We start from the raw sequence: 124684 nt of genomic DNA, 5'->3' as shown, positions 1-124684 counted from the left end.
GTGACTCAGTTGCCCAACGGTAGCCAATGTTGTGTTTTAGGTCCCAGGCTGCAGTGCAGCTTCAATCATATTGACCATATTGTTGTGTAGGTTGAAACCCTTTCACACTGACTCAGGCAGCCACCGAGTCTCACCTCTGTTTGAAGAGGTTGAATGCTGGAAGAGAAGAAGCGCTGTGGCCAGCTCTTCAGCTCCTCACATGGCCGAAGCACAGCAACAGGAAGTCTCACACACATTCCTGCTTTTACTGTCGACAGTCGTTCAACTTGGATGCAGAAAGCCAAGAGGTTGAAAACACCAGCAGAAAAGGATGTTCTGGCTGTGTTGTGACGGGGATAACGACTAAGTGATAAAACAAGGCCACAATGTAAACGTTGCTCACACAGTCTGCCCCCAGAGGACGCCAGAGGACGCCTCTCTAGTCTCCCAGTGCTCACAGGGAATCTCCGGCTTCTTGCCCTCTTCAAGCAGAACCAAAAACCTACCTCTGAGGAGATCACCATGATCGCTGACCAGCTCAACATGGAGAAGGAGGTGATTCGGGTCTGGTTCTGCAACCGGCGCCAGAAAGAGAAGAGGATCAACCCCCCGAGCAGCGGCAACTCTGGAGTCGGCAGCACGTCCATCAAAACCATCTTCACCCCCAGCAGCCCCCTGGTGAGGCCTCTGCCTCGTAACGCCGCCGTAGTGAGACGGTGTGTGAACGGTGGCTCATCCAGTGTCTTCCTGTGGCGAGCAGGTGGCCAGCACGGCGAGCCTGGTGAGCAGCCCCACCATCACCACGCCCACCACTCTGACTGTAAACCCAGTGATGCCTCTCACCAGCACCAGCGTCTCCACCTTGTCCTTCTCAGGTGGGTACCGCTGACCTTTCACCTCCCAATCCCATCAACCGTCACTTATTTCCTTTCCCTTCTCGCCCCAGGCCCAACGGTTGGAGCTACAAACACTGCATCCGTCATCTCCACTGCACCCATGGTGACCACGACCACCAGCGCCCTGTCGCTAAGCCCCTCCCCCACCGCCGTTCAGTCCTCCAGCACAGACAGCAAGGCCGGCACTCCGGCCCAGGCGCTGGTCACACAGGTCCCCACGTCAATAGCGACCACTCTGGGGACGGGGCAGGTGATGGTGGCGGCTCCAGGTTTCTCCGCCGCCCACATACCCACCAGCGCCAGCTTCGCCGCCATGGCCGCCGCCGCCGCCGGCCTCAACCCGGGGCTGATGGCGTCCTCTCAGTTCACTCCGGGGTCAGTATGTGGCACGTTCAAACAAGGCCTGTCATTGTTGTTCCTGCAGAGCTCAGCCAATGATGTGTGTGTGTGTGTGTGTGTGTGTGTGTGTGTGTGGGTGTGTGTGTGCAGGGGCGCCCTGTTCAGTCTGACGCCCGGCGGCCTGAGCGGCGCTCTGAGTCCGGCTCTCATGAGCAACAGCACCCTGGCCACCATTCAAGGTGGGAAGTGATGCGCTGCACACGCTGCGACTCTGATTAGGTTGGGGGTTTACAAAACAGCAAATGAATAGACGACAACTTACTGCTTTTTTGTAATTATTATTGTCTGACGTCTAACTTCCAAAAATCCACTAAATTGATATTTTCTTGGTTCTTTTATGTAAAATCTCTTGATATTAGATCAATTTCTGTGGCTGACCATGATCTTTGATTGATTTTATACATAACTACCCAAAAAGTGGTGTCCTCAATGAGTTTATATGATTTAGAAATAATGAATGTGCTTAGAAGCAAATGTATTTTTCTTTCAGTTTCAGTCAGACACTCAAACTCCCTGAAAACATCCTGAAACACAGAGCAACTGGCATAATTACCACCAATTCTGTGTTTCTGTGCTATTAATGTGAACATTTTCAAAAGGGATGTCATCAGATCCTTCAAATATGAGTTGAAATATTGATGGTGGAAACAGTCCAGTGGAACTGAAATATGATGTAATCATGGTCCAGAATAATAGTTACTTGGTATTTACTTATTGAGCCAAACCATAATAATGACGAGGTTTCAAGCACGGCAGCACATTTATTGACTTGTTTTTCATTGGAACTTTAGTCCTTGATGAAAGTGTAACAGATAAACAGTTATAATATTTAATTTTAATTAAAGAAATCCCCTTCACACAGTGTCCTTAACTGGAAGCTCTGATATGAACCAAGTACTGCGATCCAACAGCAAACCAATTAGTGAATAACCCAGTACAACAGCCAAATAAAGTGCGGGGAACAAATGAAAATTAATTGCACGGTAAACAAGATAATCCACCGTTGGTTTAATTCGAAAGCAAACAATTGAAAGCAGTTTAATAATAAGTTAGTGAGTGGTGCTGGCATGTGGGAGCGGGGAGACGGAGAGCTTCGTCCTGCAATACCAGCATTTAAAAAGAGAAAACCATGATCTCCAAATACCCACCGACGGCAAACGTCCACATTTCAATCAATCAATCAATCACACTTTATTTCTATAGCCCTTTACAATAACCCAGTGGTACTCGACGTGCTTTACAACAAAGCTATACAAACAATACATTAAGAAATGAATCCCAGAATAACAAGTCAAACCCAGCCTGACTGGCTGCAGGTTGGTGAAGCTCCAGAGACTCATAGAAACGGAGCATACAGGATAAACACACTGCGTTAAAAGCCAAACTAAAAAAATGGGTTTTCAGCTTGGATTTGAAAATGCCGAGATCACATTTGCTAAAGACTTTAATTCAAGTAGAAATCTTGTCTTGACCATGAAACCAAAAGCTGACGACAAACAGGCACAACGGAGAAAAGCTGCCTGAAGTCTTAGTTGAGTTCCAACACGATGACTCAGTTTAATGCAGAGACAAAGACACGTTCCCGACACTCATCGGATTAAAGTTCACTTGATTTGTACTAAATGTCCAGGATAAGGAAGTTTACCAGTTGCGCCGTGTCGCCCCTCAGCTCTGGCGTCCAGCGGCACCATCCCCATCACGGCGCTGGACGGCAGCAACCTGCTGTTCGCCAACGCCTCGGCCGGCAACACGCCCAACCTGGTGACCACGCCGCTCTTCCTCAACCCCCAGAACCTGTCGCTGCTCACCAGCAACCCCGTCAGCCTGGTGTCGGCGGGCGGCGGCGGGCTGCAGGTCACCGCCGACGCCCACCACCAGGTCACCACGGCCGCCGTGCCGGTGCAAGCCACCACCATCACCACTGCCTCCAAGGCCCAGTGAACACGCCCCTTTGAAGGCAGCACCCCTTGTGATGTCACGTGGGGACGCCCCTCTTCTCTCCATTGTATCTACCATTATTTAATCCTTTTGCTGCCACCAAAAAGAAAACGGCCTTAAACAAGGTTGTGTTTGACTTTTCAGTTTTCTTTTTTTTTTTTTTTTATGATTCTTGGATGTTTTTTGTTTGAGTTTTTTTTCTTCTTGCATCCAGTAGCCAGACGACACTGTTGTTGTCGGCCTGCCGCTCGTCATGAACCTTGACGTGTCCAGGAGGAAGAATCCTCGGCGGTTCACATTTTGTACATAGAATCCTCCTGTTTCCAGGTCAGAACTTTCTCTGAAGTACTTCTAACCAAAAACGAAAAAGACTCTTTTACTGCTCAAACGTTACTGATTTACTACTAATTTCATGATCGTCGTCGTCACTAATGGGGTTTTAATGGGTCACCCTATCTCATGATCTCTTTTGGATTCTTTAGACAGGCCTTGACGTAAATCATATCAAAGTTCTATTGTTTCTTTATCTTTACCGTCTCTATTTTTTTGGAAGTTTTCAGAACTTTGTAAGTCTAATATTAAGTTAATGTTTTCACTATCACTTTTTAATCGTGGTTACAAGGCTTTAAAAACCAGTAATAAGTGGCCGATATAAAGGTTATCATTGCTTTAAGGGTCGGAGGGACGTGTGGCGTCGCTCCGGGCCTCTTGTGGAAACACTGACTTACCGTCTGTAGGTGTGGCTGCCACACCGACAGGAGGAACGTTGAGAGCTGCGCCTGACGGAGGCCGACCGGGTTTGCTGGCGATCCGTTGGGGAAACGCCAGGCAGAGTTGACGTTTGGCGTGTGCCTGATGCAGATGTTGAGGCTCTGCCGGCGGCCCGTTGAGGCGTGGGGTCGTCGCACTCGACTACTTCGGCCGGGTGGGTTGTTGTATCGTGGGTTTCTTTTTGTTTTGTTTGTTTGTTTTCTTTTATAATGGTAGTACCGTCGTATCTACTTGTGCACAGTATCTGTACCAAAAAACTGGATTGATGAGCTGCAGTCTGCCTGTCCTGGGGAGGAAACTGTCTTCTACTTTGTCTGCAGTCACTCGACTGGCTTACGTACTTTAAGATATACCAAAAATATTTGTTCAAATAATTGCTGTGTAGTCGGTGTAGCTTAGTCTAGTCGATATATTTATGAGTACAGAATCTCTTCATTGTCAACAGAATATAGAAATGCAATATTTTGATGATCATTTTCCAAAGATGACATTTGTTTCCCTTTTAATTTGACCACGCGTCTCCTTCAATTTTTAATTGGCAGCACAAAGACCAAAAAGACTGAGTGACAGTTTGGTGGGTTGGGATTTAGTTTTTCTCTTCTCTTTTCTTTGTGACTGTCAGTCAAACCTGCAGGGCCTCGCCCTCCAAACCTGCAGGGCCTCGCCCTCCAAACCTGCAGGGCCTCGCCCTCCATGCTTGGTTAGATTGCGCCGGAGCCATTTGATGGCAGCGTGTTCCTTCCTGACGTCTTTCCTCCAATGAAAAGTCTTGGGTGTTTTGGTTTGGTGGTAATATTCCAATATTCAGCCATAACACAACAGCTTGAACCAAAGTGGGTTTTCCTCAGTAGTTTGCTGTGCCCCCCCCCCCCCCCCATCCTCCTGGTGCTGCTGGGTCATGCCTGGTTCGTTCTCCAGCGTGGGACTCCGTACCGACTCCATACGCCACGCGTACCAAGCATCAGGGTTGTAGTGTTTCCTCATGTCACAAGATTAGCAGTTTATTTCCTTCGTCTCTGAACTGACGCCTGGTTTCAGTCTAATCTGCTTTGAAGCCCCCGAGGGGAAGGGCTCCGCGTGGCCGTACCGTAACGCCGTACCGTACCGCCGCGTGGCTGGACAGAGCACTGCGTGGCCAAACCGCCGCGTGGACGGAGCATCGCGTGGCCGAACCGCCGCGTGGCCGGCCGTACCGCCGTATGGACGTACCGTACCGTGCCGTGCCGTGCCGTACCGCGGCGTGGCTCCAGCCAGGCTTTGGCCCAGAAGCTTTAAGGACCTGCTGCTGAGGCGCCTCCTCGTCTGGCTCTACGCCGCAGGAGTCAGGGTCTGGAGGTCGTCTGGTGACGAGCATCACTTCCTGTCAGTGACCATCAGTCTGCAGGAGAACACACACACACACACACACACACACACACACACACACACACACACACACACACACACACCCGTCCTGCTTTCTAAAGAATGACCACATTGACCATGGCGGGGAACTTGATGGTTAACATTTCTTTGCGTTGACTGAATATACCTCAGCAGGACTCCAGACGCAGGTTCACCTTCCAGCTTTCAGCGTATAGCACATGGTAGAATGTTTACGTTGTGCTGGTCCAGCGTACATAGGAAGCTTCGTTTAAAGAACCGACTACTGCTACTTTTCTAGTACTACTATTTATGGGGGTGTTTCCAGGTTTATATATTATTTTGAGATCCTTCTTGCCAAAGTCGAAGCCTTTCTCTTTGCAGCTTGGCGGCCGGTGTTTCCCCCGTTTTGGAGGCCCCGGGGGGCCCCGGGGGGCCCCGAGGGCTGTTTCCTCCTTGCTTTAGGAGTTTCGCTGGCAACATGAGCCGGCTGCCGTCGGCACCATAGGATGTTACTGAAATATTTATCTAAGGAAAGAATTAGACAAACTGATCTTTTTTCTTAATTCTATACATATAAATATATATATTAACACTTGTAAGATATTCATATTTTATATTTGAACCCATATGTTATCAAGACTGAATGTAGTGTTTATCTTGCTTATTCAAAGGAAAACAAATCCCCCCAAATATTTTTTTTTTATATATTTCTTTTCTGTGTGAATTAGCTTGTTTTTTTTTAAACTGTCGAGACAAAAAAACCAAAACCTATGAGGAGCTGCAGCATGGGGGCGGAGCTGAAGCATGGGGGGGCGGAGCCTGCCGCTCGCTCAGACACGCCCTGATGAAGCGTCGGCTCTTACATCTTTGCGCTTGTTTTGACCTCCGGCGGGTTGGTTTGGTGTCTTTTAACAATCATTTGACTTCTTTTACTTTATGCCTTTTAATTGTTTTGTATAGTGAGAGAGGGCGACATCACTGGCTTTCTTAGATTAACATTATCATTTATGCCTTATTGTTATGTAGAAGACATGAGCATTGTAGCATTGGGTGTGTGTGTGTGTGTGTGTGTGTGTGTGTGTGTGTGTGTGTGTGTGTGTGTGTGTGTGTGTGTGTGTGTGTGTGTGTGTGTGTGTGTGTGTGTGTGCATTGTTGTCACTGAAACTACACCGTGTACTCGGGGCATTGGGACGATTATGTTGCTGCCTCTGCTGTCTGGGGGGGTTTACCTGTGTTGTCTGGGGGGGGGGGGGGGCGTTACCTGTGTTGAAAAGCTTTACTAATAATTCCAGCAGGTGGGCGTGCGAGTGTGTGCAGAGAGAGAGAGTAGGGAGGGCAATCTACAAACCATGATGGTGAGTTTCCATCTTCCAGAGTGTTGGTAGGGTGTTGGTAGGGTGTTGGTAGGGTCTTGGTAGGGTCTTGGTAGGGTCTTGGTAGGGTGTTGGTAGGGTGTGGAGCTTCACATCCAGGCTGTAAGCGGCCCGGCCCAGACGAGGTCCACCACCTCCTGGTCCTCTTGTTCTGAGGAACTCACTTCTTGGCACTGACTCAGCTGATGAGGCTTCAGTTGTTTTCTTTTCTTTTGTGGGAATAAACAACAAGTTGTGGTTGAAGCATGCGTCGAGGGTTGACGTGTCGACCCACACCGGTTTGTTCATGGCGTCAGCAGGAGCTGTTGTATACCTCATTTAACTCAACACTGAGTGAAACCTGCTTTAATCTACGAAAGAAATAAGTCAAATGTAAAAAAAAAAAAACTCAAACCACAAAAAAACTACAGTTGTCTGGAGAAGCCTGCTCATACCTGTACTTGGTGAAGCTGCCACCAGGGGGAGACAGAACTGTGTTTCTCCATCAAACACTGACGTCCTCCTCCGAGACGCCATTGCCTTTCATTTAATTTATTTCCCCTCGTATGCTTGAGGTTGTTTTGTTTTGTTTTATTTGACAATCCTGTTTTTATTTATGTTTTGTTCTTGTGAAGTTGGACGGACCAGGTCCAGGTATGTGAGCTGCGGCGGCGCCAACGCTAACCAAAGACTTTCTAACTTGATTGTATCTGAGCGCCGCCCGTCGCCGCCCCCCCCCCCCCCCCCCCCGGCTGCTCGCCCCTCAGCCCCCGGGTCCCCGGCCTCCAGGTCCCGGGCCCCCGGGCCCCCGGGCCCCCGGCCACCACGTCTTGGGTTATTTGGGTTTTGTTTTTGCATGTGAATGTGCATCTGGTTTCAGTGCCTGTGGGCGGGAACTGGAGGGGGGGAGGGGGGGGGGGGGGGGGCGAGTGAGCAGGCTTCTCCGACAGACGCCAAGCGATGTGGTAGCTAGGTGATGTTTGTTAATACACACTGAGGGTCCATCCTGTGCACTGTACCTGCTCAGGACTCTATGTTTTGTATGTCTGGAGCGCTGTTGCTAGGATGTCTACCCCCCCCCCCCCCCCCCTCCTCTACCACCCCCCCCCCCCCCCCCCCCCTCTACCCCCTCTCTCATCTCCACACTGTAGTCCCAGGATCTGCTCACCCTGCAGGTGCAAGAAAAGAAAAGAAGAAAAAAACTTCACTGCTGTCTCCCCTCCTCCTCCTCTTCCTCCTCCTCCTCTTTCTCCTCCTCCTCTTTCTCCTCCTCCTCTTTCTCCTCCTCCTCCTCTTTCTCCTCCTCCTCTCTTTCTCCTCTTCCTCTTCTTCCTCCTCCTCCTCCTCCTCTTTCTCCTCCTCCTCTTCCTCTTCCTCTTTCTCCTCCTTCTCCTCTTCCTCCTCCTCTTTCTCCTGCTCCTGCTCCTCCTCCTCCTCTTCACCACAGACTCTCGACCCGCTGTGACACTATGCATCACGGCCTGGACCTCTGGCCGAATGGCTTCAGTGACACTTTGTTCAGCTTTACTCGGAGTGAGGCCTCCGGTCTCTGGCCTCCAGTCTCAGGCCTCCAGCCTCAGGCCTCCAGCCTCGGGCCTCCAGCCTCAGCAGCGCTTATCCCAAAGCAAAAATCCAAATATTTAACTTTTGACAAATGCAGATACCAAAGATATCTCTCTGTCCTGTCTCTGTTGTCTGTCCCTCCTCTGTCCTGCAGCATGTGTGTGAAGAGACAAACCCAGCACTGGCTGTAGTCCTAGCCTCAGTAATTCCAAAGCTTAGATGTATATTTTGGTATATCTGAGAAATACTTACGTGGAAAGCGTCTGATTCTCGTTTGTTTGTTGTAACCTCTACTTTTGCTTTCTTTTCTTTTTTTTCTGTCAGCATGGAACTAATTGCAGAACTGTCTTACTCTTGGTAGGTTAAAGAAATAGTATTTTTGTATGTTTTTGGGTGTGTCGTGTGTGTGATTATCAGTTCACTGCCCAAGTGACCACGTCTTTCAACTCCAGAGGAAAAGACAAAAAAAGCAACCATGAGAAAATGCCAACCATGTACATATGATGTGTCTCCAGATAAGCATTCTTTAAACATTTCACGTTGGAAGCTGGCTACAGGAATGTGTCCCCGCTTCCTTCTTACTCTGCAGTCTAGAGACCATTCAGTTGCTCCAGGACTCGAATGTAAAGAGTTTTGGTTTCTGTTGTGGAGAAGAACCGCCAGGTTCTGATCCGACGACGGGAAAACGAGAAAAAGAAAGGAAAAAAACAAAAAACGCAAAAAAGGTTTAAAAAAAACAAACGAGGCCTCCGGTCGTGGCGGCGTAGAACTGAAAGATTGTGTAGGAGTTTTAAGTATGTGAATCAGGATACATAGTAGATTTTAATGCATTTGTCTGCTGTATTTTTTGTTTTTGTTTTTATACACATATAAAGATAATCTTTTACTGTAAATGTACAGTTCTCTTTTGTTGTAAACACCATTAAACCATTTTCCAAGTGTTTTTGACAGGTGCCTGGTCTTTTATTGTGAAGTTTTAACACGTTCAGGACAGACGACGATGAAATACACTAAACACCACCAGAAGGAATGTGACCTTTTTGGTAATAATGAGGAAAAATGATCCAGTGGACGTCTGAGTGATGAACCAAACCTCGTGAGCAATGATTCATTAAAACGACAGTTGAAATTACAGCGATCACACTTAAGTTTGCGCTTCAATCGGCTTGTTTTGTTGTTTTTTTAAACAATTCCATGGTTGATTTACTTCCATGTTTAGTTTCGTTCTGCTGCTCGACTTCTCCAGTCGGTCTGAGGGAAACGCAGCCCGGGTTCATGATGCTGCCTCCTCCCTGCTTCTTCACCAGGCTTTCACTTGGGATTTGCCCTTTTTTACGCTTGTGGAACTGATCTTTGCTTTCTCAGTGTTGAAATGCTGCCTGGCGGCTTTAACCAGAGGACTTCCTGTCTGACGCCGTCCACCAGCAGAGGTGAGAAAGTCAAAGTTAAATGGTAATAAACAATGCAAATGAAGTCCTATATTCAAGAGAGAACTGAAATAGAATTTAGTTTGTTCAAACTTGTGCCATAGAAGTATCTTGGGGCTTCTTTCAGAGATAATTAATACCAATGTTTTCTGTCCATTGTAGGTTATAATAGTAAGCTGTTGCTCAAAGACATTCATGAAAATGGAAGAAAAAAAAGTAAAGCATCAAAAACAACATTGCCTGTTTTGCATGACCAACAATATAACAGAATATTTCAGTTGCAGTCTCACAAAGCTGCATCCAAACAGAGTTTACTGAATGTTTTCTGAATAAACGGCTTTAAGCAGGAGTTTCACAGTAAAACTTGAGAAAATGTCAAACTTATTTCACACGTCGTCGTCGTCTCACATGAAAACCACTTCCTTGTACCGCCTCACCTGGAAGTGGTTCAGTGTTTGTTTTCTCTCTGATCTGATCTGAGATCAGCTGCTGGACTGAAGAGGTGAAGGGAGACGCGTTTCCTGTTCCTTCACGCCGTCACAGTGGCGCTGCAGTGGAGGTCCGAGGGGTGGCGGCGTCCTGCTGTGGAGGTCTGAGGCGTGGCGGCGTGGCGGCGTCCTGCTGTGGCGGCGGGAGGAAACACAGTTGACGCTCTGCATCGCTTACTTCTACATTGAAACTGAGCTGAACTCAAATATGTTTTAACGTAAATACACTCGCGTTCCTTTGTGAACTCTGAAGTCAGAAATACAGTAGCTTGTAAGAGTCTTCATGGCCCTTGAACTTTTCCACGTTTTGTCACATGACATGCCACAAACAAATATATTTTATTGGAATTTTATGTGAAAGACCAACACAAAGTGTCACACAATTGTGAAGTACAAAGAAAATTATACATGATTTTAAATTGTTTTCACAAATAAAACACTGAAAAGTGCAGCGTGCAAAAGTATTCAGCTCCTTTTCTCTGAGTTCAACCAACCAACGACCTCCAGAAGTTGCCTGACGACTGCTGAATGATTGAATGTTGACCTGATGACTAAATAGAGTCCACCTGTGTGGAATGTAACCTCAGTACCAATCCAGCTGTTCTGTAACGGTCAGAGGTTTGTTAAGAGAATATTGGGGAGCAAACAGGAACATGAAGTCCAAGGAGCCAGACAGGTCAGAGATAAAGTAGTGGAGACGTTTAAAGCAGGTTAGGCTATAAAAAGATGTCCCAAGCTTTGAACATCTCACGGAGCACTGTTCAATCCATTATCTGGAAATGGAAAGAGTATGGCACAACTGTAAACCTACCAAGACTAAAGTTCCAGGCCGAACAAGGAGATGCAGCCAAGAGGCCCATGGTGACTCTGGACCAACTGCAGACATCCACAGCTCAGGAATCTGTCCACAGGACAACTATTGGGCTGCACTCCACACATCTGGCCTTGATGGAAGAGTGGCAAGAAGAAAGCCATTGTTCAAAGAAACCATAAGAAGTCCTGTTTGCAGTTTGTCACAAACCATGTGGGGACACAGCAAACATGTGGGAGAAGGTGCTCTGGTCACATGAGATCAAAATGTGTGGAGGAAACCGAACACTGCACATGACCCTGAACACACCGTCCCCACTGTCCAACATGGTGGTGGAACCAACATGCTCTGGGTGCTGCTCTTCAGCAGGACCACCAAACTAAACATAAAGACTTGAGACTGGAGGGTCACCTTCCAGCAGGACCACCAAACTAAACATAAAGACTTGAGACTGGAGGTTCACCTTCCAGCAGGACCACCATCCTAAACATAAAGACTTGAGACTGGAGGGTCACCTTCCAGCAGGACCACCATCCTAAACATAAAGACTTGAGACTGGAGGGTCACCTTCCAGCAGGACCACCATCCTAAACATAAAGACTTGAGACTGGAGGTTCACCTTCCAGCAGGACCACCATCCTAAACATAAAGACTTGAGACTGGAGGGTCACCTTCCAGCAGGACCACCAAACTAAACATAAAGACTTGAGACTGGAGGTTCACCTTCCAGCAGGACCACCATCCTAAACATAAAGACTTGAGACTGGAGGTTCACCTTCCAGCAGGACCACCAAACTAAACATAAAGACTTGAGACTGGAGGTTCACCTTCCAGCAGGACCACCAAACTAAACATAAAGACTTGAGACTGGAGGGTCACCTTCCAGCAGGACCACCAAACTAAACATAAAGACTTGAGACTGGAGTTTCACCTTCCAGCAGGACCACCAAACTAAACATAAAGACTTGAGACTGGAGAGTCACCTTCCAGCAGGACCACCAAACTAAACATAAAGACTTGAGACTGGAGGGTCACCTTCCAGCAGGACCACCATCCTAAACATAAAGACTTGAGACTGGAGGTTCACCTTCCAGCAGGACCACCATCCTAAACATAAAGACTTGAGACTGGAGGTTCACCTTCCAGCAGGACCACCATCCTAAACATAAAGACTTGAGACTGGAGGTTCACCTTCCAGCAGGACCACCAAACTAAACATAAAGACTTGAGACTGGAGGTTCACCTTCCAGCAGGACCACCATCCTAAACATAAAGACTTGAGACTCGAGGTTCACCTTCCAGCAGGACCACCATCCTAAACATAAAGACTTGAGACTGGAGGGTCACCTTCCAGCAGGACCACCAAACTAAACATAAAGACTTGAGACTGGAGGTTCACCTTCCAGCAGGACCACCAAACTAAACATAAAGACTTGAGACTGGAGTTTCACCTTCCAGCAGGACCACCAAACTAAACATAAAGACTTGAGACTGGAGAGTCACCTTCCAGCAGGACCACCAAACTAAACATAAAGACTTGAGACTGGAGGGTCACCTTCCAGCAGGACCACCATCCTAAACATAAAGACTTGAGACTGGAGGTTCACCTTCCAGCAGGACCACCATCCTAAACATAAAGACTTGAGACTGGAGGTTCACCTTCCAGCAGGACCACCATCCTAAACATAAAGACTTGAGACTGGAGGTTCACCTTCCAGCAGGACCACCAAACTAAACATAAAGACTTGAGACTGGAGGTTCACCTTCCAGCAGGACCACCATCCTAAACATAAAGACTTGAGACTCGAGGTTCACCTTCCAGCAGGACCACCATCCTAAACATAAAGACTTGAGACTGGAGGGTCACCTTCCAGCAGGACCACCAAACTAAACATAAAGACTTGAGACTGGAGGTTCACCTTCCAGCAGGACCACCATCCTAAACATAAAGACTTGAGACTGGAGGTTCACCTTCCAGCAGGACCACCAAACTAAACATAAAGACTTGAGACTGGAGGTTCACCTTCCAGCAGGACCACCAAACTAAACATAAAGACTTGAGACTGGAGGGTCACCTTCCAGCAGGACCACCAAACTAAACATAAAGACTTGAGACTGGAGTTTCACCTTCCAGCAGGACCACCAAACTAAACATAAAGACTTGAGACTGGAGAGTCACCTTCCAGCAGGACCACCAAACTAAACATAAAGACTTGAGACTGGAGGGTCACCTTCCAGCAGGACCACCATCCTAAACATAAAGACTTGAGACTGGAGGTTCACCTTCCAGCAGGACCACCATCCTAAACATAAAGACTTGAGACTGGAGGTTCACCTTCCAGCAGGACCACCATCCTAAACATAAAGACTTGAGACTGGAGGTTCACCTTCCAGCAGGACCACCATCCTAAACATAAAGACTTGAGACTGGAGGTTCACCTTCCAGCAGGACCACCAAACTAAACATAAAGACTTGAGACTGGAGGTTCACCTTCCAGCAGGACCACCAAACTAAACATAAAGACTTGAGACTGGAGGGTCACCTTCCAGCAGGACCACCAAACCTAACATAAAGACTTGAGACTGGAGTTTCACCTTCCAGCAGGACCACCAAACTAAACATAAAGACTTGAGACTGGAGGGTCACCTTCCAGCAGGACCACCATCCTAAACATAAAGACTTGAGACTGGAGGTTCACCTTCCAGCAGGACCACCATCCTAAACATAAAGACTTGAGACTGGAGGTTCACCTTCCAGCAGGACCACCAAACTAAACATAAAGACTTGAGACTGGAGGTTCACCTTCCAGCAGGACCACCAAACTAAACATAAAGACTTGAGACTGGAGGTTCACCTTCCAGCAGGACCACCAAACTAAACATAAAGACTTGAGACTGGGGGGTCACCTTCCAGCAGGACCACCAAACTAAACATAAAGACTTGAGACTGGGGGGTCACCTTCCAGCAGGACCACCATCCTAAACATAAAGACTTGAGACTGGAGGGTCACCTTCCAGCAGGACCACCATCCTAAACATAAAGACTTGAGACTGGAGGGTCACCTTCCAGCAGGACCACCATCCTAAACATAAAGACTTGAGACTGGAGGGTCACCTTCCAGCAGGAAACCAAACTAAACATAAAGACTTGAGACTGGAGGGTCACCTTCCAGCAGGACCACCATCCTAAACATAAAGACTTGAGACTGGAGGGTCACCTTCCAGCAGGACCACCAAACTAAACATAAAGACTTGAGACTGGAGGGTCACCTTCCAGCAGGACCACCATTCTAAACATAAAGACTTGAGACTGGAGGGTCACCTTCCAGCAGGACCACCATCCTAAAAATAAAGACTTGAGACTGGAGGGTCACCTTCCAGCAGGACCACCATCCTAAACATAAAGACTTGAGACTGGAGTTTCACCTTCCAGCAGGACCACCATCCTAAACATAAAGACTTGAGACTGGAGGTTCACCTTCCAGCAGGACCACCATCCTAAACATAAAGACTTGAGACTGGAGGGTCACCTTCCAGCAGGACCACCATCCTAAACATAAAGACTTGAGACTGGAGGGTCACCTTCCAGCAGGACACCAAACTAAACATAAAGACTTGAGACTGGAGGTTCACCTTCCAGCAGGACCACCATCCTAAACATAAAGACTTGAGACTGGAGGGTCACCTTCAGGCAGGACCACCATCCTGAACATAAAGACTTGAGACTGGAGGGTCACCTTCCAGCAGGAAACCAAACTAAACATAAAGACTTGAGACTGGAGGGTCACCTTCCAGCAGGACCACCATCCTAAACATAAAGACTTGAGACTGGAGGTTCACCTTCCAGCCGGACCACCAAACTAAACATAAAGACTTGAGACTGGAGGTTCACCTTCCAGCAGGACCACCAAACTAAACATAAAGACTTGAGACTGGAGGTTCACCTTCCAGCAGGACCACCAAACTAAACATAAAGACTTGAGACTGGGGGGTCACCTTCCAGCAGGACCACCATCCTAAACATAAAGACTTGAGACTGGAGGGTCACCTTCCAGCAGGACCACCATCCTAAACATAAAGACTTGAGACTGGAGGGTCACCTTCCAGCAGGACCACCATCCTAAACATAAAGACTTGAGACTGGAGGGTCACCTTCCAGCAGGAAACCAAACTAAACATAAAGACTTGAGACTGGAGGGTCACCTTCCAGCAGGACCACCATCCTAAACATAAAGACTTGAGACTGGAGGGTCACCTTCCAGCAGGACCACCAAACTAAACATAAAGACTTGAGACTGGAGGTTCACCTTCCAGCAGGACCACCATTCTAAACATAAAGACTTGAGACTGGAGGGTCACCTTCCAGCAGGACCACCATCCTAAAAATAAAGACTTGAGACTGGAGGGTCACCTTCCAGCAGGACCACCATCCTAAACATAAAGACTTGAGACTGGAGTTTCACCTTCCAGCAGGACCACCATCCTAAACATAAAGACTTGAGACTGGAGGTTCACCTTCCAGCAGGACCACCATCCTAAACATAAAGACTTGAGACTGGAGGGTCACCTTCCAGCAGGACCACCATCCTAAACATAAAGACTTGAGACTGGAGGGTCACCTTCCAGCAGGACACCAAACTAAACATAAAGACTTGAGACTGGAGGTTCACCTTCCAGCAGGACCACCATCCTAAACATAAAGACTTGAGACTGGAGGGTCACCTTCCAGCAGGACCACCAAACTAAACATAAAGACTTGAGACTGGAGGTTCACCTTCCAGCAGGACCACCAAACTAAACATAAAGACTTGAGACTGGAGGTTCACCTTCCAGCAGGACCACCAAACTAAACATAAAGACTTGAGACTGGGGGGTCACCTTCCAGCAGGACCACCATCCTAAACATAAAGACTTGAGACTGGAGGGTCACCTTCCAGCAGGACCACCATCCTAAACATAAAGACTTGAGACTGGAGGGTCACCTTCCAGCAGGACCACCATCCTAAACATAAAGACTTGAGACTGGAGGGTCACCTTCCAGCAGGAAACCAAACTAAACATAAAGACTTGAGACTGGAGGGTCACCTTCCAGCAGGACCACCATCCTAAACATAAAGACTTGAGACTGGAGGGTCACCTTCCAGCAGGACCACCAAACTAAACATAAAGACTTGAGACTGGAGGGTCACCTTCCAGCAGGACCACCATTCTAAACATAAAGACTTGAGACTGGAGGGTCACCTTCCAGCAGGACCACCATCCTAAAAATAAAGACTTGAGACTGGAGGGTCACCTTCCAGCAGGACCACCATCCTAAACATAAAGACTTGAGACTGGAGTTTCACCTTCCAGCAGGACCACCATCCTAAACATAAAGACTTGAGACTGGAGGTTCACCTTCCAGCAGGACCACCATCCTAAACATAAAGACTTGAGACTGGAGGGTCACCTTCCAGCAGGACCACCATCCTAAACATAAAGACTTGAGACTGGAGGGTCACCTTCCAGCAGGACACCAAACTAAACATAAAGACTTGAGACTGGAGGTTCACCTTCCAGCAGGACCACCATCCTAAACATAAAGACTTGAGACTGGAGGGTCACCTTCCAGCAGGACCACCATCCTAAACATAAAGACTTGAGACTGGAGGGTCACCTTCAGGCAGGACCACCATCCTGAACATAAAGACTTGAGACTGGAGGGTCGCCTTCAGGCAGGACCACCATCCTGAACATAAAGACTTGAGACTGGAGGGTCACCTTCCAGCAGGAAACCAAACTAAACATAAAGACTTGAGACTGGAGGGTCACCTTCCAGCAGGACCACCATCCTAAACATAAAGACTTGAGACTGGAGGTTCACCTTCCAGCAGGACCACCAAACTAAACATAAAGACTTGAGACTGGAGGTTCACCTTCCAGCAGGACCACCAAACTAAACATAAAGACTTGAGACTGGAGGTTCACCTTCCAGCAGGACCACCAAACTAAACATAAAGACTTGAGACTGGGGGGTCACCTTCCAGCAGGACCACCATCCTAAACATAAAGACTTGAGACTGGAGGGTCACCTTCCAGCAGGACCACCATCCTAAACATAAAGACTTGAGACTGGAGGGTCACCTTCCAGCAGGACCACCATCCTAAACATAAAGACTTGAGACTGGAGGGTCACCTTCCAGCAGGAAACCAAACTAAACATAAAGACTTGAGACTGGAGGTTCACCTTCCAGCCGGACCACCAAACTAAACATAAAGACTTGAGACTGGAGGTTCACCTTCCAGCAGGACCACCAAACTAAACATAAAGACTTGAGACTGGAGGTTCACCTTCCAGCAGGACCACCAAACTAAACATAAAGACTTGAGACTGGGGGGTCACCTTCCAGCAGGACCACCATCCTAAACATAAAGACTTGAGACTGGAGGGTCACCTTCCAGCAGGACCACCATCCTAAACATAAAGACTTGAGACTGGAGGGTCACCTTCCAGCAGGACCACCATCCTAAACATAAAGACTTGAGACTGGAGGGTCACCTTCCAGCAGGAAACCAAACTAAACATAAAGACTTGAGACTGGAGGGTCACCTTCCAGCAGGACCACCATCCTAAACATAAAGACTTGAGACTGGAGGGTCACCTTCCAGCAGGACCACCAAACTAAACATAAAGACTTGAGACTGGAGGTTCACCTTCCAGCAGGACCACCATTCTAAACATAAAGACTTGAGACTGGAGGGTCACCTTCCAGCAGGACCACCATCCTAAAAATAAAGACTTGAGACTGGAGGGTCACCTTCCAGCAGGACCACCATCCTAAACATAAAGACTTGAGACTGGAGTTTCACCTTCCAGCAGGACCACCATCCTAAACATAAAGACTTGAGACTGGAGGTTCACCTTCCAGCAGGACCACCATCCTAAACATAAAGACTTGAGACTGGAGGGTCACCTTCCAGCAGGACCACCATCCTAAACATAAAGACTTGAGACTGGAGGGTCACCTTCCAGCAGGACACCAAACTAAACATAAAGACTTGAGACTGGAGGTTCACCTTCCAGCAGGACCACCATCCTAAACATAAAGACTTGAGACTGGAGGGTCACCTTCCAGCAGGACCACCAAACTAAACATAAAGACTTGAGACTGGAGGTTCACCTTCCAGCAGGACCACCAAACTAAACATAAAGACTTGAGACTGGAGGTTCACCTTCCAGCAGGACCACCAAACTAAACATAAAGACTTGAGACTGGGGGGTCACCTTCCAGCAGGACCACCATCCTAAACATAAAGACTTGAGACTGGAGGGTCACCTTCCAGCAGGACCACCATCCTAAACATAAAGACTTGAGACTGGAGGGTCACCTTCCAGCAGGACCACCATCCTAAACATAAAGACTTGAGACTGGAGGGTCACCTTCCAGCAGGAAACCAAACTAAACATAAAGACTTGAGACTGGAGGGTCACCTTCCAGCAGGACCACCATCCTAAACATAAAGACTTGAGACTGGAGGGTCACCTTCCAGCAGGACCACCAAACTAAACATAAAGACTTGAGACTGGAGGGTCACCTTCCAGCAGGACCACCATTCTAAACATAAAGACTTGAGACTGGAGGGTCACCTTCCAGCAGGACCACCATCCTAAAAATAAAGACTTGAGACTGGAGGGTCACCTTCCAGCAGGACCACCATCCTAAACATAAAGACTTGAGACTGGAGTTTCACCTTCCAGCAGGACCACCATCCTAAACATAAAGACTTGAGACTGGAGGTTCACCTTCCAGCAGGACCACCATCCTAAACATAAAGACTTGAGACTGGAGGGTCACCTTCCAGCAGGACCACCATCCTAAACATAAAGACTTGAGACTGGAGGGTCACCTTCCAGCAGGACACCAAACTAAACATAAAGACTTGAGACTGGAGGTTCACCTTCCAGCAGGACCACCATCCTAAACATAAAGACTTGAGACTGGAGGGTCACCTTCCAGCAGGACCACCATCCTAAACATAAAGACTTGAGACTGGAGGGTCACCTTCAGGCAGGACCACCATCCTGAACATAAAGACTTGAGACTGGAGGGTCGCCTTCAGGCAGGACCACCATCCTGAACATAAAGACTTGAGACTGGAGGGTCACCTTCCAGCAGGAAACCAAACTAAACATAAAGACTTGAGACTGGAGGGTCACCTTCCAGCAGGACCACCATCCTAAACATAAAGACTTGAGACTGGAGGTTCACCTTCCAGCAGGACCACCAAACTAAACATAAAGACTTGAGACTGGAGGTTCACCTTCCAGCAGGACCACCAAACTAAACATAAAGACTTGAGACTGGAGGTTCACCTTCCAGCAGGACCACCAAACTAAACATAAAGACTTGAGACTGGGGGGTCACCTTCCAGCAGGACCACCATCCTAAACATAAAGACTTGAGACTGGAGGGTCACCTTCCAGCAGGACCACCATCCTAAACATAAAGACTTGAGACTGGAGGGTCACCTTCCAGCAGGACCACCATCCTAAACATAAAGACTTGAGACTGGAGGGTCACCTTCCAGCAGGAAACCAAACTAAACATAAAGACTTGAGACTGGAGGGTCACCTTCCAGCAGGACCACCATCCTAAACATAAAGACTTGAGACTGGAGGGTCACCTTCCAGCAGGACCACCAAACTAAACATAAAGACTTGAGACTGGAGGGTCACCTTCCAGCAGGACCACCATTCTAAACATAAAGACTTGAGACTGGAGGGTCACCTTCCAGCAGGACCACCATCCTAAAAATAAAGACTTGAGACTGGAGGGTCACCTTCCAGCAGGACCACCATCCTAAACATAAAGACTTGAGACTGGAGTTTCACCTTCCAGCAGGACCACCATCCTAAACATAAAGATTTGAGACTGGAGGTTCACCTTCCAGCAGGACCACCATCCTAAACATAAAGACTTGAGACTGGAGGGTCACCTTCCAGCAGGACCACCATCCTAAACATAAAGACTTGAGACTGGAGGGTCACCTTCCAGCAGGACACCAAACTAAACATAAAGACTTGAGACTGGAGGTTCACCTTCCAGCAGGACCACCATCCTAAACATAAAGACTTGAGACTGGAGGGTCACCTTCCAGCAGGACCACCATCCTAAACATAAAGACTTGAGACTGGAGGGTCACCTTCAGGCAGGACCACCATCCTGAACATAAAGACTTGAGACTGGAGGGTCGCCTTCAGGCAGGACCACCATCCTGAACATAAAGACTTGAGACTGGAGGGTCACCTTCCAGCAGGAAACCAAACTAAACATAAAGACTTGAGACTGGAGGGTCACCTTCCAGCAGGACCACCATCCTAAAAATAAAGACTTGAGACTGGAGGGTCACCTTCCAGCAGGACCACCATCCAAAACATAAAGACTTGAGACTGGAGGGTCACCTTCCAGCAGGACCACCATCCTAAACATAAAGACTTGAGACTGGAGGGTCACCTTCCAGCAGAACCACCATCCTAAACATAAAGACTTGAGACTTGAGGGTCACCTTCCAGCAGAACCACCATCCTAAACATAAAGACTTGAGACTGGAGGGTCACCTTCCAGCAGGACCACCATCCTAAACATAAAGACTTGAGACTGGAGGGTCACCTTCCAGCAGGACCACCATCCTAAACATAAAGACTTGAGACTGGAGGGTCACCTTCCAGCAGGACCACCATCATAAACATAAAGACTTGAGACTGGAGGGTCACCTTCCAGCAGGACCACCATCCTAAACATAAAGACTTGAGACTGGAGGGTCACCTTCCAGCAGGACCACCATCCTAAACATAAAGACTTGAGACTGGAGGGTCACCTTCCAGCAGGACCACCATCCTAAACATAAAGACTTGAGACTGGAGGGTCACCTTCCAGCAGGACCACCATCCTAAACATAAAGACTTGAGACTGGAGGGTCACCTTCCAGCAGGACCACCATCCTAAACATAAAGACTTGAGACTGGAGGGTCACCTTCCAGCAGGACCACCATCATAAACATAAAGACTTGAGACTGGAGGGTCACCTTCCAGCAGGACCACCATCCTAAACATAAAGACTTGAGACTGGAGGGTCACCTTCCAGCAGGACCACCATCCTAAACATAAAGACTTGAGACTGGAGGGTCACCTTCCAGCAGGAAACCAAACTAAACATAAAGACTTGAGACTGGAGGGTCACCTTCCAGCAGGACCACCATCCTAAACATAAAGACTTGAGACTGGAGGGTCACCTTCCAGCAGGACCACCATCCTAAACATAAAGACTTGAGACTGGAGGTTCACCTTCCAGCAGGACCACCATCCTAAACATAAAGACTTGAGACTGGAGGGTCACCTTCCAGCAGGACCACCATCCTAAACATAAAGACTTGAGACTGGAGTTTCACCCTCCAGCAGGACCACCATCCTAAACATAAAGACTTGAGACTGGAGGTTCACCTTCCAGCAGGACCACCATCCTAAACATAAAGACTTGAGACTGGAGAGTCACCTTCCAGCAGGACCACCAAAATAAACATAAAGACTTGAGACTGGAGGTTCACCTTCCAGCAGGACCACCATCCTAAACATAAAGACTTGAGACTGGAGGGTCACCTTCCAGCAGGACCACCATCCTAAACATAAAGACTTGAGACTGGAGTTTCACCCTCCAGCAGGACCACCATCCTAAACATAAAGACTTGAGACTGGAGGTTCACCTTCCAGCAGGACCACCATCCTAAACATAAAGACTTGAGACTGGAGAGTCACCTTCCAGCAGGACCACCAAAATAAACATAAAGACTTGAGACTGGAGGTTCACCTTCCAGCAGGACCACCAAACTAAACATAAAGACTTGAGACTGTAGGTTCACCTTCCAGCAGGACCACCAAACTAAACATAAAGACTTGAGACTGGAGGGTCACCTTCCAGCAGGACCACCATCCTAAACATAAAGACTTGAGACTGGAGGGTCACCTTCCAGCAGGACCACCATCATAAACATAAAGACTTGAGACTGGAGGGTCACCTTCCAGCAGGACCACCATCCTAAACATAAAGACTTGAGACTGGAGGTTCACCTTCCAGCAGGACCACCATCCTAAACATAAAGACTTGAGACTGGAGGGTCACCTTCCAGCAGGACCACCATCCTAAACATAAAGACTTGAGACTGGAGGGTCACCTTCCAGCAGGACCACCATCCTAAACATAAAGACTTGAGACTGGAGGGTCACCTTCCAGCAGGACCACCAAACTAAACATAAAGACTTGAGGCTGGAGGGTCACCTTCCAGCAGGACCACCAAACTAAACATAAAGACTTGAGACTGGAGTTTCACCTTCCAGCAGGACCACCAAACTAAACATAAAGACTTGAGACTGGAGGTTCACCTTCCAGCAGGACCACCAACTAAACATAAAGACTTGAGACTGGAGGTTCACCTTCCAGCAGGACCACCATCCTAAACATAAAGACTTGAGACTGGAGGGTCACCTTCCAGCAGGACCACCATCCTAAACATAAAGACTTGAGACTGGAGTTTCACCCTCCAGCAGGACCACCATCCTAAACATAAAGACTTGAGACTGGAGGTTCACCTTCCAGCAGGACCACCATCCTAAACATAAAGACTTGAGACTGGAGAGTCACCTTCCAGCAGGACCACCAAAATAAACATAAAGACTTGAGACTGGAGGTTCACCTTCCAGCAGGACCACCAAACTAAACATAAAGACTTGAGACTGGAGGTTCACCTTCCAGCAGGACCACCAACTAAACATAAAGACTTGAGACTGGAGGTTCACCTTCCAGCAGGACCACCATCCTAAACATAAAGACTTGAGACTGGAGGGTCACCTTCCAGCAGGACCACCATCCTAAACATAAAGACTTGAGACTGGAGTTTCACCCTCCAGCAGGACCACCATCCTAAACATAAAGACTTGAGACTGGAGGTTCACCTTCCAGCAGGACCACCATCCTAAACATAAAGACTTGAGACTGGAGAGTCACCTTCCAGCAGGACCACCAAAATAAACATAAAGACTTGAGACTGGAGGTTCACCTTCCAGCAGGACCACCAAACTAAACATAAAGACTTGAGACTGGAGGTTCACCTTCCAGCAGGACCACCAAACTAAACATAAAGACTTGAGACTGGAGGGTCACCTTCCAGCAGGACCACCATCCTAAACATAAAGACTTGAGACTGGAGGGTCACCTTCCAGCAGGACCACCATCCTAAACATAAAGACTTGAGACTGGAGGGTCACCTTCCAGCAGGACCACCATCCTAAACATAAAGACTTGAGACTGGAGAGTCACCTTCCAGCAGGACCACCAAAATAAACATAAAGACTTGAGACTGGAGGTTCACCTTCCAGCAGGACCACCAAACTAAACATAAAGACTTGAGACTGGAGGTTCACCTTCCAGCAGGACCACCAAACTAAACATAAAGACTTGAGACTGGAGGGTCACCTTCCAGCAGGACCACCATCCTAAACATAAAGACTTGAGACTGGAGGGTCACCTTCCAGCAGGACCACCATCCTAAACATAAAGACTTGAGACTGGAGGGTCACCTTCCAGCAGGACCACCATCCTAAACATAAAGACTTGAGACTGGAGGGTCACCTTCCAGCAGGACCACCATCATAAACATAAAGACTTGAGACTGGAGGTTCACCTTCCAGCAGGACCACCATCCTAAACATAAAGACTTGAGACTGGAGGGTCACCTTCCAGCAGGACAACCATCCTAAACATAAAGACTTGAGACTGGAGGGTCACCTTCCAGCAGGACCACCATCCTAAACATAAAGACTTGAGACTGGAGGGTCACCTTCCAGCAGGACAACCATCCTAAACATAACACCAGGGCTACAATGGAATGGTTTAAAACAAAACATATTCATGTGTTAGAACGTCCCAGTCAAAGTCCAGACCTAAATCCATCCAGAATCTGTGTCCAGATGTGAAAACCGCCGTTCACAAACTTTCTCCATCTAGTTTGACTGAGTTTGAGCTGTTTTGAAAGAAGAAAGGGCAGAAATCTCAGTGTCCAGATGTGCAGAGCAGGTACATCTGGTCACCCCAAAAGACTTCAGCTGGAATTGCAGCAGAAGGTTCCACAAAGTTTTGACTCAGGAGGATGAATACTTTTGCACTTTTCAGTGTTTTATTTGTGAAAAACAGTTAAAGTCATGTATCATTTTCTTTGCACTTCACAATTGTGTGGCACTTTGTGTTGGTCTTTCACATAAAATTCCAATAAAATATATGAATGTTTGTGGCGTGTCATGTGACAAAATGTGGAAAAGGTCAAGGGGTATGAAGACTTTTACAAGCCACTGTATCGTGATTATTCTCATAATTGTGATTTTGGTGCTTCTTCACAATCTGGGTTCTGCGACTCTTCAAGACGTCGTTTGAACGTGACGACTCTCAAAACGTCTCCAGAGTTTTAAAATATTTTCTGTTGGAGGAAGAATCATCCTTGATTTCATTTCCATGTTGGCGTCTAGAAATGTGGCGCCGGCGCTCAACAACAAGGATTCTTCAGAATCTCTACGTCCTGTTTGCATGAGCAGGTTGTGTTTGCAGGCTGGGACAGAACTCCCATCATGCACTGCAACAGCCTCAAGAGCTTCCATCAGATGGTCATGAAAGGCTTTTATTTTGAAAGAGTTCCAGTGTTGAAGACTGGGTCATTTGTAAAAAGCTGCTGGGATTTAAAAAGAACAAATAAGGTTTTAATGTGAACTGTGAACAAAACCACTTCTGTTCTGTCGCTCAGCAGAACTTCTCACCTCAGGCTTCTTCTTCCTCGCCGCTTTCTTCTGTTTAACATACAAAAGGAAAGTTGATGAGAACCTTGCAGACGAAGTGGAACCCTTGAGCCCCACAGCCTACCTTCCTCCTGGGGGCCTCCAGGACCTGGTAGGGGTCCCAGGCTTTGGGTCGCTCCAGTTCCTGGAGACCAAAACAAAACAGGAAGTAGAAACGTGGCGGAAGAATTCTGAAACATGGAGACGAGTTTTACCTGATAGGTGTCATCTTCCTCCTGAGAGGAGGAGGAGGAGAGAGGGTTAATTTGATGGAGGGAGGAGGAGAGGAGGAGGAGGAGAGAGGGTTAATATGATGGAGGGAGGAGGAGAGGAGGAGGAGGAGTAGGAAGAGGAGGAGGAAGAGGAGGAGAGAGGAGGAGGAAGAGGAGGAGGAAGAAGAGGAAGAGGAGGAGGAGAGGAGGAGGAGGAGGAAGAGGAGGAGGAAGAGGAGGAGGAGGAGGAGGAAGAGGAGGAGGAGGAGGAGGAGGAAGAGGAGACTTACTGACTGAGTCCCGGGGAGGTTGAGATACTGAAGGGAAAAGAAAGAAAAGAAAAGTCGTCACTTTTAAAAACCCTCTCGTCCTCATCTAGACCAGTGATTCCCAACCGGGGGTACGCGGACCCCTAGGGGTACGCGAGGGTATTGCAGGGGGTACGCAGAAAGATTATAAATTAGCCTACAGTATCCACACACAAAAAAAAAAAAATTATACTATATTATATTGTATTATATCATGAATTTTAGTAAGGCCATACGTTTATTTTCCATGAGTAGCAGTTCGTCCACAGTGATTGTAACACTACAATGCACATAATATGAAAAGACTATAAAGTGGCGCGCTTTAAAAAAAAAAAAAAAAAAAAAAGGTTCACGTTCTTGCTGCGGGCGCGCACGATTCGCGAAGCTAGCTAGCTCTAGCTGCATGCCGACTGTAAACATGGATGCATGGCTAGGCAGGAGTAAACGTCCAGCTACCGCTACTGCTACCGTCGCCTCGGACGCAGGCACAGGGGAGCCCAGTGAAAAAAGGAATTATGAAAGACTTATGAAAGACAAGCAAGCGCAAGTGTCTCATTAAAAGGTATGTTTTTACACTCACAATAATTGTTTTATTTAAATGAGCAGTTGGATAGATAGAAAGACAAAGGGTTAAATATAAGTACACATTAAGGCGAATAATCACACACGAGAGAGGGGGTACTTTTCACATGGAAACCAGCTCAAGGGGTACACTGGTCAAAAAAGGTTGGGAACCACTGATCTAGACCATGTCCTCTAGTCCTCATCTAGACCATGTCCTCTCGTCCTCATCTAGACCATGTCCTCTAGTCCTCATCTAGACCATGTCCTCTCGTCCTCATCTAGACCATGTCCTCTAGTCCTCATCTAGACCATGTCCTCTAGTCCTCATCATGTTTTTATATTTGACCCTGTCAGTTCAAAATGTCCTCTAGAAATAAAAACAAAGGTCAAATGTGTCTAAAACAGTTAAAACAAGTTCATCAACTCATGGTCTGAACTGTTTGAGTCGGAATCTGAAGTGACTCCAGTCCAGTTACTCTCAGGAAAAGTATTTCAGCTTGAGGATATTTGACAGAATGAAGAGTAATTCTAGTCATTAAACCATAAAGTGTTGAAGAAAAGAGAATAAAGTCACTGACCTTCTCTCTGAAGAAGAAAACGGTGAAGACGACACAGTAGACCAGGAGGAAGACGTCCAGGAAGTAACAGACCACTGTGTGGCTGAAGACGCTGTCTGGACCAGAGACCATGAAGTTACTCTACTGTGTCTGTACCTTCACTGTGTCTGTACCTCTACTGTGTCTGTACCTCTACTGTGTCTGTACCTTCACTGTGTCTGGACCTCTACTGTGTCTGTACCTCTACTGTGTCTGGACCTCTACTGTGTCTGTACCTTCACTGTGTCTGTACCTCTACTGTGTCTGTACCTCTACTGTGTCTGTACCTTCACTGTGTCTGTACCTCTACTGTGTCTGTACTTTCACTGTGTCTGTACCTTTACTGTGTCTGTACCTCTACTGTGTCTGTACCTTCACTGTGTCTGTACCTTTACTGTGCCTGTACCTCTACTGTGTCTGTACCTCTACTGTGTCTGTACCTTCACTGTGTCTGTACCTTCATTGTGTCTGTACCTCTACTGTGTGTCTGTACCTCTACTGTGTGTCTGTACCTCTACTGTGTCTGTACCTTCACTGTCTCTTTACCTTCACTGTGTCTGTACCTTCACTGTGTCTGTACCTTTACTGTGTCTGTACCTTCATTGTGTCTGTACCTCTACTGTGTGTCTGTACTTTCACTGTGTCTGTACCTCCACTGTGTCTGTAGCTTCCCTGTGTCTGTACCTTTACTGTGTCTGTACCTTCATTGTGTCTGTACCTCTACTTTGTGTCTATACCTTCACTGTGTCTGTACCTCCACTGTGTCTTTACCTCTACTGTGTGTCTGTACCTTCACTGTGTCTGTACCTCTACTGTGTGTCTGTACCTCCACTGTGTCTGTACCTTCACTGTATCTGTACCTCCACTGTGTCTGTACTTTCACTGTGTCTGTACCTTCACTGTGTCTGTACCTTCAATGTGTGTACCTCTACTGTGTCTGTCCCTTCACTGTGTCTGTACCTTCACTGTGTCTGTACCTCTACTGTGTCTGTACCTTCACTGTGTCTGTACCTTCCCTGTGTCTGTACCTCTACTGTGTCTGTATCTGTACCTTCACTGTGTCTGTACCTCTACTGTGTCTGTACCTTCACTGTATCTGTACCTCTACTGTGTCTGTACTTTCACTGTGTCTGTACCTTCACTGTGTCTGTACCTTCACTGTGTGTACCTCCACTGTGTCTGTACCTTCACTTTATCTGTACCTCTACTGTATCTGTACCTTCACTGTGTCTGTACCTCTACTGTGTCTGTACCTTCACTGTATCTGTACCTCTACTGTGTCTGTACTTTCACTGTGTCTGTACCTTCACTGTGTCTGTACCTCTACTGTGTCTGTACCTCTACTGTGTCTGTACCTTCACTGTGTCTGTACCGCTACTGTGTCTGTACCTTCACTGTGTCTGTACCTCTACTGTGTCTGTACCTTCACTGTGTCTGTACCTCTACTGTGTCTGTGCCTTCACTGTGTCTGTACCTTCACTGTATCTGTACCTCTACTGTGTCTGTACCTCTACTGTGCCTGTACCTCTACTGTGTCTGTACTTTCACTGTGTCTGTACCTTCCCTGTGTCTGTACTTTCACTGTGTCTGAACCTCTACTGTGTCTGTACTTTCACTGTGTCTGTACCTTCACTGTATCTGTACCTCTACTGTGTCTGTACTTTCACTGTGTCTGTACCTCTACTGTGTCTGTACTTTCACTGTGTCTGTACCTTCACTGTGTCTGTACCTCTACTGTTTCTGTACCTTCACTGTGTCTGTACCTCTACTGTGTCTGTACTTTCACTGTGTCTGTACCTTCACTGTGTCTGTACCTTCCCTGTGTCTGTACTTTCACTGTGTCTGTACCTCTACTGTGCCTGTACCTCTACTGTGTCTGTACTTACACTGTGTCTGTACTTTCACTGTGTCTGTACCTTCACTGTGTCTGTACCTTCACTGTCTGATCCTCCCAGTCACATTTTGTTTTTCCTGTTTTTGAACAACAATGTTTCGATTTTCTGTTTATTTTGCAGCAGAAAGTTTCATTAAAGTTATTTGTTGACGTTTCACTTGTTTAGTAGAAACAATAAAGTCCTCAGGTCACCATGATGGTGTCTCAGGCCTCTGGGGGTGCAGGTGGACACCAGGTGGACTTTAGGTGGACTTTAGGTGGACAACAGATGGACAACAGGTGGACACAAGGTGGACAACAGATGGACTTTAGGTGGACAACAGATGGACTGAAGGTGGACAACAGATGGACATAAGGTGGACAACAGGTGGACTTTAGGTGGACAACAGGTGGACACAAGGTGGACAACAGGTGGACAGCAGGTGGACAACAGGTGGACTTCATGTGGACAGCAGGTGGACAACAGGTGGACAGTAGGTGGACTGCAGGTGGACTGCAAGTGGACTTTAGGTGGACAGAAGGTGGACAGCAGGTGGACTTTAGGTGGACAACAGGTGGACACAAGGTGGACTGCAGGTGGACTTTAGGTGGACAGCAGGTGGACTTTTGTCAGTGGACACCAGGTGGACACCAGGTGGACAGTAGGTGGACTGCATGTGGACAGCAGGTGGACAACAGGTGGACAGTAGGTGGACTGCAAGTGGACTTTAGGTTGACACAAGGTGGACAGTAGGTGGACTTTAGGTGGACACCAGGTGGACTTTAGGTGGACAGCAGGTGGACAGTAGGTGGACAATAGGTGGACACCAGGTGGACTGCAGGTGGACAGCAGGTGGACAGTAGGTGGACTGCAGGTGGACAGCAGGTGGACTTTTGTCAGTGGACACCAGGTGGACACCAGGTGGACAGCAGGTGGACAGTAGGTGGACTGCAGGTGGACACTAGGTGGACACCAGGTGGACAGTAGGTGGACACCAGGTGGACTTTAGGTGGACAGCAGGTGGACACCAGGTGGACAGCAGGTGGACTGCAGGTGGACAGCAGATGTCCTCTGAGATGAAATGTGTTTGTGTCCTGCTGTCGAGGCTAGAGACGCACCATGGACTATCCACAGGGGACGTGTTTGTGTGTCAGAGTTAGGTGGCGAGGTGGACAGTGTGGTGGAGGACGAGGTCGGGGACAGGGTGGACAGTGTGGTGGAGGACGAGGTCGGGGACAGGGTGGACAGTGTGGTGGAGGACGAGGTCGGGGACAGGAAGGTCGGGGACAGGAAGGTCGGGGACAGGAAGCTCGTCTTCTCCTCTTCAGCCTGACGACTCATTTTTCTCTGACTGTGGTTGGAACAGAAACTGTCACACTTCCTGTGTGTGTGTGTGTGTGTGTGTGTGTGTGTGTGTGTGTGTGTGTGTGTGTGTGTGTGTGTGTGTCTGTGTGTGGGTGTGTGTGTGTGTGTGTTTTAATTTAAAGTGCTTTTAGTTTAAACTGCTTCTAGTTTAAACTGTTTTAAATTAAAGTGCTTTCAGTTTAAAGTGCTTTCAGTTTAAACTGCTTCTAGTTTAAACTGCTTTAAGTTTAAACGGCTTCTAGTTAGAACTGCTTCCAGTTTTAACTGCTTTTAGTTTAAACTGCTTTTAGTTTAAACTGCTTCCAGTTTAAACTGCTTTTAATTTAAACTGCTTCTAGTTCAAACTGCTTTTAGTTTAAACTGCGTCTAGTTTAAACTGCTTCTAGTTTAAACTGCTTTTAGTTTGAACTCCTCATTTAAACTGCTTCTAGTTTAAACTGCTTTTAGTTTAAACTGCGTCTAGTTTAAACTGCTTCTAGTTTAAACTGTTTTAATTTAAAGTGCGTTTAGTTTAAACTGCTTCCAGTTCGAACTGCTTCCAGTTTTAACTGCTTCCAATTTTAACTTCTTTTAGTTTAAACTGCTTCTAGTTCAAACTGCTTTTAGTTCAAACTGCTTTTAGTTTAAACTGCTTTTATTTTAAACTGCTTGTAGTTTAAACTGTTTCTAGTTTTAACTGCTTTTAATTTAAACTGCTTCGAGTTTAAACTGCTTCAAGTTTAAACTGCTTTTAGTTTAAACTGCTTCGAGTTTAAACTGCTTTTAGTTTAAACTGCTTCTAGTTTAAACTGCTTTGAGTTTAAACTGCTTTTAGTTTAAAGAGCTTTTAGTTTAAACTGCTTTTTTTAAAAACTGCTTCTAGTTTAAACTGCTTTTAGTTTGAACTACTTTAAGTTTAAACTGCTTCTAGTTCGAACCGCTTCCAGTTTGAACTGCTTTTAGTTTAAACTGATTCTAGTTTAAATGCTTTCAGTTTAAACTGCTTTTAGTTTTAAGTACTTCTAGTTTAAACTGCTTTTAGTTTAAACTGCTTTTAGTTTTAAGTACTTCTAGTTTAAACTGCTTCCAGTTCAAACTGCTTCTAGTTTAAACTGCTTCTAGTTTAAACTGCTTTTAGTTTAAACTGCTTTTAGTTTAAACTGCTTTAAGTTTAAACTGCTTTTAATTTTAAGTACTTCTAGTTTAAACTGCTTTTAGTTTAAACTGCTTTTAGTTTTAAGTACTTCTAGTTTAAACTGCTTTCAGTTTAAACTGCTTTTAGATTAAACTGCTTCCAGTTTAAACTGCTTCTAGTTTAAACTGCTTTTAGTTTTAACTCCTTCTCATTTAAACTGCTTCTAGTTTAAACTGTTTTAATTTAAAGTGCTTTTAGTTTAAACTGCTTTTAGTTTAAACTGCTTTTAGTTTAAATTGCTTCTAGTTCGAACTGCTTCCAGTTTTAACTGCTTTTAGTTTAAACTGCTTTTAGTTTAAAGAGCTTTTAGTTTAAACTGCTTTTTATTTAAACTGCTTCTAGTTCAAACTGCTTTTAGTTCAAACTGCTTTTAGTTTAAATTGCTTCTAGTTTAAACTGCTTTTAGTTTAAACTGCTTCTAGTTTAAACTGCTTTAAGTTTAAACTGCTTCTAGTTCGAACCGCTTCCAGTTTTAACTGCTTCAAGTTTTAACTGCTTTTAGTTTAAAGAGCTTTTAGTTTAAACTGCTTTTAGTTTAAAGAGCTTTTAGTTTAAACTGCTATTTTTAAAAACTGCTTCTAGTTTAAACTTTTTTTTTTAAACTGCTTCTAGTTTAAACTGCTTTTAGTTTAAACTGCTTCTAGTTTAAACAACTTTTAATTTAAACTGATTCTAGCTTAAACTGCTTTTATTTTAAACTGCTTCTAGTTTAAACAACTTTTAATTTAAACTGATTCTAGTTTAAACTGCTTTTATTTTAAACTGCTTCTAGTTTAAATTGCTTTTAGTTTAAACTGCTTCTAGTTAAACAACTTTTAATTTAAACTGCTTTTAGTTTAAACTGCTTTTAATTTAAACTGCTTCTAGTTTAAACTGCTTTTAGTTTAAACTGCTTCTAGTTTAAACTGCCTTTAATTTAAACTGCTTCTAGTTTAAACTACTTTTAATTTTAACTACTTTTAGTTTAAACTGCTTTTAGTTTAAATGCTTTCAGTTTAAACTGCTTTGAATTTAAAGGGCTTCTGGTTAAAACTGCTTCTAGTTTAAACTGCTTTTAATTTAAACTGCTTCTAGTTTAAACTGCTTTTAGTTTAAACTGCTTCTAGTTAAACAACTTTTAATTTAAACTGCTTCTAGTTTAAACTGCTTTTAATTTAAACTGCTTCTAGTTTAAACTGCTTTTAGTTTAAACTGCTTCTAGTTTAAACTGCTTTTAATTTAAACTGCTTCTAGTTTAAACTACTTTTAATTTTAACTACTTTTAGTTTAAACTGCTTTTAGTTTAAATGCTTTCAGTTTAAACTGCTTTGAATTTAAAGGGCTTCTGGTTAAAACTGCTTCTAGTTTAAACTGCTTTTAATTTAAAGGGCTTCTAGTTTAAACTGCTTCTGGTTTAAACTGCTTTTAATTTAAACTGCTTCTAGTTTAAACTGCTTTTAATTTAAACTGCTTCCAGTTTAAACTACTTTTAATTTAAACTGCTTCTAGTTTAAACTACTTTTAATTTAAACTGCTTCTAGTTTAAACTACTTTTAATATAAAGTGCTTCTAGTTTAAACTACTTTTAATTTAAACTGCTTCTAGTTTAAACTACTTTTAATTTAAACTGCTTCTATTTTAAACTACTTTTAATTTAAACTACTTTTAATTTAAACTACTTTTAATTTAAACTGCTTTTAGTTTAAACTGCTTCTAGTTTAAACTGCTTTTAGTTTAAACTGCTTTAAGTTTAGACTGCTTTTAGTTTTAAGTACTTCTAGTTTAAACTGCTTTTAGTTTAAACTGCTTCTAGTTTAAACTGCTTTTAGTTTAAACTGCTTTAATTTAAACTGCTTCTAGTTGAAACTGCTTCTAGTTTAAACTGATTTTAATTTAAACTACTTTTAATTTAAACTGCTTTTAGTTTAAATTGCTTCTAGTTTAAACTGCTTCTAGTTTAAACTGATTTTAATCTAAACTGCTTTTAGTTTAAATGCTTTCAGTTTAAACTGCTTCTAGTTTAAACTGCTTTTATTTTAAATGCTTTCAGTTTAAACTGCTTTTTATTTAAAGGGATTCTAGTTTAAACTGCTTCTAGTTTGAAGTGTTTTTAGTTTAAACTGCTTCTGGTTTAAACTGCTTTTGGTTTAAACTGCTTCTAGTTTGAAATGCTTTTAGTTTAAAATGTTTTAGTTTAAACTGCTTTCAGTTTTTACTTCTTCTCGTTTAAACTGCATTCAGTTTAAAGTGCTTTTAATTTAAAGTACATTTAGTTTAAACTGCTTCTCGTTTAAACTACTTTTAATTTAAACTGCTTTTAATTTAAACTACTTTTAGTTTAAAATGCTTCTAGTTTAAACTACTTTAATTTTAACTCCTCGTTTAACCTGCTTTCAGTTTAAACTGCTTTTAGTTTAAACTGCTTCTAGTTTAAACTAATTTTAATTTTAACTGCTTCTAGTTTAAACTGCTTCTAGTTTAAACTAAAGTTTAAGTGCTTTTTGCAAACACCTCCATTTGGCCGGCCAAACAACAACAACGTGTCGTCATGACTGAAGAAAAATGAACCACCTGCTTCATTTTCTGCTTCATTTTCAGTCACAGCAGCTCAAATCCAAAAAAAACATTCTTACATAAAATTTGCATTTAACATGAAATAAAAGCCAATGTAGAATTGCATCTTGACAATGTGGCTGAATTCCTGTATCAGGTTTTATAATGTTGGGTTATCAACTAAAACACAAAATAATAAATCGATTTAAATGATCTTTCATTAAAACTCTCTACTGACCAGTCAGATCTGCTTGTCAAGTCGAGTTTGTTTAAAACAAAGTAAAGTGTGAGGATCCACACCTCCTCCAGCCCCGGATCCTCCTCACTGACTCTCCTGCAGGTAATGACCTCATGATTGCTCCTCCTCTTCAGCCTGCAGTGAGGAGGTCCGGTCCAGAAGACTGTCTCTGTTCAGAGTCTCCTGCTTCCTGAATGAACTCCCAGCGTCCTCCACCTCCCCTCCTCCTCCCTGCAGCACTTCCTGCTGCGCTCCTCGTGGGCTTCACGGCTCCTCACTCCGTGCCTCCTCAGTGCACCTCCTCCTGGTGAGGCGCTCCTCCTCCAGGTGCAGCGCACCTCCTCCAGATGCAGCATGCCTCCTCCGGGTGCAGCCCACCTCCTCCAGGTGCAGTGCTCCTCCCCCAGGTGCAGTGCTCCTCCCCCAGGTGCAGCCCACCTCCTCCAGGTGCAGTGCTCCTCCCCCAGGTGCAGTGCTCCTCCTCCAGATGCAGCACACTTCCTCCAGGAGCAGTGCTCCTCCTCCAGGTGCAGCGCTCCTCCCTGCTGCAGTCTCCTCCCTGGGCACTCTTCCTCCCAGAGTCTCCGTTCCATCGTCTCTCAGTCTTGCAATATCAATAAACTATTGCTAATTGCACCTGCTCTGCCTCCTGCTCTGCTTCTGGGTTTCAGAACTTTACGTTCCGACCACCGATCCTTCCCCGCTGGACTCTTTTCCTCCCAGCCGGCTCCAAGGTCCTCGACTTTCCCGCCGGGCCCAGGAGCTTCCGACGAGTCAGCCGATGAGCCGATGCACCTGGGGCGGACCCGTCTGGACTCCCAAGAACGACGCCGGCGCCTCCAGAACCAGCTGTGTCTCTACTGCGGTGAAGCCGGACATCTTCAGGACTCCTGCCCAAGTCTACCCATGAGGTGCGGCTCGTCAGTGACCAGGAAGCCTCCGGTGAGCCATATCTCCTCTATCCCGAGTTCCGCTGCCTGGATGAAGGTGCCCGCCAGCCTCCACTGGGGTCAACACTCTGAGACCCTCCTGCGCTGGTGGACTCAGGGGCCGACGACAATTTCATGGACGCTGGGTTGGCGGCCCAGCTCGGCCTGCTGCTGGAGCTCCTGCCTTCTCCTCAAAGTGTCAACACCCTGGATGGTCGGCTGATTTCCTGGGTTGCCCACCGAACAACGGCTCTCACCCTGGTCATCTCTGGGAACCACAGAGAGACTCTCCAGCTGCTGGGGATCCCTTCTCCAGTCACGCCCCTTGTCGTCGGTTACAATTGGCTGCACCAGCACAACCCACATCTCAACTGGAGGAGCTCCTCGGTCATCGGGTGGAGCCTCCAGTGTCACTCCCAGTGCCTTCGGTCCGCCGAGTCCATCTTCGTTTCCCGTTCCCCGGCTCCTCCTGATCTGGCTGCGGTTCCTTCGGAGTATCATGAGCTGGCGCCAGTCTTCAGCAAGGACTCTCCCTCCTCACCGGCCCTATGACTTCTCCATTGAACTGCTTCCTGGGGCTCCGCTGCCGGCATCACGTCTCTACAACATCTCGCGTCCTGAGAAGGAGGCGATGGACACGTACACCCAGGAGCCACTAGCTGCTGGCCTCATTCGCCCCTCGTCATCTCCAGTGGCAGCAGGATTTTTCCTTGTTAAAAAGAAAGACGCCACTTTCCGTCCCTGCATCGACTACAAGGCCTTGATCACCATCACTGTGAAGAACAGGTCACCTCTTCCCCTCATCGATCCTTCGAACCCCTCTGTGAGGCCCGGGTGTTTACCAAGCTGGAATACATACCATCTGGTCCGGATCAGGAAAGGAGATGAATGGAAGATGACGTTTAACACCCTGCTGGGACACTTCGAGTGCCGGGTGATGCCGTTTGGACTCACTAATGCACCGGCGGTGTTCCAGACCTTCATGAATGATGTCCTCCGGCACATGTTGAACAAGTTGGTTTTCGTATACCTGGAGAACCGGCTGCATGTCAAGCCAGAGAAATGTGAGTTCCACGCCGCCTCCGTGCAGTACCTTGGCTTCGTCATTGCCCAGGGGCAACTCCAACTGGACCCGGCCAAGGTTCAAGCCGACGCGGAATGGCCCGTCCCCACGACCCAGAGGGAGCTGTTGAGATTCCTGGGGTTTGCCAACTTTTGTTGTGTCGCCAAGCGTCGGTTCATCAGGAACTACAGTAGGGTAGCCTGTCCCCTAACCCAACTGACCCCCACCACGGTTCTGTTCCGGTGGTCCGAGGAAGCAGCTGCAGCATTCGCCCGGCTGAAGACCCTCTTCACCAGCGTCCCTGTCCAACTACATCCCAACCCATTGTGGTGGAAGTGGACGCCTCCGACACCGGGGTTGGACGAAAGAACCTGGAGTACCTTCGCTCTTCCCGTCAGGCGCGCTGGTCCCTCTTCCTGAGTAGGTTCAACTACAATCTGTCCTTCCGACCCGGAACATCAAACCCGACGCCCCGTCTCGGATCCACTCCTCCCTTTCCTCCTCCGAGTTACCGGACCTCGTCATCCTGCATCCTGGGTGCCGCCCACTGGGATATCGAAGCGACCGTCTGGGAGGCTCGGGGTGCAGATCCAGATCCAGGCACCGGTCCCCCGGACCGCATCTACATTCCGGCCTCCCAGGTTCTCCAGTAGGGGCACAACTCCAAACTTACCTGCCGTCCGCCCCCTCTCCTTCCTGCAGCCATGTTTCTGGTGTCTCGCTGCAGCTTGTTCCATCTGTGCCCGCAGTAAGACCCCATCAACCTCCATGGGGTCTCCTGTGACCGCTGCTGAATCCCAGCCGGCCCTGGTCCCACATCGCTGTGGACTTCGTCACCGGGCTCACCAGCATCCTGACCATAGTGGACCGTGGTTCTCATTCAGGTAGTTCTTTTTATTCTTCTCAACTAATGGTTCAACTCATTCTTTATAACTTAAATTGTATTCTTGAATACAAATTGTTTTCTATATTTGGTTCTATGTTTGACTGTTTTGTTGGAAAAACGTGTGACAATATGAAAGACATTTCTGGATTTCATTGATTGAGAAATCAGATCATTAAACATTCCTGCCATTCAGAGCAACACTGATAGAAACTCTGCTTGTCACCAGGGACGTTCTGCTCGCAGACCTTCATCCAACAAATATTCTCTTCTTCACTTTCCACTGTCGGTAGAACGTCTGCGGGGAAACGACTGACTAATTTATGCTTTATTTTCCGTCACTTTGAAAGTGACTGAGACGCAACGACGCACACTGGAGACCTGGAAAGTGTTTTTTGATGAGTAGAAACAGAACATACATCCACTCCCTCTGTGGCTGTGAGAGGAGCTGCCATCAAATGCACTGATTGTCAAACTGGAGGAGAAACATGAATATTTTATATTCTACACCACAACTCAGCGAGCTTTAAGACGAGATCAGGAGGCGACTGGTTGCATCAGATTATCATTTGTTTTGGGGTCATCAAGGAACAGCGCCTCTGCATCTCTGTTTCCTGTTTCCTGCAACTGCTTTTAGTGTCGCCAACGGAAAGAAATAAAAAACAACCAAAAAACACTGTTGTGTTTAAGTTTAATCTCCTTTCTGCTCCTTTAGATCCATTCTCTAAATGGTGAAACACTGGTGAAAACCATCTTTTCTAAATCAATTCTGCTTTTAGAATCCGCAAGTAGAATTTTTAATTTTATTTTTATTTTTTTTAATGAAATGTTTATTTTAGACTTGAATGGTAAAATAGTCCCACTGCTCTTGAGTAGAAATACTTATGATGGATCAGGATTTCTACTTTAGAGTTTATTAGCTTATTCCAACATCATCCAGGTCATTTGAGTCTTTTCTCTCATTTAACTATTTCAGGATTATAAAACAAGTTTGTTGAGTCTCTTACCTGAAGAAGAAACAGCTGCTGGGAGTAGAGAGAGAACCAACACACCTGTCCTCAGTGAGTCCATGGTTCTCCTCTGCTCTCTTCTTCTCCTCTCCTCTCCTCCTCTTCTCTCCTCTCCTCTCAGAAGCAACAGACTCCCTCTCACCTCCTCCGGCTCTCAGTCTGTTTGCTTCAGGCTGATCAAAGGAAGTGGCTGAACGCAGAACCTGCCAGTAGACTGACTCTGACTCTGACTCTGACTCTGACACTGACTCTGACACTGACTCTGACACTGATTCTGACTCTGACACTGAGTCTGACACTGATTCTGACACTGACTCTGATTCTGACACTGACTCTGACACTGATTCTGACACTGACTCTGATTCTGACACTGACTCTGACACTGATTCTGACACTGACTCTGATTCTGACACTGACTCTGACACTGACTCTGACACTGACTCGGACTCTGACTCTGACACTGATTCTGACACTGACTCTGACTCTGACAGTGGCAGTGACTCTGAGGCGTGTCGACTTCAAACGGTGGTACAACCCGCCGGCGCCTCCTCTCTCTCACACTGCCTCTGATTCGCTCGCCTCAACAACAACAACAACAACAAAAAAACAACCCACTTCAACTGACACTGAGGCTTCATCTACTGTTATATATTCTATTGTCTGTCTGTACAACAGGACAGGAACAAACCTCATCAAGGACGAACAAATGTGTCTTTTCATCTCTGTGAGAATCAGAACTCAACTGTTTTTATCATATGAAGTAGAAAAGATCAACATTCTCTTATGTTCTGTGTCCAAATATTTAATTGTTAAATAATTTTCATACAGAAATGTGGAGGATATTTAAACACTAACATTCCACATGTGATATTCAACACGCCTGTGTTGTCTTCAACACATGGAAAACAGTTTTATTACTCTTCTGATTTTGCTGTGACTGCAGCCATGGCAACCGTAAAAGGAAGGCTAACACTGCCTTGTGTTATTTATTATAGTTATAGTTTTTGTTCATGTGTGCTTGTTGCTCTGTATCTTAGCTGTTCCTCTCCTGTTTTATCAGTATGACTACACACACTCTATTATTTCACTTCTTCTATTTCTGAAGGGTGTAAAGCACTTTGTGATCTTCATGTGTGAAAGTTGCTCTGTAAATACATTTTACTCCCTTACACCGATGCAGACTGGTATACTGGGATACTGGGAGCGATGCAGACTGGTATACTGGTATACTGGGTGAGATACAGACTGGTATACTGGGAGAGATGCAGACTGGTATACTGGTATACTGGTATACTGAGTGAGATACAGACTGGTATACTGGGAGCGATACAGGCTGGTATACTGGGAGAGATGCAGACTGGTATACTGGGAGAGATGCAGACTGGTATATTGGGTGAGATACAGACTGGTATACTGGTATACTGGGTGAGATACAGACTGGTATACTGGGAGCGATGCAGACTGGTATACTGGGTGAGATACAGACTGGTATACTGGGAGAGATGCAGACTGGTATACTGGTATACTGGGTGAGATACAGACTGGTGTACTGGGAGCGATGCAGACTGGTATACTGGGAGCGATACAGGCTGGTATACTGGGAGCGATACAGGCTGGTATACTGGGAGAGATGCAGACTGGTATACTGGGAGAGATGCAGACTGGTATACTGGTATACTGAGTGAGATACAGACTGGTGTACTGGGAGCGATGCAGACTGGTATACTGGGAGCGATACAGGCTGGTGTACTGGGAGAGATGCAGACTGGTATACTGGGAGAGATGCAGACTGGTATACTGGGAGAGATGCAGACTGGTATACTGGGAGAGATTCAGACTGGTATACTGGTATACTGGGAGAGATGCAGACTGGTATACTGGGAGAGATGCAGACTGGTATACTGGGTGAGATACAGACTGGTATACTGGTATACTGGTATACTGGGTGAGATACAGACTGGTATACTGGGAGCGATGCAGACTGGTATACTGGGTGAGATACAGACTGGTATACTGGTATCCTGGGTGAGATACAGACTGGTGTACTGGGAGCGATGCAGACTGGTATACTGGGAGCGATACAGGCTGGTGTACTGGGAGAGATGCAGACTGGTATACTGGTATACTGAGTGAGATACAGACTGGTGTACTGGGAGCGATACAGACTGGTATACTGGGAGCGATGCAAACTGGTATACTGGGAGAGATACAGACTGGTATACTGGGTGAGATACAGACTGGTATACTTGGAGCGATACAGACGGGTATACTGGGAGCGATGCAGACTGGTATACTGGGTGAGATACAGACTGGTATACTGGGAGAGATGCAGACTGGTATACTGGGTGAGATACAGACTGGTATACTGGGAGCGATACAGACGGGTATACTGGGAGCGATGCAGACTGGTATACTGGGTGAGATACAGACTGGTATACTGGGAGAGATGCAGACTGGTATACTGGGAGAGATGCAGACTGGTATACTGGTATACTGGGTGAGATACAGACTGGTGTACTGGGAGCGATGCAGACTGGTATACTGGGTGAGATACAGACTGGTGTACTGGGAGCGATGCAGACTGGTGTACTGGGAGCGATGCAGACTGGTATACTGGGAGCGATACAGACTGGTATACTGGTATACTGGGAGAGATGCAGACTGGTATACTGGGAGAGAGACGGTGAGAAGATCTCCAGTTTGAGTCCACATTGGACTTTACATTAGATTAGATTCTCTGCAACTGTGTGCAATATAAGTCCAATTGGTTTGTCGTCAACAGGAAGAGTTTCATGGAACAACTTGGCAGATTTGACCGAGCGTTAGGAGACATGAGCTTGTGTTCTGGATGTTCGCAGGTCTGAATCCCCGACAAGTTGCCAGTGCGGGTCTCTGAGCAAGGCTTTAGTCTTAATAACTCCCAAGGCTCCAGCTCTCTTAGCTTGACTCTTCACATGTGTACTTATGTTAAATGAATGAGTTGAGTGCAGATAAATAAACCCCTGAGGAGATCAGTGAAATATGATTTCCTTCAGATTTTGTAATAAACATTCATTTATCACTTACAACTGCTCACAGCTATAACGTTTTGTTCTTTCTTCATTGATGCTGAATGTTATGCAATTACTTGTTTTGCTAGATTCAACTGAAGAAATGTTATATCTCGTACTGAAACTATTACAATTTCAGATTTACTACTGCACAAAGTAGATGTTTCAATTAAGGCTCATTGTATTTCTTTATCACTCAGGTTATATACAATACATAAATAAAATCCTCATTTGTGGAGATAACATTTAAAGGTCTGAAAACTGCATTGGTGATGTATATTTGAACATGTATAGACAATAGACGGCGTTAGCAATGAGGCACACTTAGAGGATGTTGGTCAACAGAGTCTGTTGACACACAGCAGACAAATCAACAGCAGATGTCAACTTCATGTTTAAAAGGTCAACAGATGCTTCACCGCTGGAGTGTTTGTGTAAAGGAAGGCGTTACAAATGCAAACCCTTCGCGTGGTTTCACTGAATGGCGTCTGTCTCCGGTTGCACAATCGCACTGACGTATGGCGCTGGAAGCGCTCGTCGAGTCGGCAGGAAGATAAGAGGCCGGCTTCAGGTGCACAGACACTTTATTTTCCACCTCTGTGCAAATAGCTGAGGGACTTGTGACTGCAGCTTCACCTCAGGAGGCTTTCTGATGGCAAAAGAGTTCATCTAACCAAAGCAGAGAGCCGTGGAGCGATGGGCACAAGGTGGGCTTTGTATTGTGTCTCATAGGAAAAAATTGTATTTGCTTTTTTAAGTAATGAACGAGTAAAACCTTAGTTGAGTACCTCCCCCTCAGTGCCTCCATGTGCTGCACTGCACCGGTCCATCAGGTGAGAAGACAACAAGAAGTCAAACACACAGTTCAGCAGAGTGAAAACTATTACACACACTCATAATCAGGCTTCCCAGCAACTGAGAACGGTGGTTTGCGCTCTGACAGGTCAGGGGTTCAAATACCGGCCGGGGCTTTCTGTGTGGAGTTTGCTTGATCTCTGGTTTCCTCTTCAGCGGGAAAGAATAAAACAACTGCCAGGGTAGTGATAAACCATGTTTAGTATTACTGATAGTTAGAAATAAATAAATACAATTGATAGATAATATATATAAATTGAAATTGAAACTGAGTTGGAACTGCACTACTCAGTGTCACCAGCAGATGGCACTGTGGCTTTTGTTATATGACTGTGATTTAGTCAGGAGACCAAAGAAGAAAATAAATGTTTGTCCTTCATGATACATGGTGCTCCCAAGTCCAGTATATTGCACAGATAATAAACACAGTTGATAGATAATATAAACAAATAAATACATAATCAACCCCTTGAACTGCTACCTTATCGTGGTGGAGGAGTTTGAGTACCCGAATGATCCTAGGAGCTCTGTTGTCGGGGGGCTTTATGCCCCCAGTAGGGTCTCCTAAGGTAAACAGGTCCGAGGTGACGAGTCAGACTAAAAGCAGTTCAACACACCTCATGGACAAACGCTGAAAGAGAGGAGAGACATCGCCCGGTGAAGTGGAGCCAGGCCCTCACCCTGGAGCCTGGCCCCACCCTGGAGCCTGGCTCCACCCTGGAGCCAGGCCCCACCCCGGGGCCTGGCCTCACCCTGGAGCCAGGCCCCCACCCTGGAGCCAGGCCTGGGGTTGGGGCTTGTTTACGAGCGCCTGGTGGCCAGACTCTTGCCCGCAGGACCCGACCGGACTCAACCCGAAGGGATGACGCAGGCCCCTCCTCCTCATCCTCCTGTGGGCCCACCACCGACAGAGGCTTCCGTAGGGGTCGGGTGCAGTGTGGACTGGGTGGCAGTCGACGGCAGGGGCCTCGACGACCCGATCCCTGGACACACAATCTGGTTTTTGGAACATGGAATGTGACCTCGCTGGGGGGGAAGGAGCCCGAGCTTGTGAGGGAGGCTGAGAGATACCGTCTAGATATAGTCGGGCTCACCTCCACTCACAGCTTGGACTCTGGAACCCAGCTCCTCCACAGGGGCTGGATACTCCACTTCTCTGGAGTTGCCCGCGGTGTAAGGCGGCGGGCTGGAGTGGGCTTGCTTATTGCCCCGCAGCTCAGCCGCCATGTGTTGGAGTTCACCTGGTGAACGAGAGGGTTGTGTCCCTACGTCTTCGAGTAGGGGACAGGTCTCTGACTGTTGTCTCGGCCTATGCACCGAACAGCAGTTCAGAGTACCCAACCTTCTTGGAGTCCCTGGGAGGGGTGCTGGATAGTGCCCCAACTGGGGACTCCATTGTTCTCCTGGGGGACTTCAACGCCCACGTGGGCAGTGACAGCGAGACCTGGAAGGGGGTGATTGGGAGGAACGGCCTCCCAGATCTGAACCGGAGCGGTGTTCTGTTATTGGACTTCTGTGCCAGTCACAGTTTGTCCATAACGAACACCATGTTGGAGCACAGGGGGTCCATAAGTGGACCATAAGCGTAAGACCTGATCCAGCCTTACGCCCCAGCCAGGGCTCTGAGGTCTGTGGATCAAAACCTCTTGATGGTTCCGCGCACTCTGTTCAAGATCAGAGGAGACAGGTCCTTCCAGGCTGTTGCTCCTAAACTTTGGAACGATCTCCCACTCTCTCTGCGTTCTCTGGAGTCTGTTGATTCCTTTAAGGGTCAACTAAAGACCTATTTATTTCTTCGGGCTTTCGCTTAGTCCTTTTAGGGATGTTATGTATATCAATGTGTTGTCTTGGCCTTTTAAATCTGTATTTGCATTTTATTCCTGTTTTATTTTATCTTTTATTTTTTACTAAAAATGTAAAGCGCTTTGTGACCTCGGTCTGAGAAAGGCGCTCTATAAATAAAGTTTTACTTACTTACTTTACTTAAGTGCATGTGGCACCAGGACACCCCAGGCCGGAGGTCAATGATAGACTTTGTGGTCGTGTCATCTGATCTCCGGCCGCGTGTCTTGGACACTCGGGTAAAGAGAGGGGCAGAGCTGTCAACTGATCACCTTTCCTTTCCTTTGCTTCTTGAGAATTCAGACAGTCGTTATCCTGGCCGCTACACAAAAAACTTCCGGGGTGAAGGAAAAGTCGATAGCACATTTCCGACGTACCCCAAGTCTTCAGTCCTCCTCCTCTTCAGCTCCACTTTTTTTTCCACACGCCTCCGTCAGTGTAGTCAGAAAACTTTGGAGGCTCACGGCGCGGTGGCGTCGGCCTGAACAGGTCTGTGTGGAGCGGCGTGGCGGCGTGGCGGCTGAAATGACGTAATTGGGCTGCATGAAACAGCCTTTACACTACTTTTTGTCATTTTTTGTTTTTCAATCAATGAATCAATCAATGAAAGCCTTTATTTGTCCCCGAGGGTGGAATTAAAATGTTGCATAGAGCAGCCAGTGCAAATAAATACTTATAGATAAATAGTGCAACAACAGACTAAAATTACATCGCCGGGTAAATAAATACCAGCAATAGTAAAAATCAGATACTAAAATCAGGAGTAAGATATAAATACAACAAAGACTATAGGCCAAAGGTTAAAACGTGTATAAACATGTTGTGGGAGGCCAGGCAGTGACCCTTTGTCACTTTTTGGTGAAGGTGGGAGATGTTGTTGGCAGCTGCTGAAAGCAACTAAAAAAGCACCTTGTAATCTAACTTAGTTACTTTTAAAAACAGCAAATCAGTAAAGTAACTCAGTAACTTTTAATTGAGTAACTCGTAATCAGTAATCAGATTACTTTTTCAAGGCAACTGTGGCAACACTGCTTATTTAAGATGCAGGTGCTCTCTGCAAACCTATTGAATAATCCATTTTTTAAATAAATTAATGACCTTCAATAAACGCGTATCTCTGTCCTAAGAAGCTCTTGGTCTTCATGAGAACTTCAGGGAGAAACTTCCGCTGGTTCTTGGTGACAACGTGTAGTTTAAACACCGTCCTTCACTCCAACAGTAGGAATCCTCATATAGTCTCCATGAATCCTCCTCAGACCAGCTCCAGGGACTCAGGGGTCTTTCACCCGTGGTCTCTGCTGTCCACAGTCTCTGGAACTGGACACTTGGAGAAACGCATCGCACAGCTGCACAGAGACGTGTCCATTGCGGAGAGGGAGGACGACGGGAGCAGTACGTGGGCTCAGCCTGGACGTGGTGGAGAACCAGACGGTGGAGATCCGGCTGCTGGTGGACAAATGGTTGAGGGACACCAGCGTCTCCCCGCGGACGCCACCCAGCAGGCAGAAAGCTCTGCAGGCCACAAACACTCTGACGCCGACATTTTGGGGTCCACAAATGTCTTGGTCTCCCGTTGTTAACGTTGATCAGACTGAATCAAACGTTCCACTTCAGCTGACACACCTCTGACTGGAGATGGAGGACATGGAGACGTTGGACACCAGGGAAGTGGTGAAGGTACGGCTGGCCAACCAGCTGCTGAAGATGGACCAGGATGTCTCAGAGCCTGAATGCCACCGCGCCCCTCCACCCACCAGCTAATAGCAAAATATCAGTCTCGTTAGGAAAGGGTCTATTTAAGTTAGTTAATATTTCTGTGTAAAAAAACCCAATCTTAAATCAAAGGCAGGGTGTGAGAGCCGAATACAGACTGCTACAAACCAGCGAATGTCAACAATAAATATACAACACCAGGAATCGTACTATGTACTGTGTGATAAGTGTGTGATAAGTGTGTGATAAGTGTGTATGGATGTGTGGTCTCTGTTTGCCCGGAAACAGACTGGATCCTGTCCAACATGAACCCGACACTCACACGTCGTTGGCTGGGATCCATTGAGAGATGATAGAAGGAGGGAAGGTTGCACAGGAAGAATCTGCAAACTGTTCAGAGAAAGATGTGAATCAAACACTTGAAGTGATCTAGGATCAGTCTCCTCCTGAGAAAGCAGTTTAACAAGAGCACTGAAGGCTCCACAACGCTGCATCAGGCTGTAGCGCCTCAAACAACCTTTGATTTTGCATTAAAACCACCAGAAGTGGCTCAAATCACTTTTTTTGTAATCTTTCATGAGAGCCAAAGAAGCTGTGTGCACCACGTGACCTTCTGGGTGTTTCCTGACAGAGCGCGTCACATGACTGTGACGTCAGAGCTAGCAGTGGTTAAGGCGGAGCGCAGCTCACCTCCAGCTAACAAGTTTAGACTCGTTAGTAAACCTCACCGCGGGGCTTGTTGTCGACGTTAACGCGGCGCCACACACGAAAAGAGTGTTTCTTACCTCCTGCCTGCTGCCCGGCGGCTTTAGCGGCGCCTCGTTAGCTCAAGCTCTGCTAGCTCTGCTAGCTCTGCTAACGAGCGTGTCGCCGCGGTGTTTGCTGAGATTCGTCCCAGAAAACAACAACAACAAGGAAACGGGACACAAACATGGCTCAGGTCGCCTCTGCCCGGCCGTGGAGCCTGGGAGCGGCGTTACCGCTCATTCTAGGTGAGTGTTTGTCTGGTTTATCTTGTACTAAGGTGCCATGAAGACATGATAAACAAAAGGTCGCAGACATGTATCAAGCAACCGACGTCACTGCAGACCTGCGTCTGTAACAGCAGGTGTTTTTACTGAAGTGGAAGAAACATTTAAACCCATGAAGAAATGTACATGAGCCATTAAACTTCCAACCTGAACGTGTGTGTGTGTGTGTGTGTGTGTGTGTGTGTGTGTGTGTGTGTGTGTGTGTGTGTGTGTGTGTGTGTGTGTGTGTGTGTGTGTGTGTGTGTGTGTGAGACACACACCATTCCTCCATCAAACCAAGGGTTTGTTTTTGTTCATTTTATGGCAGCAACACATGTCAGATGATGGTATTTGGAAAAGTGAGCGGGTCTAATAGAAGTAAAAGTCAATCCACTGTATCATGACTGTATGAAATGAGCAAAGGTTAGCAGAAGTTAACTGCTCTGCTTAAAACTAATTCTAAAGGTGTCATCATGGTTGAGTATGACCGTATGAAGCAGAGGCTCCACCTTGACTCTCCTCCACAGTTGGACTTTTCTTCAAGGTCAGACTAAATATTTTGAGATCCTTCACCTTCAGTCTGTAATGCTGTCAAACATTCTGATAGAACAATAATCCTGGAACGCAGCTCGCTCCTGTTGCCATCATCAGTTTCAAAATGAACATATTTTAGATTAAATCGTGAAAGTCTAACAGTCAACGTCCCTCTGACGTATCTTAAGTTGGATGTTTGCATGAGTGTAGGATTGTGTGTTTTCGGTCTGTGATAAGCTGTGCAGGCTCTACTTTGCTTTTTGTCCATGTCAGCTGGGATTAACCCCTGCAACCCTGGAAGAAGTGTGTTGACCTCTCCTCCCAACACGTTTGGGAAAGCTTTATGCTTGTTGTCCCATCCATCGGCTGGTGATCAGTTATGCAGTTTAACTCAGTTGTGAAGCCCCTGATGGGTGAAGGTTAACTGGACTGGAACCCCGGTTTGACATGAGGCGTGAGGTGACGCTCCACCACTTCAATAGCTTCATACTCTACGTACTCTGCAATATGAAATCACTCGTTACTTTGAAAACATGGGTCCAGTAATTCGCTTGGCAGGCAATGTCCCTGGTTCCTCCATGTCCTGGCTGGACCTGGACTCTGTCCTCTCAGTGTTCCTGAAGTCCTGCTGTCCTGCAGACTGAAGTAGTTTTCACAATCTCAAAGGTTCATGACCATCAGGGCCTGGGAAACACAAGGCTCTGCCCACAAGCTCACCTTCCGCCTCCCAACACTCCTGAGGAAGGTCCTACTGAGCCTCCACCTGCACGTCACTGCTTTTGATGACGTCATGCTTAGTTTTTATGATGACGTCATGTTTAGTTTTTCTCGTGTGCACCGTCACTGTTTATGATGACGTCATGTTTAGTTTTTATGATACGTCATGTTTAGTTTTTCTCATGTGCACCGTCACTGTTTATGATGACGTCATGTTTAGTTTTTCTCATGTGCACCGTCACTGTTTATGATGACGTCATGTTTAGTTTTTATGATGACGTCATGTTTAGTTTTTCTCATGTGCACCGTCACTGTTTATGATGACGTCATGTTTAGTTTTTATGATACGTCATGTTTAGTTTTTCTCATGTGCACCGTCACTGTTTATGATGACGTCATGTTTAGTTTTTATGATGCGTCATGTTTAGTTTTTCTCATGTGCACCGTCACGCCACACACTTCTGTATCGGGGCACATCAAGCACATGGTCTGTTTGACCAGGAAGTGAATGTTTTGCAGCTGCTGCTCTCCACCAGGGCTTTGCGGCCGTGGCTCCGCCCACTGTGGCTCCTCCCACGCCGGCCCCGCCCACGCCGGCCCCGCCCAGAGGCCCCGGCAGACCAGAGCGGGGCCAGTACCAGGTGCTGGGCAGCAACGGCACGGTGTGTCTGCTGGCCTCCATGGGCCTCCAGCTCAACATCTCCTCCCAGGACCAGGTGGGTGGAGTCCAGGCTGCTGCAGAAGCTCAGGCCTTCAGGGGTTAAAGTGTCTCCTCTGCAGGCCTTCAGGGGTTAAAGTGTCTCCTCTGCAGGCCTTCAGGGGTTAAAGTGTCTCCTCTGCAGGCCTTCGGGGGTTAAATTGTCTCCTCTGCAGGCCTTCGGGGGTTAAAGTGTCTCCTCTGCAGGCCTTCAGGGGTTAAAGTGTCTCCTCTGCAGGCCTTCAGGGGTTAAAGTGTCTCCTCTGCAGGCCTTCGGGGGTTAAAGTGTCTCCTCTGCAGGCCTTCAGGGGTTAAAGTGTCTCCTCTGCAGGTGGTGCAGGACGTCCTCAACATCAAGCCCAACCTCACCAAAGCCTCGGGGTCATGTGACCTGGACCGCGCCGTCCTGCAGCTCATCTCAGACGCTGACAGGACCTCCCTGTCCCTGGTCTTCATCCTGGTGAGTGGCTGCTGCACCGTCACTCCTCCTCCGTCACTCCTCCTCCATCTCTCCACCTCCATCACGCCATCCCTCCATCACTCAGTCCCTCCGTCTCTCCACCTCCATCACTCCGTCACTCCTCCTCCGTCTCTCCACCTCTCCACCTCCATCACTCCGTCTCTCCACCTCTGTCTCTCCACCTCTGTCTCTCCACCTCCATCACTCCGTCCCTCCACCTCCATCTCTCCACCTCCATCACTCCGTCTCGCCACCTCCGTCCTCATCACTCCTCTGTCCTCCATCACTCCGTCCCTCCACCTCCATCTCTCCACCTCCATCTCTCCACCTCCATCACTCCGTCTCGCCTCCTCCGTCCTCCATCACTCCGTCCCTCCACCTCCGTCTCGCCACCTCCGTCCTCCATCACTCCGTCTCGCCACCTCCATCACTCCGTCTCGCCACCTCTGTCCTCCATCACTCCTCTGTCCTCCATCACTCCGTCCCTCCACCTCAATCTCTCCACCTCCATCACTCCGTCTCGCCACCTCTGTCCTCCATCACTCCGTCCCTCCATCTCTCCACCTCCATCACTCCGTCTCGCCACCTCGTCCTCCATCACTCCTCTGTCCTCCATCACTCCACCTCCGTCCTCCATCACTCCTCCGTCCTCCATCACTCCTCCGTCCTCCATCACTCCTCTGTCCTCCATCACTCCACCTCCGTCCTCGTCACTCCACCTCCGTCCTCCGTCCCTCCACCTCCGTCTCCACCTTCCTCCTCCGTCTCGCCACCTCCGTCTCTCCACCTTCCTCCTCCGTCTCTCCACCTTCCCTGGTGGGAGGTTTTATTTGCTGGTGCTTCACGTGCCGGCCACCAGAGGGCGACTGCAGCCTGAAGTGAGCCTGGTGTTGATCTGGAGTGACTCTGGTTTGGTCTCCAGAACACCACGTCCAGGAAGTTCCACCTGGGCGAGGCGTCTGTGACGGCGGCGCTGCCAGACGTGAAAGGTGAGGAGACAAAGTCGTCCCGCAGTGTCACACAGTGTCTGTGTCCCCCCCCCCCCCCCCCCCCCCCGATTGAAACAACCGCAGACGACGAAGTGGTACAGAGGTTTTACTTTCTTTACTTGATTAGGAGTCCAAATACTACAGAGAAAAATCAAAGTGCAGATTCAGCTTTTCTTCTTGTCAGACAGTGTCTCTGCTGGTTGTTTTGATTCAGACTAGAACTATAGTAGGAATGCATCTACATTGAATACCATGATTATAGATCTGTTTGTCACTGTGGAGTTTTTAATAGGAGGAGGAGCTTCAAACTATTCCAGAACGTAGTTAGAAATCAAACGATGCCATGAGCACAATTTAAAATCTTTTAAGTGTCATGTCAAACAAAGTCAAACAATTTTAAGCCACAAATACATAATTAGTCATTCTTTCCGAGCTGTTTTGGACGACTCTTTACAAAGTTGTCTTCAAATGCAGATTGTCTTTCATTGAAAAGACCGAAGGTTCAGGTCCAGTGTGAGGACGAGGCCTGGTGCTGGTTCTGATCCTGCAGCGTCATGTCTGACGTAGCAGCTCTGGAGCTCCTCCTCCTCTCCTCCTGGTTCTCCTTTGATCAAGAGGACCGCTCTTTGATGTTGTAGTTGAGCGTAATCACTTCACTTGGTTCCAGCTTTTGATCCCGGCTGCTTCCAGGTAACGCCGCGTGTCGCAGACCGCAAAGCATGATGGGATTGATCTACTGAAATTAATCAGGTTCCATATAAACTGGCACAATAGCCTTTAATTTTTTAATTCATGTAAACGACCCTCTCTGGTCCTTTAATCGAAACTGGTTGACAACAAGTGAGCGCCTAAATGCAGCTGATGTTGTGGAGATTTAAAAAGTCACAAATCAGCTCGAAAGTAGAGTTTTGTGCGCAAAAAAACCCAACTCAGAAAAGGTAAAGTACAGATATGTGAAGTCTAAAGCTTTTCATTTTGCACATCTCACTTTCTTACTAATATTTTTGCACCGCTCTGTTTTATTTTATTTTATTAAATTTTTTGTGTGTATACTTACTTATTTATGCATGTCGGCTCCGGGGTAGACGCAAAATAAGAATTTCATTCACTGAAGCCTGCTTTTACTGGCAGTATGACAATAAAACACCTTGAACCTAAAGTAATTGTAGTGTCTGAATTCCTAGTAGTTGTGAAGTTCCACACGTTCCAACGTTCCCCACTGAGGGTTCCTGCCATGTTTCATGAACGGTCCCTGGTTGTGGTCTCGTCCCGCAGAGCCCTTCTGGGCCCAGAACCTCAGTCTGGACTACCTGCGGGGACACCTGGGCTTCTCCTACCTGTGCCGGCAGGAACAGAGTTTGATGGTGGCGTCCAATTTGTCCATCAACGTCTTCCAGGTGCAGGTCCAGCCCTTCGGCGTGGTGGGAGATCAGTTTGGAGCAGGTAAAGTCCTCCAGCGGCGTCACAACCCGTCTCAACGCCTCTGGCCCCTGACCTCTGTCCCCTATCCCCTGGCCTCTGTCCCCTGACCTCTGCCCCCTATCCTCTGTCCCCGGACCTCTGACCCCTATCCCCAGTCCCCTGACCTGTGTCCCCTGCCCTCTGGCCCCTATCCGCTGACCTCTGTCCCCTATCCCCTGCCCTCTGTCCTCTGTCCCCTGCCCTCTGGCCCCTATCCGCTGACCTCTGTCCCCTATCCCCTGCCCTCTGTCCTCTGTCCCCTGCCCTCTGGCCCCTATCCGCTGACCTCTGTCCCCTATCCCTTAACCTCTGTCCCCTGCCCTCTGGCCCCTATCCCCTATCCGCTGACCTCTGTCCCCTGTCCCCCCCCAGCCGAGGAGTGTCAGCTGGACCAGGACGACATGCTGGTCCCCATCATCGTGGGAGGGGCCCTGGCCGGCCTCGTCCTCGTCGTCCTCCTGGCGTACCTCATCGGCAGGAGGAGGAGCCACGCCGGCTACCAGACCATCTGAGCCCCCTGGAGGCCGGGCCACGCCATCACACCCTCCGTACTAACCCTGTGTGTGTGTGTGTGTGTGTGTGTGTGTGTGTGTGTGTGTGTGTGTGTGTGTGTGTGTGTGTGTGTGTGTGTGTGTGTGTGTGTGTGTGTGTCACACGTTGCTTTCTACTATTTATGATTTGTGAGGGATTTGAACTTGTTGCTGTTGAAGCTTTTCTTCTGGTGGTTTCTCTCAAAGGTTCATTGCTACAAAGGGAATTTCTCTGCCAGTTTCTGCACATAAACCAACTTACAGTGGACACATTTCTCTTTCTGTGTGTGTGTGTGTGCGTGTGTGGACTTTAAGGAGCATTCTGAAGAAAATGTTCAGTTTTGCAGGAGATAAAAGGTCAATCGGTTTCTTTAGGGAACTTTTGAGAAAATGGTGAGTCTGATTTTCCATCTTCTCTGTTTTATCTTGGGAATTGGAGAGAATAAGTTTGTTACTGGACTCCAAGAACATGAGATGCAGTGTCAAAGATTTGTGTGGAACAACCACCAGTTAACTTTGTCTTAATAACACTTTAACCAGTTCCTCACTGGTCGTCACCTCCAGTCAGTAGTAACCAGTTGTGGTCAGTAGAGCATTAAGGGGTACCGTGGACTCTTTGAGCCTCACGTCACTGTGTTTGACTGAAGGAGGGATTTAGTTCCAATTGATGAATGGGGTGAAACTTTAAAGCATTAAAGGTACGATGGTGGTTCAATAATCTTCATCTTTTCATGTAACTGCACAACAACCAAGTGAAGTTTGCACCGTGGGCTGGAGGCAGCAGCTCTGACTGGCCACCAGGGGGCGTCGTGTGTCAGTGGGAAAAAAAGTTGAAGTGTTGAGACAAGGTGCTGTGTACTGATGATGATGATGATGATGATGATGTAAAAAAGGCCAGAATGCAGTTGGTCAGTGTTGAGTGCCTTCCGGCGTCACGTCAGGATTCCAGTGAAGTCTGGTCACGACCGTCTGTGTGTTGTTTGTTTTCTCCCTCATCGTACCGACAGTGATTTACTACAATGTTTGAACGGTTTGTTTGTTTTTTGTAACAAAGGTCAATAAAAGGGAAAGAACAACTCTGGGACTCGTCTGTTTGGCCGTCGTCCCAGCACTCAACCACTTCCTGGTTCGTTTTATTGGCCTCAAGCGAAAAGGTTCATTATTGAACTTGGTGAAATCCAAACCTGGAGCGACGCTCACAGGTTCATGTTTTACAATAATTAAGTTCCTGTCGTGACGGATTCTAACTCTGAAAGTACCGACACGTTATTGTGCAAAACAACATTCAACCATGTCGCGCCGCATTTTGTCATAATGGTGTAACAAGTACTATTTTCAACTCTATGTAATGACGCGGCATTTTATAATAATCTGCAATTTGCAATAAAATGTTGCCACATTTTGTAATAACGCGTTGCATAATACAGCGGTCATTACAAAATGTGGGTGTTCCACTTTCTTTTTTGAGGAAATGTAATCATTTGGTGCATTGTGTACTACATTCTGCCTTTTATCTGTAGACGTGGTTCTACGTTTAATAATGACGACTTGCCTTTCTGTGGCTCATGTCCTGAAGAGCTGAATGTAACAAGTACATTTCTCCATTGTGAGATCAATAAAGGCTGATCTCATCTCATCTCATCTCATGTCCTGCCAACACGGCAATGCTACAATGTAGGGATTGAATTAAAATATTAAAATCACCTGCCGTTCTGACTGGTGATTTTTAAAGCTACAGGCCAACCAGTATTTCCAGCAGCAGGTGAAACCAGATTGTACCACTGAGTGCATTTAATCATTTAACCTGCATGTTGTAATAACTGTTTCAATATGTAGTTATTACAAAATGTGGCAAACTTTTTAGAAAATGCATTCAAGAATAGTTTTACAAAATGCAGCCGAATATTATAAAATTGGGTGTTACTGCATAATAAGTTGAACATTTTTCCATTTTGCACCATTATTACATAATGTGGCTCTACAACCTTGTTCACAGCAGACAAATTGCAATAAAATAAGTATAAGAGATCAAACCACCTCAGGTTGAAGACACCAGTTCTGGTTTACAAGGGTATTTATAAAATCAGCCAATCGTGAAACGGTGAAAGCTAAAGATCAACCTTGAAGTGACGGAGGCCAACAGGAGCCGTCGTGTTGCTCCGTCACAAAGCCAGTCGCTTCATTCCCACATCCTGCAAGAGACTTCAAACATGAAGGTTGTATTTCTAGCAGCAGAGTTGGAGGAGGAAAGTCCACATGTGGTTCTTCTGTCCCTGATGTGAAGCTTCAGGACCGTCCCGATTCCTCCAGGACCTTCAGGACCGTCCCGATTCCTCCAGGAGCTTCAGGACCGCACCGATTCCTCCAGGAGCTTCAGGACCGTCCCGATTCCTCCAGGACCGTCCCGATTCCTCCAGGACCATCCCGATTCCTCCAGGAGCTTCAGGACCGTCCCGATTCCTCCAGGAGCTTCAGGACCGTCCCGATTCCTCCAGGAGCTTCAGGACCGTACCGATTCCTCCAGGAGCTTCAGGACCGTCCCGATTCCTCCAGGAGCTTCAAGACCGTCCCGATTCCTCCAGGACGGTCCCGATTCCTCCAGGAGCTTCAGGACCGTCCCGATTCCTCCGGGAGCTTCAGGACGGTCCCGATTCCTCCAGGACGGTCCCGATTCCTCCAGGAGCTTCAGGACCGTCCCGATTCCTCCAGGAGCTTCAGGACGGTCCCGATTCCTCCAGGACCGTCCCGATTCCTCCAGGAGCTTCAGGACGGTCCCGATTCCTCCAGGACCATCCCGATTCCTCCAGGAGCTTCAGGACCGTCCCGATTCCTCCAGGAGCTTCAAGACCGTCCCGATTCCTCCAGGACGGTCCCGATTCCTCCGGGAGCTTCAGGACGGTCCCGATTCCTCCGGGAGCTTCAGGACCGTCCCGATTCCTCCGGGAGCTTCAGGACCGTCCCGATTCCTCCGGGAGCTTCAGGACCGTCCCGATTCCTCCAGGACCGTCCCGATTCCTCCAGGAGCTTCAGAACCGTCCCGATTCCTCCAGGACCATCCCGATTCCTCCAGGAGCTTCAGGACCTTCCCGATTCCTCCAGGAGCTTCAGGACCGTCCCGATTCCTCCAGGAGCTTCAGGACCGTCCCGATTCCTCCAGGAGCTTCAGGACCGTCCCGATTCCTCCAGGAGCTTCAAGACCGTCCCGATTCCTCCAGGACGGTCCAGATTCCTCCGGGAGCTTCAGGACGGTCCCGATTCCTCCGGGAGCTTCAGGACCGTCCCGATTCCTCCGGGAGCTTCAGGACCGTCCCGATTCCTCCGGGAGCTTCAGGACCGTCCCGATTCCTCCAGGACCGTCCCGATTCCTCCAGGAGCTTCAGAACCGTCCCGATTCCTCCAGGACCATCCCGATTCCTCCAGGAGCATCAGGACCGTCCCGATTCCTCCAGGAGCTTCAGGACCGTCCCGATTCCTCCAGGAGCTGCCGTCTGCACTTCTCCCTCAGTCTGCCGATCGTCGTCATTGACAGGCTGCCAGGTTCCGTGAAGATCTTCTGGGATTGAAAGACAAACATGTTAAAGAGGTTTACTCTCCTCGCCCTGGTTGGTCAGGTTTACTCTCCTCGCCCTGGTTGGTCAGGTTTCTTCTCCTCGCCCTGGTTGGTCAGGTTTCTTGTCCTCGCCCTGGTTGGTCAGGTTTCTTCTCCTCGCCCTGGTTGGTTAGGTTTCTTCTCCTCGCCCTGGTTGGTCAGGTTTCTTCTCCTCGCCCTGGTTGGTCAGGTTTCTTGTCCTCGCCCTGGTTGGTCAGGTTTATTCTAGTCGCCCTGGTTGGTCAGGTTTACTCTTCTCGCCCTGGTTGGTCAGGTTTCTTGTCCTCGCCCTGGTTGGTCAGGTATACTCTCCTCGCCCTAGTTGGTCAGGTTTACTCTCCTCACCCTGGTTGGTCAGGTTTACTCTCCTCGCCCTGGTTGATCAGGTTTCTTCTCCTCGCCCTGGTTGGTCAGGTTTACTCTCCTCGCCCTGGTTGGTCAGGTTTACTCTCCTCGCCCTGGTTGGTCAGGTTTACTCTCCTCCTCGCCCTGGTTGGTCAGGTTTCTTCTCCTCGCCCTGGTTGGTCAGGTTTCTTCTCCTCGCCCTGGTTGGTCAGGTTTACTCTCCTCGCCCTGGTTGGTCAGGTTTCTTCTCCTCGCCCTGGTCGGTCAGGTTTACTCTCCTCGCCCTGGTTGGTCAGGTTTACTCTCCTCGCCCTGGTCGGTCAGGTTTCTTGTCCTCGCCCTGGTTGGTCAGGTTTCTTCTCCTCGTCCTGGTTGGTCAGGTTTCTTCTCCTCGCCCTGGTTGGTCAGGTTTCTTCTCCTCGCCCTGGTTGGTCAGGTTTACTCTCCTCGCCCTGGTTGGTCAGGTTTCTTCTCCTCGCCCTGGTTGGTCAGGTTTACTCTCCTCGCCCTGGTCGGTCAGGTTTACTCTCCTCGCCCTGGTCGGTCAGGTTTCTTCTCCTCGCCCTGGTTGGTCAGGTTTACTCTCCTCGCCCTGGTCGGTCAGGTTTCTTGTCCTCGCCCTGGTTGGTCAGGTTTACTCTCCTCGCCCTGGTTGGTCAGGTTTCTTGTCCTCGCCCTGGTTGGTCAGGTTTCTTGTCCTCGCCCTGGTTGGTCAGGTTTCTTCTCCTCGCCCTGGTTGGTCAGGTTTCTTCTCCTCGCCCTGGTCGGTCAGGTTTCTTCTCCTCGCCCTGGTCGGTCAGGTTTCTTGTCCTCGCCCTGGTCGGTCAGGTTTCTTGTCCTCGCCCTGGTCGGTCAGGTTTCTTGTCCTCGCCCTGGTCGGTCAGGTTTCTTGTCCTCGCCCTGGTCGGTCAGGTTTCTTGTCCTCGCCCTGGTTGGTCAGGTTTACTCTCCTCGCCCTGGTTGGTCAGGTTTCTTGTCCTCGCCCTGGTTGATCAGGTTTATTCTAGTCGCCCTGGTCGGTCAGGTTTCTTCTCCTCGCCCTGGTTGGTCAGGTTTACTCTCCTCGCCCTGGTCGGTCAGGTTTCTTGTCCTCGCCCTGGTTGGTCAGGTTTACTCTCCTCGCCCTGGTCGGTCAGGTTTCTTGTCCTCGCCCTGGTTGGTCAGGTTTACTCTCCTCGCCCTGGTTGGTCAGGTTTCTTCTCCTCGCCCTGGTTGGTCAGGTTTCTTCTCCTCGCCCTGGTCGGTCAGGTTTCTTGTCCTCGCCCTGGTCGGTCAGGTTTCTTGTCCTCGCCCTGGTCGGTCAGGTTTCTTCTCCTCGCCCTGGTCGGTCAGGTTTCTTGTCCTCGCCCTGGTCGGTCAGGTTTCTTCTCCTCGCCCTGGTCGGTCAGGTTTCTTCTCCTCGCCCTGGTCGGTCAGGTTTACTCTCCTCGCCCTGGTTGGTCAGGTTTAGTCTCCTCGCCCTGGTCGGTCAGGTTTCTTGTCCTCGCCCTGGTTGGTCAGGTTTACTCTCCTCGCCCTGGTCGGTCAGGTTTCTTGTCCTCGCCCTGGTTGGTCAGGTTTCTTGTCCTCGCCCTGGTCGGTCAGGTTTCTTGTCCTCGCCCTGGTCGGTCAGGTTTCTTGTCCTCGCCCTGGTCGGTCAGGTTTCTTGTCCTCGCCCTGGTTGGTCAGGTTTACTCTCCTCGCCCTGGTTGGTCAGATTTCTTGTCCTCGCCCTGGTCGGTCAGGTTTCTTGTCCTCGCCCTGGTTGGTCAGGTTTATCCTGGTTGACGCCCCTCTGGTCTGACCTGCATGAAGGAGTGTACGTCCAGGGTGAATCCTCCACAGGTGATCTGCTTGAAGACCTGGCAGACCTCAGGAAGCGACCGCGCCCTGAGGATCTCCGCCTGGTGGTGGGCGACCAGGGTCAGGGCGACTCTGAAGAGCACCTTGGATCCCTCGTAGAACAGACAGTCCCAGACCCGCAGCACCGTCTGCCGGACCAGAGAAAACAGTGACCAACCCGAGCTTTACTCTGAAGGGCTTCCTGTCCGGCCCGTCCTCACCTCTATCGGCAGCACGTCGATGTAGAGGCAGATGAACCAGCGGGACGCCACCAAGGTCCACATGCCGGGGTACTGGGCCATGAGCTGGCCCACTGCCGGGGCCTTGACCTTCACCAGCTCTCCAAGGACGTCCTGGTCCGTCTTCAGGCCCACCATGGCTGGAGAGTAGTAATCTACAACAATAATGGCATCCACCAAAATAAGAGAGGCCTGCAGAATTCGGTTCTCGCGGCTCAAACCTGGACAACACAGTTGTACACATTCTGGAAAATCCCACTAATGTGCATTTTCATGCAGATGAAAAACACCTTTTTATTTTGGCAGCGCTTTTAGAAGGATGGTTATTTATCCTCCATTTCTCTCAATTGACTTCCTGCCTTGAACTGCCGTCTCGTGAAACTCATTTAAACTATACAATTTTAGACTTTGGGAGACTTTCCTGCTTTTATTGGACTTTCCTTTGTTACGGTATATATTTTTGTGTTCTATTACTTCAACATGTTTTTTTCACAGGAGATTTGAACCCTGTTAGTTTTAGTTTCAGTCCTCCACCTCAACCTGCAGCAAGTCCTGTCAGGTTGTAGATTAACTTTCTACCTGCTGCCTCCACCGTGGGAAGAAAAGCCCAGCGCAGGTCTAATAGAGAAATAATGTGCAGGGTTCACAGCTCAGTCGTCCTCCACCTTCCAGCCTTGGAGGACATGCAAACGTCACAGGTTGTCATTTCCCTACATTCAAATGAGGACTTTTATATTCTTCTGTGGTCTGCCATGTCCTCCTTCTTTTAAAGGGTTTCTTCCTTCATTACTGCAGCCACTGGTAAAGAAACTGGAAAGAAACTAAATGTTGCTCATGTAGAAGCAGTGGAGTTGTTTGCGACAGAGAAAAATCACAAAGTGGCACAACTGACGACTTTTAAATGATATGAAGAAAGTACCGGGGAGTATTCTGCCCAGCAGGGCGTCCAGAAGCCAAAACGACTTCTCCTCATCTTTAGTGATGATGATGAGGTATCCTGCAATGAAGTTCATGCCCTGGAAAACATGGAATATCCTGGATCGTCACATGTCAAAACTCCTAATAGCATTTCGACAGTAGCAACACATTTCACAGGTGGAATGATCAACACTGACCTGAATGATTGTCTGAAGGGAACAAACATCAAACCTCCATTTTTAATAAACACAGCGTTTGCAAACAACGGTGGATATTGTTCATAAAGTTAGAATGCAACATGTGGGAAGATCCTGAGCGTGTATTTGAAAGTATAAACATGTAGCCAGTCTGGATTTGTATGTAAATCGACATTACGTGAGAAAGGAATCGACTCTTTCATCGACCGCAGCTTTTCCTGTTTGTGTTTGTCACCTGGCAGTAGCCCACTGCGGGGTTATGGTGGCCGTAGGCCAGCAGCACGTTGTACAGCGCCCTCTGCAGGCTGGGCTCAGCGCTGCGCCGGAACAGGATGTTGTCAGGAAACGTCCGATGCATATCTGACCAGACCAGACTGTTAGCAGCACAACATGGCTGGAGGAGGGGGGGGGGGGGGGGGGTGGAGGGGGAGGTAGAGGTAGAGGAGGAGGTGGAGGTGGAGGTGGAGGTGGAGGTAGAGGAGGAGGTGGAGGTGGAGGGGGGTGAAGGTAGAGGGGGGTGGAGGTAGAGGTAGAGGAGGAGGTGGAGGAAGAGGTGGAGGGGGGTGGAGGAGGAGGTGGAGGGGGAGGTGGAGGTGGAGGAGGAGGTGGAGGGGGAGGTAGAGGAGGAGGGGGAAGTGGAGGTGGAGGGGGGTGGAGGTGGTGGAGGTAGAGGAAGAGGAGGAGGTGGAGGTGGAGGGGGGTGGAGGAGGAGGTGGAGGGGGAGGTGGAGGTGGAGGAGGAGGTGGAGGGGGAGGTAGAGGAGGAGGTGGAGGAGGAGGTGGAGGGGGGGGAGGTGGAGGTAGAGGTAGAGGGGGGTGGAGGTGGAGGTGGAGGAAGAGGTGGAGGTGGAGGAGGAGGTTGTGGAGGTGGAGGTAGAGGTAGAGGGGGGTGGAGGTGGAGGTGGAGGAGGAGGAGGAGGAGGAGGTAGAGGCAGAGGTGTAGCGCTCCAGTAGGAGGCGTTCGGTTGCACCTGTATGTATGGTTTCCTGCAGCTTGGCGTCATGCTGCACGGACAGCAGGGTCTGGTAGTAACCTGGTTTCCCCTCCAGATGTTCCTGTGCTCCGCTGGCTGCCAGCCAGATGTGGGCCCGGTGCTCGTTCGGCACGCCTTTCCGGACGTATCTCTTCACTTGGAGGACAGACGGAGTCACATGGGGGGCTTTTCCACCACCAAGAACCAGGTGCAGGTTCAGATCCAGGGCCGGGTTTAGCACCAGTTCCATGTGTTCCCACCGCCAAAGCCCATCAGGGTGTCAAACCCAGATCCTGGAGGGCTGCAGCCCTGCATGTTTTCCACGCCTCCCTGCTTCCACAAAGCTGGTGGCAGTGAGTGGCTGGTCGTCTGGGTCTGTGCTCAACGAGGTGAGGAACCAGCAGGACATTCAGGTGTGTTGAAGCAGGGAGACGTGGAAAACATGCAGGGCTGCGACCCTCCAGGGCCTCAGTTTGACAGTCCTGGTCTAAATCGCCGTTGGGCCCGAGCGGTACCTGACTCATCATCAGCTGGGGGCGGAGTTATCGCCATCGACGAGGCGGAAGAGACACTGTACATTTTGAAATGTACCTCGAACATCGCCAAAGCAAGACGGACGTGAAAAAACAACAATGGAGCAACAAGAAGACATGTTTCCTCGTTCTTTGGTTCAGACGAGACGAGACGGAGCGAACCGGAGCGACCCGGCCGGACGAGATGGAGCGAACCGGCCGGACGAGACGGAGCGACCCGGCCGGACGGGACGGAGCGAACCGGCCGGACGAGACGGAGCGACCCGGCCAGACGGGACGGAGCGACCTGGAGCGACCAGGCCAGACGAGACGGAGCGACCCAGCCAGACGGGACGGAGCGACCCGGCCAGACGGGACGGAGCGACCCGGCCGGACGGGACGGAGCAACCTGGAGCGACCAGGCCAGACGAGACGGAGCGACCCGGCCAGACGGGACGGAGCGAACCGGAGCGACCCGGCCGGACGAGACGGAGCGAACCGGCCGGACGAGACGGAGCAACCTGGAGCGACCAGGCCAGACGAGACGGAGCAAACCGGCCGGACGGGACGGAGCGACCCAGCCAGACGGGACGGAGCGACCCGGCCAGACGGGACGGAGCGAACCGGAGCGACCGGCCGGACGAGACGGAGCGAACCGGCCGGACGAGACGGAGCGAACCGGAGCGACCAGGCCAGACGAGACGGAGCGAACCGGCCAGACGGGACGGAGCGACCCGGCCAGACAGGACGGAGTGAACCGGAGCGACCCGGCCAGACGAGACGGAGCGACCCGGCCAGACGGGACGGAGCGAACCGGAGCGACCCGGCCGGACGAGACGGAGCGAACCGGAGCGACCAGGCCAGACGAGACGGAGCGAACCGGCCAGACGGGACGGAGCGACCCGGCCAGACAGGACGGAGTGAACCGGAGCGACCCGGCCAGACGAGACGGAGCGACCCGGCCAGACGAGACGGAGCGAACCGGAGCGACCCGGCCGGACGAGACGGAGTGACCCGGCCGAACGGGACGGAGCAACCTGGAGCGACCAGGCCAGACGAGACGGAGCGACCTGGCCAGACGGGACGGAGCAACCCGGAGCGACCAGGCCCAGAACCCATGGATCAGGGAATTCCCCGGGACGTGGTTGTGGCGGGGACGTAGGCCTGTCGACCAGATCCTGAACAAATTAAAGAGGAGTGCCACAGAAGTGCTTGGGCCACGTTTGCAGTGACGTACGAGGCTTTGGAGTGACCAAATGATGTGGCCCCACTCGGCTCCCTTGACCACAGAAAAACTAGCAGTTCTTTGGAGGTGAGTGTTGAAGAACTGGCTGTAGCACCGACCCCGAAGTAGCACCTGGTTCTTTTTGGTGGAAAAGCCCCTTCAGAGCATGGAAACCAGAGATCTGGCATGTTGGAGTTCATGTTCTGTGACTTGGGTGTTTTGTTTTGTACCCGTCATGTTCTTCTCCACCAGAGGTTTCTCCTGGAGGAGCTTCGACCATCTGACGGACCTCCTGTTGAGGACGGCCTCGTACTCGTTCATCATCTCCTTATACGACTCGAAATCATGACGTCTCTCAAAACCATAGGGGTCGATCCTGCTGGGACAAATCCACACAATCACACACCTGAACACCGTCACGACCGCTGACCATGCTGCTGCTCCGGCCAACCATCAGGAGCAATTTGGTGTCTTGCTCAAGGACACTTCGGCCCGGCAACCTTCCATTCAAGAGACAACCGTGTTGTCTCTCTGGAGTGCTGAACAGGCCTACAACTCCCTCCACCCAGCAGGTAGGGTTTCTGTAGGAGGGCGATCGAATTACCCCGCTGGATGAATAGTGAGCCTTACCTTACGGCCCGGAGGGACCGGGAGAAAGGAGCAAGTCCAGGTTCAGTTCAGAAAACCTCTTGTGTTTCACCTCACAACCAGCGGGTTGTACAACGTACAGCGTTAAGCACAAGTATAACCAGAAGGAAAGGAAGGTGCTGTGGATGTTAGAAAGTCAGTAGAACATCAAAGCAACATGCCGATAAAGAGCATCAACACAAACCGACCTGCTGCTCTCGTCATAGCACGTCAGAGGCTCCGCAGCCTTGCCTTCACCTTGCCTCTCCATTGTGCGTCATGAGCTGCAGGTAGGGAAGTAAAGCAAGGCTGTAAACAAGCAGCGGAGGAAAGGAAGGTTATTTCATCTTTACCTGTCAGGAGACGACAGGCTGCTGTGAAGGTGAACGACAAAATGATCTACGTTTCAGATGTCTCACCTTACAGTGCTCACCTGGAGGAGGGGCCAATGGGTGTGTGTGTGTGCGTGTGTGCGTGTGTGTGTGTGTGAGAGGGAGAGAGAGAGGGAGAGAGAGAGACAGAGCTTAAGATATTTATACAAAAAACATTTGAATAGGGAAAACTACAATGTTTGCTCTTGCGTGTGAAGCACACACATAAATACAGGTAGTGCAGGTAGCATTAGCATTAGCATTAGTTTCAGTTGTGATGCAGTAAAGAGAAGTCTTACTCTCTTACTCTTATTGTTCACAGTGAACTCCTGTTACAAATACTACGTCCTGATGTTACAGATACTACGTCCTGATGTTACAGATACTGCGTCCAGACGTTAGATACTATGTCCTGATGTTACAGATACTACGTCCTGATGTTACAGATACTACGTCCTGATGTTACAAATACTACGTCCTGATGTTACAAATACTACGTCCTGATGTTACAGATACTACGTCCTGATGTTACAAATACTACGTCCTGATGTTACAAATACTACGTCCTGATGTTACAGATACTGCATCCAGATGTTACAGATACTGTGTCCTGATGTTTCAAATACTACATCCAGATGTTACAAATACTACATCCAGATGTTAGATACTGCGTCCAGATGTTACAAATACTATGTCCAGATGTTACAGATACTATGTCCAGATGTTACAGATACTGCGTCCAGATGTTACAAATACTATGTCCAGATGTTACAAATACTATGTCCAGATGTTACAGATACTGGCAGCAGTTTGAGCCTTTATGGAACCAAGCTGTGATGAAAGGTTTGGTCTTATTAACTGCAGGAGAGGAGAGGAGAGGAGAGGAGAGGAGAGGAGAGGAGAGGAGAGGAGAGGAGAGGAGAGGAGAGACTCAATCAGGAAACAACAGAAAGTTGTTCACTTACTTCACTTGGTCTGCGGTTCCTCCTGGACACATGAGAACCAGCAGCTACCAAACAAAACGGTCCAACTTTAGTTAACGTTAGTGTGTTAACAGTCAACTCACCTCAGATTTTCCCTGTGAATTGATATACATCATTATAGTTGGTGTGCTCTTTTGTTGTATTGTTACTTTACCGTGTTAAATGAAGACGTTTTACAGTGTATGAGAGTTCACACTGCAGTAGTCTGCAGACTGATGACGTCCTGCTCTGGGCACCAGACAGATCTCATCTGTAGCGTCTCTCCAAGCATGAGAAAATACATGTGGAGAATAATGTTTCCATCAATAACTCAGTACACAGGAACCTTTAACAGACCTCCAGCGTGATGAAATTAACGGTTAGTAACTTTTTGTTTGTGTTCAATAAAACACTTCAGCAATCTGCACGGCAAACAATCACATGAAGGATGAAATGTGAGAAATCCCTCATGAAGGACGTTTGCCGGTCGTTTCCCTTGAGAAGGTTCAGTGAATCCGCTCCTCTGCTCCAGTGACAAGCTGTCCTGAAGACGTTCATCCTACTGCTTGATGCTGGATGCAGGATTTATTATCTTACCAAGAAAAGAGCAGCAATGATTATGGAAAAAAACATCATGCTTTATTCACCTTTCTTGAATGAACAATATAGTTGAGCTACTTACAGGATGAATCAACAATATAGGCTCATGATCCTGGGAGACGCTGGACTTCAACGCCACATAAATATCAAACAGACACAAATAGATTTTTAAGGCTTCCTCTTGTCGTCCTGGACTTTCCCACTGTCCTGATGTCTCATCCAGACACGTTCCATGTCGTCCCGCAGGTCGTGTGAATTTCTCCTGAATGCTGCCGTTTAGTGGAGGAGGAGGTCGCGAAGAGAAAAGGTCTTTCTTGAACACTTCAAATGAATTGAATCCGATGAAGGAAAGAAGAGACTGGCGACGTCACTGTGATCTGAGCTCGTCCAGAGGACTGACGCCACGCAGCCATACCGCTCATCCACACCACTGCCTTTACTTTAGAGAGAATTTGTTTGAGCTGCAGCCCAGGAGGCGGGAAACGTATTCGACATGCGTTCTCTGAGCCGCTCACGACTCCAGGACAGACGTCAGCCAACAATTAAACCGACAGCGATCCACGATACCGAGGCGTCCCGTTAGAGGTCTTAGCATGTACGGTACATAAAACAATCATCTGTTTGCATTTAGAAACTGAACATTTTTATATTATTCTTCATATAGTTCTCTTTGTAAACTGTCCCAATAGATACAGTATGTACAGTAAAACCTGCAGCGGTTCTGTGGTGCTGGTGGAACCAGCGTCTCGTCCAGACCTGGGAGACTCAGGAACTTTGCACTTTGTCACTCGGAGCTTCAGGAAAGCGGTCCAGGCCCACAGCTTCCTCCTGTCCAGTCCTGTCAGCGCCGTCCAGGCCCACCCGGGGCTGTAGTGCTCCTCCGGACCGGACCAGAGTCCCAGAGTCCAAACGACGGCCAGAGGACAGCAGATCGTGGAGGGTTCCTCTGGGCTCCCGGGTTCAAGTGTTTCTGTTTTCCCTCTAAAGTCTACAACTTTCTTTTTTTTGTTTTTGTACAAGTCTTTAAAAAACCACCAAACTATGAAGTCACTGTAAAAGAAAGGAGGTTCTGCGGTTCCAGAGGGAGTCTAGAGAGTTTTACGTTTGGATCCTGTAACAATCGGTCGAGCGAATTCCACAAAGTCGTCTATGAGGACGGGCCACGCTCCTGTGGAAGACACGTGGTGAGACAATGCCAGTGAGGACACGTCTTCCTCCGTCCACACACTTACCTTCCTCGTCATAGTTGGACATGTCGTCTGCGATCATGTTTCCAAAGTCCAGCAACAAGTTCCAGGTGTCCTTGGGGATGGATCGTTTATGGTGTTCCTGGGAACCACAACACAGGACGGAGGGTTAGGGTCTACACTTCCTCCTCTTCTGCTCTCTGGACTCATGTTGTATTGAAGAGGTGGAACCAAGGTGTCTGGCTGGACCCTGGACCCTGGACCCGGGGCTGAACTCAGGGCTGAACCCTGGACCCTGAACCCTAGACCCTGAACCCTGAACTCGGGGCTGAACCCTGGACCCTGGACCCTAGACCCTGGACCCTGGACCCGGGGCTGAACCCTGGACCCTGAACCCTGAACCCTGGACCCGGGGCTGAACTCGGGGCTGAACCCTGGACCCTGAACCCGGGGCTGAACCCGGGGCTGAACCCTGAACCCAGGACTGAACCCTGGACCCTGAACCCGGGGCTGAACTCGAGGCTGAACCCGGGGCTGAACCCTGAACCCAGGACTGAACCCTGGACCCTGAACCCTGAACCCGGGACTGAACTCAGGGCTGAACCCTGGACCCTAAACCCTGGACCCTGAACCCTGAACCCTGAACCCGGGGCTGAACTCAGGGCTCAACCCTGAACCCGGGGCTGGAACCGGGACTGAACCCTGAACCCGGGGCTGGACCCTGAACCCAGGACTGAACCCTGAACCCGGGGCTGGACCCGGGGCTGGACCCTGAACCCAGGACTGAACCCTGAACCCGGTGCTTCCCGGCCTTTCCCCCCAGATCCACATTCTGATGAAAACTGGTTTGTGGAGCTTCACAACACGTGAAATACAGTTGTTCTATTGTGTCTTTCCTCTGAGGACCTGGTGGGGCTGAAGACTGGGGGACTGGAGGAGGACTGGGGGACTGGAGGACTGGAGGGGGACTGGAGGACTGGGGGAGGACTGGGGGACTGGAGGAAGACTGGAGGACTAGAGGAGGACTGGGGGACTGGAGGACAGGAGGACTGAAGGACTGGAGGACCCTAACCCTTCCAATCCTAACCCTTCCAATCCTAACCCTTCCAACCCTAACCCTTCCAACCCTAACCCTTCCAACCCTAACCCTTCCTGCTGACTGACTCTACATGTGTGTGTATTGGAGACAGACTGTCCTTTAAATAGCGATTTAGAACGTTGTTTTTTTACAAACAAACGATACTTTTTATGTACATGCTTAAACTTCATAGTTTTACATAAAGGAATTAAATGCAGACTCACCTATTTTCACAACATTAAAACATGTTGTACGCCTTAAAATCCACCAAGCTTCTCAACCCTGGAGGTTAGAAGACGAGCTTCTCTACCAAACGACCCAAACCCTACTCTGGAGGCCCGCCAGCGTTACGAGGTAGACGGACTCAACAATCCCCTGGTAGCTGGCTTCTGTCTTTTTATCATCGTGTGGCTTCTGTCTTTTTATCATCGTGTGGCTTCTGTCTTTTTATCATCATGTGGCTTTTGTCTTTTTATCATCATGTGGCTTTTGTCTTTTTATCGTGTGGCTTCTGTCTTTTTATCATCATGTGGCTTTTGTCTTTTTATCGTGTGGCTTCTGTCTTTTTATCATCGTGTGGCTTTTGTCTTTTTATCATCGTGTGGCTTCTGTCTTTTTATCGTGTGGCTTCTGTCTTTTTATCATGTGGCTTTTGTCTTTTTATCATGTGGCTTTTGTCTTTTTATCATCATGTGGCTTTTGTCTTTTTATCGTGTGGATGAGGAACCCGATAAGAAGTGACCCAATAAGAAGTGACCCAATAAGAAGTGATCCAATAAGAAGTGACCCAATAAGAAGTGACCCCATAAGAAGTGACCCCATAAGAAGTGACCCAATAAGAAGTGACCCAATAAGAAATGACCCAATAAGAAATGACCCAATAAGAAGTGACCCAATAAGAAGTGACCCAATAAGAAATGACCCAATAAGAAATGACCCAATAAGAACGCTGTGAGACGCTCGTGCCTTGTGAACTACGTCTAGTTACTGAACTCTGACTTTATCTTTGACTCACCAAAAGGAATCGATTCCAGAGATCGAGGAACTTGAACCGTCCCGACAGAACCAGGTTCCAGTAGGCTACTGCCATCTCCAGATCTACACACACACACACACACACACACACACACACACACACACACACACACAACACACACACACACACACACACACACACACACACACACACACACACACACACACACACACACACACACACACACAGAGGAGTCCTTCAGTCCAGTGGGTGTCGGTCCATGTCAGTAGTGTCGGTGTGTCTGTGCTCACCCAGGCCCTTCTGTCCAGGGTTTTTGGCGAAGTTAAAAGTAAACTGGTAGAAGTCCTTAAACTTCCCGCTGTCTTTCAGCTCCTGCTCTAATCTTGGCAAAATGGCCTTTAGTTTTTCTGGGCCGTCACATCTATGAAACAAAACAACAATAAGAGACGATTACACAACCACCGAAGCCCCAGCAGTTGCAGCATGATGGTTTTAATGTCAACCAGCTGATTGTGACTCATGAACCTTCCCAGTCAAAACACTTTGAGTCGTTCTACCAAGACACTGAACGCTCAAGCTGTGGGTGGATCTATTTATAGACAGACGTGGCAATAAGACAACGGCCATGCAAAGTGTTTACGACCCAGTTCAAGTTGTTGTCGACACAGTTCAGGTTGAAACTCACCCCACTTCTGTCATCCCGTCCAGGAACTCCTTCTTGGTGAACTCACACTGAGTGGCAGCGCGGAACTTCCAGGCAATCACCAGCACGGTGATACTGGCTGGGTCCAGAGCCAGGTCGTCGCAGAACTGCTGGATCCCGTCGATACCGATTTTATTTTCATCCTGGGGATCTGTCAAGAGGACAACCCCAGTCACCCACCCGTCGTGTAAATAAGCAACCTTCGGCTGGCATATTGTAAACAATTGAAGCTACAGAGCCAAAACTTGCCTTTGTACCGATTGTAGAGTTGCTCCAGCTTTTTCCGGTCTACCGAGGTTTTCATGGATTCCTTACAGTAAAGCTCTGGATTCTGAAAGTAGTTGTCCGTCGCAACTTCTAGTTTCCAGTCATTCTGTGTGAGGCAGTACACGGCCGTCTTCTCCCCGGCCTGCGTGAAGGACATGAACTGCCGTACCTTGTCCCTCTGCGAAGACTTCAGCTTATGCTGTACGAAGACGGGACAGGGGCTGTCAGACACCGGCGGCAGCAGAGTGGGAAGCACAGACAGCAGCAGACAGACGCAGAGCGACACACACACAACCACACACAGCGAAACGCAAACATCCACAGGCATTCAGGCAACGGCGAGGAGAAGAGGCCCGAGCGGGAGGCGCTGAAACACACGCCGACACATATCTGAAGGGTCAGTCAGTCGCTCTTGGACAGAAACAAGGACAGGACAGCTGAGCTGAGACGTGACGGCGGCTCCATGTCCTCCTGACGGCAACAGGACTTCTCTGAAGGGGGACGACGGGGATTCTAGAGCACATGCTGCACCTCCAGGGCCCCTCAGAGAACTGGTCATAGATGTAACATGAGCAGGGCAACGGGATGCCATCGAGGGCCGACAGGCACACTGATACACATACCTGGCAGTATTTTCTTTTTAAATGGAGGGAAACATATTGTGAGGAGACTTACACTACGGTTTTCAACCATAAGCTAAGTCTTATAAGCCTCATTACATTAGACATTCCTTTAATTGTCCCACCATGGGGACATTTAACTCGTTACAGCAGCAAGGGGGCAGTAAATGAATAGAGTAGCAAGAGAGCATAACATGACAATAAATAATGAGAATGTAAAACAACTATAACAGTCAGAAATATATAATCAGACACTGATCATGACATTATTTACATTCTTACAAGAGCTAAAAGTGCAGTGTGTGAATTGTAATAGTATTAAAGAGCATAAATAAGAATATAATGGGGCTGGCTGAGGCTGGGTTGGTGGAGTGGTCGCCTCTCAATCACAAGGTTGCAGGTTTGATTCCCCCTGTCCACTGGTCAAAGTGTCTTTGACACTGAACTCCAATTTGCACACAATCAGTGTGTGATTGTGAACAACAGTGTAAAGTGCTGTACAAGTGAAATTCACTTAATCTTGGAAATATCTATCATTAAAATCCTTGTTTGGAACAGATTACATTTGAAGAAGTGATGATTTCTTTTTCTATTCCAAACTATCAAACTACCAAACAGAAATAGTCCTTTTACAAAAACTATCTGAGTGGGTTTATTGGAGAAAACACACCTCCTCCTCCTCCTCATCTTCTTCCTCCTCCTCGACCTCATCTCTCCTCCTCCTCCACCTCCTCCTCTCTCCTCTACCTCCTCCTCATCTTCCTCCTCCTCCTCTACCTCATCTCTCCTCCTCATCTTCCTCTTCTACCTCCTCCTCCTCCTACTCTACCTCCTCTCTCCTCCTCCTCTTCCCTCTACCTCCTCCTCTTCTTCCTCCCAGCAGTATCTGTGGATCATCATTTCCTGGAACTGGAGACAAACTCTTGAGTTCACGGAGCCTCTAATGACTGATTCCCACCAACACCGACCACGAAGTGACACCGGCTGCCGTGCCCCCCAGTGCCCCCGGTCCCCCCAGTGCCCCCCGGTCCCCCGGTGTTACCGGGTGACCGGTTCACGTTAGTTCGCTCTGACCACAACCAGCTCGTAACTCACAAGCTGCTAATGCTAGCTTAGCCTGAATGAATCCCTCACATTCAGCAGAGAAGAGTTAAAACATCTGTCAGTGCGATTATGGATGCGAGTCCCAGTCCCCCTCTGTGTGTGTGTGTGTGTGTGTTAATGTCAGAGTGTGTGTGTGTGTGTGTGACCTGCTCCAACACGAAGTTACCATTCGTGTAGCTAACTGCTAGCTGCTCTCACAACATCAACTGACCTTCCTGTACAGACAACCTGTCCGACCGTCAGAACGCGGCACAACACGCACTTTAATACCGCGACCAGGCCGCTCCACGACCCCCCGCGTGGCACTGAAGCCGAGCCCGTGTTGGTGTTTATTTTGGTTACCTACCATTTCTACACCCGTTGTTTCACCCGTTCGGGAGCCCGACTGACGCCCGCAGTGCGCATGCGCGGAAGCAGCCCAGGAGCAGATAGGTTACAGGAGAGAGGGGAGGTCTGCAGCTGCTATTCTGAGGGGGGGGGGGGGGGGTGGGGGGGGGGGGTATATTTACATTAGCTCAGATTAGTTTACAGAAATTAATCTTTACACATAGGAAATTCGTGGCCACCAGTGCAGGGAGGATATTTCTGTCATGCCTGTCATCAACAAGGATGAGCGAATTCACATTTTCTTACAATGTTGAAAACATGAGGCAAGTTTTTTACCAGCCAACATCCATTCTGTAGAGACCACATGGTTTATTAGTGGGCAACTTAGCTACCAACTGGGTATAGGCTAAAAATGAGCAGCCGACCTGGGACTCAAATGGGCAAACAGAAGTGTTTGTATGGGTTCAGACTGTGGAACCCACGGTAGCACGTGTTGACTGAATGCTGCATTGAGCCCACATGGGCATTTGGCACAGGCCATTATGAAACCAGAGGACAAACTCACATACAGCCCATATTTCAAGCCATGTGGTATCCATATAAAAGGATGGGACTGAGGTGCACTTTGTGTATGGAGCCCAAGTGTAATACTGCATGGAGCCCACTGGCGTTTGTCATGAGGCCCTCACAGAACCCAAGGACCAACCAGTATGCAAGATCACACTGTATACGCTTACCCAACTGCACTGTTGTGTCATTACACTTGCTTTTTACACTCTAAATCTTTTATATTTCTCGCCCTGTATATTTTCAGCTTGTGTGTATTCTTTTTAAATGAGGGTTTGAGGCAAATGCCATTTCCAGTCTCTCTATGGTGCACGTGTAGCAGAACAGAAAATAAAGTAAACTTTGAGCTTGATGAACTTTTGAACTTTGATATGATGGATTGTTCCTGCAGCTCAGGGTATTCAACAATGATACCATGTAATGCCGATTGCAGCAAGAAAAAAAAACAAAAAAACACTGAAACCACTTGTGCTTATCTGAGAAGAGAAATGAAGCAGACTTTTAGCAGAAAGTAGATGCCGCTCCGTTTTATCTGGTGTGAAAATGAATCCACCCTTCAACAAGTGTGCAGAATGCAAGCAGTACTGTCACTGATAGAGTATCTATGGACGTCAGCTTCCCCCACTTTTTTTTCATTGATTTGCAGTGAAAGAGAAAGCTTGAGTGAACTGACATGTGCATGATGCAGCTTGTTTCACAATGATGCAGGGGCAATTTCCTTCCATTCATCCTGGCCACAAAACACAGTCCTCATTGCTGGTGAAACCCACTGAGCATTAGTGGTAATTTCAAGAGTCATATTCTGAAGATTCTTCTGCCTTTTTTGTAATAGAGCAGGTAGAGCAGCCTCTCTCGTTCCCCCGTATCCACATATCAAAGTGTCCTTGAACAAACTGCTCAGCATAAAAGGACTGAGCACCTCATGTGGACGCTGCCTCTGCTGGTGTGTGTGAATGTATTAAAGCACTGTGGGGCTGCTCAAGCATTCGACAAACACCACATGAGTGAAATCCATTGGCAATTTAATTTGTTTCTCGCAGCTAAACTTCCAGGTCCACCAGATTTGGAAATCTGGAAAACTTAGAGTGTGAGTTTAGAGCCAATCGCATGTGTGAGAGTTGGCAGTCTCACTTTTCTTGGATTCGAATTTACATGTATTCCAATTGTTTTAGCCAGACTGATGATGAAACATGAGGAGGAGTAATTCTAACCCATTCATCCATCTTCTATTCTGCTTTACCCAGTGCAGCGTGGCAGCATGCTGGAGCCAGTCCCAGCTAAAGAGGAGTGAGGACAGGATATACTCTGGACAGGTTGCCAGTCCACTGCAGGGCAAGGGTGTGTTTGCCCTGTGATGGTCTGGTAACCTGTGTATCCTGCCCTCGTCCACAGTTACAGTAACTGGGGCTGGATCAAGCACAGCAGGAAGCAGTAGAGGACATGATTGATTAACCTTACGTGCATGTTTTTGGATGTACGTTTCCACACACACACACACACACACACACACACACACACACACACACACACACACACACACACACACACACACACACACACACAGGGACAATATGCAAACCCGACACAGAAAGGCCAGGACAGTATTTAAACCCACAAACTTCTCGCTTGTGAGGCAAGAGCAATAACCGCTGCAGACCAAATGGAAAGTCGATCCTTCCACCATGCCTTGTATATCCGTATGCTTTTATTTGAAGTCGTGTAAAGTCCTGATCGTTGCTGTTTTCCTTTGTGTTTGAAGGTAATTCGCCCTGATGCAGTGAGCTGTTGGCTGACCCTCCCGTGCAGCAGGTGGCGCTGTGGCGCCCCCCTGCAGTTCCACCCCCTCCGCCCGCCCCTGCAGTCCGGGCAGCTGCGGCTCGTGGGCAGGACTTCGCCGTGACTGCGTTGCTGTCGTAAACCTCCGCGGACCAATCAGACGCCGCTGCGGAGAGACACCGCCAAGATCAGATTGTGAGAGTCGCCGCCGCAGCCAGGCTAGCTCCGACCGACAGGCGCTGCGACGAGGCGAGCTAAGCTACCTGCTAACCTGTGGAGTGCGCCGGTAAGCAGCCTGTGGCTCCGCGCGCACATTAAACACCAGCCGCCGCACGCGCCGACACTTTTCACCGTTTTGTTCCCCGGTTGCTCTCTGGACCCACCAGCCGCCGGGCGGCGCGGAGCTAAAGCGGCTAACTCCGGCAGTGTAGCGGGTGACAGCTGGAGTTAGCTCGCTGCTAACCCTCCGGCGGGGCTAACAAAGCACCGCGGCGCCCGGTTTGGCAACTCTAATCCGGACTCGGCGTGTTTGGCTGAAACCACCGCGTCTCTAAACCCACACTTCGCCGTTAACCGTTGTTCTTTGGGGGTTTAAATGGTCGCCCGGCCCCCGCTGCTCCCGGGTCGCGTGAACTTTAACGGTCCTGTGATTACCATCGACCCGGTCACGGTAACGCTGGACTCCGACGCCAAACTGCAGAATTCCGTTTAAAACTATAACTCGGAAACAGTTCTGCAACTATTAAAGCAGCTGCAATGCAGCAGCTTCGTAGCTGGCATCAACAGTTATTGCTTAGTTTAGTTTGTATATTTAACTCCGTTGTTGAATATGTGAGTGTTTAATATAATTGTATGTATTTAAATAGAAATCTAAGATTGAGCTGTGTTATTTCTTTAAAACTGTATATATATGTGTGTGTGTGTGTGTGTGTGTGTATAAAAATAGAGGAGGCACTCACCTGGCAATAAAGCTCAATTAACTACACGTAAATAATGCAATTATCAATAACTAGTAGCTTTGTATATTAATCTGTAAGCTTTAAGTTGGTTTACAACTTTTCCCAGTATGAATATTTATGAATGATTGTATTTTATAGGTGGTTGATTTGGAGACTCCTACTTTATTTTTTTACAGCTTCACTAAACGAAACCAACAGGAAACCTGCAATCACATGCAAATTAAAAAAGACAAATACTATTTCAACCCTCAGAATGGCCAAGAAGCAGGAATTAAGTGCAGATTGGTGTAAAAGTGGCTCTACTTTGCTGGGTTAGTTTCCTGTTCGGTGGGGATTCAGACCTCCTCTTCCTCCGGGCTCAGATGCCAACAACAACAGCCGTCGAGGAGAGCAGATGATCGCCCTCGTAAGTGCACACGGTGCCTCGTATCGACCCGGTTCGCCGTGCCGATCGCTCGCGACTGTTTTTAAACGCGGTTCCGCAGCGTCCCGCGGCCGGGCGGTGCAGCCCGGAGACGGGGGTGGTTGTCGTTGGACCGCGGATCCTCCCGGCAGCGTGCAGCGCTAACGAGCCAGCTAACGAGCCAGCTAGCTGCTAGCGGCGGCACCGGGCTAGCCGCGTCCAACAAAAGGTCCCTGCTGTCGGGCTGCGAGCTGCAAGCGGCCCCCAGCCGCACGCAGCCGGGCCGCCCGGGGGCCGCGTGCTCCTCACCCCCCCACCCCCCTCCTCCCGGGTCCCTCGTCTCCCCGCGGTGAGTCTCGGGAGTGAAGTTGTCGTGTTTGCGGGACCTGTAGCAGAAGTTGGCCGGAGCCTGTCCCCCGGACCGGCAGCAGCCCTGCAGCAGGCCTCTGCTGCTGCACACTGGGCAGAAGTTGAGAGCATCACTGGGGGGTCGGGCACGTTGTGCCTGCAGGCGTCGAGAACACGAGCCCCCCGGAGCCAGAGGGAGATCAGCAGCGAAATGTTTGTTTCCCGTCAACATTGCAGAAGCTAATGTTGGGGATGTTGTTAGCTTTTGTGTAGCAGGCACTTGAGACGGGCCTTACTTCTGCAATAAGTTGATATTGAATACATCCAGCAAGCCAACACGAGCTGTGGACGTCCGAGGTGAAGGATGAAGCTTGTACTCATCTAATCTGTATGCCTGTTTGTGTTTGCAGGGATCTGAACACTGACTGAGGAACGTCTTTTCTGCCTGAAGCTCCTCTCTGTTCGGTCCTTTGGGATCATGGCTAAAGATGTAAGTATGGCACATGGCCGCATTTTACAATTCATATCTGCTGCAACTCACCCAAAGCAATCGCTTTGTCGTTTCCTTTCCTACTGTCATTAAACTGAAATTATGTGACCTTTGCCTCACATTAAACTCCTGTCCTTCCCAGGCTGGTCTCATTGAAACAAATGGAGAGCTGAAGGTTTTCTACGATCAGAATCTGAGCCCAAGCAAAGGTATAACTTCCCACAGGGAGAAACAAATTGAACTCCTGTTGGTACTCTTGCCTCACAGTGGGAGTGTCCCTGATTTGAGTCTATTGGGAGGGATTTCTTTCTGGTGTGTGCATGTTTTCCCTGCAGGTGTACATGTTTCCTCTCACAGTGTAAAAGCCTCCATCTCAGGCATCATAAATTGACCCATATTGGTGAACGAGAGTGTTTCTTGGTGACGAAATGGGCAGCTTGTCATGTTGCCATCGTCTGCTGCAAACGGCTCCTGAGCCTCACAGCAACGGATCAGTAAAGACTGATGTCTACAGTCTGGGACAGATGGAAAAACCTGTTATTTATTTGGCTAAAAACATAGTTGCTCCAGCATTTCAGAGTTGGAACATGGTGTGATTGTACATTTAAAGACATTACAATTAGTATTTAAAGCTCATATTTAGTTGAGTAAAGTGCTAAAGCAACATGCCAGGTCCAGAAATTTGCAATCCGTCAACATTTTTGAAAGAAATGGGGGGAAAATGGAACGATTGGCAGCTTCCATTTATATCACTGCCAGTAGTTGTTTCAGAAGTGTTGGAAAAAGGGCACATTTTTATGTTGTTTTTGACAAGATTGTGCAAACGTTGAAGAACCTACAACACCAAATGACGTTTCTTTACATAGATCAGACTGCCTTCCTACTACAAAGCTGTGCTGTTTGGCTTGGCTTTGTTTTGCTAACTTGAGCAAGGCTGTAACTAGAAAAGATGAAGGAAGAAGATTTGTTAAGTTTGTATTGCAACAATACAAAAAGGTGTATGGTGATTTCACAGCAGGACCAGTAACTGATGAACTGTCTTGTGGCGGAAACGCCTCAATGTCACCAAAAAGATGAATTGATCCGTCAGATCTTTCTCCTCAGCTCAGGGAAAATATCTGCATGTCGGCCTTTTGTTTGTTGGATCTCTTCAATTGCAAATTTAAAGGCCGCCGCCTCCCGGTCCTTGTTTCTGACTCGCTTGCTTCCAAAGATTTGTTCCACTTCTGCTAATCTTCTATTTCCCTCGCACAATGTACTGGAGGAAAGATCTTCATGTTTTTTTGCAATGCAGAGAAAAATGTCTCAATAGTTTCCCAATTTCACTGCATCCTTTTTCAGATTGATAAAAGGTAAATTCGCTTTGCTCGTACGGTCGCCGCCCCGCCTGCAGGACGTTTATTTGCTAGTATTTATTTATGACACTCAAACTGAAATGATGATTCTCTTAATGCCAGTATAACAAACATGCACATGTTTTTTCTCTGCAAAAGTCATTATACATATTTTACAATTCCTAGTTTAAAACGACTCTTAATTGAACTTGCATATTTTCCACACACTATTGGGAACTCCTTTCCTATCTTGTACTCTATATATATATGTACTGTATGCAAACTAAGTACTTTGGCTATAACTGTATATATTGACAAATTTTAAGTTGTTTTAAAGAGTAATAAATTAATGGCTACATGGGGAATGTGAACAACTTCAAATCCTAATGGTTGCTTATTCATTCCAGGAGATTGTTCATGTGTGAAAGCAGGAGGTGAACATTAGGGGGCAATGGAGGATCAGGCAAGAGCCATGATGACGTGTCCCGTCATGTGTCCCTTCAGGTGTCCTCTCCCTGGTGACTGTCCAGCCCACAGCTGCCCCCCTGGCCAAGCAGCTCCTACCCAAAACCCTCGGGCCTTCCAATGTGAATGTCACAGCACACATGCAACACGTTTCCCACATGGTGAGTGAGCCCTCCCAATTCAGCCTCTCTGCCTGGGCCCCCCTCGATTGATGTTTACAACTTCCCTGTACATTAAAATACAATGGAGGCTTCTTCATCGGTGACCTACAGGCACCCTAACCCCCCCCCCCCCCCCCCCAGCTCAGCCTTACTGTTTAAGCCCCTCCATTGTCATTGTGAGGTGACCGGGCAGAGGGTAGGTGGAGGCAGGTGATCCTAAGCTCATCATCTCCCAGTCAGCAGGATTACACCCATCATCCCATTATATACAAGGAATGTATACATAATGGGAATCAGCTTAGATATCACCTTAGTGAAGGAATCGATCACCTCCCTTCTAGACACTTCACGTTACTGTCCAGAATGCTTCTTCACCATCTCTTTGTATGATTTGTCAGCTGACGAAATGGTAGAATCCCTCACTGATTTTCTTATTGCATTTAAACTTTGATAAGAATTTATAAGCAGAGTATAATCTCAAGTTATTCCATAGATATTGATGTTAATAACAAAAGTGAACATAGGTGGTTTGATATCTTACGTTTCCATAAATTAAACTGGACTGACTTGAAGGTGTGTTACTTCATTTGAAACACTGATTACATCATTTTGTAATTAAGCTCTTTGAATAAGGGGCCAACGTGTCCTGTTGCTGTCGTCGTCGTACTTCAGTACACATTAGACCTTAAAATTACAGAAAATCTTAATTTATCCAAGGATTTGAAGGTATTCCAAAAGAAATCCCTTTATAATGGTTTGTGGCAGTAAGAGTTGCCCCTATGGCCCTTGTATGAGGCTGCTGAAGAGAAAGATCTGTCTTCTCCCTCACCTGCTGGACTCTTAGAGGATGTGTAATTCTCTGTAATTCCCACAAGCAATTTGGAAACTTTCCCTTCATGGCCTCATGCAGGGAAATGACCACTCTCTTTGGGAGTGGATACTCACTTTAACGCTCCCACAGGTAGATTAAAGCTTCCCCACGTACGGAATACATTCAGTGTAAAATGAAAAACCACAACGGTTACCCTTACAGTTAGCAGAAGCTAGCATTAGCTCTGGTAGTAACTGTCATGACACATACGACCAAATTAACATATTCAGACACTATTTTTAAGCAACCCTTCTGAAACGTTCTGCTGCAGCTGCAGAGTCTGCATCGTAAACATGGGAAAGTTGCTTTGTCTCCAGGGTTGCCAGGTCTGACTCATTGTTTCCAGCCCAAACACAATGTAAAACCTGCCCTCCTAAATAAAAACCAGCATAAATCTCAACCTATGTAGAAAGTCGGCACAGCTACACAAAATAAACAGAAGAAAAAAGTAAAACAAACAAGCTCCACAAGAAGTGGGTGGAAATATGCCCAATCTGGCAACACTGGTCTCCCCTAGCGGACGGTGGATAGACGCAGCTCATTGTCCACCATCAGGAATGGCATGTTCATGGTAGTACTCCATAAGGCCGCTGTTCCACCGCAGAACGTGGCGGAGCGGCGCCGAGCGGGAGGTTACGGTACGGCAAAGCACACCCAGGACCCACTCTGGTTCTGGTCCGTCCACAGGAAGTAGGGTAACAATGTAGGCGGGGTAATGAAGGACTGGGAGACGCTGCAGTGAAGAACATGAAGCAGCCGGCGGCCGTCAAGTCCTTCTATTGGGACTCAGGTTCAACTTTCTCATTGTGAACAGCAGCACCAGCTCCTGCTGAAGCTCCGCCTCCTGGTCCTGAGAGGAGGAGCTCCTGCTGAAGCTCCGCTTCCTGGTCCTGAGAGGAGGAGCTCCTGCTGAAGCTCCGCCTCCTGGTCCTGAGAGGAGGAGCTCCTGCTGAAGCTCCTCCTCCTAGTCCTGAAGCTCCTCCTCCTGGTCCTGAGAGGAGGAGCTCCTGCTGAAGCTCCTCCTCCTCTCAGGACCAGGAAGAGGAGCTCCTGCTGAAGCTCCTCCTCTTGGTCCTGAAGCTCCTCCTCCTGGTCCTGAGAGGAGGAGCTCCTGCTGAAGCTCCTCTTCCTCTCAGGACCAGGAGGAGGAGCTTCAGCAGGAGCTCCTCTTCCTGGTCCTGAGAGGAGGAGCTCCTGCTGAAGCCCCTCCTCCTGGTCACCATGGTCACCTCGTTGAACGACGGCAGTGTTAAAGGACCCGTTCCTCGGTGCTCGGTACCTCAATGGAGGTGCAGCAGAAAGTCGTACCCGGCGGTTGCAGGTTCTTTCCACAACTTTAAAGTTGGACTGGGTGAAAACCCGTCCCACCCTGCGACAAAGTGCTGTGGAACTCATAGTCCTTCATAGTGCCTATGAAGGACTTTTAAACTGGCTGTAATTCAGGACCAAGCTGGATTTGGAGAAATACACTTTGAATACAATGTTGTTGGACCTCTGAAAACTGAAAATCTTTACAGTATGGGACCTTTAAGATCTGCAGTAATTCCTCATTAAGCGCAGTCATGAAGTCATTACTATTTGTATGTTGAACTCTTTTATATGAGTACTGGGTAAACTAAACTAATCTTATATCATTAATCGCCTTGGGGAATTTCCTGCCTCCATATTTATCCATCCATTTCAAGGATGCAGTGGGCAGCCACATTACAGTGCTCTGGGGAGCTGATGGGTCAAAGGTCATGCTCAGGGACCTCGGTGCCATCGCTGCACCCAGTGACTTCACCTCCTGGATAAACGCGGCCATATTTTGCTGAATGTTCTCCTCTCCTGTGTTCGTTCCAGGTGATTGGTACACCTCAGAGGCCGACAGTATCAAATGCCATTTTGGTAAATAGTCCACACACACCCAGTTCACAGTTTCTCACTCAGACTCAACCAGCCGATGCGTCTCCTTGGTCATCAGGGTAAGTCTTCAGAAGCTTCTAGAGTTTTTAGGTAGTTCCTTATGCAGCCGCGTGAAGTGATGAGGGGATGTCTTGGTTTGCAGAAAGCGCGGTAAGAAAGGGGAGAAGAATGGGAAAGGCTTGCGGCATTTCTCCATGAAAGTGTGCGAGAAGGTGCAGAAGAAAGGCGTCACCACCTACAATGAGGTGGCGGACGAGCTGGTGGCAGAATTCAGCTCTGCAGACAACCACTTGTCCCCCAATGACTCGGTGAGTGCTGCGACTGCCTGGCCCTGCTTCACCCAGAGGCTCACACCTGCAGTTTGATTCCACACCTGTAATGTGTTGGGCTTTCAGCACGTGTATGACCAGAAGAACATCCGGCGGCGTGTTTACGATGCCCTCAACGTGCTGATGGCCATGAACATCATCTCCAAGGAGAAGAAAGAAATCAAATGGATTGGGCTGCCCACCAACTCGGCACAAGAGTGCCAAAACCTGGAGGTGCAGATACGACGAAGACCGTCCTCACGGCGCAGCTTCATCTGTTACATAACTCATAACTCCTGGTTCTTCTACTGCAGGTGGAGAGACAAAGGAGACTGGAGAGGATTAAGCAGAAACAATCACAGCTTCAGGAGCTCATACTGCAGGTGGGGGTTCTCCTTCTCGTCCTGCTCCTCCTCCTTGTCCTTGTCCTTCTCCTCCTCCTCCTCCTTCTCCTTGTCCTTGTCCTTCTCCTCCTCCTCCTCCTTCTCCTTGTCCTTGTCCTCCTCCTCCTCCTTCTCCTTGTCCTTCTTCTCCTTGTCCTTCTTCTCCTTGTCCTTCTTCTCCTTGTCCTTCTTCTCCTTGTCCTTCTTCTCCTTGTCCTTCTTCTCCTTCTCCTCCTTGTCCTTCTCCTCCTTCTCCTCCTCCTCCTCCTTCTTCTCCTTGTCCTTCTCCTCCTCCTTCTCCTTCGTCTGTTTGACTTTAGATGTGACAAAAGTACGAAGGTCACGAGAGGTCGTGTCATGACCTAGTTAGTTTGTCTCTTTGCTTCTGGGAGGATAGTTTTTACCTTGACCTGGTCACATGACGCCCTCCTGGTCACATGACGCCCTCCTGGTCACATGACGCCCTCCTGGTCACATGACGCCCTCCTGGTCACATGACTCCCTCCTGGTCACATGACGCCCTCCTGGTCACATGACGCCCTCCTGGTCACATGACGCCCTCCTGGTCACATGACGCCCTCCTGGTCACATGACGCCCTCCTGGTTGAAACCAGTGAAAAGATGCTGCTGTATACGAACTACCTGAGGTTCACTACAGACTCGTGGCCCTCAGTTTTCTGCTTTTCATTAAAAGTCCGTCTGCTTTGACTGACTGACCACATTTTAAAAACATTTTTGGAAATGGTTTTCTGGATCATAATAACAAGAATAGATTGTCTGTCCACCCATAATGTAGTGATAGTCGATGTAATCATTATTTAGCTCGTGTTCTGAATTACTGTTACTTCACATGATTACATTATTGGTTATTCCAACGTGACTTTTCTCCTGTAATATTTGTTCTTTTCTCCACTTAATGTCGACAGTTGTCTTTGTACCTGCTTCATCTTTGTCTGGCCTCTTCTCACAGCAAATAGCCTTTAAGAACCTGGTCCAGAGGAACAGACAGACGGAGCAGCAGGCGAACAGACCTCCACCTCCCAACTCCATCATCCACCTCCCCTTCATCATCGTCAACACCAGCAAGAAAACTGTCATCGACTGCAGCATCTCCAACGACAAGTAGGTTCTTACTGGCTTCGTCACGTTTAAGAGTTACATATTTGTTCAACTTTTAAATAAAAAAGACTGTTTGATGTAGTGAAGGTGTGATCAGTTGAAATGTGGGGTTGTGCTCAATCGTCCAGATTAGAGCTGCTGTGTGCCTGTAGAAACCCACAATATTGAAAGTTAAGGTCATCATAGGAAGAAGGGCAAAAACACTCTTTGTACATTTCCCTGCAATTGAATCCATATAATAATAATGAACTCTAATACTGAGATAGTTTGGTTTCCCACAAGTCAAACAACAGAGAAAATATCCTCACTTGCTCCATCGACTTGTCTGTCTGCAGTTAATTAAGATCAGGGGATGTTAATTTAGCTCTCATAACCCTGGTGAGAACACCTGACTGGTCTCATAACCCTGGTGAGAACACCTGACTGGTCTCATAACCCTGGTGAGAACACCTGACTGGTCTCATAACCCTGGTGAGAACACCTGACTGGTCTCATAACCCTGGTGAGAACACCTGACTGGTCTCATAACCCTGGTGAGAACACCTGACTGGTCTCATAACCCTGGTGAGAACACCTGACTGGTCTCATAACCCTGGTGAGAACACCTGACTGGTCTCATAACCCTGGTGAGAACACCTGACTGGTCTCATAACCCTGGTGAGAACACCTGACTGGTCTCATAACCCTGGTGAGAACACCTGACTGGTCTCATAACCCTGGTGAGAACACCTGACTGGTCCATCATAACCCTGGTGAGAACATCTGACTGGTCTCATAACCCTGGTGAGAACACTTGACTGGTCTCATAACCCTGGTGAGAACACTTGACTGGTCTCATAACCCTGGTGAGAACACCTGACTGGTCTCATAACCCTGGTGAGAACATCTGACTGGTCTCATAACCCTGGTGAGAACACTTGACTGGTCTCATAACCCTGGTGAGAACACCTGACTGGTCTCATAACCCTGGTGAGAACACCTGACTGGTCTCATAACCCTGGTGAGAACACCTGACTGGTCTCATAACCCTGGTGAGAACACCTGACTGGTCTCATAACCCTGGTGAGAACACCTGACTGGTCTCATAACCCTGGTGAGAACACCTGACTGGTCTCATAACCCTGGTGAGAACACCTGACTGGTCTCATAACCCTGGTGAGAACACCTGACTGGTCTCATAACCCTGGTGAGAACACCTGACTGGTCTCATAACCCTGGTGAGAACACCTGACTGGTCCATCATAACCCTGGTGAGAACATCTGACTGGTCTCATAACCCTGGTGAGAACACTTGACTGGTCTCATAACCCTGGTGAGAACACTTGACTGGTCTCATAACCCTGGTGAGAACACCTGACTGGTCTCATAACCCTGGTGAGAACATCTGACTGGTCTCATAACCCTGGTGAGAACACCTGACTGGTCTCTCATTCAGAAAACTGAAAACCCAGAATGCTGGATGAGACACCATGGACACTGAAACAAGTCGTCTTCTAAAACTTTCATAGCTTCTGTCTGTCTCTGTCCCTCTCCTTGTCCCTCCCTCTCTCTCTGTCTCTCTGTCTCTGTCTCCCTCTGTCTCCCTCTGTCTCCCTCTGTCTCTCCCTGTCCCTCCCTCTCTCTCTCTCTCTCTCTCTCTCTCTCTCTCTCTCTCTCTCTCTCGCTCTCTCGCGAAACTCCTGATCAGAGGTTTAATTCAGAGCTCGTTGAGAGGAACTTTCTGGTCTCAGCTCATCATGAAACTGTTGCCTTGAAGTGGAAACCAAACGGTTCTTGATCAAATAAACAATAGAAGTTCTAATCAGTTGCTCAGTTTTTCACATTTAAGTTGTGATAAATATTTCCAGATTGACAACCTTCTCACAAGGCGCAAACTAAATTCTCCAGAATAATATAGAATATATGGAGTCACACGTCTATGAAGTGTTTTAAATGCTCATCACTTCTCAGGCGCTCCTTGTTACATTTAGTTTGATTTAACGGTCTTCAGTTTCTGCATCATCTCTGCTGCCATTCAAGCATTTTCATGAAAGAAGCTGTTCCAATGTGACGGATGTTGTCAATAGTGTCACTTTGAACAGAATGTAGCTGTGCACCACTGTGTTTCACCCTCGGCCTCATGTTTCCTCAGGTTCGAGTACCTGTTCAACTTCGACAGCATGTTTGAGATCCACGACGACATCGAGGTGCTGAAGCGTATGGGCATGGCCTGCGGCCTGGAGGTGGGGAAGTGTTCTCCAGAGGACCTGAAGACGGCGCGCAGCCTGGTGCCCAAAGCCCTCGAGCCTTACGTTATAGGCAAGTCCCACACAGCCTTGCTTGCTACTTGGTGGATGAGTGGGAGAGGAGGCGGCAGTGAAGTGGTTAATCAACTTAAAATAAGTGAACTTTCTACATGTTTGCGTGTCTGTCCTTGCTTGAGCATGTTGGTGTATGCTGGACTACACACACACACACACACACACACACGCACACGCACACGTTGGTTTTCTGTTCGTTCATCTCAGGCTCTGGACAAAAACTGTGAAACGTGCAGAGAAAACGGTGATTTCACACACATTTTGGTGAATTTAACATCGCAGGTTCTCTCCTAAAATCAATAGCGATTAATGGAAGTCGAGCATAACAAAGTAAAACAGGATTTATTATCAAGTTTTGTATCTTTCTTTATGAAAGAGATTTGATTGGTTTGATGATAGATGACACGGTGGCTGAATGAAGAAGTTAATTCTTTACAAGCAACTGAAGTCAAGTCAAGTCGTCCTCTTGTTTCTGCATCTTTTCCTTGTCAAAGTAAGATTTCATGCTTTGTGGTAAAGTTTTCTCAGGATTTCCTGGAGAAGTTAGAGACGTCCAGCTCTGTTGCACTGCAGTTCTCACATTGTTTGTTTGACCCCTGATGGCGACGTCACCCTTCACTGTCCGGCCCTTCACTGTCCGGCCCTTCACTGTCCGGCCCTTCACTGCCCGGCCCTTCACTGCCCGGCCCTTCACTGCCCGGCCCTTCACTGCCCGGCCCTTCACTGCCCGGCCCTTCACTGCCCGGCCCTTCACTGCCCGGCCCTTCACTGCCCGGCCCTTCACTGCCCGGCCCTTCACTGCCCGGCCCTTCACTGCCCGGCCCTTCACTGCCCGGCCCTTCACTGCCTGGCCCTTCACTGCCCGGCCCTTCACTGCCCGGCCCTTCACTGCCCGGCCCTTCACTGCCCGGCCCTTCACTGCCCGGCCCTTCACTGCCCGGCCCTTCACTGCCCGGACCTAGACCGGGGTGGGCCATCCTGGTCCTGGAGGGCTGCAGCCCTGCAGGTTTTCGACGTCTCCTCACATCAATACAGCAATTAGTGGCTCCTTGTCAAGCTTTCTGCAGAGCCTCATAACAGGTGTGTTTGAGCAGGGAAACATCTAAAACCTGCAGGGCTGCGGCCCTCCAGGACCAGGATGGCCCACCCCTGGTCTAAAACCTGCAGGGCTGCGGCCACAGTCAAAATCCTTCTTTTTCGGTGTTTCTGTCATTTCCGTGGAAACGGACACGTTTACAAAATGTTGCAGTGTGAATGCCAAACCTTTCTTCTATGAAAATGAAAAAACGATGTTTTCACTTGAAACGTTCTCTCGTGTGATCGGGTCCTAAAGTAACGGTGAAGTTTGGTCCTGATTCTGACTGAAGTTCCTGTAAATGGCCGTGTCCCTGTGTCCCTGTGTCCCTGTGTCCCTGTGTCCCTGTGTCCCTGTGTCCCTGTGTCCCTGTGTCCGTGTGTCCGTGTGTCCGTGTGTCCGTGTGTCCGTGTGTCCATGTGTCATGTGTCATGTGTCCACGTGTGCCTGCAGAGATGGCGAAGGGCCCCATCAGTAACGTCTACATCACTGGAGGATCGTCTGCTAACGGATCTCGTTACCCCGCCAGCACGTAAGACCTTGTCTAGTCCCCCCCCCCCCCCCCCCCTCCCCCAGCCTCACCACTTCCTGTCCCCCCCCAGCGACGGCTGCACCGACGGCACCATGGCCTCCAGCTCCAACGACTCTCACTACAGCGGGTCCCGCGTGGAGACTCCGGTGTCGTACATGGGGGACGAGGACGACGAGGACGAGTACGACGAGAACGAGGACGAAGACTAGCCGCGGCGCCTCCACACTCCAACAAGCACAGTCCTTCAGACCGCCTCGCCGTGGGACCCAGCCCCTCCTGTGTGCTTCTCCACCCTTCCTGTTCCCTGCGCCTGTATTTCTGTCCGGCTTTCTCAGGGGTGTAGCTGAATACTGAACGAACCGTCTTGTTCTGCTCCTGAACACGGCGCACCACCGCTCTGGAGACGTGGTCCAGGGGACGGTGGTCTGTGGCGCCGCCACCTCCAGTCTGTCTCATCCACTTTTTAAAAAGCCATCCCACTAAGAAGTATGTCAAAGTTACTGCTGTTGGAGAATGTAAAATGTACTGGTTTGAATAGTTCCTCTTCTTCTTTTGCGACGCCGTCTGGCCGCCACGGTGGCGATCCAAGCGTGGCGAGGAGCGTTGGGAGGCCGTGGCTCCTGATTGGCCGCGGGCCGCCGCCATGTTACGCTGCGATGAGGCTCCGTCACCTGTTGATGCTTTTCTCTTCTGTGCTCTGGGCAATTCTTTTCAAATAGTTTGTTTTGTTTTTGACCCCTCGTTGCTGGGCCGGCTTCCTTCTGTTCTGTAGGCAGCTGCTTTCCTCATCCTCTGCTAGGTTTTGTTTTTTGTTTTGTACTCAGGAGTTGAGTCTCCATCACAGTCCTGTTGATGCCTTGGTAGTGTTTACAAAATATGGCAGCAACAAGGTAAAGACTATGGTAACCCAGCCTCCTGATAGGTAAATAAGCTTTTTCTTTTCTTTTTTTTTTTTGGTAATTGCGTATATAAATCCTACAAAGATTGTAGCGTATAGCATCCTTTAGAGGCCAGTGGTAAAGATAGACCCTGAGAAATTATCCATGTAACAAATGTGTGGTTGTATAGGTCTTTATGTACTCCTGCAAAGATCTCCTCTCCAAACTGAGCAACACATGTACTGACTCTTCCAAATACCTTTTCTGTAATCTAATATAAGTTTGCAAATTAAATATAGATTGTTTAAATAAGTTTGTATCGGCGGTTCATACGAGTTTGTGCCAGAAAAATGATCATAAAAGGTTTTTTTGTGCTCTACGACATGAACTTTGATTAGAATTGAGCTTGAGAGCCAGTTTAACGACTCTGCACAGGAGATGTTTGCACGGCCGTCAGTCTGTCATATTTAGCTTGGTGCTGAAATAATCACTACATTTATGTGCCTTTAACAAAACTCAAGGGAGCGTTCTGCTTGACGGGAGGAAAGATCAAGTTGAAGTTGCCTTCAAACTTTTATTTTGGAGCTTTAGGAGAAATCCAAGTAATGCTGGCCTGCGAGGTGAAGGAGCTTCAGGAAGGCGTTCAGCAGGAAGATGCACCTCGGAGGGTCTCTTTGGCCCAGAAGGCTGCAGCTGCAACACAAACGTTACCTAGACTTTCTCCACACTTAAGTAATCCAACAATGATTGGATGGATCTTTTTTGTCAAGACTTTCATTCACACTCCAGAATATGAGTCACCAATTCAACTTGAACAAATGTTCTGGACTGGAGGAGGAGCCGACGTACCACGACGAGTCACAGGGGGCCGGACCCGGGTTCAAACCAGGGTTCCACCCGGGGCGACGTGAGCAAGAGCTCGCCACTCGCTGAAGAGACTGGTCATTCTAATCTATCAATGTTTGCCATATTTTCAAACGATTCATAATTCTCAAGAAAATGTACTGACGTGATTGATAAATGCGACCAAGTACAGTTTAAAATAACAAACAAGTGTTGACAACATGCACTGGGTTTAAAAGTAGGTCAGTGTTTGAGGGGAAAGTCTGAATCGCCCTGCGACTTTATGGCTCGAAGTGAGGACGGCGTGCAGGACGACCAACTGGAGGCTCGCCAAGCTGCTACTGCACTCAGGTTGGACGCCTTCACTCAGAAAACCTGGACCGGCCTTCACTGGATTTACTACAATTAGAGGGCGTCTTGGCAGAACAAGTGTGATTCTTTCTCCGTCTCTAATGTGCCAGTAATTTAGTCCACGGGTGAACAAACACTGTAATTCAGGGGCCACATGTACAGCAGGGCTGCTAAAATAGAACTATAATACCCTTTGACTTGGAATGTGAAGGTTTCCTCTGTTCTAGTGCAGAGTACACCTGATTACAATGTCTATTTTCACAACATCTAGTAATTACTACAGCAAATGACAAGAATCTAAAGAAAGACAACATTGTGGGAGTTTTTACAAACTCACCTTGGCGGCATGGCAGCATGATGGATATCTCCACTACTGTGTCTGCTACTCTGAGCAAAGATTTCAGAAAAGCTTCTGTTTAGTCTGAAACCCCCTGATTGAGGAGATGAAGTCAAGACCAACACGACTATGAAGTGATGAGCTGGTTGCTGGAACAATATGGTATTTTATCCAGAATGATCATATAGGGATGTAAGCAGAATAAAAGCAGCTCCTTCTCTTTGTGAAACAACCTGAAAGCTGAAAAAAGGGAAACACAAACGAGCACGTTGTTGTAAAATCATTGAATACAGACACGTACATGCTGGCGCCTCGCTAGAACTGACAGTTAAATGTCATCCTGGAGGGGAGATTTCTTTTCTCCACGAGACTGGCTAACATTGAATTTCCTTGCTCAATTGATCCCTTTGTGGCCCTAAAAAGCCTGAGTCATGATTCCAACCGGCAATTAGTGACCGTCTGTATGTGAGCACTGGGCAGCTTGAGACGACCTCTCAGTGTTTTCCACCCGGGTTTTATTGTGTAAGTGTATTTGTTGTTTGACTCTGATCAGCGGGCCTTCCAGGACATCTCATCCATCACTGCTGCTTCAAGTCTGGACCTCCACCCTGAAGCACCGGCTTGATTTCACTCTGCAGGAGCAGCAAGTTGAGATTTGCCAGTTGACTGCCTGGTGACGCTCCTCATCTGCTGCTGGCGTTGTTCTGTTCCCGCGTCCGCACACTTTGTCTGGGGCATCGGGGTGTTAATGGATTACTGAAAGGTGTTGACTCAGGTGTGTGTGCGTGTGTGTGCGTGTGTGTGTGTGTGTGTGTGTGTGTGTGTGTGTGTGTGTGTGTGTGTGTGTGTGTGTGTGTGTGTGTGTGTGTGTGTGTGTGTGTGTGTGTGTGTGTGTGTGTGTGTGTGTGTGTGTGTGTGTGTGTGTGTGTGTGTGTGAGAGAGTGAGTGCTCCACGGCTCAGTGTGCCGGGTCCTCATTCAGCAGCAGTCTGGAGGTTCCCTCTCTCTCTCATGCTCCCTCCGTCGCTGCTCTCTGACCTTCCTCCAGCTTCTCCTCCGTTCTGCACGTTCTTTCCTGCGTCTTTTCTCTCTTTGCAATGTCTTCCCTTTGCGTCGCCTAACAGTCGCCCACCCTCAACATGGATATCGGAGGACTGACCACCGTGGTTGCCAATTCTGCCTACATCAACGCCCGTGGAAGTATCGACGGCTCCAACCCGGCGGCGGCCCGGGACAAGAAGTACCACTCCCGTCTGAAACTGCCCCACATCACTGTGTGCGAGGACCTGAGGGACACCTTGGATTTGGCCTTTGACACCGTCTGTGTGGAGCAACCCATTGGAAAACGCCTCTTCAGGGAATTCTTGGATGCGAACAAAGAGTATCATGGGGCCTGCCGTTTGTGGAAAGACATGGAGGACTACGACCTGGCGGAGGACTCGGACCGGGCCAAGAAGTCCTCCAAGATCGTCCAGCGCTACATGGACCCCTCTGCCAAACACCACTGCCCCTTCCTGCCCCAGGACGTGGTGGCCCAGGTGAAGGAGGGTCTGGAAGCGGTCGGGGACGATTTATTTGCGGCCGCCATGACCACAACATTGAACTACCTGCGAGAGGCGCCCTACACCTTCTTCCTGGAGAGCTTGTACCTGAAGAGGTTCCTGCAGTGGAAGTGGCTGGAGATGCAGCCCACGGACGACGACTGGTTCCTGGACTTCCGTGTGCTGGGGAAAGGCGGGTTCGGAGAGGTGTCGGCCTGCCAGATGAAGGCCACGGGGAAACTGTACGCCTGTAAGAAGCTCAACAAGAAGCGGCTGAAGAAGAGGAAAGGCTACGAGGTGAGAGGACACGTCTTAGCGGCTGGAATCTTCTGCACTGATTCACTTCAGTGGTGGAAGAATAAGTCATATCTCTGTTCTTGCGTTAACTCTCTTCAACGGCGCAGCTGATCAAGTTGTGATTAATTCCAACCACTTAACCTTGGGAGGCTTGGTGACGGATCCATAAGCTAGAAATAATGAGCTGTGAGGACCTGAGGGAGGCGTCTGGAGGTGACACACACCTCATTCAATTGAATGTTTGAAATTAACTAAGCTTTGTGAATGTGTGAGCTCACAACATCCCGACCACAGTAAAGTGTCTCACACTACTCACTTCCCAGTAAACTGCTCAGAATGTGTCCGTCTGACTCTCGGCTCAGTTCTGTTCCAGTCTGAAGGCTGTTTTGGTGGACGTGAGTTGAAACTGGCTTCATACTCTGAACAAACTGCTAATCATCTTTGTCCCTGCCTGGGCCTCGTTCAGCCTGCGGTATTAAAAACTGAGACGGGATAGAGCGATTACTGGGAGCTTTATGGGAAAGCTCATCTGAAGGGAACTCCTTGGCATAGTTACATGTCGCCCTCGATACGTCTGAGGTCATTATCTTTTCCAAATCAGCATTAACAAACCTTTCAGCCACAGGAAACTAACTTATACTTTCTTTTCAGTGAAAACGTCATCATGCATCCTTATTTTCTCCAATAATTCTGTTCTTTAATTCTTTTCTGTAGGGGGCCATTGTGGAGAAACGGATTCTTGCGAGGGTCAACAGTCGCTTCATTGTGTCGCTGGCTTACGCCTTTCAGACAAAGGAGGAGCTTTGTCTGGTGATGACCATCATGAACGGAGGAGACCTCAAGTAACTTCGCGTTCTTAAAAACTCTTATGTGTTCAAGCACCCACAACATGATCGCTGAGGAAGAAGCTGCGATTGTTTTGTTAGAAATGACAAAATAAAAAATACAAAGCCTGCTACTTTTTCTCTCTATCCCGTCCCAGGAGTGTCAAACTCCGTCAGTCTGCCACAGAAACAAACCACATACACTCCAAAATCCCATTTATAAATTCTCCCTAAAAATCTGAAGTCAGATGATCAAATCTATAAGTTTCACTGCTAATTCATTTAAATTGAAAGTCTTTTAATGAACTTGTTTGGCAGAATGGACCTTCTCGCATCTCCACCGTCTTCACACAGCCTCCAGCTCACATTCGGATCTGAAAACAATTCCCAGCGTTTATATTCAGTAGGTTATTCGATTGAATTAGACGGCATTGGATTAGATATCCCTTTATTAGTCCCACAGCCGGTAACTCCAGATGTTGCAGCAACAGTCAGGATAGCACTCCAAAAATAACACCACAAAACACTGTCACTATTAGTAAAGATAAGAGCACAATGTAGAATAAAAGAAGTGTATATGCCCAATGTGAGAAGCGAAGACAGTACATTTCATATAATATGTGAAAAATATTAAATACTAAGATACTAAAAACAGTAATTCACTATAATGCATACATAATATAGTAGAAAGCACCGTATAAGACAGTATATTAACATTATAGAGAAAATATATTCATATGGGACATAATTTAAGTAAAATATGCAATCTATTGTACAATGTTAAAGGGATGTAAAACAATGTGAATGTTTTGGGGGTGAATTACAGCTCCAGTGGTTCCCTAACAACATCAGCCCTCTGCTGCAGAGTGCCAATTCAAGCCACAATATTGAAACATGTGTTTTGCATTAACCTGATTTTTCTATTTAAACATCAACTCAACTTCAATCAATCTGTAGAGTTAAATTGGTCATCTAAGTGCAGACGTCACCCCAGAACCAATGCTCCAAAGCTCTGGGCCTCTGTTCCTTTAGGTACCATATCTACCTGGTGGACGAGAGCAACCCGGGCTTCCAGGAGCCCAGGGCCTGTTTCTACATCGCCCAGATTATCCAGGGTCTGGAGCATCTCCACCAGAAGAGGATCATCTACCGAGATCTCAAGCCAGAAAATGTGCTGCTGGACAACGACGGTAATCATGTAATCTCTCACCTTCCAGGGTTCTTTGTGTGAGTGTTGTCTGATATTAATACCAACGCTCCCAAACAGGAAATGTGCGAATATCAGATCTGGGTCTGGCTGTGGAGCTCAAAGAGGGTAAAACCATGACCAAAGGCTACGCCGGGACGCCAGGTTGGTTTCCTCTCATCGCCTGGGAGTCGCTGAGATGCTTCATTTTCACATTCCTCATGTTCCAGTCTCACTTTCCTGCTGGTTTCTGGCAGGTTACATGGCGCCAGAGATGCTGAAAGGAGAGAAATACGACACGTCGGTGGACTACTTCACCTTGGGAGTGACTCTGTATGAGTTCATGGCGGCGAAGAATCCCTTCAGGAACCGCGGGGAGAAGGTTGGTGTTCCACCGTCTCCTGCTGGAGGACGAGTCAGTGAGGGTTTGTTCCTGCTCAGGTTGAACGTGACGAGATGAAGGAGCGCATGCTGACCCGGGTGGTGACCTACGAAGAGCGGTTCAGCGAGCACGCCAGGTCGCTGTGTGACGGGCTGCTGGCCAAGGAGGTGGACCAGAGGATGGGCTTCAGGAACGGCTCCTGTGACCACCTCCGGGCTCATCCCTTCTTCAGCGCCATCAACTGGAGGAAGCTGAATGAAGGTCTTTCAGTGTGTCTGTAGCACCCGTCGCTCCTCAGCAGACGTTTCAGTGCAGGACGAGCCTTCATGTGATTTTCTTTGGTCAACTAGGTATTCTCCCTCCTCCATTCGTCCCCGACCCTAAAGTGGTGTACGCCAAGAGTCTGGACGATGTCGGGGCCTTCTCTTCAGTGAAGGGTGTGACCTTAGAGGATCCGGACAAGACGTTTTTTGACGAGTTTGCCTCAGGCAACATCTCCATCCCCTGGCAAGAGGAGATGATCGACATGGGCATCTACGGAGAGGTCAACGTCTGGGGCCCCGAGGGCACGGTCCCCAACGACCTCCGCCGGGAGTCCATCTTAGAGCAGCCAAAGTCCTCAACATGCTGCATATCGTAAAGCAGCCGTGTGCAGACTGTCTCTCCTCGGAGCCACGCCAAGACTCTAGTAACTCAGGAACGACACAAGAGTCTCTCTTCAACTGTCTGACTGCAGATTAAAAACAGGTTGGACTTTTATGCACCGGAAAGAAAAACACAAATGGAATGATGGAGGATTTACAATATGGCTGGGACACCAGCATAGATCTAGAATATGGCATTCTTCATGTTTTATTCTTTGGTTCCTTTCATCCCTTCCTATGCTTGCCCATCTTCTCTTTACCTGTGTGCACCGGTGGGATTTATGTAATGACTGGATGTGTAGTTTATGTAATAGATACAAACAAAATATTAAGCAGTTAAATAATCAAGCAGCAGTACGCGACATCTGGAGCGCACTGTCACTGAACATGTAGGATCCTCTGCTGTATGCTTTAATAGTGCACGTCTTTTGATTGAGAATGTTTATTTTTCCTAGTTTTACTGTCAACTTACAAAAGCTAAGGCACAAGAAAGCTGAACTCCGTGTTCTCAGACATAATTTTCATACGGGTCTCTTTCATTTCTATGAATAGCCATAGTGGAGCAGTGTTCATGAACGAGGTTGTAATATTGTAGTATTCATACACATTTCAGAAAAGTTATTTATTTTTAAATAAAAGTTTCATTCAGAAAAAAAACCCAGCAACAAATAAACAAGACAGCTTCTTCAAATCAAATCTTGAGTGCAGATCTTTATTTCCATCCAAAAGTGGTTTTAACGCTGATCGGAAATGTCAAGTAAGAACGAGACAAAACCAGATTTTCCATTCTCAGTATCTGTTTGTTCACACCACAATGTTTTCGAGTGAAAACCTTTGAGAGTACGTTTACATGACAATGGTGCTCGGAGTCACTAAAAACACAACTTTTAGCTAACGGCTCTAAAGGTGGAACATTTTGAAAATGCTCGACTCTTGCTGAAACGCCACTTTTCTGAAACGCCCCGCCTGCTCATGCGCTCACAGCAAACAGTTCTTGTTCACGTGTCCACGTGTCCACGTGTCCACGTGTGAGTCGATGGACAATAACAACATACGAATGTCTGTGCCATTATTAACGTGTTCTTCTGTTTGTGCATGTGCATCATTTCTTTCCACAAACAAACAACAGCACCCACTAGTGGCCCAACATACTAACATCAGTTTCAGTGTTTCTGCCGTTGCTGTGTAAATGGGTAATTTTTTCAAAACACAAAACACAAAACCCCCAATGCTTTTTCAATAGAAATGGCGTGTAGACAGTCTGGACGAGGCTAAAACCAGACATGAAGCCAAACCCTTTGGAGGTCGTCTCCGCTCGGCCCTTCACTCCTTGGCCGTGGCGCCGTAGATCCACACCTCCTGCTGCGGCAGCTGGGCGAGCAGCGTGGCGTTGAAGCGTTCCTGGAAGCGCTGGGCGAACCTCAGGTCCGACTCAAAGCGGATCTTGTTGGCCCACAGCAGAGTGGCTCCACTTCCCCGTCCACAGAAGTACCCCATGGTGTCCAGCAGGTCCTCCGGGCGGCCGTGGGGCTCCACCACGTCCGCCGCCAGCACGTACTGGAAGTGGTTGGAATGGAGGGGGAAGTGGCGCTGCAGGTCCTCACCCCAGGACAGGGCGGCCACCTGGGGCGCGTGGCGGGACCGCCCCCTGGTGTTCCTCTGGAGGTTGAAGCTCAGATTGGGCAGGAGGTCTGGGAGGTCTGTCGCCGTCACCCGGGCCCCTGCACAACACACATGAGGGCGTGCAGGAAGAGGACCGAACCCTAGCCTCCGCTGTCCCACACGTCTCCAGAGACCCTGGACTCACACCCTGGACTCACACCCTGGACTCAGACCCTGGACTCAGACCCTGGACTCACACCCTGGACTCAGACCCTGGACTCAGACCCTGGACTCACACCCTGGACTCACACCCTGGACTCAGACCCTGGACTCACACCCTGGACTCAGACCCTGGACTCAGACCCTGGACTCACACCCTGGACTCACACCCTGGACTCAGTCCCTAGACTCAGACCCTGGACTCACACCCTGGACTCACACCCTGGACTCAGACCCTAGACTCACACCCAGGACTCACACCCTGGACTCACACCCTGGACTCACACCCTGGACTCACACCCTGGACTCAGACCCTGGACTCAGACCCTGGACTCACACCCTGGACTCAGACCCTGGACTCACACCCTGGACTCACACCCTGGACTCAGACCCTGGACTCAGACCCTGGACTCACACCCTGGACTCACACCCTGGACTCACACCCTGGACTCAGACCCTGGACTCACACCCTGGACTCACACCCAGGACTCAGACCCTGGACTCACGCCCAGGACTCAGACCCTGGACTCACACCCTGGACTCACACCCTGGACTCACACCCTGGACTCAGACCCTGGACTCACACCCTGGACTCACACCCTGGACTCAGACCCTGGACTCACACCCTGGACTCACACCCTGGACTCAGACCCTAGACTCACACCCAGGACTCACACCCTGGACTCACACCCTGGACTCACACCCTGGACTCAGACCCTGGACTCAGACCCTGGACTCACACCCTGGACTCACACCCTGGACTCAGACCCTGGACTCAGACCCTGGACTCAGACCCTGGACTCACACCCTGGACTCAGACCCTGGACTCACACCCTGGACTCACACCCTGGACTCACACCCTGGACTCACACCCAGGACTCAGACCCTGGACTCACACCCTGGACTCACACCCTGGACTCACACCCTGGACTCAGACCCTGGACTCACACCCTGGACTCACACCCTGGACTCACACCCAGGACTCAGACCCTGGACTCACGCCCAGGACTCAGACCCTGGACTCACACCCTGGACTCACACCCTGGACTCACACCCTGGACTCAGACCCTGGACTCACACCCTGGACTCACACCCTGGACTCACACCCTGGACTCACACCCTGGACTCAGACCCTGGACTCAGACCCTGGACTCACACCCTGGACTCACACCCTGGACTCAGTCCCTAGACTCAGACCCTGGACTCACACCCTGGACTCACACCCTGGACTCAGACCCTAGACTCACACCCTGGACTCACACCCTGGACTCAGACCCTGGACTCACACCCTGGACTCACACCCTGGACTCACACCCTGGACTCACACACTGGACTCACACCCTGGACTCAGTCCCTAGACTCAGACCCTGGACTCACACCCTGGACTCACACCATGGACTCACACCATGGACTCAGACCCTGGACTCAGACCCTGGACGCACACCCTGGACTCAGACCCTAGACTCAGACCCTGGACTCACACCCTGGACTCACACCCAGGACTCAGACCCTGGACTCAGACCCTGGACTCAGACCCTGGACTCACACCCTGGACTCAGACCCTGGACTCACACCCTGGACTCAGACCCTAGACTCAGACCCTGGACTCAGACCCTGGACTCACACCCTGGACTCAGACCCTAGACTCAGACCCTGGACTCACACCCTGGACTCACACCCTGGACTCACACCCTGGACTCACACCCTGGACTCAGACCCTAGACTCAGACCCTGGACTCAGACCCTGGACTCACACCCTGGACTCAGACCCTAGACTCAGACCCTGGACTCACACCCTGGACTCACACCCTGGACTCACACCCTGGACTCAGACCCTGGACTCAGACCCTGGACTCAGACCCAGGACTCAGACCCTGGACTCACACCCAGGACTCACACCCTGGACTCACACCCTGGACTCACACCCTGGACTCAGACCCTGGACTCAGACCCTGGACTCAGACCCAGGACTCAGACCCTGGACTCACACCCTGGACTCACACCCTGGACTCACACCCAGGACTCACACCCAGGACTCAGACCCAGGACTCAGACCCTGGACTCAGACCCAGGACTCAGACCCTGGACTCACACCCTGGACTCAGGCCCTGGACTCAGACCCTGGACTCAGGTCCAGTTCCACACGACTGGATTTCAGGTGAAAACTCATTGTTTTGGCATTTTCATTTCAGAAATGCTTCAGGTTTCTGCAGCAATCTTTTGAAAACGATGCCCGTTTACATGACAGTGGCAGACGTGCTGAAAATGAAGTTTTCGAGTTGGGCCAGTAGTGGGTGCTGATGTTTGTTTTGTTTTTTTGTGATACATTTTTATATTGTTTTTGTTCCATGAGAGAATTTTGCAGAATAAATACAGTCAGTAAGGATTCCAGACAGTAACAAAAAACCCAAACAAAACAGAACTATATACATTCCACCATTGATTTGCTGAATTATTTTAGACAGAGACAAACAAGACTAACCCAAACCCAGCAGAGAACCAGAAATGAAGAACTGTCTTCTTAGCAGCAGTTAAAATGGAAACTAGGATTTTTCTAATTCTAACCTGGCGTCATCTCTGACAGCCGAATCTTAAATAGCCAGGAGGCTGTTTGGGAATTGGAAATTTCTAAATATTTCCCAAATTCTTGGTTACCTTATTCCAGCAGTCAGAAACTGGAGGGCATTCCCAAAACACATGAAGGTAAGTACCAACAGTAATTAGGTTACACTTCGTCCACTTTGGACTGTCAATCACTTTCATATTAAAAGCCTGTATGGCCTGGTGGAAAATCTTCTAGTGTATAAGTTGATGCGCTGGATTTTTGGATGAGATAAAAACGTCAGACCAAATCTGATCTCAGTCAAGTTCAATGTTTTGTCCCTAAGTCAGGCTTCCAGGAGCCGATCAAACCTGAAGCAAGAGTATTTGTGAGGGTAGAGGTGAGTCCCAGGAGACTCCATGACCACGGAAACCCAGAAGACCCGGGGAGAGAACGTTTCTCCTCAACGGGTTTTGAAATGATTGCAGGCCACGAGATATGTTGGAGGTGGTAGATCCTCCAGTGGACCACTTGTTATTGAGATATGGGCGGTGCCCTGGAGGAAGGTGGAGTCAAGTCAAACTGGGGGATGGTGACAAACCTCAATATTACAGCTCATGTGAATTTGTATGTCAGACCAGATTTGTAAGGACTGACTAATAACGGGTCCAAACGTTCTACGTGCTAACTTGGGTTTCCTACCAGAGAACAGTATGTCCTGTTTGTGAAGGACGTCATGTCGTAACCTTTGTTCATGCCAACAGATGTTCAATTCAATTTTCCTTTTTACACATTTCTTATTCCTTGTATGTTATTACAAATGACATGACTTTGTTTTGTTAACAAAGGTATTTTGTTTGACTAAGAATTTGCTGGATGTTTTGGGTTTGGTATAATGTGGGCGTGGCCACTTGTTATTGTATTTATATTTCCGGGTTACCGATGAATGAAAGCGGCATTCGGGACTTGAGAGGACGCATATATTCAAGGAGACTGTCAAAGGAGGAAAAGAAGAAGAATGACATCCCAGCCTTGGTCATAAACAGGCCCAAGTGGTACGTTTGAAGTTTTTCCTATGTTTATGCATTCATGTAATGTTTCTGACAACTAATTGCTCATTGGTTGTCATATTTTGTGTTTGTTTTTTACTAGTTCTACGGTGTTTTGGTGTTTGTTTTGCTTGACGGAGCATTAAAACATCAGTTAAAAAGAACCCACGTCTTCGCTGTGTGACTGAGGCCACCACACTGTCGTTTGTTTTTGTAATGACCCCACACAACGTGGGCCGAGAACAATATGCTACATGCTATGTTGCTATGCTATATGTCCATCTACTCAGTTGTGCAGGAGAATCCTTCACTAGCAGACTGGTGGCCTGCAGGAGATATTCTCTCACTAACAGACACCTCCAGCTTTCACATAGAGCGTCTTACTGGGCCTCCATTAACATTTGTAAATTACATTTTAAAGACGAAAAAACATTTTTTCTTCCAGAAATGAACATGGTGCTATTTTCCAGGAGGATTGAAGGACCAGTCTCGCTGCTCTGCTGGACTCAGTAAATATTAAACATCATATAAAAAAAAAAAAGTGCTTCAGGACTCTGAAATCGTACATATCCACTAAGAAATGTGCAATCATCACCTCTCCTTGTTTGAAGGTTATATGGTTTTATTTAGACATTTATTAACGGGTAGTTAAATCCTTGAATGATAATGGGGGATTCGATTACTGGAAATCCTTTTCCTCCGCAGAGCAATTGATGGACCGATTGAAGGACTAACATTTACACAGTGAGTACTTTGTTGGTCGATACCAGCTGGATTGTTGGCAATGCTAGAAATGTGGTGTGGGTGGACAGTTGTAATCCTCTTACAATGAATCCCACTGTTGATCCTTTTACTTTGAGACCCTCCAGCATACTAAAATGTATTTTCCATTCAACACGAACAGCTTCAACAATTCAGTTCACATTTTTGTAGCCGAGCGCATAAACAGGAAACCACGTAACTGTTTCCTCTGAAGTTGATTTATAACTTGACATACATCATCCTTTTATTGATAGTTGTGGCAAGAAAGTTGTAAAAATGCAGCTTGTGGTTTTACTTGATCTTTGAGTGGCAGGTCCTAGTGTGAGGGTGGGTCACTGTTGGGGGTGTTAAAGTGCACTCACCCAGCAGACTGGCCACCACAGACAGTAGCCCCGTCCCTGCTCCCAGCTCCAGCACTGCTCGGTCCACCAGCTCCACCTGTTGCTGGTGGTTCTCCAGGAACTGGCACAAAGCGATGGCCTAAGGAAGAAAGAGTCACATGAACCAAGGTGGAGGTAAAGTGCTGCAGACGTGCTCCGTCAGGATGAAGTACCCCCGGCCAGACCAGAGCCCCGAACGAGTCCAGAGACTCGCGGATGCTGATGTTGTGACCAGCAAAGTGAAAGATCTCCTCTCCCAGACTGTGGTGACGGCTCAACTCATGAGTGCAGCTCTGGTCCATCGCTTTGTGGTCAGTCAATGCTACAAACAAACAAACAAACAAACAAACAAACAAACAAACAAACAAACAAACAAGCAGTGTGAGACATGCAGAATGTTCAGGTACAGATCAGAAACTATTAAGTAGGAAAGCAGTAACAGACTGACAGCATCGACTGGAGTTTGTCTGTTTGGGATTCTTGACTCCACCTCTGGATTCCAATCCTTGGACCTGCTGGACAGGTGGAGGTGGTGGAGGACTGTCTCCACATGAAGATTAAACACTGTAGCCCACAACCCCACCTGACCCCAAACCTAAACCCTAAACCCCTAACACACCAACCCTAAACTGCAAACACCTTACCCCACCCTAAACCCCTAACCCCACCACCACCCTAAACACCTAACTCAACCCTAACCCTAACCCTAAACCCCTCACCCCACCCAACCCTAAACCCCCAACCCCACCACCACCCTAAACCCCTCACCCCACCCAACCCTAAACCCCTCACCCCACCACCACCCTAAACCCCTAACCCCACCACCACCCTAAACCCCTAACCCCACCCAACCCTAAACCCCTAACCCACCCAACCCTAAACCCCTAACCCCACCCAACCCTAAACCCCTAACTCCACCCAACCCTAAACCCCTAACCCACCCAACCCTGAACCCCTCACCCCACCCAACCCTAAACCCCTAACTCCACCCAACCCTAAACCCCTAACCCCACCCAACCCTAAACCCCTAACTCCACCCAACCCTAAACCCCTAACCCACCCAACCCTGAACCCCTCACCCCACCCAACCCTAAACCCCTAACCCCACCCAACCCTAAACCCTTAACCCACCCAACCCTAAACCCCTAACCCCACCCTAACCCCAACCCTAAACCCCTCACCCCACCCAACCCTGAACCCCTAACCCCACCCAACCCTAAACCCCTCACCCCACCCAACCCTGAACCCCTAACCCCACCCAACCCTAAACCCCTCACCCCACCCAACCCTGAACCCCTAACCCCAACCTAAACCTGACCAACAAGTTATCCCTATTCCCAGATTCTACCCTCAAAGCCCTGACCTGGACTCCAAACCCCAAACACCACCCTAACCCCTCACCCCTCACCCTGACCTCTGACCCTCACTGGGAGCAGCTGAAGTTTGTCTCCACATGAGGAAGTGTTTTATTCCATCAGAATGTGTTCATCCAGGGGGACGTTGATGGTTTTTCTGCTCAGGGATCGGCGGTGCATTCATTGTTTCTCCATCACTTTTCCTTCCAGTCAGTTCTGGTAAATGCTTTGACGCAACAAAATGATTTTAATTTGATGTAGATTTAGAGTAAAGAAGTAAAAGAATAAAACAAGTTTTCTACATGAGTTTAATTCCTCATTTCTTCGATCAGAACATCCCTGTGAAATTCGCCCTGGTTTCTGTACGGACACTTTCCATGCACGGGTTTCCTCCGTCAGGCTATTCCATGTATTGGAGGTTCATTTGAGATGAAAAGGAATCCTTGTTGATGCAACCCCGCCTTAGTGTCTTTGAATAGTTGCATGATCACCAACATTTGCCTGCTGCAGCTACTGTTACGCCCACAAATGGTTTATTTGACTCTTTTTTTATTTTTAGGTGGTCATTATAGGATTTGTGTGTCGGTGGCTTATTTTAAGCTCAGTAAATGTTGGAATGGATTGACAATGGATGGGATTTAGTCTGTTTTGGACGTCACTGGACTTCAGTCCGCAGCTCAGAGGCACAGCTGGTTAAACCCCCGGGTCAATAAGTCACATGCAGACGATGCATCCAGTTACTGTTTACCTCAGAGGAATGCCACATTCAAGTTTCACATTCTCGTTTGATGCCAGCAGTGTTGTGTCTAAATCATAAAATTCTACTCTTGTAAAAGTACTAAATGGTAAGTACAATAACTACAGTATTCCAATGTGGAACGGCGGGAAGTGTGCAGCGTACCTGTTGGAAGCAGGATCCTCCGGTGGCTTTTCAGTGGATTGTGAGCTTCTGGCTGCTTCCTTCTTTTTAAAAAGCAGCATCATCTGTGCCACACCCCCCACGGAGCCGGGGTCTCCGGCTGGAACCCGCCTGACAGACAACCAGGTGCACGTTGCCCCCCCCCCCCCCCCCAGCATTTCACCATTGTGAATCCTGTGTTTCAAACACACATTCCTGTTGTGCACAACAAGCCACCTTCTCTCAGCAGAGACCAGCTGCATGCATTAGAAAACCAAATGTGTGGATGCTCCTCGACAGACATCAGCATTCATCCTGAAAGGCTTGAGGGTGGATGTGTTTGAAGTGTTGAGACGACTGTGTGCCCCCCCCCGGCTTCCTTTCACAAGGTTCACATTCATTTTTAAGCAAACAGCAGGAAGCAGTTTATCTGCAGGCCTGACCTGGAACCTGGAACCTGGAACCTGGAACCTGGAACCTGGAACCGACACCTTCAGCATTAGTACCTTCACTCAGCATTTCTTCTTCCTTCTTCATCCTCTGACAGGTTCTGTCCTGCCTGCCTTCACTCTCCACTGTTGAGACTTCGTTCAACAGAAACAACCAAACTGAGCCACACGGCCGAGTTCGGATATTTAGTTCTTGGGTGGGGGTTTAATGTTGCATCTTTTCCTGATGTCGTATTGAAGATGTCCTGAAACGGAAATATGTGTAACAGACAACAACAAATTAGATTGTGAGAAGGTTACATATATGTTATTTTGATTAATGAAAACCTGAAAAAAGTGAATAATCTCACATTAGTCAGTAAAATATAAATGAAAAACTTGAACCCTTCCAAGGTGAAGGATGTTTTTTATACTTTGACTCAACTCAAGGCACTAAAGTCAAGAAACAAGAATCACTGTTAAATGCCATTATTAGAATCATATCTCTTTTACCGTTGTTGCACATTTATCTCAATGAGCATTACGATGGTCTATATGAACATACTTTGAGTGCTGTTGTCCTTAAATACAAAAAAAGTGTCTGTTTGACTATAGATCAATGTACAGTAGTGGTGTTCAGTCAAACGGTGTTAATATTACTAAAATGACATAAACACGTCTTATAATTAGCCCCTCAACTCCTTTTCTCCATATATTCTCATGTTCCCTTCAATTTATAATTTGGTAGTTAAAAAAAGACCATGAATAGATTTAGAGGTTAAACACTCCAAAACAAGTTGTTATAAATTCTGACTTTGGTGAAAAGCGATCAGTCTTAATGAACAACATTTGAATTCTTCTCAGTCAATGGCGTCCCTTTGATGGAATCTTGGTCCTCTCTTCCTTTGAATAAGTCTATGCTAATATTTCTGTGTACATGTGGAAAATACAAAAAGAAAGATGTGTCTCATAAATCTTTCATGTAATTTCCCCAAACATTTCTCATCCCTGTGCTGCTTCTTCCACCACATCACACCCAGAGTGGAGAGTGAATGTGAATTCATCTCGGTATCTAAAGTTAACAAGTTAGAAAAGTAATTGAAGTAACACTTTGATATTAATTTAATATTTTATTCAACGAGTCTTGACTAAAGCTGCTCCAAGGCCTTTGAGGTGAGGCTCAGTTTTCACGGAGGAAATCTCTGCATTAAATCCTTTCATTCTTCCTTCTGCACTCTAATACACACAGTATTAGTGCTGCTGTGTAACGGCTGTGATGTAAACACTACGTGTCGTCTTGGAGTCCAGAGGTACTGCAGAGAGATGAGCTGAGTGAGTGTTGGTCTGGCTTTTAGGCGAGAGGATCCACAGCCTTGGTGCTGTACCGGAGACAGCTGGTTGTGCTGCACAGGGTCAGGAAACCAGCTGCAGTGACAGACGCGAAGCAGCAATATTGAGTCACTCTGGTTTAAACAGATACATTAATAATCAGTGTGGATTTCCATCCAGCCAGTGACTTCAAACAGCAGGAATCCAACCTGCTCTTCCTTCATAAACCACCAGCGTGACGCTCTCTGCAGACAAACCACATCTGATAACGTGCTGAGTCTAATAACATGATTTTGTGGCCACACTCTTTGCAGTAAAGCTGCAGGAGGAATCTCTGCTGATCTTTTAATTCCAGCAAACGTCTCCTTCCCAGCGGGGGGCAATGGAGCCTCAGCAAGGCTCAATGTTCCCATCATTCCTCATCGACTATTTAACACGCAAGTCATTGCGAGATGTTAATGACTGGATTGAGCGGTGGGCGCATGTAAACGGGGAAACTGTGGGTCCATATAATGGATGGATAAAAGCGGTGGCGGTCGTTGGTAAACCCTCACCTCCATGTCCAGAGGTCGGGGGAAGGTTGTGGAGGCCAGTGGAAAATGAGTCACAGCAGCATGTGCAGCTTCCAGAACCTCCACCCGGTGAAAACACCACCTAAAGGGCGTTGAGCTGCTGCAATCCTGAAGGGGGGGCGAGGACTGCGACTTGCTACTCAGTCACTGTGGAGTGACAGCAGAACGTAGTGACACGTACGTACAGCCGGCCGTGTTGAAGACCAGCGAACACGTCTGAACCTGCAGTGCAAACTGCTTCTGACTCTGGTCCACAGAGACTCTGTGGACCAGAATCGGACTGGTCCTGCAAAGTGAGCCAGAATGCTGGACTGTGTAGGAGGAGTGAGCCGAGGAGGCCTTCTATGGTGGGACGCAGACCCTCGGTGCCTGGTAAATACCTGGGACAAATCTCCACAAAGCTCCAGGCCGCGTCGCCAGCGTCTCTCTGACCCATCGGGGAAATGCTGTGTTCCACGGTGATGGCCTGACGAGTGCAGACAGCTCATCATGCACTAATGTGAGACATGAAATCACTGGAAATAGAGCTTTACGTCCTTGCTCTGAAGAATCAACTGTCAATCACAGATTCAAGCCTTCCAGTCCCACCAAAACAAAACAAAACAAAACAAAACAAAACAGTAATTTTGCCAAACTGCTAGACATTGAAAGTTAAAGTTGTTTTGGAAACATTAAGGTAGAAGCACACTCTTGGTACATTTTTCTTTCGCAACCATACAATCTAAACAAATGAAGACATCCAGGTCATAGAAGGTTAAAGTTTAATGTATTTTATACAACAGTGCAAAACAATATTTAAAAAAAACACAAATGGAAGCACAGCGGTAATACATACAGTCTGATAATAATAACTACAACAAACTCAAGGAAAGTCGAGGGCTGAATCTACAGATGAATTCGTGGTAACGCTTTGAATGTTTCAATTTCTTCATGCCAATAAAAGAAAAGTTCAACAAATATATTTCCTGTCATTATTTCTGAATGTTTCAATTCTACAACCATCATCCTGCTCAGTTTGCTGAAGGAGTTCAGTGTGAAGTGGTTCCATTGGCAACAGCGTCATCTCTTCAAATGTCCCTGATTGGAGGAGCATGTAGGCCGTCCCAGTATACGACTAAGCCCCGCCCACTTCCAAACTCTCACCTTCGTTCTCAGACCTCTGCTGCATGGTTCCGTGTCGTCTAGTTCTTTTATTTACCCACATTAAAACAGTTATAGAAAACAGCCCAGATCAGTAATAAAGCAGACGAGAAGAAGACTTTCCTCTTCGTCCACTAAAAAGGGAAGGAGCAAATAAAAGCTTGAGGTTCCCAGCAGGTGAAGTCATTAAACTTTCCATTTCCTGAAAGAGAGAAACATCAGGTCAGACGTCCTGCAGCACCAACCGTCATCAAGAGAACAATCTAGAGGACTTGCCGTTTATTACTAGATTATTTTGACTATTTTTGTTACGTTGAGACAGAATACAAGACTCTGACGTGTTTAAAACAACCTGAGGATCATTTTGAAAGAGTTGAAAGTCTGTAATTGCATCACCATAAAGTCTTGTTTTAATCTAATTCTCAGCGAAGGATTTCCTTGATATCTTGGCCTTTGATTCGTCTTTTCTTTTAATAATCATTTTCAATTCCCTTTGTACAGTAAGCTAAAATAAAAACGTTCTAGAAGTGTGTTTACAAACTGGTGCTGCCGTTCAGATCACAGGATTCTGCATCCTTCATCCTGCATGTTTTCACAACGTCCCCTCACACTTTGGCCTCCATGTCATTACATGATATCTAAGATTGTTTCATGGTGCTGCAGTCACATGTTCAGTCACATGTTCAGTCACATGTTCAGTCACATGTTCAGTTTGATAATTTTATCAACTGATATGAAAAGCAGATTACAGGATGACAGTATTATTTACAACCTTGGAAGTAAATCACACTGTGAAGTTTTACAAACATCTAAGTTGTGAGTTTTTTCACTTTTATTTGAATACGAACCACCAGCTGGTCTTCCCTGAACGTTTTGCCTCCCTGGAGGTGGATTTCGCTCACATTTGCAAATCTCATGTCAAACCTGGGGATTTTGGTCATTTTGAACTCATCGTTGTGCTCAACACACTGTGCGTGGGCGGAGGAGACTAAATGCTGCAAACGACTGTGAAGAGAGCGAGAGGTACCAGAAGGCAGCAGTTCGATGCAGTCCTCCAGGCCTGCAGTGTTGCTGGGCTCCCCGGCCAGCCAGTCGGCGTAGACCCACTGGGCCCCGTCCAGCCAGAGGAAGCGCCCCGTCTGACATCACAAGGAGACGCAGTGAGACGGAACACTGACCAATCAAACGTCCACACAACTGTGGTGAGAAACGTCAACAGGTTTCCAACTTAAAACTCATACGTCCAAATATCGCAGCCCTCCGACCCAGGTGCGCCTCAGGCTTCCAGTCCTCTGCAGCATGTCGCCCATCACCGCCCGGTGGACCTGCGGGCTGCTGATGGAGGCCAGGTGACCGCCGGGGAATCGGCCCTGACAGAAGAACTGTGGAGAGAAGCCATGACGGCCACATCGGTCGACATTCAATGAAGAAATCAAGGACTAATGAAAGGTGCCTGATGGGGGCGTGGCTACCTCAGCATCTGCAGCCCTCTTCGGCTCGCTGAAGAACTGGTAGCACTTGCCCTCATACGTCACCCCGGGACAACAGCACCCCTCTGTGGACACAAAGTGAAATCACAACCACGTGCACGTGTTTCTACCAGAGAAGCGCACCTAGAATAGATGACTAATTAATAGAAGGTTTCACTGCTAAAACGCTTCATGACCATGAAGGAGGAATAGAAATCCAATTTTCAGACACAACGCAATTAAATTGCACGTATTTTTTTTAACTTGTGCATGTAACTATCTTCATTAAAGGATGCACCACCACACCTACAGTCATTTGTTTGTTAAATTTCTAATTTTGTTAAATTGAATTAACATAACGTAATTGATTAAAATCTGCACAAGGATTCACCTCGTTATCTCTGTAGTTAATTAGTTATGAACCAGACCAGTAAAATGTGATACACTCTATTACCTTTCTTTACAAGATCAGAGTAATCTTTTTATTTTGCCTTGTTTTCCCAAGAAATCTGCTCAATATTTTATACAGATCAATTGAAAGTTCCAGTAAAAGTAGTGCCACAGTAACTAATACTTTGAGAAGTTCAGTTGTGTTTGAGAAAAGTAATTTGTACTTTTACAGGCATGAAATAATCTATTCATAACAAGTTTTACTTGTATTTGAGTGCAATTCAAGCAATGTATTTAAGTACCTGAGGCATTTTCTATTGTTTCCACTGAAATGAAAAAGCAGACAACGAGACCCATGACTGAAAGCGTCAGCAGGTTGTTTGACCGTTTCACCAACCTGGTTGAGCTTGTTTCTGGAGATATCCTGCCTCTGCAGGGCCTTCGGGGCCTTCGGGGCCCTCCACGCCGCCCGGAGCCCCTCCGTCCAGCTCATGGTGCTCCTCCATCACCGGCCCCGCCCACATCTCGTCATACGCCGCTGCAGCCCTCATCCCCTTCCTCACCTCTTCACTGGGGAGATAGTCTTCTGAAAGTGAGATGGGCTGTCCGAAAATGTCCAAAGCCGGCCCTCCGTCCAGCTCAGCAGCGCCGTAGAGATCTGGTGAGGCGTCCTGAGAGACCTCGGACCCCAGGTCCAGGACTGGGTCTGCCTCTGAGACGGATCTGGCCTGTTGTACGGGCGCCTCCTTCCCCCCCGGCAGAACTTCAGCGTCTGGACCCAGAAACGCCGCCCTCACGGCCTTTTCTGCTTCCGCCAGTTCGGCGTCGCTCGGCTCCTCTGCTATCAGGCCGTCGTCGTCCAGCGGCTCCAGCTCCGTGCTTTCCTGGCCCACCGGTTCATACTCGCCCTCCGCTTCATACTCGCCCTCCGCTTCTTCAGGCGTCTCTTCATAGTCCGGGTCACTTTCCTCCTTCAGCTTCATTTCCACCTGGAACTTCAGGGCGTCTTCAGGTTCTGGATCCACTGGAACTTCTGATTCTCCCTTTAGGTCCGGGTCTTCAACAAGTTCGTCCTCGTCCTCGTCCTCGCTCTCGTCCTCGTCCTCGTCCTCATCCTCGCTCTCCTCCTCGCTCTCCTCCTCGCTCCCCTCCTCGCTCTCCTCCTCGCTCCCCTCCTCGCTCCCCTCCTCGCTCTCCTCCTCTGGATTCTCGTTAAACTCCTGATGCACCTCAGAGACCAGCTCTACTTCAGGCTCTACCTGAATGTCTGGCTGTTCTCCTACCTCCTCCACCTTCACCTCAGGCTGTTCTCCTACCTCCTCCACCTTCACCTCTGGCTGTTCTCCTACCTCCTCCACCTTCACCTCTGGCTGTTCTCCTACCTCCTCCACCTTCACCTCAGGCTGTTCTCCTACCTCCTCCACCTTCACCTCTGGCTGTTCTCCTACCTCCTCCACCTTCACCTCAGGCTGTTCTTCTACCTCCTCCACCTTCACCTCTGCTGCCATCCCTTGCAGCTGCTCTTTGGGGGTGAGGTCAGGCTGCGGGGCAGGATTCCCCACCTCCACATGGCCCAGCACAGGAAGCACGTCCCCCAGCAGGGGGCTCTGCTCTTTAGGTAAAACTGGATTTTGTGCAACGTCAGGGGGAGACAGAGGCAATCCCAGAGCCGCTGCAAAGAGAGGAGGAGAAAGAAAGCTTTGATTCCAGATAAAAAACAGGGAAACGTGTGAATTATAAGACATGCACAAGTCAGTTTTCATATTTTTCTGATGGAGTAAAACATTGTGATCGCAGCAGTCTTCTTACTGGTAATGCCAAGAAGCAACACAAAATATGTAAACGTGAATAAAAGACAACATCAGTGATAAAATCTACATCATTAATAGTGATAAAAGTGACTCATAAACACACAGACAAAAGTTTTACCGTGAGTAAATGTACGGATATGTAATTTATAATCTGGAACAATTACAAACATTGTAAATGAGAAACTGAGTGTTTGAAAGAAAACAAAATAAAAAATAGAGGTGAAAATAGAGATGAAATGTCTCACCTGTGAGGCTCAGTGAAAGCAGTGCCAATATCTGCATGTTGATTTTTTAATGGAAAAGCTGTTGAATAAAGCCTTGAGTTTCCCTCAGACAGATTTTGACGGTGAGATTAACCGTAATCTCGTCCTCTCTTTCTAAAAGTGCGTCTGGTTTGTTGCCCTCATCCTTATAAACAGTGACAGTCCTGCCTCTTTTAGTTGTACTTTTCCAGTAGATCATAAAACGTGACCATTCCTTTACAGCACCCTTTCAAAATCCCACCTTTTCCTCCTTCTATTTCCTTGTAGATTAGTTCTATCATGGTGAATAGGGCAGAATTGAACTTTCTACCTTCTTAATCAATGTCAGAACACAAACAAAGACGTCAACAGCTGATTAGACCTGATACTGAACGCTCAAGGCTAAATACTGACTCAGCGCTGGCATGAAGAGCAGCTCGCCGGTGTTTTCCCAGGTATCTTATAAGGGTCAAAGGATTACTGGCGCGCAGTGGACAGAATCATAAAATGGAGCTGTGTGAAGATCCTAAAATAACCGATGGGATCTGTTCAATAGAGTCACGTGAGAACAAACAAGTAAAGACACACTTGAAAATCCAGCCAAGAGTTTTCACTGAAAAATGGTTATAATGAGTGATAATTAGTGATCTAATGAATGTGATTAAAACCAAAGACTTATCAGAAAGCTGCTTTTATGTTTCCTGTCATCTTATATGTCACTCTTAGGAACGGTTAACTATTAAATTGATTTACTCCTCAGGCAAATATATTTGATTACAAACTATACAAAAGATCATTGACTCAACTCATTTAGTCAGTTTTAGTGATTTACCATCAAATCAGTCTTGTAGTGAAATATGCAGGTGCTCACCAAGTGGAGGCCACAACAGTTCAAATGAGGGAAACGTTGAATCGAGTGATTTGTGGGTGTTTGATATCAGGTAGTTAGTTGGTTTAGGTGAAATCAACAGAATTATAACTTAAAATCAGGATTATTTTGTAGGCCTTAATTAATTTATCTGACTTGTTATGGTTATGGTTGAAGGTATAATCATACTTCATTTTATTGTACATTGCACTCATGTTGTTACGGTGGGACTTCAGAGGCTCAGGTGCGGAGAAACCAGCGGGAGACAGATGATTACGCTTGGAAGAGTTTTATTCTTTTAACAAGCGTGGATTGACGGTGTTGCAGGCTCCGGAGGCAGGAGGTCAAGGTGGCTAGCTGAGGCAGGAGCTACTGGTGCACGAGTTAGATCTGGTCACGGGGGGTCAGGAACCAAGGAAGCTGAGGCTGGCGAGTCTTCAAAGGGGAAGCAAAGGAAACGACGTTAGTAGACGACTAACTTGGGACAACGTACACGCAGGTCCACTAACTCAGGGAGTTTTACGATCCAGCGCCGAGTGGAGTCGAGCACACGCTTAAGAGGTGCAGCTGATCAGCAGAAAACGAGCTCCACCCGGTCGTCGCAGCTGAACTGAATCAGGTGATGATTCCCTCAGCAGCTCCACTTCCTTAAACACAACCTGAAAACCAAAAGGGAAGGAGAGACAGGAGAGGGAAAACACCCAACCACGCCCCTAGGAGGCCTCTGAGGAGTGGGGCGTGACACATGTACACAAAACAAACACATAGTTATCGATCCATCGATCGATCGATCCATCCATCCATCCATCCATCCATCCATCCATTCATCCATCTCCACAGGATGTTACTGATGAACGACAGGTTACAGTCTGGATGAATTTCCAGTCCATCACAGGGAAACTACAGGTATTAAAGTCATCAATCAACCTCAAATGCACATTTTATTAGACTGCGGCAGGAAACCTACTCAGAGAAGCTGCATGTATACATAAAGCGTCAGGTCACCTCTGTTTGTGTCAGGTCATGTTTACACATACCTGGGTTTTTACAAAAACGAATATTTCCCCATCGACGTTTACAAAAAAACTTCATTGACCTGGTTCAGAGCTGCTGTGAGCAGCCAAACCTGTAGGGGGCAGAGTAACGGGAAGCATGAAGCCATGGCAGCCAATCAGAATTTGAAAAAAACACGACATCACCAATTGTGATGTAAATCCCCACCTCCCCTCCTTCAGATGCAAACAGAGACACAGAGATTTTCTAAATCTCCACTGTGTCCCGGCTGGCGGGCCGGTGTGTGGAGTGTCCTGAACCCAAAAGCAGACCTCAAGCAGAATTGGTGCAATTGTCACAGTTCTTTATTGCGCAGCCATAAACAAGGGGAGCGGGAAGGTGCCTTGCACCCAAACAGAAGCGCTGCGCCGGCAGGACCACCGCAGCAGGGAGGTGCGCTGCACCCCGTGGGGGGGTGCGGACGGCGTGGGAACGCCGCCGGGAGTCCTGCACAGACAAGAGACAAACAGACACCACACCCCAGGGAAAACACTATACATCCGTGAAGGACTCACCACACCACAGGGAAGACACACAACACACATCGTGGACTGGGGCCCGGGGGGGATCTCGGACATCTCGTACTGGATCCGGGGACTCTCGGGGATCTCGGACATCTCGGACTGGATCCGGGGACTCTCGGGGATCTCGGACTGGATCCGGGGACTCTCGGGGATCTCGGACATCTCGGACTGGATCTGGGTACTCTCGGGGATCTCGGACATCTCGGACTGGATCCGGGGACTCTCGGGGATCTCGGACTGGATCCGGGGACTCTCGGGGATCTCGGACATCTCGGACTGGATCCGGGGACTCTCGGGGATCTCGGACTGGATCCGGGGACTCTCGGGGATCTCGGACATCTCGGACTGGATCCGGGGACTCTCGGGGATCTCGGACATCTCGGACTGGATCCGGGGACTCTCGGGGATCTCGGACAGGGGACCCGACTCTCTCTCAGGCTTCTTGGACAGGAACGGGGACCCTCCCCGGGGAGGACACTCACTCCCCGGGGAGGACAACACAGACTCACCTGCGACCGCAGTGAACAGGAGACTAACATCACGGACTGGAGAACAACAATCCTCTGGCACCGGACCCTCCTCACTGCACCTCACTGTAACGCAATGCAATGTAACGCAACGTAACGCTACATAACGGAACGCAACAGAACGGAACGGAACGGAACGGAACGGAACGAAACGGAACGCAACGGAATGGAACGCGTTCCGTTCCGTTCCGTTCCGTTCCGTTGCATTCCGTTCTGTTGCGTTAAATTACGTTGCGTTCCGTTCCATTACGTTGCGTTCCATTCCGTTGCGTTCCGTTCCGTTGCGTTCCGGTCTGTTGCGTTCCATTACGTTGCGTTCCGTTCCATTCCGTTGCGTTCCGTTCCATTCCGTTGCGTTCCGTTCCGTTGCGTTACATTACGTTGAGTTCCGTTGCGTTACATTCCGTTCCGTTGCATTACATTACGTTACGTTACGTTGCGTTACATTACGTTGAGTTCCGTTACGTTGCGTTACGTAACATTGCGTTGCGTTGTGTTACGTATTGTAGTGTAACTATTGTACTGTTACTATTGTAGCATAGCATTAGTATTGTAGTGTTACGATTGTAGCATTACCATTGTAGCGTAGCATTACTATTATAGTGTTACTATTGTAGCATTACCATTGTAGCGTAGCATTACTATTGTAGTGTTACTATTGTAGCGTAGCATTGCCATTGTAGTGTTACGATTGTAGCATTACCATTGTAGCGTAGCATTACTATTGTAGTGTTACCATTGTAGCGTAGCATTACTATTATAGTGTTACTATTGTAGCATTACCATTGTAGCGTAGCATTACTATTATAGTGTTACTATTGTAGCATTAACATTGTAGCGTAGCATTACTATTGTAGTGTTACGATTGTAGCATCACCATTGTAGCGTAGCATTACTATTGTAGTGTTACGATTGTAGCATTACCATTGTATTGTAGCATTACTATTGTAGTGTTACTATTGTAGCATTACTATTGTAGTGTAGCATTACTATTGTAGTGTTACTATTGTAGCATTACCATTGTAGCATAGCATTACTATTGTAGTGTTACTATTGTAGCGTAGCATTACCATTGTAGTGTTACGCTTGTAGCATTACTATTGTAGTGTTACGATTGTAGCATTACCATTGTATCGTAGCATTACTATTGTAGTGTTACTATTGTAGCACTACTATTGTAGCGTAGCATTACTATTGTAGTGTTACTATTGTAGCATTACCATTGTAGCATAGCATTACTATTGTAGTGTTACTATTGTAGCGTAGCATTACCATTGTAGTGTTACGATTGTAGCATTACTATTGTAGTGTTACTATTGTAGCATTACCGTTGTTGCGTACCATTACTATTGTAGTGTTGCGATTGTAGCATCACCATTGTAGTGTAGCATTACTATTGTAGTGTTACTATTGTAGCATTACCATTGTAGTGTTATGATTGTAGCATTACCATTGTATCGTAGCATTACTATTGTAGTGTTACGATTGTAGCATTACCATTGTAGTGCAGCATTACTATTGTAGTGTTACTATTGTAGCATTACCATTGTAGTGTTATGATTGTAGCATTACCATTGTAGTGTAGCATTACTATTGTTGTGTTACTATTGTAGCATTACCATTGTAGTGTTACAATTGTAGCATTACCATTGTATCGTAGCATTACTATTGTAGTGTTACTATTGTAGCATTACCATTGTAGTGTAGCATTACTATTGTAGTGTTACTATTGTAGCATTACCATTGTAGTGTAGCATTACTATTGTAGTGTTGCTATTGTAGCATTACCATTGTAGTGTTACGATTGTAGTGTTACTATTGTAGCATTACCATTGTAGTGTTACTATTGTAGCATTACCATTGTAGTGTTACGATTGTAGCATTACCATTGTAGCGTAGCATTACCATTGTAGCGTAGCATTACTTGCCAACCTGCTCTCACGGTGCGTTCAGGTAACACAAACGAATTGGAACAAACTGACGTCATCAATAAACCTTAACATTGGAATCAGTCAATCACCCTTTTTAATCAATCAATCAATCAATCAATGAAATACTTTATTTATTGGCAGCTTCTGAAAGTAACTTAAAGTTACTTGTACTCTTACTTAATGACTTTTTAAAAGAAGTAATCAGTAAAGTAACCAAGTTACTTTTTAAAGGAGCAACTCGTAATCAAACAGATAATTTTTTTCAACATAACCATGGCAACACTGGCATGAGGTGAAATGTCTGTCTGCCCCTGTGTCTCATCTCATGTCCACAATTGTCCAATTGTCTTGTCCTGGTCAGTTCTCATGAGCAGCACCTGTCGTCTCGTCGTCAACCCTCACTCCTCCCTCCCCTCCCTCCCTCCCTCCTCCCTCCTCCCTCCCTCCTCCCTCCCTCCTTCCCTCCCTCCCCTCCTTCCCTCCTCCCTCCTCCCTCCCCTCCCTCCCTCCCTCCCTCCCTCCATCCCCTCCCGCCCTCCCTCCTCCCTCCCCCTCCTCCCTCCTCCCTCCCTCCTTCCATCCCTCCCTCCTCCTTCCTCCCCCTCCCTCCCCCCCTTCCTCCATCCCTCCTCCCTCCTCCCTCCCTCTCTCCCTCCCTCCATCCCCTCCCTCCCCTTCCTCCCTCCCCTCCCTCCCTCCCTCCCTCCCTCTCTCCCTCCCTCCATTCCCTCCCTCCCTCCCTCCCTCTCTCCTCCCTCCCTCCCGCCCTCCCTCCCTCACTCCTCCCTCCCTCCCCTCCCCTCTTTCCCCTCCCTCCCTCCCCTCCCTCCCTCCTCCCTCCTCCCTCCCTCCTCCCTCCTTCCCTCCTCCCTCTTCCCTCCCTCCTCCCTCCCTCCTCCCTCCTCCCTCCGTCCCCTCCCTCCCTCCATACCCTCCCGCCCTCCCTCCCTCACTCCTCCCTCCCTCCCCTCCCCTCTTTCCCCTCCCTGCCTCCCCTCCCTCCCGCCTCCCTCCTCCCTCCCTCCTCCCTCCCTCCTCCCTCCTCCCTCCGTCCCCTCCCTCCCTCCATACCCTCCCACCCTCCCTCCCTCCTTCCTCCCTGTGTTGAACCTTCTCTCCCCCTCTGGTCCCTCTCACTTCTTCTTTCTTCGCTCCAGGCCACTATATAATCGTCCTCCTGTTTTTGTTGTTGACACTTCTGCTGGAGAATGAACTCTTCTTCTTCTTCTTCTTCTGGGTTGTAGGCTGCTGTTGGGTTCACACTCGTTCTCACAACGGGGAAACACAGAACTCAACCAGAAAGTTTCCTGATCCTGGACTCTGGAGGCAGAAGTGCTAACCACTACTCTAAAATACTTTATGTCACCAGTTTTATACAGGAAGTCCAGATTTCTCTCACAATCCACCGAAATGCAGCAGCCTTCAATATGGGACGCATACAGTAAATCATTTAAAGCTCTAAAATGAGCTCCTGTTAAGCTCTGACACCACGAATCCTGATTTATTCCCAGAGTGGTGGTGAAGGTTTGGCCCCGGCAGTGAAGTGTGAGCCGGCCAGCTGTTGGAGGCGCCTGGCCGTACGTGGCTGTCGTCAGGGATCACGCCTTTCAAGTCAGCCGCTCGCTGCTACGGTGTTTGTGCGGCAGGCAGTGTAAAGCTAGCAGCAGGGTAAAGCGTGCAGGCAGCCGCTCCGTTGTTGTGGATGTGATTGTGTGGCTGCGTGTCCCATGAGAGCAGGGAGGCCCGGCTCGGCCCGGCTCGGCCCGGCTGGCGGCAGCTGTGGCCGCTGGTCACAAACAGGTGCTGCAGCTGAGATCCTGCCTGTTGGTGTTTCACTGTTCTTCCCTGAGCGCGCTTGTCCACACGTGTCTGCGCGCATGGCCGCCGCCGTGGGTGTCTTTGTGTGTGCATGTGGCCACAAATGCACGCATGTGTGCACATTAGCCGGGCTGAGCGACAATGTGCTGTTGTGTGAGCGCCTGGTGGGGAGAAACCTAATAGCCAAGGACACAGTAGCTCAGCAGCAGCTGTCTGATCCCCGGACCTCCGATTACACTCACTTCTGCACACACACACACACACACACACACACACACACACACACACACACACACACACACACACACACACACACACACACACACACACACACACACACACACACACACACACACACACACAACGCTGGCCGCTGTGACTCCCCGCTTTTACATTTAGGCCATTGATCATATTCCTGTGAAATTACACAGGAAAACAGATAATGAAGTGGACAGACGATACAGATGTGATCTGTTTGTTCTGGATAAACTGAGTAGAGCATCCTGACGTGTCAACGTGATCTGGCCTCTGCAGTGCAGCGCAGCCTGGTGGTAGCTTGGTACTGGCTCATTATTTGTGGTGGTGGGGACGAAGAACATCCTGAACTTGAACCCGTCCAGACCTGAGCAGGTACCAAACAGAGACACAGCCACATTCAGTCTCCATGCAGGGACACATATGACCTTTGGCCTAACCAGCGAGTCTCTGCAGGGAAAACCATGTCGGCACAATGACAACATGCAAACTCTGCAGGGATCAAATGTCCCAGAGCCTCTCGATCCTGACAGCAGGACACATGGACAAATCAACAATCATGATGTCTTCGTCCTCCATCATTGAACGTGTCAGTCTGACAGGATCCTGCAGCGACGCCAGGGTCACACGCCAACAATGAACAATCAGGTGGTTTAGAGGAACTGGAGCCTGTTCCCCCATCGGACTCTTCTATCGACATTGATTCTGTATCACACACTCTAAATGTTGAACGCTCAGTGTCAACAAAACGTTCAATTCTTCATTCATTTCATCGACATCGACAGAACAGCTGTGATGATGTTTTACCTTGTAAATCTCCAACTGCTCCGTTTCACAGGAGTCACTCAGTAAGTTGTAGACAATTGCATTGTGGGTAGTTTTTATGGGGGATGTCAATCAAATCTGAGCCCCTCCAGCTCAAGTTCGTGTGTGCATGAATGTGTGTGTGTGTGTGTGTGTGTGTGTGTGTGTGTGTGTGTGTGTGTGTGTGTGTGTGTGTGTGTGTGTGCTACCAGTGCACCAGCCACACTCACAGCAGACTCTCTCCAGGCCTTGTGGTGGAGCTCATGGCAGCAGTTTCACTGTTGTTGGTTGGGCAGCAAGGCAGCAGCAGGTGTGAGGGGATGATTCCCTCCCCATGGACTCCCTGGTCCTGAGAACAACCTCAGGCTGTATCTTGTTTCCCAGGAAGGATCCGCAGCAGCAAGGAAAGCAAGGAAAGCAAGGAAAGCAAGGAAAGCAAGGAAAGCAAGGAAAGCCCTTTTTGGTTGATTTGTGTGATTCACCAATGAGATGCAAATAATGGATCCGTGAATTCTGTCATTGACCCGAAACCTAACTCTAAATCCAGCTCCACCTCCACCTCCACCTCCAGCTCCACCTCAAGCTCTAGTGCGAGCTCTCGCGCTAGGTCTAGCGTTAGCTCTAGCTCTAGTTCTAGCTCCAGCCCTAGCTCCAGCTCCACCTCAAGCTCTAGCTCCACCTCTACCTCTACCTCCAGCTCCAGCTCCAGCTCTAGCTCTAGCTCTTGCTCTAGCTCTAGCTCTTGCTCTAGCTCTAGCTCTTGCTCTAGCTCTAGCTCTTGCGCTAGCTCTAACTCTAACTCTAAACCAAAACCAAACCCTACCCCTTACCCTAACTCTAGCTGTAACTCTAAACGTAACCCTGACCCCGTAGCGCCGTGGGATTGACCAATCTAATCTGCCTGCTAATGAAGAATCCATTATTTGCACCCATCATCCTAAAGTGAAGGACAAACACACTGAAGGCAGAGCTGCGATTGAGGAAGAGGATTAGAAGATGCTCAGAGTTCCGCCTCCCACAGGTAGAGGAGCTGACCACTGACAAACGTGTAACATAGATGGATGAATTAATAAATACATTTTATGTACTATATGAAAGAGCTGGCCGTCACTACAGTACAACGTAGACTACGTTTTTGTTTTAATTGGTTTCTTTTCTCTTATGTTTATGTCTTTCAGATTTTTTCCACGGTAGCCTGGATTTGAAGGGATGAACAAAAACAGACCTTGGTTTCAGCCTCTACCCAGGGGTGTGAAACTCATTTGAGGTCAGGGGCCACATGGAGGAAAATCTATTCCCAAGCGGGCCGGACCAGTAAAATCATGGTATATAACTTCAAAACAACAACTTCAGATGGCTTTCTTTGTTTTAATACTGTCCAAAATAGTGCAAACACATCATCACTCTAAATCATAAAACACTGTTAACAGAATTCTGAGGAAAAGATCACACAATGCCTCAGTGGTTCCCAGAACCAGAACAGGATCACAGAACTACATCAGGGTGTCATTTCTCAGGCAGCAAGTAGATAAAAATAATAAAATCCTGTTGCCCCGACAGCAAGAACCAGTCACAAATCAAGAATAGGCTAAATATACAAATAAAATAAAATAAATCAAATTAAAAACAATAGCACATCAACAGAAAAACATATAAACACAAAGCTGGAGCCTGAGGACAGTGTGTCCAAAATAGTGCAAACAACAATACTATTGATCATAAATCCCTTTTTGAAAATTCTGACGACAAAGAACACAAACACAGTGATTCACAGAACGGTTTCATAGATCACAGCACTATATGAAGGTGTCTCATAGATCACAGAACTATATGAAGGTGTCTCATAGATCACAGCACTATATGAAGGTGTCTCATAGATCACAGAACTATATGAAGGTGTCTCATAGATCACAGCACTATATGAAGGTGTCTCATAGATCACAGCACTATATGAAGGTGTCTCATAGATCACAGCACTATATGAAGGTGTCTCATAGATCACAGAACTATATGAAGGTGTCTCATAGATCACAACACTATATGAAGGTGTCTCATAGATCACAGCACTATATGAAGGTGTCTCATAGATCACAGCACTATATGAAGGTGTCTCATAGATCACAGAACTATATGAAGGTGTCTCATAGATCACATAACTATATGAAGGTGTCTCATAGATCACAGCACTATATGAAGGTGTCTCATAGATAACAGAACTATGTGAAGGTGTCTCATAGATAACAGAACTATGTGAAGGTGTCTCATAGATCACAGAACTATATGAAGGTGTCTCATAGATCACAGAACTATATGAAGGTGTCTCATAGATCACAGAACTATATGAAGGTGTCTCATAGATCACAGAACTATATGAAGGTGTCTCATAGATCACAGAACTATATGAAGGTGTCTCATAGATCACAGAACTATATGAAGGTGTCTCATAGATCACAGAACTATATGAAGGTGTCTCATAGATCACAACACTATATGAAGGTGTCTCATAGATCACAGCACTATATGAAGGTGTCTCATAGATCACAGAACTATATGAAGGTGTCTCATAGATCACAGCACTATATGAAGGTGTCTCATAGATCACAGAACTATATGAAGGTGTCTCATAGATCACAGAACTATATGAAGGTGTCTCATAGATCACAACACTATATGAAGGTGTCTCATAGATCACAGCACTATATGAAGGTGTCTCATAGATCACAGAACTATATGAAGGTGTCTCATAGATCACAGCACTATATGAAGGTGTCTCATAGATCACAGCACTATATGAAGGTGTCTCATAGATCACAGCACTATATGAAGGTGTCTCATAGATCACAACACTATATGAAGGTGTCTCATAGATCACAGAACTATATGAAGGTGTCTCATAGATCACAACACTATATGAAGGTGTCTCATAGATCACAGCACTATATGAAGGTGTCTCATAGATCACAGAACTATATGAAGGTGTCTCATAGATCACAGCACTATATGAAGGTGTCTCATGCAGCACTTTGAGTGAGGTTACATTGTTTATTTGACTCCTGATACCTGCATCTTTTAGCTTTTACCATCAATATCAGGCGTCACATTTTGAGTGACAGACAACTTCAGGATGTGATTCAGTGTCTGTGTGAGTCTTGAGCACAGCTTTGTTTTATTAATGCTCATTACAGAGGAAACCTGCTCACAAAGATACGTGGTTCCAAACATGGACCACAGCTTTGTCAAGTTGGGGAACCTGGCCAGAGTCCACTCCGACCCGGTCCAGGGTGTGAAAATATCAGTGGCTGTCGTTGTGACATTGGCTCCATCTCCACAGTTCTATCTGACATTGGCTCCATCTCCACAGTTCTATCTGACATTGGTACCATCTCCACAGTTCTATCTGACATTGGCACCATCTCCACAGTTGTATCTGACATTGGTACCATCTCCACAGTTCTATCTGACATTGGCACCACCTCCACAGTTGTATCTGACATTGGTACCACCTCCACAGTTCTATCTGACATTGGCACCACCTCCACAGTTGTATCTGACATTGGTACCACCTCCACAGTTCTATCTGACATTGGCACCACCTCCACAGTTGTATCTGACATTGGTACCATCTCCACAGTTCTATCTGACATTGGCACCACCTCCACAGTTGTATCTGACATTGGTACCATCTCCACAGTTCTATCTGACATTGGTACCATCTCCACAGTTGTATCTGACATTGGTACCATCTCCACAGTTGTATCTGACATTGGTACCATCTCCACAGTTGTATCTGACATTGGTACCATCTCCACAGTTCTATCTGACATTGGCACCATCTCCACAGTTGTATCTGACATTGGTACCATCTCCACAGTTGTATCTGACATTGGTACCATCTCCACAGTTCTATCTGACATTGGCACCATCTCCACAGTTGTATCTGACATTGGTACCATCTCCACAGTTGTATCTGACATTGGCACCATCTCCACAGTTCTATCTGACATTGGTACCATCTCCACAGTTCTATCTGACATTGGTGTCAGGAGTCACACACACCTCGCTCCAGCACCGGATCCTCTCTGGCACTCCTGCAGGCAATCAGCTAATTGATTGTCAAGCAGTCTTAAGCCCTGCAGTGAGGTGGGTCCGGTGCCAGAGGATTGCCTAGTCTTCAGACCGTGTGGAGAGTTCCCCCGGGTCTCCTGTTGGCTTGCTGCCGCAGGTGAGTCGGTGTTGTCCTCCCCGGGGAGTGAGTGTCCTCCCCGGGGTGGTTCCCGTTCCTGTTCCGATGCCCGGTTCCGTCCCAAGAAGTTCCCCGTCCGGGTCCCGTCCCGGTTCCGTCCCAAGAAGTTCCCCGTCCGGGTCCCGTCCCGGTTCCGTCCCAAGAAGTTCCCCGTCCGGGTCCCGTCCCGGATCCGTTCCCAGAAGTTCCCCGTCCGGGTCCTGTCCCGGTTCCAAGAGGCCCCCCCTGAGATTCCCCCGGGTCCCGTCCCGGTTCCAAGAGGCCCCCCCTGAGATTCCCCCGGGTCCCGTCCCGGTTCCAAGAGGCCCCCCCTGAGATTCCCCCGGGTCCCGTCCCGGTTCCAAGAGGCCCCCCCTGAGATTCCCCCGGGTCCCGTCCCGGTTCCAAGAGGCTCCCCGGAGTTCCCCGGGTCCCGTCACCGTTCCAGCTCCCCTTTCCCTGTTCCCTCAATAAAATATAGATGTTTGCAAACAACTTCCTGCTTGAGGTCTGCTTTTGGGTTCAGGACACTCCACACGCCGGCGCCCAGCTGTGACAATTGGCTCCATCTCCACAGTTCTATCTGACATTGGTACCATCTCCACAGTTCTATCTGACATTGGTACCATCTCCACAGTTGTATCTAACATTGGTACCATCTCCACAGTTCTATCTGACATTGGCTCCATCTCCACAGTTCTGTCTGACATTGGCTCCACCTCCAGAAACTCTTCGGTGACGATCAATGTATCGTCTACTCCGCGGATGAAAATGGCCAGTTGTGCAACATCTGTAATGTCGTGCTTTCATCGACTGCAACTGAAAAGGCAATAAAGGCGTTTACTTTGTTCTTTAACCGGCTGTCCAAATCCACGGAAAGATGGCAAATCCTGTCTGCAATGGTGTTTCTTGTCAGGCTGATATTTGCAAAAGTCTGTGTCTTTTCAGGGTCAAGACCTCCGCTGCCTTCACCATGCACGTTTTAATGAATTCACCCTCACTCAATGGTTTTGAAGCAACTGCCATTTCGTTAGCAATGATGTAGCTAGCTTCCACCACTGACGTCTCGGCTGTGAGTAAAAACACACTGCTGTTTCTTCAGACCGGACAACAGTTCATCCACCTTCTCTTTTCTCCGCTGTCCTGGGAAGTTGTCATATTTGTCGGCATGAAGACTCACGTAGTGGCGATGAAGGTTGTATTCTTTCAGCACTGCAACATGTGAACACACCAAACATACTGCTTTCCCTTCACTTCTGGGAAGAAACAGGAGGATGACCATTTTTCTTGGAACTCTGCACTCTGCGTCCACTGTTCTCTTTTTTGACGGTGACATATTGGGACAAGGAGGCTGACGAAGCATATAATGCTAAAAGTAGAAGCCGTAATTATTAGGGCTGACAAAACACAACGTAGCTCATCCTGATTGGCTGCGCTTGCTTGACCTTGCTTGACCTTGCTTGACCTTGCTTGCTTGCTCTGCCCCGGAATAAACCGGGTGTGTTTCCTTAACACAATTGCTAGTGCGCCACCCTGTGGACGCAATTAGAACAGCAGTTTATTGAAAAATTGCAGCTCATTTTTATACTTCACATAAACATCTCGCGGGCCGGATCAAACCCGCTTGTGGACCGGATCTGGCCCGCGGGCCGTACGTTTGACACCCCTGCTCTACCCATTTCAGCTACAGATTGTAAAAAATGTTTTGATGTGAAAACCTTTCAGTATTAGAAACTAAATGCCCAAAATTTAAGTTATGTACTGAAAAACTGTAACTGAAATAAAGCATTCATTCATTCATTCCGTGGATGATGGAAAGAAAGACGGTTGCTCATCAGAGTGGAAGATAGAACTCGTCATTTCTTCCACTCTACAAACTTGCAGGATGACCAGTATCGTGTATTGGAACCTCTTGGCCGCCGCATCGCTCCATCTAAACGACTCCATCTAAACGACTCCATCTAAACGACTCCATCTAAACAAGTCCATCTAAACAAGTCCATCTAAATGACTCCATCTAAACGACTCCATCTAAACAAGTCCATCTAAACAAGTCCATCTAAACGACTCCATCTAAACGACTCCATCTAAATGACTCCATCTAAACGAGTCCATCTAAATGACTCCATCTAAACGAGTCCATCTAAACGAGTCCATCTAAATGACTCCATCTAAACGAGTCCATCTAAACGACTCCATCTAAACAAGTCCATCTAAACGAGTCCATCTAAACGAGTCCATCTAAACGACTCCATCTAAACAATCCTTCTAAACAAGTCCATCTAACCGACTCCATCTAAACGAGTCCATCTAAATGACTCCATCTAAACGAGTCCATCTAAACGAGTCCATTTAAATGACTCCATCTAAACGACTCCATCTAAACGACTCCATCTACATGAGTCCATCTAAACGACTCCATCTACACGAGTCCATCTAAATGACTCCATCTAAACGACTCCATCTACATGAGTCCATCTAAACAAGTCCATCTAAACGACTCCATCTAAACGACTCCATCTAAACGACTCCATCTAAATGACTCCTGTGTTCGTTCGTCTTCCTTTAAAGGAGTCATATTATGTAAAATCTCTTCCTAAATGTCCTCCAGCAGTACTGATCGTCCCCAGAAGAAGACAGTGTGTCCTCTCTCTCCCTGGTTGTTCCAGGTTTTAAAAAGTGTGTTGCTCCAAGCAGCCAATCAGAAATCAAACCCTATATGATGTCATCAGGGGTTCAGCCAATCACAATCAAGCTAGGCTCCTCCCCTTTGACTCCTCCCACAATCAGGCAGCTCTGCTCTGGCACATGGCACCACGAGAGGAAGTACTTCCTCTTCTTCCCATAGATGGGCGTGTGTGGGCGGAGCCAGTCCAGCTCACACAGACACAGCAGATTGTGAATGCAGCTCCTAGAATCAATGTTCTAATGGAGGAGGATCAAGGAGGAGCTGGATGTGGGGGAATAAACTATGAATATAATGTATTTGGACCAATGAGACCTTGTGAAAGTGTAGAAAAGCTGAATCATATGAACTGTAAATCACTTGGATGACGTCCGAAGTGTAAGAAGGTCAAAACAAGACGCCACCAAGTGAATTCTCTAGAACAGGGTGATATTCTTGCCTCAAAGACTCTCTAAAGGTTTAATATGTTCTACCTGCTTTACTGAGATCAACCGACACGTAGAGAAGAGCATCAAATGTGAGTAGAATTTCTTTCATTACAAAGAATTAACTTGTTTCACACTTAAACTCAGCCACTTAAGCAATGAGGCTAATTCGTGGATTTGTACATGTAAGCAAGCTGCATGCAGAGAATAGGTGGGTGACGGTTCAGGAGGACCTCGCTCCGCCCTGCTGCGCCCTGCTCCGCCCTGCTCTGCCCTGCTGCGCTCCTGCTCCGCCCTGCTGCACTGTTTCAGAAAAAACACGTCCGATTCTTCAGAAAACAGTATCTCATAAATTCAGAAAAACAGAGCCATTTTTTATAGTATATTTTAGCTCATAATTCTGAGATAATTATGTCATTAATTCAGAAAAACAGAGTTGATTTTAAATTTTTCATATGAATGCTTCTGCAGTCTGTGAACAACATTAACATTTTTCACAACTCCATGTATTACTAACTCTGACCCCAACATGTGATGCTGTAGCTGCAGGCTGATTGAAACCATCTCCACAGGGACAACTAAAGTATATTTGAACTTATTGAGGATGGTGTGTAGTGACTCACTCATCTCTCTCATTCTTCCCTTTGATTTATTTAGGGAATTTTTAAAGACATCTGCCAGTATATAAATAAATATGCAATTACTTAGTTTGTTGTTGTTGTTGTTTTTAATCTCAAGGAAGCCGGTGGTTCCACCTGCAGCACAAAACGTCTGTTTACACTGCTGAATGTGATGTTTCTGTCCCATAATGGTGTGACTGGCAGCAGGTCAGTCACACCTCCTCAAGCAGAGCTTCACAATCATACACTTCTCTGAATAAAGTGTTGAAACACAATGAAGGCTTATTATTAACAAACCCTAATGATATAAAGAAGAAGCAAATTACAAGTTTTGTTGCAAATAAAAAATTTAAACCCTGAAGACCTTTTGGT

General features: G+C 48.0%; 7 protein-coding genes across 10 annotated transcripts in view; 4 read left to right on the top strand and 3 right to left on the bottom strand.

Annotated features, from left to right (window-relative positions):
* Positions 1-6563, top strand: part of LOC308131735 (POU domain, class 2, transcription factor 1-like) — a gene marked incomplete at its 5' end in the record, with an annotated part of 7734 nt that extends 1171 nt beyond the window's left edge. The window contains 5 exons of the mRNA XM_080498566.1: positions 472-657; positions 740-854; positions 926-1250; positions 1365-1453; positions 2944-6563. Coding sequence (XP_080354692.1) covers positions 472-657; positions 740-854; positions 926-1250; positions 1365-1453; positions 2944-3215 — 987 coding nt within the window. The 3' untranslated portion in view covers positions 3216-6563. The remainder of the gene's footprint in view (positions 1-471; positions 658-739; positions 855-925; positions 1251-1364; positions 1454-2943) is intronic.
* Positions 6564-45710: 39147 nt separating this feature from the next.
* LOC308131593 (lysosome-associated membrane glycoprotein 1-like) lies at positions 45711-53932 on the top strand. The gene is made up of 6 exons (XM_080498374.1): positions 45711-46045; positions 47834-48030; positions 48343-48471; positions 49394-49460; positions 50736-50903; positions 51294-53932. Exons 1-6 carry the CDS (start codon positions 45985-45987, stop codon positions 51431-51433), a joined length of 762 nt encoding a protein of 253 aa, XP_080354500.1. The 5' UTR covers positions 45711-45984; the 3' UTR covers positions 51434-53932.
* A 656-nt stretch (positions 53933-54588) lies between these two features.
* LOC308131070 (growth hormone-regulated TBC protein 1-A-like) lies at positions 54589-64042 on the bottom strand. Its single transcript, XM_080497664.1, has 11 exons — positions 63913-64042; positions 63406-63822; positions 63234-63277; positions 62107-62181; positions 61501-61646; positions 59531-59689; positions 58796-58920; positions 58365-58461; positions 57428-57600; positions 57170-57355; positions 54589-55004 (listed from the first exon to the last, which is right to left on the bottom strand). The coding sequence occupies exons 4-11, from the start codon at positions 62166-62168 to the stop codon at positions 54906-54908; spliced, it is 1047 nt and encodes a 348-aa protein (XP_080353790.1). The 5' UTR covers positions 62169-62181; positions 63234-63277; positions 63406-63822; positions 63913-64042; the 3' UTR covers positions 54589-54905.
* Positions 63848-70183, bottom strand: dcun1d2a (DCN1, defective in cullin neddylation 1, domain containing 2a). Of its 2 annotated transcripts, XM_080497667.1 has the most exons (7): positions 70133-70183; positions 68045-68261; positions 67778-67946; positions 67383-67513; positions 67111-67193; positions 65063-65159; positions 63848-64998 (listed from the first exon to the last, which is right to left on the bottom strand). In XM_080497667.1, the coding sequence occupies exons 1-7, from the start codon at positions 70133-70135 to the stop codon at positions 64919-64921; spliced, it is 780 nt and encodes a 259-aa protein (XP_080353793.1). In that variant the 5' UTR covers positions 70136-70183; the 3' UTR covers positions 63848-64918. The 2 variants fall into 2 exon arrangements, with proteins under 2 accessions (XP_080353793.1, XP_080353792.1); XM_080497666.1 differs by lacking the exon at positions 70133-70183 and having other exon boundaries at positions 68045-68550.
* Positions 70184-72624: 2441 nt separating this feature from the next.
* On the top strand, positions 72625-86334 carry tfdp1a (transcription factor Dp-1, a). 3 transcript variants are annotated; one of them, XM_080498741.1, is made up of 12 exons: positions 72625-72742; positions 74577-74656; positions 74799-74865; positions 76495-76616; positions 79330-79451; positions 79535-79700; positions 79788-79934; positions 80015-80083; positions 81054-81205; positions 83334-83500; positions 85031-85109; positions 85180-86334. In XM_080498741.1, the coding sequence occupies exons 2-12, from the start codon at positions 74645-74647 to the stop codon at positions 85316-85318; spliced, it is 1242 nt and encodes a 413-aa protein (XP_080354867.1). In that variant the 5' UTR covers positions 72625-72742; positions 74577-74644; the 3' UTR covers positions 85319-86334. The 3 variants fall into 3 exon arrangements, with proteins under 3 accessions (XP_080354867.1, XP_080354866.1, XP_080354868.1); XM_080498740.1 differs by lacking the exon at positions 72625-72742 and adding an exon at positions 73756-73821; XM_080498742.1 differs by lacking the exon at positions 72625-72742 and adding an exon at positions 74285-74379.
* A 2313-nt stretch (positions 86335-88647) lies between these two features.
* LOC308131488 (rhodopsin kinase GRK1-like) lies at positions 88648-92387 on the top strand (the record flags this gene model as incomplete). The annotated part of the gene is made up of 7 exons (XM_080498216.1): positions 88648-89355; positions 90070-90197; positions 91212-91369; positions 91447-91530; positions 91623-91747; positions 91807-92008; positions 92098-92387. Exons 1-7 carry the CDS (start codon positions 88657-88659, stop codon positions 92385-92387), a joined length of 1686 nt encoding a protein of 561 aa, XP_080354342.1. The 5' UTR covers positions 88648-88656.
* Positions 92388-93714: 1327 nt separating this feature from the next.
* Positions 93715-101209, bottom strand: mettl21cb (methyltransferase 21C, AARS1 lysine b; the record flags this gene model as incomplete). The annotated part of the gene is made up of 4 exons (XM_080498521.1): positions 101202-101209; positions 99119-99267; positions 98928-99045; positions 93715-94112 (listed from the first exon to the last, which is right to left on the bottom strand). The coding sequence occupies exons 2-4, from the start codon at positions 99245-99247 to the stop codon at positions 93715-93717; spliced, it is 645 nt and encodes a 214-aa protein (XP_080354647.1). The 5' UTR covers positions 99248-99267; positions 101202-101209.
* Between the last annotated feature and the right edge of the window lie 23475 nt (positions 101210-124684).

Source organism: Blennius ocellaris (genome assembly GCF_963422515.1).
Source record: "Blennius ocellaris genome assembly, chromosome: 6".
Classification (NCBI taxonomy): domain Eukaryota; kingdom Metazoa; phylum Chordata; class Actinopteri; order Blenniiformes; family Blenniidae; genus Blennius; species Blennius ocellaris.
This window is presented reverse-complemented; position numbering and strand designations above follow the sequence as displayed.

Coding starts and splice junctions, on each gene's coding strand:
- tfdp1a (XM_080498741.1), top strand. Junction 76,617..79,329: donor TGCAACACGTTTCCCACATG/GTGAGTGAGCCC, acceptor TGTTCGTTCCAG/GTGATTGGTACACCTCAGAG. Junction 85,110..85,179: donor TCTCGTTACCCCGCCAGCAC/GTAAGACCTTGT, acceptor GTCCCCCCCCAG/CGACGGCTGCACCGACGGCA.
- LOC308131070 (XM_080497664.1), bottom strand. CDS start 62,168: ATGGAGAGGCAAGGTGAAGGCAAGGCTGCGGAGCCTCTGACGTGCTAT. Junction 61,647..62,106: donor TGCTATGACGAGAGCAGCAG/GTCGGTTTGTGT, acceptor TTGTCCCAGCAG/GATCGACCCCTATGGTTTTG. Junction 58,921..59,530: donor GCAGGAAACCATACATACAG/GTGCAACCGAAC, acceptor TGGTCTGGTCAG/ATATGCATCGGACGTTTCCT.
- dcun1d2a (XM_080497666.1), bottom strand. CDS start 68,390: ATGCCTGTGGATGTTTGCGTTTCGCTGTGTGTGGTTGTGTGTGTGTCG. Junction 67,947..68,044: donor ACTCTACAATCGGTACAAAG/GCAAGTTTTGGC, acceptor TCCTCTTGACAG/ATCCCCAGGATGAAAATAAA. Junction 67,514..67,777: donor GACGGGATGACAGAAGTGGG/GTGAGTTTCAAC, acceptor TTTGTTTCATAG/ATGTGACGGCCCAGAAAAAC.
- LOC308131593 (XM_080498374.1), top strand. CDS start 45,985: ATGGCTCAGGTCGCCTCTGCCCGGCCGTGGAGCCTGGGAGCGGCGTTA. Junction 48,472..49,393: donor TGTCCCTGGTCTTCATCCTG/GTGAGTGGCTGC, acceptor TTTGGTCTCCAG/AACACCACGTCCAGGAAGTT. Junction 49,461..50,735: donor GGCGCTGCCAGACGTGAAAG/GTGAGGAGACAA, acceptor CTCGTCCCGCAG/AGCCCTTCTGGGCCCAGAAC.